At 38.4% G+C, this 127,167-nt stretch overlaps 5 protein-coding genes, 2 long non-coding RNA genes, 2 other non-coding genes and 1 pseudogene across 9 annotated transcripts; 1 reads left to right on the top strand and 9 right to left on the bottom strand.

The window, feature by feature from the left end:
• Positions 1-5,593: 5,593 nt before the first annotated feature.
• On the bottom strand, positions 5,594-13,470 carry LOC106676176 (uncharacterized). Its single transcript, XM_076879766.1, has 10 exons — positions 13,353-13,470; positions 12,502-12,786; positions 12,233-12,322; positions 11,828-11,907; positions 11,290-11,455; positions 10,252-10,322; positions 8,826-9,000; positions 8,661-8,717; positions 8,456-8,532; positions 5,594-6,716 (listed from the first exon to the last, which is right to left on the bottom strand). The coding sequence occupies exons 1-9, from the start codon at positions 13,420-13,422 to the stop codon at positions 8,462-8,464; spliced, it is 1,065 nt and encodes a 354-aa protein (XP_076735881.1). The 5' UTR covers positions 13,423-13,470; the 3' UTR covers positions 5,594-6,716; positions 8,456-8,461.
• Positions 13,471-19,023: 5,553 nt separating this feature from the next.
• Positions 19,024-20,155, bottom strand: LOC143414890 (uncharacterized). Its single transcript, XR_013095497.1, has 3 exons — positions 19,862-20,155; positions 19,684-19,763; positions 19,024-19,167 (listed from the first exon to the last, which is right to left on the bottom strand). It is a non-coding gene; the product is annotated as an uncharacterized LOC143414890 (long non-coding RNA).
• Positions 20,156-45,385: 25,230 nt separating this feature from the next.
• Positions 45,386-58,555, bottom strand: LOC143415134 (cell adhesion molecule CEACAM5-like). Its single transcript, XM_076880578.1, has 8 exons — positions 58,355-58,555; positions 51,207-51,294; positions 50,606-50,893; positions 50,304-50,383; positions 49,678-49,843; positions 47,474-47,527; positions 47,314-47,382; positions 45,386-45,501 (listed from the first exon to the last, which is right to left on the bottom strand). The coding sequence occupies exons 1-8, from the start codon at positions 58,364-58,366 to the stop codon at positions 45,386-45,388; spliced, it is 873 nt and encodes a 290-aa protein (XP_076736693.1). The 5' UTR covers positions 58,367-58,555.
• Positions 58,556-59,428: 873 nt separating this feature from the next.
• LOC143414887 (uncharacterized) lies at positions 59,429-81,369 on the bottom strand. Its single transcript, XM_076879765.1, has 18 exons — positions 81,278-81,369; positions 80,577-80,730; positions 73,849-74,136; positions 73,530-73,606; positions 72,576-72,750; positions 71,930-72,214; positions 71,609-71,685; positions 68,676-68,850; positions 68,030-68,314; positions 67,711-67,787; positions 66,764-66,938; positions 66,118-66,402; positions 65,797-65,873; positions 62,864-63,038; positions 62,218-62,502; positions 61,899-61,975; positions 60,951-61,125; positions 59,429-59,823 (listed from the first exon to the last, which is right to left on the bottom strand). The coding sequence occupies exons 2-18, from the start codon at positions 80,656-80,658 to the stop codon at positions 59,789-59,791; spliced, it is 2,805 nt and encodes a 934-aa protein (XP_076735880.1). The 5' UTR covers positions 80,659-80,730; positions 81,278-81,369; the 3' UTR covers positions 59,429-59,788.
• A 5,725-nt stretch (positions 81,370-87,094) lies between these two features.
• On the bottom strand, positions 87,095-109,290 carry LOC143414889 (T-cell surface antigen CD2-like). Its single transcript, XM_076879769.1, has 8 exons — positions 109,091-109,290; positions 108,377-108,520; positions 105,260-105,550; positions 92,672-92,751; positions 92,163-92,328; positions 90,826-90,879; positions 90,654-90,722; positions 87,095-87,840 (listed from the first exon to the last, which is right to left on the bottom strand). The coding sequence occupies exons 2-8, from the start codon at positions 108,456-108,458 to the stop codon at positions 87,728-87,730; spliced, it is 855 nt and encodes a 284-aa protein (XP_076735884.1). The 5' UTR covers positions 108,459-108,520; positions 109,091-109,290; the 3' UTR covers positions 87,095-87,727.
• Positions 109,291-113,602: 4,312 nt separating this feature from the next.
• On the bottom strand, positions 113,603-113,721 carry LOC111501319 (5S ribosomal RNA). The gene has a single exon (XR_002721469.3). It is a non-coding gene; the product is annotated as a 5S ribosomal RNA (ribosomal RNA).
• Positions 113,722-114,060: 339 nt separating this feature from the next.
• On the top strand, positions 114,061-114,179 carry LOC111501320 (5S ribosomal RNA). The gene has a single exon (XR_002721470.1). It is a non-coding gene; the product is annotated as a 5S ribosomal RNA (ribosomal RNA).
• A 1,334-nt stretch (positions 114,180-115,513) lies between these two features.
• Positions 115,514-121,581, bottom strand: LOC143414888 (uncharacterized). Its single transcript, XM_076879768.1, has 7 exons — positions 121,376-121,581; positions 119,054-119,344; positions 118,753-118,832; positions 117,379-117,544; positions 117,214-117,270; positions 116,984-117,061; positions 115,514-116,340 (listed from the first exon to the last, which is right to left on the bottom strand). The coding sequence occupies exons 1-7, from the start codon at positions 121,455-121,457 to the stop codon at positions 116,153-116,155; spliced, it is 942 nt and encodes a 313-aa protein (XP_076735883.1). The 5' UTR covers positions 121,458-121,581; the 3' UTR covers positions 115,514-116,152.
• Positions 121,582-122,226: 645 nt separating this feature from the next.
• On the bottom strand, positions 122,227-122,345 carry LOC111501322 (5S ribosomal RNA; annotated as a pseudogene).
• Positions 122,346-122,516: 171 nt separating this feature from the next.
• Positions 122,517-124,504, bottom strand: LOC143415217 (uncharacterized). The gene is made up of 4 exons (XR_013095856.1): positions 124,452-124,504; positions 124,261-124,312; positions 124,034-124,108; positions 122,517-123,147 (listed from the first exon to the last, which is right to left on the bottom strand). It is a non-coding gene; the product is annotated as an uncharacterized LOC143415217 (long non-coding RNA).
• Positions 124,505-127,167: the final 2,663 nt, after the last annotated feature.

Genomic DNA, 127,167 nt, shown 5'->3' with positions numbered 1-127,167 from the left:
CCTGCAGTTAAAAGGTTGAAACTGTAATCATGTGGAGGCTTAAAGCTCTTACCTCTGAGGGTTTGCCATGGTCAAAGGTCAGACAGCCGCCGTCACTGCACACGTTTCACCTGCAGATACTCCTGCACGTACACGTAAAGGAGAGCTGTGCATTTGTGTTTGCACAAGTCCATGTTGCCTTTGCACCACTGCTCTGTCCCCGGGAAAAGTTCAAGATGCTGAATTGATTAATCTTTGTAGAGGTGAGACACTTTCCCCCTCATAATGTTAAGTCCCTGTTGGATTTTAATAAAACTTTAAAATGTAAATCTTTTTGTTGTCCACTTTTTGGAAGCTAACATCAAATTTGAGGGTTTTTTTAATGAAAGGAAAAAACAACCATCCACCATCATACCAATATATGTTTATTTTTACTCCAGACTGTGGGTAAGGCTTCAAAAATACTTCTTCCTACGTTTCCCATGATGCCATGGAACTCAATGACCGCTTTTGTTTTACCATCTCTGCCGATTCCTATAAGAGATGAAGGTAGCAGCTAAAATCTTATTGTTATTTATTATTAATCTTATTTGCATGTGCAGTCCCTTTGCAGGTTACATGCAAAAGATCACAAAAGTGCCACATAAAAAGTAAATCACAACCCCCCCTGCACGTCCATTTAGCTACTCTGACATAAAAACACAAAATGCTAATGTGTTAAAGAAAGTATAGATTTTAGTAGACTTATGTTCTTAAATATACTGTTCTTCTTAGACACCATGCCCAAGTTCCAGTCTCCCATCACACTAGAACTCTACGGGGTGCGAAGCAACATCTCCGTCTCACTCGGACTTTTACATTTGAAGCTGCTGAGTAAAGAACATATCGCACATGCAGGTATCTATGGGCGAAGATGTGTGCATGAATTTGACAGGAGAGAAAATACATGAGGCTTTATGTGCCAGTTTAAAGATGGTCATTTTGTCATTTCCAGCCTCTTTTTTTGGACAATTACATTATTAAATCTTTTATGGATTTAAGACACAAAAAAAGCTCTTTCAGACCACTAACTGTGTGTAACGTGTGAGTCCTACCTGTAGATGTCTGACTAAAAAAGTAAGTCTAAGAGTGCAACTAAAGCTCACTTCTCACATGTGGTTTGACGCCTCAGTGCAGGTCCTGGTCGTAAATGAAACAGGAGGAAACTCTTTGTATCATTTTCTGTAAAACACTCTGGTCCAGACTAAACTCTTCTGTTGGGTGTCATATCATTCAGCAATGCTAAACTTCTTTTGGTTTTGGTTTTAGTACCCCAATCTTGTTCCTTTTTCTGTCTCTGTTTGCATACAGATACACAAAAATAAAACATTCTGGTTTGTACACATTATGAAGGAAAAGGTTTATAATCTTTTAACTTCACACACATCACACGACCTGTCAAAGCCATCGTTTCCAGTGGTTCGTTCCACTCAAGCTCGTTGAAGCCAACAATGTGTCGAAACAGCTTAGATTGCTTAGATTTCACAGACTTTGGTGTGATGAGGAAAAAGAGAGCTTTCATACAAAAAAGCGGAGACCAAAACTCTTCAAGGATATTTTTATTTTTTCCGTGACGATCAAACTACAGCGGTCAACTGATGACTTCTGGTGTAGCTATTATTGCAAGTGAGTCACTGACACCAAGGAAATGACACCAACATTAGTGCCTGACACCCAGCAGGGACTTATTTTATTTGATCTATCCGCTTGATTATTTACCAAACTAACACACATTCACATAATGTGATTCCAGCATGGTGGGCCACCGACCATAAACACCTACACGAATGGAAATGTCGTTAAAAACCAAAAAAAAAAACAAAACCCACAAATGAGGAGGTAACAGCACGTCATGGAAAAAATGGGCATTTACTTAATTTATGTCAGATCTCAAACTTTTTCTGGCGTGGAAAGCATTACTTTCCCTGTTTTCAGTATCACACATCAGAAAAGCCCTCAGAATTTCTTACTCGCTGATCTAATAGAAAAGGTGCCAACTGACCGTGCTGAGGTCACTGCGACTGTTTCAATCTTGTTTAATTAAATTTCTTTTTTAAAAAACAACAGCACACTTGCCCACACCTGCTCCACTGTGTTACTGTTAATGTATGTAAAAAATATGAGTTCAGCTTTGACGATGAAAGGAAAACACTCACAGAACAGCATTTGTTTCCTGCTCATACAGTAGCTGCAGACTCAACACTTCATTTAATAGATATAAAAACAAACATATTTGCTTGCTGTCCACAGGGTGGCACCATTATATTACAGATGCATGTAGTACAAAAGCTGCTACAAACAGGAAGAACCTTTATGATATTATATTAGTAATAGTGGATAACATCTGATTTTACAAATTAGATTAGAAATCACGATGAGAAGTGAGCAGGTCCACATTATATTAATCAGACTCATAAGCTTTTCTCATGTTGTCACTTTGTGCCAGTTTGTGGTTGTTTTAGTCAAATCTTTGGAGCAAATGACATTTCCTTTTTCCTTTATATAAAGATTATTCTTTTGAATGGTCAAAAACTTTTGAACAGCTCTCTGCCACAGGCTCACCTCCAGTTACAACCACCATGAGCTAATAGTTACAGTTACAACTACTTGGGTAATCTGTGCCTTATTATTTGTCCATGTGTTTATTATCAGAAACTTTAAAATAATTAACTTTATTTATTCATCTTTATCTTAAGCTTTAAATCAAGGGAGGTAGCAAGGGAGTGTGAACCTCAAGGTGTGAAACAGCTGTGTACAGCCTTATTTAACTGAGGGCCATGCTAGGCTCAGTGAGATCATGCAGGCTCCACCAAGCTGGGTTTTTCTGTTCTTTGTTTTGATTAAAGGATGTTAGCTACTGCTCACCGCTCGTCTGCAGGCTTTATTTAATGGAAAACTTCCACAACACGTTTTATTAAATTAATGTAGGTATAGGGTTACAAATTCACCCACAGGAAGTGTGATGTGGACTGGTCAACAATGAGAGACCCTGGTTTGAACCCCAGTTGACTAGAAAGGTTTTATACACCGAACATCACCCAGCAGGGCTGGTCCAGGATACCCACTATGATCTGTCTCTCTCTCTCTTTATCCACACACACACACATATATGTCTATATATGTGTGTGTGTGTGTATATATATTGTTACGAAATCAGTAACAGTAATCACCCCGGTTCTTTTTATTCCTCGGGCATCCACAGACGGCACCGGACTCAGTAGTCATTTCACAAAACCTCCACTCAACATTAACTTCTCTTTGTCTTACTTTCACAGTTCAAAGTGGGGGATGGTCTCCTAGAAATCTACTCCTAAATTCATGACACACTCAGGCCTTTATTGCATAGATAGATAGATGCTTTATTGCATCCAGGGCAGTGTCAGTGTCTCTACAATAATTCTACATCCTACCTAACACAATTTTAAACTCTCAAATAAGCTATGCATATCTTCAATATATACAGGGAGTGCAGAATTATTAGGCAAATGAGTATTTTGTCCACATCATCCTCTTCATGCATGTTGTCTTACTCCAAGCTGTATAGGCTCGAAAGCCTACTACCAATTAAGCATATTAGGTGATGTGCATCTCTGTAATGAGAAGGGGTGTGGTCTAATGACATCAACACCCTATATCAGGTGTGCATAATTATTAGGCAACGTCCTTTCCTTTGGCAAAATGGGTCAAAAGAAGGACTTGACAGGCTCAGAAAAGTCAAAAATAGTGAGATATCTTGCAGAGGGATGCGGCAGTCTCAAAATTGCAAAGCTTCTGAAGCGTGATCATCGAACAATCAAGCGTTTCATTCAAAATAGTCAACAGGGTCGCAAGAAGCGTGTGGAAAAACCAAGGTGCAAAATAACTGCCCATGAACTGAGAAAAGTCAAGCGTGCAGCTGCCAAGATGCCACTTGCCACCAGTTTGGCCATATTTCAGAGCTGCAACATCACTGGAGTGCCCAAAAGCACAAGGTGTGCAATACTCAGAGACATGGCCAAGGTAAGAAAGGCTGAAAGACGACCACCACTGAACAAGACACACAAGCTGAAACGTCAAGACTGGGCCAAGAAATATCTCAAGACTGATTTTTCTAAGGTTTTATGGACTGATGAAATGAGAGTGAGTCTTGATGGGCCAGATGGATGGGCCCGTGGCTGGATTGGTAAAGGGCAGAGAGCTCCAGTCCGACTCAGACGCAGCAAGGTGGAGGTGGAGTACTGGTTTGGGCTGGTATCATCAAAGATGAGCTTGTGGGGCCTTTTCGGGTTGAGGATGGAGTCAAGCTCAGCTCCCAGTCCTACTGCCAGTTTCTGGAAGACACCTTCTTCAAGCAGTGGTACAGGAAGAAGTCTGCATCCTTCAAGAAAAACATGATTTTCATGCAGGACAATGCTCCATCACACGCGTCCAAGTACTCCACAGCGTGGCTGGCAAGAAAGGGTATAAAAGAAGAAAAACTAATGACATGGCCTCCTTGTTCACCTGATCTGAACCCCATTGAGAACCTGTGGTCCATCATCAAATGTGAGATTTACAAGGAGGGAAAACAGTACACCTCTCTGAACAGTGTCTGGGAGGCTGTGGTTGCTGCTGCACGCAATGTTGATGGTGAACAGATCAAAACACTGACAGAATCCATGGATGGCAGGCTTTTGAGTGTCCTTGCAAAGAAAGGTGGCTATATTGGTCGCTGATTTGTTTTTGTTTTGTTTTTGAATGTCAGAAATGTATATTTGTGAATGTGGAGATGTTATATTGGTTTCACTGGTAAAAATAAATAATTGAAATGGGTATATATTTGTTTTTTGTTGAGTTGCCTAATAATTATGCACAGTAATAGTCACCTGCACACACAGATATCCCCCTAAAATAGCTAAAACTAAAAACAAACTAAAAACTACTTCCACAAACATTCAGCTTTGATATTAATGAGTTTTTTGGGTTCATTGAGAACATGGTTGTTGTTCAATAATAAAATTATTCCTCAAAAATACAACTTGCCTAATAATTCTGCACTCCCTGTATGTATATATATATATATATATATATATATATATATATATATATATATATATATATATATATATATATATATATATATATATATATATATATTTATTTAAATATATATTTATTTAAATATATATACATACATACATACATACATACATACATACATACATACGTCTATCTATCTATCTATCTATCTATCTATCTATCTAGATAGATAGATAGATAGATAGATAGATAGATAGATAGATAGATAGATGTATGCCAACACTTTAGAACATTTTAGTGTAATATGTAGTCTGCTGGTCCACCCTCTTGAATTGTATGGGGTCTGTGATAGACAGTCTGTCTTAAAACTAAAGAACATTTAAACTGCATGATGTAGGCCTTTAGTTAGGCCCTTTTAGTGGTTTCAATCATAACATTTTACAATTCACATAACACCTCGAGTGTGAGGTTTAACAGTGCATGGAGTCATGACTTTTGATCTGCCTAAACACTTCTTTGACACTTGGGACTCGAATATATGAGCATATACATTTGGTCTGACTGATTACACGGGGACTTGTGATGCATCAGCACACTTTATTTTTGTAAATATATTAAGAACATTATAAAAATTGATGAAAAACATGGTCATATACATATCAGTATAACATATTTAAAACATTCAGCTGATAAGTTAATATGGTGAAAAGTTTCCAAGTGAATAGACTTATTACTTTTATTTTTGGTGAGGCATAAAGACGAATACTAAGAGAAATATTCATATTCACATGACCACAATAAATCTATTCTGCTCTTAGTTTAACCAAAACACACACTTCTGTTCTTAATTTTTAATCCTTAATTCTTTTCTACAGCTCTGTATTCACTGAAAACCACAATGATGTAGTTTAGTCAAGTAATTTTTCCTCAGACTTGTTATCTTTAAAGATCCTTTTAGACGCACCATGCCATCATCCCAGGGAGGGAATCGTGTTTTTTCTTTGAGAAAAAAATATTTTTATCATTTTGCTTTAATTTCAAGGTTAATTTCTTGTCCAGCATGTGGTTCAAACATGAAAATCTCCAAATCAGAACAAAGAAAAATGCACAACAGATACTAATAAAATCCTGAATTGTCGCTCTCATTAACAATATACAGCACGGACCTGCCTAGCAAAAAAGACTGAAGCTTATTTCCTCCAAAATGAAAGACCTAAACAAAAGCATTAACACATATAGCATAAACAATATTTCTTTGTGAAGGTCTGCTTACAAAACTACACATCAGGAGATGTTGTAATAAAATACATTAGTTTTACATATCACTGACAATCATAATAAGGTTTGCATTTCTGATCTAATCACTGAATGATCGTTAAATGACCCACTTATTTAGGGTTAAATTCCTGTAATCTATAATTTTCTTTGTACATTCACAATGAACCTGACAAACATCAAAATGAAACTCTGTAGGTGTCCTGCAAACACCACGTCACCTCAGCACTCAGATTGAATGGTGTTTATATCGTATCCTGTTTCCTGTTGTCTGTCTTCAGACCACAGGCTGCATAGAAGTATGGCTCTGGGACTCTGCTGAACATGCTGTTGTTTATAGTGGTTTTGTCAAGTGGTTCTGCTGAAGGTGATGCTGTTGCTGTTCTTGATTCGTCCACTGCAAACAAAGGTCTCTGACCTGCCATCTGTTGAAATAAGCATAGGCGGCAGGTCAGACCTGCAGAATCATCTTTCAGTGTTTTTAACAAGAAAAGAGCAAAACCTGCCACTGCTAAGAATATGTAAGAATATGGATTTGACGGGCCCGTGTCAGCTTAGAAAAAAGAATAAATATAAAGAATCTGATTTCCTTTGCAGCCATACTACAAAGAATGAACAATGTTGTGCCGTGCTGGAGAATTTAGCTCATCAATCAGAGCTGGCAATGGCCCCTGGATCCCAGAACTGAAGAATCGCAAAGCTCCAAGTGTATTTAATGTTAACTAATGTAATGCTAATGTAATTAAAAATGACTCTGGTGCACTATTATTTGTTAATCTTGTTTTAAGACCATCATTATTTCAGCATGTTGCCAATAAGCATTGTTTGTCAGATCTGGTTTAAGAACCATGCAGTCCAGCTACAGCAGGAATGAGACAGCAGCTAAGAGACGAGATGTCATTTAAATGTAGGGATAACAGCATAGTTTTACAGAAGAAGCAGTCGCACTCGCAGTGATGTTGTTCAAATGAGTGTCACAGCTTCCCCATATTTAAACAAAGTAACAAATGTAAGCAAATGGCATAAAATTAGAAACCCAACTTTGTTGTTTGTTTATTTAATGATGTAACATTATTATTATTATTATTGTTATTATTATTATAGTTTAATGTCAAAGTGAATAATACACCCAAAAATGAATCAAGCTGGCTTACTAATAAGAAAGTATACCAACTCATTGTGCCAGAACAATCCAGCAACTTCTCAATTAAAAAATGAAGCTATGATTACCTTACATCTTATGATCAGCTGCAATTGTTTAGAGTAGCTACACAGCATTTACTTTATGTGTTAAGAAACACACCTCTCAGCTACTGTTTACATTTCTGTGCCAGGGACTGCACAGGTCCTGGTACTTCCATGTTCATTTAAACAATGTCCCGCAACATGAATAGTGAACATGAAGCTTATGCATAAGTTCAGTAAGTAACATCTGTAATCAGTTTCTCTGGGTGTTCAGTCTCTTCTGTCAATTTCAATACTGTCCTCTTTACTCTAGTCTAATCTACTTCCTGCTCGCCTTCTTTGGGCCAATCAGCCTCCAGTCTGTGTGGTTTAAATCTCTGCTCACTGTTATTCTACCTTTCAGACTGTAATTTGTGCAACCGACCTCCTCTCTATCTCCATCTCACAGACACTTCAGTCAGAGCTCCATCAAAGGTTCAGTCTTTATCTTCACCACCCCCAGCATCTAGACACTGGGGGGTCCTGTCCTAAATCCAGTCACTGCTGGGGCTCCGTTCTGTCATCAGAGTCTAATCGCCAAATTCATTCATTTCTTCATTTCAGTAAATCATGTTCAATTCTTTCAAGTGATCTCTCCTTTTTGAAATCCTGCACTGTGCAACTTGAAGTTTGAAGTCCCTTGAAGTGAATCATTATCTGCTGTATGTAAATATTTTGAACTGAATGCAAGTAATCTTAACCATAACCCCTAAAAAAATCAAAGTACAAATAATATAAATCTAATGGACCTAAGACTGAGCCTTGGGGAGCTCCTCAAGTAACCTACATGCACAATGAATGGTGAATGGATGGGCTGTACATGGGTGAACTAAGTCATTTACGTAAGTAAAATAGTTTTTAAGATGTTCTGCCTTAGCGCAGTGGCTTATTTTTTTAACATGAACTAAAATAATAATGATAACAGTATATAAGTAAATACCGTTTATCATATGCGTCTCTTTCGTCTGGCCCGGACACAACAAACTGTGGCAGTGACGATCACCAAAATAAGAAGACCTGATGGAGAATAACATCAATTGTATTACACATGGAAAAAATAGAGAATTCATTGGTTTTGTATGTGAAGCTTGATTTCAATGATTTTCAGAGTATAATCTGACGACTGCACAGAACATGACACGTACCTGCTCCGCCTCCTATGAAAACCCAGATGCTAATTCCAAATAATTCATTAGGAAAAGCTTCAGGAATAAAACAAGAGAATAAGAAATAGATTTTATCATGACATGAGTGTAAAATGGTCAGTGTCATAACTATTTGAATGGACAGTTGATAGAAATAATACTTACAGGGTTTTGAGCACTTTTGTGCAGCAGGGTCACTGATCTCAGAGCTGATGGAGTTTGAAACATTGCAAAAGAAGCGGGTGTTTACCACATCGTCGGTTTTCCTTGTAAGTGTCTCTCCTGATCCCTGCAGCTTGTTTTCCTCGTTAAACCATTTAAATTCCAGATTATTGTATTTCTGTTGAAGAAAAGACAATTAATGGATTTGCTAAAGTTTTAAACCTCCAAGTATAAGAGCAAGCATACTAAATATATTTTGACAGCAAATATATTTTTTTAAATTTTATTTAGTTATCCAGTGTGTGTGTGTGTGTGTGTGTGTGTGTGTGTGTGTGTGTGTGTGTGTGTGTGTGTGTGTGTGTTTCAGTGTCAGGATCAGAAAAAGGCTTGTAACAATCTTTCTTTTGAACTTGCAAAATTACAGCTTTACTTTAAAACTGTAGTTTATAATGTCATTTTCTTGCCTGTGTCTGTAATTAATTGAGAAAAATAAAACAAAAAGATGACTGAGAACAGTCACTACTATAGAGCTGGTTGTTTGGCAGAGAAATTCTTAACCACATCTAAGTATATTTTGCTGTAAGCAGAGTCTTCATGACGAAAGAAAATCTGTGGGAAAAGTGACTTCAGGGACTTTGAGTGTGCCATGATTAGCTCTACAATAACCTCATAGTCAAGTCAAAACATGACTGAAAGACAATTGTTGCCCACAGGTTAGAAAATAGAGATCAGTTTTGCTTTCCCTACACTCTGCCTTTATTATCATATATTGACATAATAAAAACATGCAAATATGAGCCTAATTCATACATGCATTAAAAAAGCTGGTTCCTCAAGTGAGCACTTAATTCAATTCATAAAATGAGTTTGTCGACAGATAAACACATAATTATGCTCAGACGTATATATACATATATATATATATATATATATATATATATATATATATATATATATATATATATATATATATATATATATATATATATATATATATATATATATATATATATGTATATATATATATATATATGTATATATATATATATATATATATATATATATATATATATATATATATATATATATATATATATATATATATATATATATATACATGTGTATATATATATACATGTGTATATATATATACATGTGTATATAAATACATGTATATATATACATATACATCTATATATATATACATGTATATATATACATCTATATATATATACATGTATATATATACATGTGTATATATATATACATGTATTTATATACATGTATATATATATACACATGTATATATATACATGTATATATATACATGTGTATACATGTGTATATGTGTATATATATACATGTATATATACATGTATATATATACATATAGTGAAATCAAATGAAATGTATTCAACATTGTTCTCACCTGACTAACAGAGCACGTAAATGTAACTTCGGACTCGCCCGTACAGTTCACTGTCACGTGGGGTTTCTGCACTGAGCACAGAAGATTTGGTTGCATCAATATTAAATACACATTGATTACACAACAAAGTTATCATCTATTGGACCAAACAGGCCACAAACATTGTTTGAATCTTTGAATAGAAAAGAAGAAATGGCAAGAGAGTAACATGAAAAACTGTGCTTCAAAAGTCCTGAACTGTCACTTTCAGAATCAATCAAACATCTAAACTAAGGCAGCAGAAAAGTATATTTCTGTCAACACAAGACAACAAACAATTCAGAAATAAATCGATTGATCAATAAATAAATCAGTAAAATTGATTTTAACCTGAAACGTTTCTTTTTTCTTGTCTTTTCTATTTCACACTCTCTACAGCAGACAGACCACACTGGACACCACAGCATAAACAACGCTTCCGTGCAAAAGTGTCTACATTGCATTGTTTGAATGACTACCGAGCGTGTAAACTGTCTGACTTCAGTGTCTGACTTCCTGCATGTCCCAGTTACTTTCAGTGACCTTTTGTGACAATATACTTGCAAAACTACAAAATCTGTGAGGAAATGTGCTTCTCTTCATAAACAGATACAGTGAATTAGATACAACTCAGTGACTATCAGCTGATATTTCATAATAAATTTTGCCCTTCCTGGTCTGTAGTCACATCAGATCAGACAGTGATTTTTAATTGTTCAGGTTGATTTTTAAATAGATTTTCTTTACTTGTTTACATTTTTGTGAGCACTGAACCCAGTTTGGACGTTCAGTCTGAAGCTGATAAACGTCTATAAAATGAAACTGTAGGTGTCCTGCACACAGCGCTTCACCTCCTCACTGATGCTGCATGATTATATTATATCCTGTTTTCTTTCTTCAGACCACAGTCTGCAGAGAAGTCATGCACATCTGCACATGCACAAGTGATGCAAAGTTTTTCATCAATTGTGAGCAAAACATCTTTTGTTGTGAATATAAATTTGTATCACTTATACTTACTGGGCTTATAGCAGTTTTGTTGAACAGGCAGACTGATCTCAGAGCTGACCGGGTTGGAAACTTTGCAAGAGAAATTAGCGTTTAGCACATCTTTGGCTACTCTGGTCAGTGTCTTCCCTTTTTCTTCCAACATTTCACCATCCATTAACCATGTGATATTCTCATTCTGTGGAAGACAATGTTATTTTCAAGGAGTGTGTGTTTATTGAACTCAGGAAAAAACAAAAGAAATCATTACTGATCACGGGGCTGATAGTTTATCAGAGTCTCAGCAAGTGAACTTGAATTTAAAGAGGATCAGGAAATCTCTAGAAAAGCTATTTAGTGGATTTTGAGCCTCTTAACTAAAGTTGTGACCTGAGAAAAAGAGAACGGTCATCCACAGCAGCCTGCCAGCATGATTTAACTTAACCTACCTACACTCTGGCAATCGGTAAATGGGCTGGTTCTTATTCTGATTCTCCCTTGTTGACATGTTTGACTTGTTTGAAGAATAAGAATAAGGATAAGTAAAGAAAAAAAAGAACATTTTACTTACCTGACCAACACTGCAAGTAAAATTGACATGTCCATTATCTGTACACGTCTTTGTCGTCACAGTGGGCTTCTGCACACGGTCTGAGTAAAGCAAATTAGATTATATCAACAGTATATTAGGCAAGGCTGATAACACATTAATCAAAAAAAGAACAAGAAATATTGCTGCATGAAAAATCTGAGGAGTGGCTTCAGAATATTAACGTTAATATCTTAATGTGTTTGTACATACACATTCGCCTCTGTCAGTGCGCCCCAGGGTGGCTGTGGCTACAATGTAGCTGCCATCACCAGTGTGTGAATGTGTGTGTGAATGGGTGGATGACCGGTTGTGTACAGCGCTTTGGGGTCCTTAGGGACTTGAAAAGTGCTATATAAATACAGGCCACAATGTATTTTTACCTACCTAATACACACAAATGCACACTCTGTAAGTTTCCCCCCACATTTATTCCCTCTGTGCTGTGAACCTCTGGTCTGTATCGTCCTGACATGTCTACAATAACAAGTACTGTTGATTGATAAAACTGAACAGTGACTTCATAATAAAACCAAAGATTTTACTTTTAATTATAGTATCTGACTAAAACAGCTTCTGATGGATCAGCACACTTTCTTGTTGTGATATAAGTAGTACAAACACAATGAATATATGTATAATGTGTTGTTACTTACCTAATACACACAAATGCACACTTGGTAAATCCCCCGCATTTATTCCCTCTGTGTAAACCTCTGGTTTGTATCGTCCTGACTTGTCTTTGGTGAGTTGTGTCAGCTTTAGTGATCCAGTTGAATCAACATCATCATTTTTCCCTATGATCACCTGTTTCTGTCTGCGATAAAAGATTACTCTTGTGTCCTTGAGCCATTTCAGGTTATCTGATTCCTTCAACTTATATTCAAGTGGCACAGTAAAGCTTGATCCTGTTGCAGCATAAACACAATCATCCTGAGAGCCTGAAAGATAAAGAAACATCTTGAGGAAAAAATAAAAATAGTCATGCTAGAAAAGTCTAGTTTTCATCAACAATCATATCTCAAGTTATCATATTTGAAGGAAATTATTATCTTCTTTTGGCTTATGAGCTAGAAAACCTTTTTAGTGAGGAAAAAGACAAAATATGATAATAAGAGGAAAGAGCAGCACAATAATCAGCAGCAGCAAATCATAACAATGATATTGGCAAAAACTGAAACAGGCTATGTTCACATAGATATATTTAAGATATATATATATATATATATATATATATATATATATATATATATATATATATATATATATATATATATATATATAGACAAATAAACAAAACAGAAACATGGAAATCTAAAATAGTATGTGATGCTTTGGGTATTTTACAGGTGTCACGGACAACAGATAAAGTATTTGTGGAGTCTTGAAGAATTATTGTTGGAAACTGACATGTTAAAAATACTTTGAACTTTAAAAAAAACATAACCAGTAAGTTTAGAAAGAAAAGCTAAAAATATAAACACGAACACAATAATTTGTACCGTACCTGTGGAGACGATGGAGAAGCAGGAGAGCAAAAACACAACGATGGTGGCAGCAGAAGGCATCTTCTTCATTACATTCAGCTACAAAGAACAGCCGCTTTCCAGTATTGAGGTTATTTCCTGTCAGTGCACAGTAACATCACATAGTTTATGTGTGTGTGCCACCGTACATGTTTGTGTGTGCGCATGTACAGCTTTGAAAGGAAGTGATCCAAGAGGTCTCACAGTCTCACAGATAAAGAGCAAAGCAAGCAAAGCAAATGTCACACTAAGAAAACAAAGAGTGCGTCAAGTTTAAGTTTGGTTGCTCCTGCAAATATACACAAACATACTGCGTGATCTGCAGTTAGAGATATTCAACAAATAACCAACAATTCAAATGCTGAAATATTAAAAATGATGTGGTGACGAATATTTTAGAGCATAAAATGTTTTTTTGTAATTACTTTCAAGCAAAAGTACACAAATGAGACTGAAAATGAAAATAAAGACTCCATCATCAGCTCATAAGTTTAAACATATGTTTTTGTATTCTTTAGACTTTAGACATTAAGAATGAACTACTGTGAATCTAATAGGAGAAATAACACCATATGATTTGAATTTGAGATTTCCAGTTGAACACCTGCAGCTAAAAAGGTCAAAACTCTAATCATGTTGAGGTTTAAGCATCGTAACGCTGAAGGTTTGACATGATGAAAGGTCACCGCACGCGTTTTAGCTCTCAGTCTAACATACACATGAATGAGAGCTCTGCTTTTGCTTGAGTGCATGTTGTTTTTGTGCTGCCGTGCTGCCTCAGGGGCAAGTGACCCTCGTTTGTAGTTCATGGCTCATGGTTCCCTGACACCAACCTGAGCTAGCTGTAACTCTGTAGAGCTAAGACTTTTTGGTGATCTGCATTTTATCAAAAATGATTTGTCAGGTTCTCTGGAAGTGAGTGAGCATCATCAAAGTTTTTTTTTTAAATGTCTAAATGTTAATTAATTAAAATTAGGGCAATCGCTGTCCTGGATTTTAGACCCTGAATATTCTGTTTTCAGACAGGAATTGCTTTTGTTGTTCAACAGTCACTATTCTGACTGTAGTTTGTTTTTTGATAGTAACAGTTCTTGGATTTTAAATTTTCATGTTTTATTTTTGCTTTTGATCTTATGCTTCTATGTGTTTAGTCTTATGGTCATTTGTATATTCCTATTTCTGTCAGTGGTTAGAGTTATATTTCCCAAATTCCCTTCTGTTGTCAAGTTTTCTTCTTTGTCATGTGATTTTTCTCATTAGTTACTTCCAGTTTGATCATGGTAGTTCTTTCTCTCTCATGTAGTGTGTTTAACTTTGCTCCTCTTGTCTTGTTACCCTGATTTAGTTTAGATGTGTTTAGTTCCAGCTGTGTCTCAGCCCCCACTGGCCCACAGTGTGTTTGTGTGTATTTAAAGCCTCTGATTGCTTTTTACTGTTGATTGTTTTCCACGTTTGTCTTCTCTGGTGTCTCCTGGTTTAAATTTATGACTTTATCAGTCTTGGACTTCTCTGCAAAGCCTGAATAGAGTTTTGTTTTTTTGTTCATGAACTCTGTCCACAGGGTCATTGTTCACACATCACATGACACAAGAGAAAAGATTAATAATGCTTAATAACAGATTAATAACAGAATATTAGTAGTCTTTCTTTTCTTCTCCTCTCAGAAAAAAGGTGCAAGTTTCCGTCGCCACAGATGAAGTACACTTTATAACTCTGCTGAATGCTATACAGTACAGTGTATACAGTATTGCAAACTCATTATTCAAACAATCACTCAATCACTCAATCAATCAATCAATCAATCAATCAATCAATCAATCAATCAATCAATCAATCAATCAATCAATCAATCAATCAATCAATTCAAAGGTTACTCTAAATTTTTAAAATCAGTATAAAGAAGGAGTCTTTTCACTTCCTGTTTCTCAGATGTTTTACAATAAAAGCCTTGAAGCTCAGTACGTCTCCAGTCCCCATCAGCAGTCTCTGCTTTTTTGTCGGGTCCCACTGCTAAATCCCTCACCCTGCTACACTGCAAAGCAAAACTTCAGTTTCAGTCTGACTTTGAATTCAAAATGAAGGTTTCTGTGCACAAATGCAAGAAGACACAACTGTGATTTAAACAGACGGTAAATATTTGTATGCTAATTATGTCGTAAACAAACTGCAGATCTGTGAGTTCAAATATGTTTACTCTCTAAGGCTATAGGAGTTTATCTACCTGTAGATGTTTAACAATAAGATACAAATACACAAATGGGCAATGAAGTACCACTTGTGTCGTGTGGTTTAACACCTCTCTGCAGATACTGATCACACAGGAAGAAGCAGGAAGCACACTGAAGTAGTGTGTCCTTTAAAAAAGGGGGGTTTCATATCATATAGCAGCTCCGGTCTTCTTATGGCCTTGGTTTTAGTACCTTAAACTTGTTCCTCCATCTGTCTGTGTTTGCATGCCCATTACACAGGATGTGACAGCCTCACTATGGTGCTCTGAAACATTTCCAGTGACTTGCACCACACAACTCTGGTCTTTCCAAGTTGCAGCACTATGATTGTCCATGAAAACAGGTCTCCATCCACTGAGGGATGGCAAAATGGAGACACCATTCATATCTGAGTTTGTGCAGATATACAACCAAAGACTTAATTTGTGTCGCAGCCTCAGGAGGAAAGGCCTTTTCTCTCAATAGTTTCAAGTCAAGTTGTTCAAGCTGACATCCTTCACAAAGTTATAAAAACTCTGTAGTTCATCAAACGATCTGCTGTACCCAGTGTGGAGCAACGTCCTGTAAGCCTGGCTTCTAAATAACATAACTTTGCAGTTCTTTAAAATATTGTTTTCCATCTTTTCTATATGGTAAACTGTATTATGTACATCAGTACACTATTGGCATACTGTTTATTCAAATTCATCTTCAAAGAGGTCACCTGACAACATTTAGTGTAGCTATTATTGTAAATGAGTCACAGTTAATAACAGGTTTAGTGATTACCATGTCATGGACACTCTGCTACTGAACTGTTTTGGGGTAACAAATTGTGTTTCTGATGTATTTCTATTTCTTTTTATCGATTCAATTATTCTCCAACATGTTGAGTCACTGTCCACAAGCACGCTGATGACGGCAGAAGCCGCAGAAGGCAGCAGCACGTTATCTGATGTCAGAAAAGCAAAAAGTTCACGCCCCTCAGTTTTTAAAGTAATCAGGATTTTTTTTACTTACTTGTCTATTTGAAACGGTGCCAACTGAAAATCCTTGTGTCCTCTCTGCTGAGTGATTCTGACCCACAGTTTCAGTCTTTTTCAAACCCCCCTCTTCCCCTTTTTTGTTTGCCTTGACAGCAAGACTCTCTCTCTTTTGTGTGGTAGAGTTTCCAAATGTGGTCTAGTGTAACACTATTAATGGACACGTATGAAGCTTCCAGAATGAAAAAGAAACGTGTTCCCAGAACCCAGTAGTTGGAGCAAATAGTTGGTTAATGCGGATGTTTTGCAAAATAATAACTTGCTTCTTCAAAAGCTCAAAATTACATTCAGTAAAACTACAAAATGATATAAAAAAGGTACCTTACACTACTCACACTTGTTCACAGGGTGGCGCCATTGCATTACATATGTGTGCAAACTGGAAGAACCCTTATTGTATTATAACTGTAATACTCCATGAAATATGAATTTATAGAAATATACTGTATGTGAGCAGCTGGATGACCAACAGTAAAATGACTTAACCTCCTGTAATAAGACACAAGTACAATCCCATCATATTTCATATATAAGACATATTTTTGATGAATTTTGTTTATTAAATGAAATTATTTTGTGATTATACTCACATCAGTCATGATTGTGAAGTTGTTGAATTTTAAGTTACAAGACTAAAAAGTGGAATTTATGTATGTAAAAGAAGAACAGGGATGAAAGCAGCTCCTGGGCATTATTAATTCAATCTGAGTATGTGGTTGATTGATTGATTGTCACAAAAAACTCTGGCTTCTTCTTTGAGTCCTGATGTGATCTTGTGATGGAGCGAGTTTGTGGCAGCAGCAGAACAAACAAACATCACATTGTACTGTTAAATGATTTCTCTCGATGGGTGTCTCTGCCAAGGCTGCCCTTATCTGTGTATCAGCCAATCAGAGTATTTCAGGTGAGCTCATCATCGTATCAAAATCCTTTAAATAGCTGCAGTCATACATTTCATCTGGTCTGTCTCAAACCAAATTGTCCTTGCTCTTGTTTCTATTCTGCAGATGGCAGGACTTTTGATCTGACGCATAGTCTGAGTGCGTGACGTAAACAACAACAAAGATATTGTCTGTCATCCTGAGAGTTTTTAAATTAGAAATAAGAATCACATGAATCACATGAGAAATTACATCTGTTATGCTACAAAAGTCCTCTTACAGCCAAGATGAACCTGCCCAGCAGAAACTGCAGATATTTTCCTTCAAAATGAAAGATTTAAAAGTCAAAGCCTGTCTGAGGCCTGGATGACGGGATAATGATTGTCTCTCTCTCCAGACCAGTTTCCACAGAAGTCAGGCTCTAAGCTTTATTTGTGTAGCTGACCAACTGCTGCTGCTGCTGTTGTCTCTGTTCCTGACTGGCTCAAAGGAAACTCCTCCTTGTCTATTAAAATAAGCACAGACAGGTTGCACCTGGATAATTACAACCATACCTTACATGAAATTACTGCACCCAATCTGTGCATGATATTTAGTTTGTGTGTTAAGAAATAGAAATGTAACCGTTTGTATTACATTTCTGTGCCCCATAGACTGCATGGATACAGAAATACAGATTTTATAACTAAGAGAACAATGACCCTGTAACCCTATAATTAAAAAAATAATCACAACACAGCCAAATTAATAATTTGAAATTAAACATTAAGAGTCTCACACATAAATAAGTGTTAGGTATTAAATGGGAAAAAATATCCAAAGAAAAAGGTAGAAACTGTGTTTGTTCCCCCCAACATTTAAATAATTTAATTATAAATAATTTAATTAAATGGTCCTAACAATGAGCCTTGATTGCTCCACAAGTAACCTTTACGTACTGCACAATAGTGACTGGGAGGTTATGAGAGACATCAAGTGTAACATAAACTGGCCTTGAGCTTCTACCTGAGATCAGAGGTTTTTATTTTAAAAATAAATTAAAATAATATCAATCGTAATATAAATAAATGCAAACATACATAAATAATAAATCTTACCTCTTATTGCATATTTATTTTTCTGTGTGAGGCTGGTTGCACAAACAATGCCAGTGAGGAGCAACAACAGAAAAAAACCTGATGAGTGCAAAAAATAAGAGAAAATTGTATTACTTGTAAAAAACTGGAAAAAATTAAGAATGTGCTCATTTTATTTCAGCATTTATATAAAAAATGTATGGGCTTTATACAGAAGTTGAAACCTACCGGCTCCAAAGCGCACAAAAACCCAGATGTTTGGTCCAGATTTTTCACCAGCGACATCTACAAAGTAAAACACAAAGAGAAAAATCTAAGGTTATTGTAAAAAAAATCTAAGGTTGTAAAATGAGTATCATAAAATTGTCATTTCAATCTTTTAAAGTACAGTTAATTGTAGATACTACTCACAAAGCTTTAAGCATTCTTGGTAAACAGGCTCACTGATGGCAAAGCTGACGGGGTTAGAAACATTACAAGCGATGGGGAGGTTCATCACATCTTCAGCTTTTTTTGTTAGCGTGTCCTTCAGATTTCCTGTTAACTCTTTATCCGTTGTAAGCCATTTATATTCCAAATAGTTTTCCTTCTTTAGAAGAAATTATGATTAAGATATTAATTAAATAGTTAAAAATAAAAGTGTAGAAGTTCTGGAAAGTAAAAATACTTTAAGATATTTATTATTTTCTTAAGGTTTAAATGAACAAATATGCAAAGCATATATGAAAAACAAGAAAGCTCAGAAAAACTGAGAAATTGATCTCTCTCCATATCTGATGAAAGACATGTCATATGTAGGTGGAGTTAGATATCAAGGAGGATCAGGAAGTCTCTGAAAAGGCAGTATAGTGGTGTCTGAGCCACTTGTAAACACCTCGTCATTAACTAATGATGTGATCAAAGAGCATGAGAAGCAGCCCAACTTTCATCAAATCATAACATCATTGATACAGCAGCATCTGTGAGTGAATGATTGTAGTCAGCACAGTTTAAATCATGCTCGGTTTGGGGGGGATAAGAAATAAAGTCCATTGTCTACAGATTCCTAAAATGCATGATATGTGCTAACTGTTTGAAAAGAACTCAAATTAAATATTGTCCTCACCTGATCAACACTGCAAGTGAAACTCACATTTACCGTAGAGCCTGTGCATTTCATCGTTACGTTTGGCTTCTGCACAGGGTCTGAGTAAAAAAAGAAAAGAAAAAAAGATTATATCAACCTTTTTCTAAGTATATTTGTTTAGCTAGAAGAAGCATATTCACAATGGGTTGTTACCTACCTAATACACACAAACTCAAGCTCAGTAAATGTGCTACATTTCTTCCTTCTTCGTCATAAACTATAGGCGCGTATTGTCCCGAATTGTCTTTCATCAGTTTTGTCAGCTTTAGTGATCCAGTTGAATCAACAAAGAAGTCTTTCCTTGTGTTCCTCTTGGTCCGCTTGTCTAATTTGCTATTAAAGATTATTGTTGTGTTGTGGAACCATCTCAGGTTCTCAGATTCCTGCAACTTATGCTTAAGGGGCACAGTAAAACTTGAGCCTGTTGCAGCGTACTCATCACAACCATCCTGAGAGTCTTTGAAAGAGAAAACGAAGTAAGTATCATCAGAAACTTTAGGTTAGCCATGTTAGAAAAGCTCTGTACAGTTATAAGTATATTTATCAAATATTCAATGAAATTATGATCTTTTTATGTCAACTTTAGAGCTCTAATTTTAGGCATTTCATAGTTTCAACGCTACTATATATCTGCACCACATCTCAGACCACTCTAGCGGACAGTTTTTGTCCACTAGAGTGGGATTTTCCACGGCATATTCTGCACCACCTCTCTGTGCGTTCATCATTTGTTTGAAGCCAGCTCACCTCCTGCAACCACTTTTCTGAGAATACGCGCTTCTTTTGCGGTTCAAACTCCTGACATTTCTTTGGAGGTGGAGGAGCACCACAGTAATTGCTTAAAGGAGTTTGCTTCTCCGACATCTTTAAGAGTTCTAAACAAATGTTTGTCCTCCTCCAGAAAATCTTATGTACGCAAACGTGCATTTCAACTTCTTAGCTGGTGCGCGTCTTTTATTTTGAAAGCGCATGCGCACCTGTGGACCACCTATGTGCACCCCTGGTTATATCAGCCCTATATACAGTATAAACCTGCCTAGTAGAAACATTTCATGCTTATTTTCTTATTTTTCTTGAAACTGTGCTTTTTTTTACATTAGTCTACCTGTAGGAGGTTTCTTAGCAGGTAGCATTGGCTCTAAATACAAACATATAGCACAAGCACTGCTACCTTCCAAACCTTTAGCGTTACAGAACATTTTAATAAATTGTCTACCTACAATTTCTCTGATTGTTTACAAAACTACACTGTCTGTCTTTTTTTTTTTTTTTTTTAAGTTGTGATTAAAGTTTTAATGAATGCAGCCTTGACAGTAATTTAACATATTCGTTCCTTTCACGACAAAAGGTTGGTGTAGTTTGTGATTCAAATTCAATTGTTCTTTACTTAAAAGTAATTTGAAAATTCTTAATTTAATCAGGATAATTTAAATAACAAAGCGATCTACTGATGATCAAACAGCTCTGGATATAAAGCACCTTTAATTGCCAGGCTAATAAAAATAAGCCCTCCATAGCTGTAACTGTAATGTAGTAGTATATCTATATAGATGCACATGTACATCCAAAAGCTTAGGTTCATCTTAATCTCCTAGGATTGCTTTATAAAATGACGTAAATATCCATCTAGAAAATTAATAAATACATTTTGTTAAAAAGAGAGAAAGAAAATCTGGGACAAAACATTCGTTTAGTACTCAGGCAACTGTAAGGATCAGGAAATCATGTACACACATGAAACACAGAAATTCCACTTTCTCTGATGCCAAGTCGTGCTACAACAACGTAAGAAACCTGTTTACCAATGCACAAACCCACAAAAACTCTAGCACCAACGTCAATGAAACATTTAATTCTGTTTGCCCAATCAAAGTAAATATTGAATGTCAATAAAGGATTTATATGGGCAGAAATCTGTGCCATCAGAAACTGAATTTGAATAAGTTAAATTTGAATTTGAATTGCTCAGATTGAATCTGAATTGTAACTTGAATAAATGCTTTTTTTTTTTTTGCCTGTCCCGTTTGGTTCTTTTGCCGTCAGAATTATTGTCTAAAGGCGAAGAAAGATGCCCAACGGATTTACTTTACCAAATTGACCATCCCAGCCTTGCCGTAATGATCTATTTGATTCACCTTTTATTGTTTATTTTATTTATTTTTTTATTTTCACTTGCTAGATATGGGACAGACTTGAATGAGGAAAAGAAAAGGGAAAAAGGAAGAAGAGGAAAAAACAGCGGAGAAGAGGGACGGGGATAAAGGGCAAAAAAACAAAAACCAACTAAATATGCAGACAAAAAAATAAATAAATAAATAAAATAAAAAATACATATATCAATCACCTGGATCACCTGTTGAGAAAGAAAAAAGAAAACAAGCAGAAGAAAACGAGAGCAATACAATAAACAACATCACAATGATATATGGGAATATAACAGCAAATACTAAATATTAAACATTATTTTGACAGACTACACTGTCTGTCAAAAGGTGGAGGGGGTGGAGGGGGGTCCAGTACAATGCACAATGCAAAATATAATACAATGTCTAAGTTGACGGATCATTGACAGTCAGCTGATGTTTTAGAATATCGTCTGACACTAAAGGTCTAGTCACTTAGAGCTGTTCGAATACTAGTTATTACCTATATAGACTGATTTGTGTTTGGTTGGTTTCCTTTCTATTCTAAATTTTTGTGCACACGCAACAGCGTTTGTCCTTCAGACTGATTGTACAGCGGACTATGAAATGAAACTCTGTGGGCGTCCTGCCTTGTCACTTGTCACTTGAGGTTGGATAATTATATGTTCTATCTTCACACCACAGTCTGCATAAAAGCCATGCACACATAAACGTGTAGTAAAAGTGACTCAGCTTTGCAGTACAGTGCAACTTTGTATTTTTTATTATTAAAAAGTCTCAAAAGTTGAACGAAAATTAAAACTAAAACAAAAAAATGACTCCAGTTTGTCAGCAATTGTAACCATAATGAATTTGATTTGTCAATATTTAGACAGTTGGAAGGGAAATTGAGTAAACAAATACTTACGGGGCGCATAGCAGTTTTGTTGAACAGGCAGACTCAGCTCAGAGCTGACGGGGTTCGAAACATTACAAGAGAAACTGGCATTTACTACATCTTTGGCTACTCTTGTCAGTGTCATCTCTTTTTCTTTCAACCTTTTACCCTCCATCAGCCATTCGATTTTAAAATCATTCTGCAGAAGAAAATATCAATCATGGATTGGCATCATTCAGGATTTAATCTTAAACCTTAAGTTTTTACAGCTTATAGAAGTCAAAGTTCAGCCAAGTCTGCTTCAGTCATGTGGGTAAAGATAATAAAATGCAAAATTGAATGTGTAATATGTCAAGGTCAAAGGTCAGACATCAGCATGTAGTAATACAAGAAGACTGACGCCAGGGTGTTGTAATAACATCATCATAGAACACCAAGTTTTAGTATAGCCCTTGCCCTTAAGGGGGAGTTGCACTCTTTAAGTGCTCTTGTTTGTTTTCATTAGTGTGTGAAATTAGTAAACACAAACAATTACAAAATTACAAAGATGGGAAAATATCACTCCTAAATAAATTCTTAACCATATCTTAGTATCTTTATCAGCAAGTGTAGGTAAATCTTCCAGAGGATGAGGACGTCTCTGAAAGAGTTGGTGAAGTTAACAGTAAACTTTAAGCTAATTTAAACTTTAAGGAAAATATGCCTGGTATAATCTGAATGTACACCAATCAAGTACACTTCATTTGACCAGATTTTGTTAAATGTAACATTTTATCTTGTACTTATATAACAAAATTACATGGAAAATTTACATCCAATTAAAATGGTTAACATCAGCATTTAGGCAGAGGAAAACATTGTCATTTAAATCTAAATTAAAGACATGAAATATTATTCTTACCTGACTAACAACACAAGTAAATTTGACTTCTGACTTGTTTGGACACATTATCTTCACTCTGGGTTTCTGTACACGGGCTGAGAAGAGAAGATTTGATTATAGCAATACCATCAGAAAGTACTGCTGATAAATTATTAAATAAACAATGAATACACAGGAACTAATAACAGATGCCGATTCATCAATACACATTTAATGAGTAGCAAAATACATTATTAAACTATATCAGCTTTTGTAAAAACACTCAGCTGATAAGGTAACACAGTGGCATGTTTTCAGGTGACTGCAACCTTTTATCTCTGCTCCAGATAAGGTATAAATAGTAATGCAAAAGGAACGATTATATATTCATAGAACCAGAATAACCCTAATCTGGTGTCACCTACCCAAAACACATAAACGTGTGATTTTCATATTGCTTTCTAATGCTCCATCTTGACTGTAAACCTTTGGGATGTAGTTTCCTGAGTCATTTGCATCTAGATTTGTCAGTTTTAGGGATCCATCTGGATTAATGTCGTCCTTTTTTCCCTTGACATATATGGGATTAGGAGATTTGTTTTTTCTTTGCTCAAAGATTATTGTATCATTGTGCTTCCATTTTAAAACTGACGCTTTGTCCAGCTTGTGGTTCAGAGGCACAACAATGTTGTCACCTATTGCACCGTACAGGTTGCAAACATCCTGGGAATCTTTGAATCAGAAAGAATAAGAAAAAAAAACACACACAATCACATGACAAATTAGATGAATCATAAAACAAAAATTTGGGACAAGAAGACAACTTGATCTACATAATAAACACAGACGCAAACTTTGTAAACAACCCCACACTTCCTCTCTCTTCCTGAAACAACATAGCACTGTACTGTCAACTTTGTTTTGTCAACTTTAGAGAGCCACTTGAATCAATATCATCATTTTATTATTATCATTATTATGTTGTGGTGCCATCTCAGGTCATCTGAGTCACTTAAAGTAAAACCTGCGTCTCTTACTTACTGTACTACCATCCCGAGAGTCTTTGAAATAGAAAGAAAGGTGAAAAAAGGCAATAAGATAAGCAATGCTCTACCATATTTTGCTGTCGACCTTTAGACCACAATCTGCAAGCATTGCAAATCTAAATATGCACTGAAAATGACTTCAGTTTGTCAGCACTTGTAAGCATAATGTGTTTGATTTGTAAATGTTTAGACACTTGGAACTGAAACTGAATAACCTAATCCGGTCTTTAAGTGATGGCGTGATGAATCTTGCTTCCGGGCCCTAAGTAGTCTGCATTTAATAAGGCTGTTGTGTTTTTAACATGTTTTAATGCTTTGTATCTTGTTCCATTTAATCTCAGCAAGCCCCTAAAAACAGTCAATGATCACTGTCGGCTTCTCTCAGGTTTTATTTCTGCTAATAATTTCAAAGTTCCGTTTTTAAACCCTTACGATGTAACTACAGCCCATGCAGCAGTATATTAATGACTAACTTTGTATTGTGGATGGATTATCTCAGTTGTTCTGCTGACTGAAGTTTGGTCCGTTTACAGCATCCTGCCATTCGAGTGCATTTGTCCCCGACCATTGGGAACCTCACATTAATTTTTATTGAGTGGAAAAAGTCCTCCGTTTGTTAGCGTTCGCCCACGAGCCTCACTGTTTATATTATGCTAACATAGCTGTGTCGCTAGCAATCACGCAACACATCATTAAATACCAGCTTGCCCAACTTCAGTAACCCTACAAACGTCACTGCTGTTTACTTCCCTGTCTTCATTTATGTTGAAAGTGATAGCAGAGCTGTACGTTTGAATTTGTTTCAGAAAACTCTTAGAACATGGTGTATCATATTTAGATGGAAGCTAGCGAGCTAACTCCCTGCTAACTTCTAACTCTGTTAAATTTCATAAATTCTGTTTTCATGGATGCCTGGATGTTAAACTTTATTGTTACACCTGGTAGAGCAGCAACGCTGATCATTTTATCACATGAAAGAATTTAGTTTTTGAGAGTTTTTCAACTCTCAGTAATGCTGCAGGGATCGTTCGTTTGACTTAGGGACCTGCAGCGGAGTTTGGGCCCAGACATGGCTAATGACGTCAGACTTAAAGACCGGATACTTACAGAGTTCATAGCAGTTTTGTTGAACAGGCAGACTGATGTCAGAGCTGACTGGGTTAGAAACATTACAAGAGAAACGGGCATTTGCCACATCTTTGGCTACTCTCGTCAGGGTCTTCTCTTTTTCTTCCAGTTTTTCATCATCGATAAACCAGTCGATCATAAAATTCTTCTCATTCTGTAAAAGAAAATATAATTTATTGATGAGCTGTAGGGTCATTAAAAATATGTCTCATAAAACATAAACCAAAGAAAAGTTCAAGAACAGACCAACACATTTTGAACACTTATTCTTAATTCTTTTCCATATCTCAGGGTCTTTATCAGTAAGTGTCATTTCAAAAACTTGAAAAAATCTTTAAAAAGAATTGTGAAAAGGTGATTGGTGGAATTTGAGTCCTTTGACTCATGCTATGACTTAAAAACCTGAGAAAAAGAGAATAACTGCCTACAGCAGCCCAACACAGCAAACGTCATGACTGGCCTTAACTGAAACAAATACATCATGAAAAAATGAATAGAAATAAAACGTTGTTATCTGTGTTTGAATGCTTATAATTAATTATCTTCATTTAATTCATGCTGAGTTTCAGAGAGAGTAGGTGAGGATAGTCTTTGTCTACAAATTATTTTAACATTTATATATGAGTTAACTGTCTGAAAAAAAAATACTCTAAATAAAATATCAGTAAACCACATGAAATATTTTTCTCACCTGACCAACATTGCAAGTAAAATTGACATTTGTCTTAGAGTCTGTACACCTCACCGACACGTTGGGCTTCTGCACACGATCTGAGTAAAAAAAAATGTGGTAGCACTTTCTATTACAGCTCAGTAATAAAGGGGTCATAGTGGAGTAACAAGGGCAAACAAGAAGGTAATAATGTGGTAATTTCTTAGTTATTACTATGCAATTACCAAAGTAATAACCAAGTAATATCCAAGTAATATCATGATAAAAACAATGGTTACAGTTGAGTAATATTACTCTGAAATTTATGTAATAGGGCCCCAAAACTGGGGTAACAATGTGGACATACAGCTTGGTAATAAAGTGGTAATAGTACGGTAATAAGGAAGAAACAAGAACATAATAATGTGGCAATTTCTAAGTTATTACCACTCAATTACCTGTGGTAGAGTGGTAATAACTTTGAAATTACCACATTATTACCCGCTTGTTTGCCCCTTGTTAGCTTACTTTATCCCCTTTATTACCGATCTGTAACAGAAACCACTTTCATATAATTAGCATTATATATATATATATATATATATATATATATATATATATATATATATATACATATACATATACATATACATAACTATTTTTACTTACCTAATACACATAAACGCAAACTTTGTAAATGCCCTACGCTTACTCCATCTTCATCATAAACCTGTGGGGTGTATTGTCCCGACTTGTCTTTGGTCAGTTGTGTCAGCTTTAGAGATCCAGTTGAATCAACATCTTCATTTTTCCCTGTGATCACCTGTTTCTTTCTGCGTTTGAAGATTATTTTTGTAACGTGGAGCCATCTTAGACTACTAGATTCCTGCAACTTGTGCTTTAGTGGCACAGTAAAGCTTGTGCCTGCAGCAGCATACTCATCACAACCATCCTGAAAGTCTTTGAAAGAGAAAGAAAGGTGACGAAAAACAGAAGAATCAGATGAAAAATTTGATTAGCCGTGTTATATAAACTCTAACAAGCACGTTCATTTATTGTTACCTACCTAATATGCATAAGCTCAAGCTCGGTAAATCCTCTACATATGTTCCATCTTCATCGTAAACCATAGGGGTGTAAAGTCCTGACTTGTCCTTTGTGAGTTTTGTCAGCTTCAGTGATCCAGTTGACTCAACAAAGAAATCTTTTCCTTTGCCCCCCTTGTCTAATTTGCTATTAAAGATTATTGTTGTGTTGTGGAACCATCTCAGGTTCTCAGATTCCTTCAAAGTGTGTTTAAGTGGCACGGTAAAATTTGTGCCTGTTTCTGCATACTCATCACAACCATCCTGAGAGTCTTTGAACAGAAAGAAAGGTGGAAAATGACAGAAGAGCTAGATGACAAAAATAGGTAAGCCATGAAACATTATGATGACAACACATCATCAGATATAGAAACAGGGAACTATAAAACATCATGGCATGTTTTAGGTATTTTACAGGTGTTACAAGACAGCAGACCTCTATGGTATATGTTGGAGTCTTCAAGAATGATTAAGTTGGCAGATGACATGTTAAAAATACTTTTGCCTTGTAAATCTAAATGAAAAAGTTTGGAATTTAAAGCTTAAGATAAAAACCTGATGGAATAATAGATTAGCTGTACCGTACCTGTGGAGGCAATAAAGAAGTGGCTGAGCAGAAACACAGCGGTGGTGGTAACAGAGGCCATCTTCTCAATCAAATTCAGCTGAACAGAGAAGCTGCTTTTCAGCACTGAGGTTATTTTCTTTCCAAGCACTATCACAGATTTTATGCATGTACAATATGTGCATGTATGTTTCTAAAAGCAAGTGATAAGAAGCCTTCTGTACACCAAAGATGAAAAACAAATCAAGCAAAACAAGTCATACTCAGAACACAGACTGTGCATCTACTATTTTAGTTTTGTTGCTTCACCATAATGATTTACTGTAGTGACGCAACTATAATACTCTTATTATAGTATTATAATAGTATATATATAGTATATAGTATTATAATACTATTATTATAGTATTATAGTTGCTGATATTGTATAACTCTGTATGTATAATCTGACTTTTTTTGTTTCTGCTGTTATTTTGATTTTGTACTTTGACTTTACATATTAAGAGTGAGTGAGATTCAAAACTTTATTGAGTGTAATATGATAATGTAATCTTAAATTGGGAAGAACACATTTCATAAACATTTATTTCTAAACAGCTGCAGTTAAAACATACAAGCTCTTCTCGCGTAGAAGTTTAAATGTCTTACCTCAGAAGGTTTGAGATGATGAAAGATCTGATACTCATGCACATAAATGACAGTTGTGCTTTTGTTTTTCCCTGAGTGGATGTTGTTTTTGTGCTGCTACACTGTCACAGCAGAAAGTGCACACCTATTTTTAGCTTGAAGTAGTTCAGCCCCTTCTCAAACCTCAGCTAATTGTAGCTTTGTTTCCACAAGGGTGGTTTTAGTTGTTTCTTGTAGAGGTAAGGCTTCTTGATGATATGCATTTTGGCAAAAATGAAAACACAAAAATGTAGAATAAATAGCAACAGAGGTGTTTTAACCTCTTGTTTTTCAAAATGTGTAAAAACATTTAACTTGTCTTCTTGTTCAGTTTTCTCAAAGTAAAGTTGGAGTTGAAGTTGCAATACAGTTATGCATCACAATGTAATGATCATAACATGTAATATTTTCCCTGTATCTCACACAGAGCTTTGTTAGTTTAATGGTACATTTTAAGATGAGCTTACATTAATTCAAAAGGTCTATTCAATTTTATAATCAATATAAAAGGAGTCTCGTCCCTTTATATTCCTCAGGTCTTTTACAATTAAAGGATTCAAGCTCCGGAAGTCTCCAGTCTCCTTCAATAGTCTCTATTTTTTGCTTGGTCCTAGATCCTTCAGGTAGATCCTGAGGTACAATGATAAACTGCAGGAATAATCAATAATAATTTAAACAGATGGCTAAGACTTGTACATGAAATGAACATAAAAAGATGGGAAAAAAACTAAGAGTATGTGCGTATGTGAACTTACCTTTAAATGTTTGAAACAAAATAATAAAGCTCACTGGGCAATGAGATGCCACTTCTCTCTTGTGGTTTAACATCTCACTGCTGATACTGATCACATGGTAAGAAGGAGGAAACACACTGAATAGTGTGTTCTTGAAACAAATATCTTCTATCGGGTTTCACATCACACCTGTAGTCTTCTTTTGGCTTTGGTTTTTGTACCTTAAACTTGTTGCTTCTTATGTCCGTATTTGTATGTGACTAGGAGCAAAAATAAAAGTCTGAGTCATACAGACTCATTTAAAAAATAGGATTTGGGCAAACTCTTGTCCTCTTTTGAAGCAAAAGGTTTATAAAGCATTAAGCCTTCAATCTTCATATCAGTACGGATGTGGCCAACTTGTTATTAACTTTGTGCAAGTGTAGCACTTTGACGCCTGCCTGTAGGCATCCATCCAAATCTTTCAAAATGAAGGAGAACTTAATGTTGTGTATCTGGTTCACTCAATTATGTACGGAGCCCCGCAGGGGACACGTGAGAAAAAAAATTAAGACGGACTTTTGCGAGATCTCGCAAAAGTTTTAGCCACATTCTTCGGACGCCGGCTCAAAGCCGACCGGGAGGTCGAGGCACGATGTGCCGGGAAAGCGGTGTTCCTCCCGGCTGTAGTAGGTCTCGACCTCCCGTTAGCTTCGAGCTAACGGGAGGTCGAATGCGGTCGAATGCGGCTAAAACTTTTGCGAGATCTCGCAAAAGTTTTGTGAGATCCCGAGTTTGTTTTGCGAGATCCCGCAAAAGTTTTGCGGGATCTCGCAAAAGTCCGTCTTAATTTTTTTTCCTCCCATGTCCCCTGCGGGGCTCCGTAATTATGGAACCCAAGACTTTGGGCTTTTGAGAAGGTAGGAGGCAATATTTTTGGTTCCCAAACTTTTCCTATTATGCCCACCTTGAAAAACTAAAAACATTGCACGCCCCCTTTCTGTTTTAATATTCTACTTGCAATTGGGAGGATTGCATTTCTGGTCTAACTTAATATAGATCAGATTCTTGTTACCTGTCTAGATTGATTGTCTATTTGGGGTTAATGTTCCTTAATTTTCTCCATTACATGTAGTTTACACCTTCAGTAAGAAGCTAACAAACATTAGTTGACTGAAAAATGAGTGTTTTGCACAGAACACCTGACCTCATTGCTGAGGCTTGTTAGTGTATACCATACATAGTGTTTGTAGTGAGCAGAAACAGTGCACCTTATTTTATATGGTTATGCTTATTTAATGTTTATTAAAGACTAAAGACTTTATATTTGGCTCATTTATGTATGTTTATGTTGAAAAGTTTTCACTTTCTCGCTTTACACGGCCTTAGTCCTATTGAAGGATAGCATTTGTTTGGAACTACCACTTATTTCTAGCCCAGGGTAGGGAATGCAAAGTTCCCTAATAATATTAGTGTTTTATTTCAAAATACAGTAAATGCAACCCTTTAAGTTGTTCATTTTCCTCATCTAATGTCAAATTTGGTGAATGCTACAAACTCTGTCAAAGCCTCCAACTTTTTCCTTATAATCTCACACATTTTAGTGCCTATCTCCAAAACCTAAAGACTGGTCAGATATTTTCTAGCTTACCCAGACCAACTAGTGGGTCTGAAAATGTTACATTGTGTCATTGTGAGTGGATGGAAACCTCCACCATGTTCCTGAGTCTCCTTGATATCTGCCCCTGGGCAGGGCCGTCATACCTTCAACAGCTCCACTCACCTGGAGCTGATTTGAGGCAATGAGGCTGGAGAGATTTAAGCCCTATGCTAACGTCCCTATGGGGCGTCTCCCATTTTGACCTCGGGACTTCCAGGCCATACTCAGCACAGATGTTCCTGTATACTATGCCGGTCACCTGGTTATGACATTCCATGTATGCCCTGTCTGCTAGCATCTTGCACCCTGCTGTTATGTGCTGGATTGTCTCAGGGGTATCTTTACACAGCCTGCACCTGGGGTCTTGCCTGGTGTGATAGACCCCAGCCTCTATGGATCTTGTGCTCAGAGCTTGTTCCTGTGCTGCCATGATTAGTGCCTCTGTGCGTCCTTTGAGTCCAGCTTTGTACAGCAACTGGTAGGACTTCTGGATGTCAGCCACATCCTTTATCTGCCGGTGGTACATACTGTGCAGGAGCCTGTCCTTCCATAATGGTCCCTCCTCTTTCTTGGGTTTCTGCTGCCTGAGGTATTCAGTGAGCACGTGTGTGGCGGAAGTGTGGTCCATGGCACAGCTACAGGGGAGGAGTGGTGCAGTGAGCTCAAGGGGGCGGTACCGGGAGGCAAGTGAGTCACAGGTGGTGGCGATTGTGTGATGACAGTGTCTTCTTTTCTGTTTGTCTATATAGTGACGGCAGAAGTGAGCCGGAGGGAGAGCTGAACCGGAACGGACTGTCTCCTGTGCAGAACTGTCAAATAAATACATCTCTTGTGAGCAGAAACATTGTGTGTATCACTTCACAACGTGGTTGGATGGAGCCATCCTCCTGACGTATTTGTGGATGTGGATGAACCCCTTCAGTGAGATCATCAACAACACTGGCTACGGACAGTGTTGGGAAGGTTACTTTTAAAATGTATTCCTCTACAAATTACAGAATACATGCCCCAAAATGTATTTTGTAATGTATTCCGTTATGTTACTCAATGACAGTAACGTATTCTGAATACTTTGGATTACTTAATATATTATCATGCTGTTTACAACTACATGAATGTACTATTGCTGTGTGATTTATTACTATTACTGAAGGTCCGCGGCTCCAAACCGTAGTAAAGGGACCTCTGACTAATATGTTAATAGGTTCGTGTCGGGCTCGTAGCCGAAAACTAGCTTTACTTTGTTGTCTGGGTCAACTTTGCTAGCGAGACACAGAGAGAGGCGTTGAAAGGCTGCTCCAACTGAACTTATTGTTCCGGAGGGAAAACACAAACACAGTGTACAGTCGAGTCTTAATAGCTTACTTACAACTGGGCTCGTCAGGCTCTCTTTTTGGCTGCAGTGGTTATTATTATATTTACATGCTTCCAGCTCCCGTTTCTGCTCCGTGACAGCTTGTACTTTTCCACTCTCCTTTTTCTCCCTCCCTCGCTCACAGACACATAACGGGTATGGCAGTCCATTCTCCCTGCACGGACTACACTGCCCATGAGGCTACATTCTTTAGGGCTATGCTTGTAGCATTCTGCCTATTAGCTTAGCACAACAACAACAACAAAAAGGCGCTCTCTCACCCAGGAAACACGCAGAGAGAGCGTCACCCTGTAACCATGGCAACCGTAACGCTGCCACCTGGAACCACAGCACAAACAAAACCCAAACAGTCCTGACCCGCGACAATATGAAACAGGAAAATACCGCAGTAATCCATTTATTTCAACAAAGTAACTGTATTCTGAATACCACCTTTTTAAACAGTAACTGTAACAGAATACAGTTACTCTTATTTTGTATTTTAAATACGTAACGGCGGTACATGTATTCTGTCACTCCCCAACACTGGCTACGGATACCAACTATGGAACTGAGCATACATCAGCCACTTCCCTAAACATGGATGAAATCAAGCTGTATGCAAAGAGTGAACGCGACATCGATTCACTGATCCACACCGCAAGGATATACAGCAATTACATATCTTGATGACTTTTCTGGTCTTATTGATCAGCAAAGATGAACGTAAGATTTACACAGTGTTTGTTTGATAGTATAGTACCGTAATGACACTCATACCAATGATTTGTCTGTAGAAACTGTCTGGATTTCAACCTGTGTTATGTATTTAACCTTAAATATATTTTTTATGTTATACTTTCATATTTGAAAAAAGTAAAATAAAATTGCTCATTCTGATGCGAGGAGCCTTGTTCATGTTTGTTATTGGTCACAAGCTGCCAACACCACCCAAGCTGTCAAGGCTGTGTGCAGGCAGGCAGGAAAAACATTGGGACAACTAGAAACAGGGCATGAAAACAGAACACACATGCCAGAATGAATGTATAGACATGTTAACATGCAGGATTGAGCAATTTCTTTTTTAAAGCAAATGGTGTAAAATCCTTTAATACTTAAAACCAACGAAACAGGATGTAACAACCTCACTAGAGTTTTGTAAAACTCAATATTTCCAATGGCTTGTAGAGCACAACTCTGGTTTGTGTGGCTGCAGGACTGTGACGACCATAGCTGTGCAAAGATATTTTGGGGGCAGGTTTTAAGCTAGAAAAGAATTCAGTTGCACACAAGAGGTACACCTTTTACTTCATTTTAATACCCGCGCAGTCATGTAGATATAAAAGCACATTAAAAATCAACAGATCAGCAAATTATAGACAATTAACAATTAACAATGTACTATAACAAAAAAACAACAACAAAAAGAAAAGAAAAAAATCATATTAACATAGACCAAGGTCGTTTGCATTAAGTATTCTAAATTTATAACAAGAACAGGCAACTTTTAATATCTCCGTGAATGTGTAATGTTTTAGTCGGATACAACAGCGGTCCCCAACCTTTTTTTGCGCCACGGACCAGTTTATGTCCGACAATATTTTCACAGAGCAGCCTTTAAGGTGTCATGGATAAATACAACAAAATAAAACCAGTACCAGTTTGTGACACGCAAGAAAATACCTAGGGAAACTGAGTTAACGCTAAAAACGATTAAAAAAATAATGCTACAAAACCGCTGAAAAAACCTTAAAAACCATGAATTTCACACCCAAGCCTCAACTCTCGCAGCCCAGTACCAAACGACTCACGGACCGGTACCGGGGGTTGAGGACTACTGAGGTACAGTGCTTAGACTGCAACATGATGCACAAGTTGACTCTTTTCTGTGGCTGTGTGTTAAGTGCATGTGTGTGCAGGAAGAAGCAGAAACTGGAAAGTTTCTAAATCCAAAAGGACACATGGCCAAGAAGCAAGAACACAAATGGCAGGGAAGAATAAACTATCTGTCAAAAGAAGAGGAAGGACAAACAAGGGTAAATGGTAGAAAATGGATGACTGTATCTATCAAATTAAAACAAATATTGAATTATTAGGCATTACATGGTTTTAACAGGGAATTGATGTGATGACTGTGTAACTGAATTCACTAAATTGTATAACCCGAGGACTGAATTTGAATCAAAACCTCAAGATGATAGTTCCTTCCTAGAAAAAGGTTCAAGTAAAATTTCATGTGGTGTAAACATCTGTCTACTTAGGTGTTGGAGCTAATCTAAACTTTAAATCACTTCCCACATTGTCAAGCTTATTGTAATTATCACTGGTCGGTTTTCTGTCAGCCTTCTTCAGGACAATCAGCCTCCACTCCACCTACTTTAAATCTCACTGTGCATCTATCACTCTCCTTTGCAGACGTCTTTGTGCGACCCACCTCCTTCCTATCTGTGCCTCTCCTTCGTCACTCAGGCCACATTCAAGCCTCTATCTTCATCTCGAACACCAGCATCTAGATTTCAGACTAATCCTTATCACAGCTGTGATTCCAGTCCACTGTGATGGGCCATCAGAGACTAAATACCTCAAAGTGAATTCTGTACATCAATAAATCACATTTAAATCATTCTACTGATCTCTCCTTAATTAGATTTAGCTCAGTGTTTCTCAAAGTTTTTCTGGCATGCTTGACTTTAAAAAAAAATGAAGAAAAATTGCGCTTTCAGTTTCAAAATTTCATGTGCATTAGGGGAAAGTAGAAAGTACTGGTACTGGCGCAGTTCTGCAGAACCCCCAGCAGGAACAGAAGCAGAAACAGCAGGCATGGAGACTGGCTGGAGCTGTACAGGGCATTGGCTCGGCCCAGGCAGCGACAGCGGGGTGTAGTCCTCAGCTGGCTGAAAGAGTTCACTGAAGCTTCCAGCAGAGCACGGAGGCGGCTGGGTTAACTCGCTCGAGCTCTCAGCAGAGAATGATTGCTGAGACGGCTCAGCAGAGTTATCAGCTAGACACGGCTAGTGTTTTAATGGGGTTTTCTAACAGCTTAGACTGAGCGGGCAAAGGCTGAGCTGCAGGCTGAGCTAACAGCGGTAGTGGTGGTTGTAGTGGAAATCGAGTGGGCGATGGTGTTGGTTCTCCTGAGCCCCCAGAAGATGATGGAGGTGGCTGAACAAACTGCACCAGCTGCTTAGCCTCCAGAGTCAGCTGAGGTAGGTTGCTCAGCCTCTGGGGAAGCCCTGGAAAGGGTCTCAGTCCTTTGTGATGCCAGGTCTGCAGTTACAGAAACAGGTTTTAAATGGTAAATGGCCTGTGTTTGTATAACGCTTTACGTAGTCCCTAAGGACCCCGAAGCGCTTCACACATTCAGTCATCCACCCATTCACACACTGGTGATGGCAAGCTACATTGTAGCCACAGCCGCCCTGGGGCGCACTGACAGAGGCGAGGCTGCTGGACACTGGCGCCACCGGGCCCTCTGACCACCACCAGTAGGCAGTGTCTTGCCCAGGGACACAACGACCGAGACTGTCGGAGCCGGGGCTCGAACCGGCAACCTTCTGATTACAAGATGAAACTGTCCTGTAAAGGATTATCTCTGCCAGATTATCCAGTAAAGAGCAGTTTTGTACAAAAAAAAAAAAAGACTTCATCTCCCCTTGTTCTGTATTTGTTTTGTCACTTATTCCGATATTGACATTTTCAGAAGTGAATAGAAATAGAGACAAACATGTCAACAGACAGCATAAACATGAACAGCAGCGCCCTCCACAGTTTGAGTGTACAAGTGGGACTTGTACAGACAGGAATGAAGCAAGAGAAGAGAAGGCTCTTACAACAATGCACGTCACTGCAACCCCCCCCTGGCTTCTGCTCCGCGGCTGCTGAGTGACCCCTCATCTGGGGCTCTCCTCAGCTCTTTCTGGGACAGTGGCGCGGCTGCCCCTCTGTTGGTCTTCCTTGGTCTCTTGTGTTCTGGGGGCCTCTGGAAGTCTGGATCTCCTCCATACCTGCTTCATGCCCTGGTGGACGGGGCTGTGGCCCCCCCCCCACACCCTCTAGCAGATCATTACATGAAGGAATCTTTTAAAAACAAGCGCGTCCATGCTCACAGGTGTACACACGGGTGCTCACACACACAAACTACACCCTTTTTGGCTCCTACCTCAAAGCACACTGTGTTCTGTTGATCTTATGTGCTGCACAATAATGTTTAATATTTAGTATTTACTGTTACATTCCCATAGATCATAGGTGTCAAACTCTGGCCCGCGGGCCAAATTTGGCCCGCAGCCTAATTACATTTGGCCCGCTAAGCCATACCAAATTATTATTAGAGCTGGCCTACTGGTATTATACAACTAATATACATATTGTTTAGTATTAAACTTTGCTTGTTCCATATTCAGTTTTTCAGAAAAACTTGTCTGAGTCCATAAGAAGAGATTCATTCTTAAATCTGGAGGAAGATTTTTTTTCTCAATAAATATTAATGTTAGCCCGCGACCTTGTTCCAGTTTTGAATTTTGGCCCACTGTGTATTTGAGTTTGACACCCCTGCCATAGATCATTGTGATGTTGTTTATTATGTTGCTCTCTTTTTCTTCTGCTTGTTTTCTCTTTTTTCTTTCTCAACAGGTGATCCAGATGATTGATATTTGTATTTTTTGTCTGCTTGTTTTGTTGGTTTTTGTTTTTTGCCCTTTATCCCCGTCCCTCTTCTCTGCTGTTTTTCTTTCCCCCTTTCTTTCTCCCCTTTCTTTTCCCCAGTCAAGTCTGTCCCGTATTTAGCAAGTGAAAATAAATAAAATAAACAATAAAAGGTAAATCAAATAGACCAATACGGCAAGGCTGGGATGGTCCATTTGGTAAAGTAAATCCGTTGGGCAACTTTCTTCGCCTTTAGACAATAATTCTGACGGCAAAAGAGCCAAATGGGACGGGCAACAAAAAAAAGAAAAAAAAATTAACAACTTCAGTGCCATAAAAATGTAATTGCACATTTCAACAAAGAAAACAGTTAAAAAGGCATCAGCGATGACAGACATTACTACATCACGTGAAGATTGCATAGAACTGTTCATCAATGTTTTTACTTGACATGGAAACAAGGGACTGTAATCACAAGAACTATGATAAGGCAGTCTGATATTTGCAGTAAGTAGATTTACTCATTTAGTCCAATTATTAACACTTTCATTCAGTATTACTACAGTTTATTTGTTGGATCTCTTTAGGGTGAATGGTTGTTGACATTTTTAAATATAATGTTCATACGTTTTTTTTATTATGTTTTATCTAATCTACTCATTTACTCACTACATCTACACTCATTTAAAACTCCTTCAAATACAAAAAAATACACCTGACAGCATACAGAGATGAAGTGTAGCGTACCTGTGGAGGCAGTGACGAGGCAGCAGAGCAGAAACACAGCGATGGTGGCAGCAGAAGCCATCTTCTTCACTGTTGCCATCACATTCAACTAATAGCTGCTTTCCATTTTAGTTTCCTGTCAGAGCATGGTATCATCACATGCAGGGGCAGTCCTAGCCTGTGGTGCCCTGGGAAAACACTCCCGTTTCTCTAAACACAGTTCATGTGTAAATGAACTGTGTTTAGAGGACAATGGCCCATGTCACCCATATCAAAAACCGCCACCGATCGCATGTTTATGTGAGTGCACATGTATGGCTTTGCAGAGAAGAGGCCTTGTCTGCTTTCATAGATAAAAAACAAAGCAAATGTGACACTTAAAACAAAATGCTTTTTAGGTTTTCTTGCTTCAACAAATATATTTAAATATAATCTCCAGTTAGAGATGTTCAAGAGGTAACCAAAAACTCAAGTACAAACTGTCCTAATTTGGGTGGTTATGAATAATTTAGACATAAAATATAAATGTATGTTTTTCTGAAATGACTTCTTCTTAAAACCTGACAATACAAACTGATTTTTCTTGTTACTGCTACAGCATCCTGTCCTGTGCTCCCTCACAGTTCAACATTAAATTAACATTCAACATTAAACTAAATGAAAAACATTGCTGGGGTTTTTGTTGTTGTTTTTTTACTCATTGATTTCTAAGGAAAGTAAAATGAAATAAAACTGAAGAAGAAACTGAATATCCCATCATGTATAAAATTAAAAGTGTATTTTATTTCAAATAAGTGAGAATAAACACCTCTGTGAGTGTAATGTGGCAAATAAAGTATGCATTGTTAATTTCAGGAGATTTGGGGTGTCCCATGAAGCAAGATCAATGGGTTATTGAGATAAGATGAACCTGAGTCAGAGCTCAAACTCTGCATCATGTTGTCACTGAAATTTTTAATCAGAATCAGAATCAGAATCAGAATGGGGTTTATTGCCAAATGTTGAGCAGGTTTACAACATTAGGAAATTGCTGCGGTGCTTCAGTGCAAACATAGTGTCATAAATAGCACTTAAATAGACATGGAAAAAAATAAGAGTAGGGATAAGAATTAAAAGTGCTACGTGGGAAGATATGTGCATGAGATATACATGAGATATATACATGAGAATAAGAATTAAGAGTGCTACGTTGAAAGTACTCCTGTTTGGATGTCTATGCAGAAAATGTTTTTTGTTTTTGTTTGTTAATTACAGCCCAAATCTGCTGACAGGTCGTTTTTTCAGAATCAGAATCAGAATCAGAATCAGAATACTTTATTGATCCCTGGGGGAAATTATTTTTTGTTACAGTGCTCCATTTTAAACCAACATTAAGACAAGACAGACAATACGCTAACTAAGAATAGTACAATATATACATATATATACATACATACATACATAAGTCACTTATAAATAAATATTTGGAAAAGAAACATGTGTAGTTGTAGCAGCAAACAGTGTGTTAAGTGGATGCGTTGTACAGGGAGATGGCCACAGGCAGGAATGATTTCCTGTGTCGTTCAGTGGTGCTTTTCGGTAATCTCAGTCTCTCACTGAACGAGCTCCTGTGACTGACCAACATGTCATGGAGTGGGTGGGAGGTGTTATCCAACATTGTCTTTATCTTGGACAGCATCCGCCTCTCCGACACCACCTTGAGGGAGTCCAGCTCCATCCCCACAACATTGCTGGCCTTACGGATCAGTTTGTTAAGTCTGTTGGCATCTGCGACCCTCAGCCTGCTCCCCCAGCATGCAACAGCATAGAGGATCGCACTGGCCACCACAGACTCATAGAAAATCCTCAGCATTTTCTGGCAGATGTTGAAGGACCTCAGTCGCCTCAAAAAATAGAGACGACTCTGGCCCTTCCTGTAAAGTGCTGTGGTGTTTTTAGCCCAGTCCAGTTTATTGTCAATGTGTACTCCAAGGTATTTATAGTCCTCCACAATGTCAACACTGACCCCCTGGATTGAAACAGGGGTCAAGTGTTTCCTGGTCTTCCTGAAGTCCACGATCAGTTCCTTGGTCTTTGCCACGTTGAGCTGCAGATGATTCTGCTCACACCACGTGACAAAGGAGTCGACCACAGCCCGAATAAAGAATACTTTATTCATCCCGAGGGAAATTAATATTAATATTGCTATTAACTATAACTATTAAATTTTTTTTGGATAAATCAGCGTTTTTATTGTCTGACCGTTTATCATGAAGAATAGTGTTTATTATTATTGATGGAGGGAGTGAGCAGCAGCGCCCTCTGCAGTTTGTGTGAAGTGCAAAAGCTTACAGCACCTGGTATTCCCAGGCGGTCTCCCATTGAAGTACTGACCAGGACTGACCCTGCTTAGCTTCCGAGATCAGACGAGAGTAGCAAATGGGTGCAAGCAAGCCGCTGCCACACCCACTTGCCACAGCAGATGCCCCCGATTTATGGTAAGTGAATGTGTTTAATTGTAGGCAGGGACATTACTGGATATTCTTGTCTAATTGCTACGGAAGAATATTTATTTTATTATTTTACATTTACAATTTTTTTTTTCCTGGGGTCCCTGTGACACCCCATTGAAGAGCCGTAGGCTGTGGATCTCTTAAGATCTCACTGTTGGGTTTGTAAGGCCATGTTACTTCTAAATTTCTATCTTGTTCAAAGAGACGATATAAAACAAAGTTCTAAGCTAATCGACCTTAATGTTCTCCTTTTTTAAAAATAAGGATCGATAAGAGAATAGATAAAGAATCGAATCGTTAAACAGAATCGAAAATGGAATCGGAATCGTGAAAATCTTATCAATACCCATCCCTAGCAATCATCCTTCGCACTTTTTGTCACTCTAAAACTGCAACAAATGATCAGTTACTGTTTTAACATTAATTTCATTATCTTGTTAGGGAAGTACAATTAAAAGTTATTAATCGTACTTTCAGTATTTAAACACAATAACACTAGATTTACTAAACCTGCGCAAATTTGCGTAACTTCTCTGAACCCAACACCTACTAGAATTACTGACTTTTTATTTTCTGGTGCAAGTCCCGAGGTGTTATTCACCCCCTGCTGAGATTTTCACAGGTCCTCAGCTCATTTCTCCACCTGCTTTTGTTGTGCAAACCACCCATTATCGGTGAGGCCTGGCATATTTGCATTTGTTTACTCATAGTAGCTCAGATCCAAGGCAGGCCAAACCTCTGTGTTACAATCTTCAGAAATGCCTGCCGTATCTCTACAAAATATCCCACACACTGACTAACCTGCAAATATGAAAGACACACATTCACAATATACATCGTTCCTGCATTCAGCAGTGGAGTTCCTTGACTCTCAGCACAGATCTTCTATTGTTCCATTGTGACTGTGTATGTGCAGTGTTGGGAAGGTTACTTTTAAAATGTATTCCACTACAGATTACAGATTACATGCCCCAAAATGTATTTTGTAATGTATTCTGTTACGTTACTCAATGAGAGTAACGTATTCTGAATACTTTGGATTACTTAACATATTATCATGCTGTTTACAGCTACATGAATGTGATTTATTACTATTACTGAAGGTCCGCGGCTCAAACGTCGGGTTCTGTGTCGGGCTCATAGCCGAAAAATAACTTTACTTTGTTGTCTGGGTCAACTTTGCTAGTGAGAGACAGAGAGAGGCGTTGAAAGGCTGCTCCAACGAAACTTATTGTTTCGGAGGAAAACACGAACACAGTGTACAGTCGAGTCTTAATAGCTTACTTAGAACTGGGCTCGTCAGGCACTCTTTTTGGCTGCAGTGGTTATTATTTTATTTACATGCTTACAGCTCCCGTTTTTGCTCGATGACAACTCGTACTTTTCCTTTTTCTCCCTCCTCGCGCTCACAGACACATAACGTGTATGGCAGTCCATTCTCCCTGCAGCACGGACTACACTGCCCATGAGGCTACATCCTTTAGGGCTATACCTGTAGCATTCTGCCTATTAGCTTAGCACAACAACAACAACAAAAAGGCGCTCTCTCACCCAGGAAACACGCAGAGAGAGCGCGTCACCCTGTAACCATGGCAACCGTAACGCTGCCGCCTGGAACAACAGAACGTAGCTGTCAAACAAAACCCAAACAGTCCTGACCCGCGACAATATGAAACAGGAAAATACCGCAGTGTAATCCATTTATTTCAACAAAGTAACTGTATTCTAAATACCACCTTTTTAAACAGTAATTGTAACGGAATACAGTTACTCATATTTTGTATTTTAAATACGTAACGGCGGTACATGTATTCCGTTACTCCCCAACACTGTGTATGTGTAGGAGTGGCATTGCATTCCCCATTCACACAGTACACGGCAACCAATCCAGACAACTTTTGGATCAAGTTCTGGATGGCCACTGACTTGGAGACCAAATATGTCTGCAGTGCATCTCCTTACTTGGGAAAGGACCCCAGTTGTCAGAAGGGAGAGAGGCTGGCAGAGAACGTGGTCATGAAACTGATGGAGCCGTTTTTGGATGATGGGAGAAATGTCACAACGGTCAATTTCTTTACTTCACTGTTGCACAGACTGTTGCAGTGCAAAAAAACATTACTGGGCACAGTGTATAAAGTCCGGCGTGAACTTCCTCAATTTGAAAAAGACACTGCACAGTGAGAGGTACTCTCCACTTCCGTGTTTAAAAGCGGCAGTGTCTCCTTGACAATTTATGCACCTAAACCCCCCCCAAAAAAACACAAGACTGTGTGTGTTCTAATTTCCATGCACCAAGACGTGACGATCGGTGACGGCAGAAAGAGGAAACCCAACACAATAACAGACTATAACCACATGAAGGTATGTGAATGTGTGTATAATTTTACACCAGTGCTACAATGTCTTCTGATGTGTGCTATATAGGCCTATAGAAAAAAAGCACACATACTCATGACTCTCTCTCTCTGCTTTTACAGTGTGGTGTAGACGTGTTGGACCAAATGGTGCGGATGTATTTCATAAGAGCAGCAACACGCAGGTGGCCAGTAGCAGTTTTCTACAATATGCTGGACCTGGCGGCGGTGAATGCCTACATTTTGTACAATTTGTGCCGATTCAGGCAGCACAAGGAAATATTAGCACAGAGGCAGGCTGCTGAAGCTGCTGAAGCTGCTGCAGCTGCTGCGGCTGTAAAGACAATGCAGTGCCAGGTGCAAGAGAGCTGCAAGAGAAATCGCAGCAGGTTTACCTGTGCAACATGTCACAAATTCACCTGTGCCAAATGCAGGGATGATGGACACTGGGTCTGCAAACGCTGTAAAGTTTGAAACACTTTGAAATAAAACAGACTTGTGCACCCATATTTTGCGAATGTGTGTCTTTTGTATACGGCAGGAATTTCTGTAGGTTGTAACACAGAGGTTTGGCCTGCCTTGGATCTGAGTAAACAAATGCCAATGTTGCACGCACGCGCGCACACACACACACACACACACACACACACACACACACACACACACGCACACGCACACGCAGCAAATCTGTATTTATTTGTCCCACAAGTGGAAAATCTGCATTGTTATTGCAGAAAAGTGGACAGTGCAAGACAAAAGCAGCAAAAATGAAAACTGCACAAAGAGCACAGTATAGAAAGTGCACTATACAAACAATCTGGAAACATAAATATGGACACGTGTATTGAAAATATATCTATATATAGGGATTGACAAGAAGTAATATTGCATATGAGAATTATTGCACATAGAATCTACCAAGGTGTATCGTAGGCTACTATACATCTATAGTAACATCAAACGACCAGTGGGTGGCAGGGTATAGACACATCAGTGCCCAGTGTAGTGGTTTATGTGCAAGTATACCATCAACACTGACACAAATACAAGCACACAGCCTTTGAATAGCTGTCCACTGTAGTGACCAGTATGTGTGCAAAGGGCTAAACGTGGCTTCTGAATTTCCTGTGCAATTCTTCATCACTACAGAGTTCTGCACACAGTGTTGGGGAGTAACGTAATACATGTATTGGCGTTACGTATTTAAAATACAAAATATGAGTAACTGTATTCCGTTACAGTTACCATTTAAAAAGGTGTTATTCAGAATACAGTTACTTTGTTGAAATAAAGGGAGTGCACGGCTGTGTTTTCCTGTTTCATATGTTCGGCTGTCCCCTCTCTATTTTTGGTAATTCCACGTCGATGGAAACCCAAACAAAACTCGCATTAAGAGGCTCTAATGCCTGTGTCTCAATCTCGTGGCCCATGTCACCTACAGCCCACATAATGACTTGAAGAAATATTTATAAAATTGATTATTAAAAAAATTATTTAATATGAAGGCAATAGGCAAAGTGTTACAGGCATCGCCCTAACGAATGTAGCCTCATGGGTAAGCTGAATGTAGCCCAGTTGTAAGTAAGCTGCTAACACGCAACTGTACACTGTGTTCATGTTTTTCTCCAAAACAATAAGTTCAGTTAGAGCAGCTTTTCTCTGGCTCCCGCTAGCAAAGTTGATCCAGACAACAAAGTAAAGCTAGTTGGCGGCTACGAGCCCGACATGGAACCCAACGTATTAGCCAGAGGTCCCTTTACTACGGTTCGGAGCCACGAACCTGTTTTATATTCGCGCAGAATAGTTTTCTATATGAGATCACTGCAAAAAGTGCAGCTTTACCTAATGTGCACCTACTGTTACTCATTTATATTAAGAATTAAAAATCTAGTTGGTATTGGTATGGCGAGTAACCTGCAGTAATAGTAATAAATCACACAGCAATAGTACATTCATGTAGTTGTAAAAAGCATGATAATATATTAAGTAATCCAAAGTATTCAGAATACGTTACTCTCATTGAGTAACGTAACAGAATACATTACAAAATACATTTTGGGGCATGTATTCTGTAATCTGTAGTGGAATACATTTTAAAAGTAACCTTCACAACACTGTCTGCACATAACCTGAGATTGTATTATAACTATATAATGTTTATACATTAATATTATATTATATGAAGAATTGCTGATGATGCATTAAATAAATACTGATGACAAAGGTGCTTATGACAGCTTTTGATGCATCACAGATGTAACACTTTTTTAATGAGTAGATTAAAAATCAAAACATATAACCACAATAAATCTACTCTGTTGTTAGGTACCCACAACAAATAAAGATCATTTTGTTTTTCTAATTTTCCATATTCATTGAAACAACGTTTCTCAAGTTGTTTGTCTTCAGGCTTGTTGGTTTGGATATGCCATGTCCTTCACTTTTCTTTGTGAAAAGACTTTCTCATCATTGTGTTTCCATTTTAAGGTCAATTTTTTGCCCAGCTTGGTTTCAGGCAAACAATAAAGATACTACCTGTTGCACCATACAGGTCAAAAACATCCTGGGAATCTTTGAATCAGACAGAAAGAAAAAAAATGCCAGAAAGATTACATAAGTCATTGAAGTCTTGAAGGGTCTAACAGCCAAGATGAACTGGTCTAGAGGAAAAAAGTAGAGGTATTAACAGCTTGTTGTCTGAATAATGATTAAATTATATCCTGTTGTCTCCCTCCAGACCACAGTCTGCACAGATGTCAGGCTCCGGGACGCTACCAACCGGCTGCTTCTGATGATGATGTTGCTGTTTCAGTGGAAGCTCATTCTTATCTGTTAACACAAGCACAGATTACATGTCAGACTTGCAGAATTAAAGCCATAGCTCAATATTTTAGGTAAAAAGCAAATTCTGCTATGAATAGCACCATAGGTTTGATAGTATTTGGTCAGCTACAAAAAAATACAAAAAATTTTAATTTGAATGAGCATAGTGCAGAGAATGGACACTGTGGTGGTGTTTGCAGGGTTTGTGAATTTGGATTGCTTTGTGCAGTGTTGGGCAAGTTACTTTTAAAAAGTAATCAGTTATATTTAATAGTTACTTCTTCAAAAAAGTAAATAAGTTAGTAACTGAGTTACAATATTATAAAAGTAACTAATTACTAGGAAAAGTAACTATTGTGGTACTTTAAAAAATGTTTAACCCTCTGGGGTCCAGGCTATAATGGCTGTTTTTGACTACTTTTGATTTTACCTCCACATTTCACCTTTAAAAAGTATTTATCTTGCCTTGTTTGGTATCAATCTTTTCAGCACAATCTTACATGTCTGGATTTACAATTATGTTTTCATTTTGACATGCTGTATTAACATAATTAATGCACAATCTAAAATCAGACAAAAACATAAAATCAGAGTTGAAAAAGGTTATATTTTTTACTGTAACAAACACAAAAAGTAACAAATCATTTTTGTAGCTTGAAATGCATATATGAATTGTACATTGTAAAGCTGTAGCTCCTAAAACTTCCCCCTCTTCCTAAACAACCAAATGCCATGTTGCCATATCATATTTTGATTGGTCGAAGTGGTACATTTTTCCACCAATAGGAAAGAGTGTTTTTGCAAGACCCTGAGATACTTAAACTCCTCCAGCTGGGGCAGTAAGTCGTCCCTGTCCCGGAGTTGGCACTCCACCCTTTTCCGGCTGAGGACCATGGCCTCAGACTTGGAGGTGCTTATTCTCATTTCTGCCGCTTCACACTGAGCTGCAAACTGCTTCAGTGTGAGCTGGAGGCCATCAACCAGCGCACCCTCACTATACGTTTAAGCATCCTAGGTCTGTCCAGCAACTCCTCCACCATCTGATCTGACTTACCAATACATGGTGATCAGGTGACAGCTCACCACCCCTCTTTACCTGAGTGTCCAAAACATATGGCTGCAGTCTGATGATGCAAATAAATCATGGATTTATAGATCATCAATCTGTGGCCTAGGTGTCCTGGTGCCACGTCCACTTATGGAGACCCTCATGTTCAAACATGGTGTTTGTTATGGACAAACTGTGGTTTGCACACACTGCCACCCAGTACACAGTTCTCTACGGTGCCTCCTGCAGGTGGTGTAGCCTACAGGAGGGTCCCCATGGACTAAGGCCACCAGGCGCTTGCCTTCAGGCACTCTCTCTGCGCCTGGCTCCAGGGCAGGGCCCCGGTAACCCTATTCTGGGGAGGTTGAACTGCTCCCTGGATCTTCGACTGACAGGGGCTTTTGAATTACTCTTTGTCTGGTTCCTCACACAGGACCAATTTGCCATGGAAGACCATACCAGCGGGCAAAAGCAAAAGACAATGTAGCCCTTGGGATCCCTGAGAAACACAAACACCTCCTCCTAGATAAGGTAGCGATTCCCCCTCGGTGGCAGAAGAAGAACAATAAATATGTTTTAAAGCCTTTTTTGCCATCTCACTATATGCACTGTAATAATGGAGATTACAATAACACAATAAATTGACAAACATGCCTGTGTTTTCATGCAAAGTGCCACAGGCTGGAGTTTGCTTGTAACAATAATAATAATAATAATAATAATAATAATAATAATAATAATAATAATAATAATAATAATAATAATTTTACCCTTTATGACTTTTGCTTTTTTATGAGTACAGCAAACAATGGCAGTGAGGATCATCAACAGAAGAATACCTGATGGGGAAAGACAAAAACAACAGTGAACTATGCATGTAAAAAACAGTGAATTTGTGTTTTATTTCAGCATAACTGTAACATAACATACCTGCTCCACTGCGCACTGGAATACAGACGTCAGTGTCACATACATCAGGGAAAACTTCAAAATAATACAAGAAGAAAAATGTATTTGTAGATGTTTTTGATAAAATGGTCATTTCAGCCATCAACAGACAGTTGATAGCACATAATATTCACAAGGCTTTAAGCATTTGTGATAAACTGGCTGATTACAGAAACACTGCAAGCAAAGAGCATGTTTACCTCAGCTTTTTGATATCTTTCCATATACAGTATGAACCTGCTTAGGAGTTCAGGTTAATGCTGAGATGGAACTCCGGCAGAGGTTAAAGTCAAAAAAGGGTTTTTTATTAACCCCATGATCCAGAATTGTGGTGTGACCAAATTTGCAGGTCTCCATATAGGCTTGCTCCACCCCCTTTCCCGTGTTTGATGTTAGCTCATCAACCAAGGTAATGGGAGCAGCAGCCACTCAGAAAACAGAGATTAAATCATACATACATAACAATGTAAACTAAAATGTGCGCACTTATTTTAGAATACAGTATTATGTGATTGTATAAGTAAATACATTTAAACCAAAACCAATTCTTTATTACCCTGTAAATTAAATCCTATATTTAATAAAAGAAAAATGTGAGTGTAGTGTTATGTGTAAGCCTCTGTAACACTCATGTTTGACAGATATTACCACAGTGTGGCTGTAACTGCAGCCATCACAAATGCTTATCCTCCAGAAATTTGGATAAAAAAATGTTTTGATATTTAGATTCTTTCTTCCAAGTTGAATTTAAAATGGCGAAACAGTTTTAAAATTGTTATGTTTTTTAAAAATCGTATCTATTTTTTTCTTGGTGGTGCACCCTGGATATTCACATAATGATATTGTTTTTGTGTTGGTTTCTGATTTAAAAAAAAAAAAGAATACTAAAATGACACAATTTATTCTTGTCTATCGAGGATAAAAATGACTTGCTTAGACCTTAGGAAGTTATTGCTACGGTGGCCCTGATCAAACAGACTACACCATTACTGAGCTTGCGGATCAGTTTATTGAGTGATTTTTGCATCTGCAAACCTCAACCTGCTGCCCCATCACGCAATCCTCTGTGCTGTTACGTTCTGGGGCAGCAGGTTGAGGGTTGCAGATGCAAAATGACTCAATAAACTGATCCACAAGCCCAGTAATTTTGTGGGGATGGAGTTGGACTCCCTTCAGGTGGTGTCAGAGAGGCGGCTGTTGTCCAAGATAAGAACAATGCTGGATGCACTCTTTGACCTGCTGGCCAGTCACAGGAGATTACCCGAATGCACCGCTTAACAACACAGGAAATCATTCCTGCCCGTGGATATCTCCCTGTACATCTCGTCCATCGAACGCACAGTACACAGTGCAATAGTTCCATCCTTTGGCACACAGCACAAAAAAACAAGTTTTACAGTTTAGAGTAAAATGCCATATAAATTTCATCTCTGTAATATTCTGGATATTTGTATATATTAGAGCTATTTCTTATATTTTGTAATATATTGTAATAATTATTTTAGTTCAGTCTGTCACTGTTCTCATTGTCTTGCAGCAACTGTTACAACATAATTACCTCAGGATTAATAAAGTATTTTGACCCTGATTAAATGGAAAATGCTGCAAAAATATAAATCGATAAAAGTTCAATATAACACAATGGAAACAGATAAAATATAATAGAAAAAAACCCACAAATCTGAGCAAACACAACACTGGAAGTCTTTCTAGAGAGACAATAAGATGACAGAACAGCTACAGAAGTAACAGAAACTAAAACATGAAGGACTGCACTGAGACATGCTCGAAAGACGTGGAGAATTCGCCTGTGCTGTGATTCTATATTTATATTATACATTACTGTCGATAGATCTTTGCTATTGGCTGTTTACTGTTAGCTTGTCACAGTTTTTCTGTTTGCTTTGTTTGTTTGTTTTTTTACTTTTTCGTCCCAGTTACTTTGAGAGAGCATTTTGTGAGAATAATGTACAATAAGATACAACTTTTAAACTGAAAAAATCATTGACAATCAGCAGATATTTTTATAATTCCAAATAGTGTTTCAGGGCAAAAGCTTTAAAATAAAAGGAGAAGAAAAGTATCTTGTTAGCATATGAGTTAAATAAAATGACGACTTCAGTTGATGAACATTTGGAAAAAGGCACATTTGAAGATTTGTGCACTTGATAGCACATAATACTTACCAGGCTTATAGCAGTTTTGTTGAACAGGCAGACTGATCTCAGAGCTGATGATGTTAGAAACATTGCAAGAGAAATGGCCGTTTGCCACGTCTTTGGCTACTCTCATCACCGTCTTCCCTTTTTCTGCCAACCGTTTAGCATTCATTAACCATTCGATCGTGTCATCCTGTGGGAGAAAACTCAATGTGTGGATTAATTGAAGGTTTTGAGTGTAAGTCTAACATAAAAAGCCAAACTTGGCTAAACTTAGTAATATATTTATCTTTTCCTACACTCTGGTTAATTCCCCAGCCTATATAATTAAGTAATAGACGCATAGAGACTCAAACTGTGCTGAAACAACATTTGTGAGTGAACACTTATTGACAGCACAGGTAAAAACTTGAATTGGTTTCAGTAGATGAGAAATGAGGCCTTTGTCTACATAATCTTCAGCAGTTTAATTATGAGTAAGCTACTTAATGCTCAAAATGAAATTTAAATAATGTAAATTTAAATAAAACATTAAATGTGTAATATATATATATATATATATATATATATATATATATATATATATATATATATATATATATATATATATATATATATATAGATGAAGCATAAAATGTAAATATTGTACTGACCTGACCAATATTGCAACTAAAACTGACATTTTTTTGTGCCTCAATACACGTCATCGTCACTTTGGGCTTCTTCACGGGGTCTGAGCAAAGAAAATTTATATCAACATTATATAAACTAATGCTGATAATAACAAGTTAACAAGTACTGTTGATTGATAAAACTGAACAGTAACTTTAAAATAAAAGCAAACACTTAATCACAGAGTGTGACTGGAACAGCTTCTGATACATTAGCACACTTGGTTGTTGTTATAGAAGAAGTACAAACACAATAAATATATGTATAATGTGTTGTTACTTACCTAATACACATAAACGCACACTTGGTAAATGTCCCACATTTAGTCCATCTGCATTGGTAACCTCTGGGATGTATCGTCCTGACATGTCTTTGGTCAGTCGTGTCAGCTTCAGTGATCCAGTTGAATCCACATAATAATTTTTCCCCGTGATCACATATTTACCTCTGCGATAAAAGATTATGGTTCTGTCCTTGAACCATCTCAGGTTAGCTGACTCCTTCAACTCATGTTTAAGGGGCACAGTAAAGCTTGAGCCTGTTGCAGCATAAACACAATCATCCTGAGAGCCTTTGAAACAGAAAAGAAGGTGAGGAATCAGATGATATAATCAGATAATATTAGAAAAGCAAATTATGTGTTTGTAATTGCTTAAGAACTACAAAACCTTAACTTTTTTATTTAAAAAACAAGAAAAAAATATAGTACAGTGACAGACAGACAGACAGACAGACAGATAGACAGATAGACAGATAGACAGATAGATAGATAGATAGATAGATAGATAGATAGATAGATAGATAGATAAAATCATAATCAGTAAGATTGGATTTTAGAGCTAAAAAATAAACCAGACAGAATAATAAGATTATTTGTACCGTACCTGAGGAAGCACTGAAGTAGCAGCAGAGCAAAAACACAGCAATGGTGGCAGCAGAAACCATCTTCTTCACTAATCTAATCACACTGGGCTAAAAAGAGCCGCCACTTTGCAGTATCAGTGTTATTTCCTGCCAAAGCGCAGTAACATTACATATGCATGTGTGCCATCATACAAGTGTATGTATGTGCATGTATGGTTTTAAAAGGAAATGACCAAAGAGGCCTCATCTACTTTCACAAACCAAACACTCAGAACACAGACTGTGCATTTTGGTTTAGCTTTTTGCTTCAGAAAGCAAACATAAATATAGCCAAAAGATTCTCAACAGGTAACCAACAAATCAAATGCTAAACTACTATAAAATATACATTAATGTTTTGAAATAAATTGTTTTCATAAACCTGAATGTATAAACTGATTTATCTTGTGGCTGCCATAGAATCCTATCATTTGAACCTGATTTGTTTGGCCTTACTCAACCAGCAGAATGGCCGATCTGGAGGCAACGTTTTTCCTGCTTTTGAGTTGCTACTAAACTGGACCAAGAGACAAACAATATGTTAAGGATAATTCGTATAAAATGTTTGAGCCCAGGCATTACAAAATTCACAAATGTCCATCAACGTTCCCAACGCCTTGGCGAGAATGTAGAAGCCAGGAGACTATTGTGATTTTGGTGCCAATAAAGATGTATAGATATGTGATTGCAATATAGCCGATAGTGAAGAGCCCCAGAGGCTGCAGCTGGAGTTCAACTTAACCCTGAGAAAAGGTATTGGTACATGAAGTGTCAGATATGAGTGTAGCTTGTCAGTCCAATGTGTTCATCAACAATTGTAGGAACAGTGGAGACTGTGTTACCGACTGCACTGATGGAAAATGGCTTGTGCAGTTGCCAATTAATGGTACATCTGAGACATTTCCGATTAGCACAGATAACATTAAACTGTTAATATTAAAAGAAAGGGATGCCCAAACTCATTTTGGATACATACATTAAGAGGTCCATTTACTAAAGATGTACTTGGAGAACAGGTACTGGTATGATGAATTTAATTCTGATGAACTCAGAATGTAAAATAAAATCTTCTTCAGTGGTTATTTGATTTTTATTCACAACTGAATTCATTTCATGCCAATAGCACTGTTAGAAATATATCTACCTAGAAAATTGGTGACTTGTTCAAGACTTATTTTACCCACTGTATGCAGATCAACTGTCTGCATACTCTTGAAGATGTGCACTATTGTGCACCAGGAGGAACTCAGGACCCACTAGTCTGACAGTAGATCCAAGGATTTCATCTGGATATCTAATAGCAGTAAGGGTACCATTGCCTAGGCTGTAGAGTCATGGCCGAGGCCAACCCAGACAACCAGACTCAAGTGCAGATCACACAGTGAGGCACGGGTGAGCGTAATTAACAGAACTTTATTTTCAAGGGGGAGACCATAATGCAACTGTGAACTATGAAAACACTGAACTAAGAGGAATAACATGAGACTTTAATAACCTTAGCAAACAGGAGTGATACTGAACTACGCGAAATACTAGATTTACAAAGGCAGTGGGAATTCTAACAAAGGAAACTGGTACAGGGGCACAGAACAATACCACTTTACAATACCGCTTTGCAATACCACTATTCATTCACTCTCACATTCATACACTGGTGGAGGCAAGCTACAGTTGTAGCCATGACCGGTTTGGTAGTACCAGTCATGCTGAACGATGTTACAGGCAGCATAAGCTGGCCAATTACATCACTGCTCCAAATGCGTCCTTCATTTCCCCAAATTTGAAGGATGGGTCGGTGTATCCTTTGTGGCCCAACATATCCCAGAATTCATAGCGCGGCGTTGAGTGTGGATAATTTAAAAAAAAAAAAGGCGGATGGCTGAAACGGGGCAGCCGAAGAATAAACTTTTAAAAGCAAGTACTGAATATTATGCCACTTATTTATGTGCATATGTTTGACAACGAAGAACTTTAAAACATTACTATTGGCCACATGTCGGCAAAGTTATGTGACATTACTGATGTTAGTACTTGCAGAGTCAACTTGGTTTTAAAGCCATCCATCCATCCATCCATCCATCCATCCATCCATTCGCTTCCGCTTATCCTTTTCAGGGTCGCGGGGGGCGCTGGAGCCTATCCCAGCTGTCATAGGGCGAGATGGCCATGAGGACCATTCACAGAGAGTTGGGGAACGGCTGCAATCACAGCATTGTAAGATGGTGAAAGATGTACCCTTAGGCCCCTTCCTCGATTCAGAGATGGTCTTTCCCTTTCCATGTAAATGGCCCTCTTGACAAGAAGGCCCTGAGTAAAGATGGTTATCCCAGCTGAACTTTTGTCAAAGCTGGGAAGGCGCCAAAAGAAGGCTCCAGCCAATCCAGGAGAGAAGGACAACTGCTGCCTAAGCGAAAACCTGTAGTGTTCCTGTATGAGTCAGGAGTATCGGAGCACTTGAGACGCATTTTTCTAAACACTACATCTCTGTGGGTTTCAAATCCCAATTGGTCCACCCCAAGGATCGGGTCCCCCAACACAAACAGAGTAACATACTGTACGCTGTTAAGTGTCATGAGAATTTGCATAATTATGGGAAATGAACTGACCTCCCAGCCCATTGTTCCCTCAGGCTACGTCCACACTAATTCATTTTCGTTTGAAAACGCATCATTTTGTCTTCGTTTTGGCCTCCCGTCCACACTGAGACAGCGTTTTTTTTGCATTAGTAGCACTGCTGTGTTTGTTGCATCATATTGCTCATATGCTTTATATATTCTGAGGTAAGTTGATCTATAGTGTTACATCATATTCTATAAGGATGTTATGTGTTTGTATACTTTCTGCCCAGTTTGACCCATTTAGCAGAAGTCAGCCTGTTTAAGGCTCTGATATCTATTCTGTATGACTTAAAGCAGTTATGACATGGTCTGATTTTCTCACCCAATAAAGGAATATTTCATATATCAGTCTACTCTTCATTTTATCAGAAACAGTTATCACAGCTCGTAAATTGTCTTTTTACACATGTTTGTAAGCACTGAGCCACATTTACTAATGCCAACATAATAAAGGAGCAATATTTGTCTCTTATATATAATACATCTATATATACACTGTCAGAGATACTTGTCTTTGAGTGAAGATTTAAGGTGATAGGAAATATAAATAACTGCAACTTCAATCTTTACTGAGGCTCAGTATTTGACATGGAGTTCAAGTTCACTGCTGCAATAACTAAAGTTTAATATAATAATAACTTTAATATTGGCCATATTATGTTTACATTACCAAAGTGAGATGACTTTAGTCTCATGAACAACATAAGCTAATTTTTATTTACTAGCTAATCTTAAAATGACTATTCAGCACAGAAATGAAGCCCAACAATCATGTTCTTATAGTCCCGTGGTGTCAGCCTCAGATACTCAACAAATCAAACAAAGCTCAAATAAAAACAAACAAATGAACATAAAAAATGTCTCTGTCAAACAATGCTGTATGAAACGTTTCCAGCGATTAGTATCATGGTACTAGGCAACCTGAGCAGCTCGACGGAGGCTAGACCGTCCCATGTCACAAACCTCGCACTTCGCTACGTCGGCTGCGTCCTCCGAAGACCGAGAAGGCCGGGTCCTCCGAAGGATGCAGACCCTGAATTGGGACACAGCTATAACGTTGTTACCGGCTTCTCCAGACCTTTTCACATCTGTCACATGTGCTCCGGGTGAAGCTGCTATCTGGGAACCCATGGTAGACCTGCCAAATCTGGTATTCGATGGCAAATTCCAGTTGAACGCAATGGTGTTGAGCATTGAGCACAGGACCCACCAGAGGACAGCAGGCCCTTAAGCCACTCTCATGAAGTGTGTTTCAGATTATTTGGACATTCACACCAGTGTTCTCCTGGAGGTCATATCGTAGCTCTGGCACTGTTCATCCTGTTCCTCCTTACACAAAGGAGCAGATACCAGAGCAGTACTAGTGGATTTTGTAGATATTAAGAATGAGCGAGGATGAAAACTTCAATGAGCATTACATGAAAAAGTTATGTAATTTTTATTACATCAGCATTTCTGTACAATAGAACACCTGCAGTTAAAAAGGCCAAAACTATAATGATGAGAAGATTTATAGCTTATCTCTGAAGGTTTGGCACGATGAAAGGTAGGAAAAAACCCTTTTGGTTTATGTGTTACCCGACACTATAACAATAATGGAACACAACAGTCTCCTTTGTTAGACCTAATAGGCGACATCTCGGTTTCACTCTGACGTGTAACCTTAAAACTGATTAAAACGACAACTACACAAAATTAAAACAGCCACAAAGAACTGTTTTTGTCCTGCTGTGAGCAAAGATGGTAGTGAGTGCAACAAAATGTTTTATGAGTGTTTAAGAGAAAAAGGCTCTCTAGGACTATGTGTGTATGTGGTCTATAATATGCCACTTCTCATGTGTGGTTTAACACTCCCTGCAGATACTGAACGCCTGGGGGGGTAAGGGTATATTTTTCTTCTATACCTGTTTGTATGCAGCTGGTGTGGGAACATAAACATCAAAAATCCTGTTTGTATAGACATGTTAAAATGCATGATTTGAACCTGAAAAAAAATAAATAAATCAATAAATCAATAAATATATATATATATATAATCATGTAACCCTTAAAGTGAGGCAGTAAGTGACAATTTCACAACCTTGTTTGTGCAGCTGCAGCACTATGACAACCATCTCTGGAAAAAGCATCATTTGACTTTATTATAGCCTTCTCATGATCAAATAACTCTATGAACTAAAAATATGGAAAAAAGAAACTTGTTGCCCACAGCAGCTCAATGTGGCTAACACTAGAATTCACCAGCTGACACCTCATCCTCATTTAGGTTTGACAGCGTTTCTAGTTGGTAATGGCAGATGCCTGAGCAGGAACTGAGGCTGCAGTTTGGAGAAGCCCTCAGAGGAGACTGATGGCCCATCCCCAAGAAGCATTGATGACTGTCTGCTACAAAGGTCGAAGACTCTAACTGGTAGGCAGGCTTAAGATGACGAGCGGCTCGTGACCTCAATCAGGTTGTCAGGGATTGCACTGAATGAAGTGCCAGCATTATTGAATGTGCCAACAAACATGAAAAAGGAACGCCAGGAAAAGAGATCAGAAGAAAGTGCAGATGATGAGAAAACTTGATGAAAGAGTGAGGGAACCTGAATCAGGTAGTGACTTGGTCGGGGTCTGAACAGAGGCTCTGGCGGTGAAGCATGCTGGGAATTTTTAGGCAGGAGATAATTGCTGACAGCTAAAGGCTTAAGGGTGAGTTGAAATTAAACTGGAAGATGCAGACGGGTTACCAGGCTGGCTAGTTTGCTTCATTTGAGTAAGGTACAGTGACTACTGATTGATTCCATAACAAATAAAGGTGATGTTTTCAGTTTTGGAGGTACTGGTTGAATTTGGAAGGTCACTTAAAGAAGCATCACCTAACACAATGAAAACCTACAAAACTAGCAGCTGTAGATCTGATCATGATCAAGCAGGACAGTTGATTATAGAAGATGTTGCCATTTGATATTGCAAGGAGATGTTGCCAGAACCACAAAAGACACTGTGTGCTCTCTATCACTTTAACTTCACTCGCCTCTGTCAGTGCGCCCCAGGGCAGCTGTGGCTACATTGTAGTGTAAAGCGCTTTGGGGTCCTTAGGGACTAAGTAAAGCGCTATACAAATGCAGGCCATTTACCATTTACCATTTAACACTGTGCCGTAATAAATAGGGGTGCAACGATACACAAAATTCACGGTTCGGTTCGGTTCAATACTTTGGTGTCACGGTTCGATATTTTTTCGATACAAAAAAGATGTTCATGCCTTTTTAATTTGTCATTTATTAAAATTATAAATATATATTTTAACTCAAAAGTACAGTTTTTAAATTTAACCCTAACCCTTGTGCGTGTTTTTTATTTTGACAGCGAATGCGCACCTGCGGACCACTTATGTGCACCCCTGGTTATTTAGCTCGTCATATTGCAGCCACAGAAATTATTTTGTCCATGAAACCATAAAGCTGCACTTTCTTTTTGCCTTATAGTCTGATTTGTCATAACTTTTTCGTTTTGTGGTAAGCTTTTCTTTGGCTGTCACTTCTTCACCCTGACCTGTCTTATTTGGCTCAGCAGAACTAAAATATAAATCCTGCTGCTTTTACACACGCACTCACATAAGCTCAGCGATTCTCTGCGCAATCAACCTCTCACATGTTTAAGCTGTGGGAGATTTCACTTGTCATGTTTGCATAGTAAGCTAACGATTGATAAGACGATGTCAGAGGAATTGGTGCACAAATTATCATCACTCGCAGATCAGTGCTGTCGCTCTCTATACACAGTTCACACGATTGCAAAGTGAAAGCAAAAAACAAGCGCAAATTCAAACGCGACTTCAATATGTCACATATTGACAGTGGCTCACCCATGCCAATGACATAATTACCCAGCTACATTTCCGAAAGAATGCAAAAGCATTGACATATATTTTTCCTTCCTACAATAGCCCGACGGGCAGGGAAGAGATAGATTTTTGTAGCCCGACTGGAAAAATCGCTAGCTCCAGGACGTCGGGCTAGCGATATTGCGAGCCCTGTATCTGATTGAGGAATCACTCATCTTTGGAAAAGAGAGTTTATTACAGAGAAATGTCTCTTTCCAAAATAAAAGCTATACTATCCGCTTCTTCTGGGCTATATTCTCAGCAGCATATTAAACATATCAGGTCCCCATAAGGAGAATCATGTGCTAACGGCTGTCTAAATGACTCGGGTAAAGTTAGTAGCATGCTTGTCGTTTTTGTCTGCTTCCACTTGTCTTTGCACTAGGATGATGTTGGCGTAAATGTGCAGTCATATTCGTTGTGTTCCCACTAGTGCTTTCAGGTTAATCTCGTTGAAATGACCTTAACGCCACAACACGGCAAATCTCCGTTAACGAGCTACCGCCGATCGCCCCGTGCATGGGGCTAGACGGCCAACACGTTAACGAGCTAACTGCGCTAACACACTAGTTCCCACCCATGTAATTAAGCATTCCATGGCACATCCAACATACTGTTTTACTTTAGTCCATGACTCGCTTACCTTCAGGGTCATACGTCACATGAAAACCAAAATAATTCCAAACACCAGATCTGAATGAGGGTGGGGGAGGTCCATGTTGCAAGGAGAGCTTAACTTCTGTCTTGCTAGCTTGCCCTGCGCTCTTCCTTCTGATGATGCTGTCTGTGTTGAGCGCTCAGTGGATCTGCGCTCGACAGTGCAGCCTAGGCGGAGTAGTCGAACGCAGATTCACTGAGCGCTCAACACAGACAGCATCTTCAGAAGGAAAGTTGATAAAATAAATTACAAATTTTGTATTGTTCGATACATATGCGTACCGAACCGAAAGCACTGTATCGAACGGTTCAATATCGATACGAATATCGTTGCACCCCTAGTAATAAACTAACAGGTTATTGTCGAAATGTTACCGCGGGAAAAGCATTTTTGCAGCTCAATGTTGAAGCTGCAGTTAATAACGAAGGTTTGCATGTTTTCGTTGTAACATGTGACGTTTAGCACAATAATAGATATTAAACTGTTTGACATGTAGTTTTCTGAATTCATTTATGTTGGAAGTGATAGCAGAGCTGTACGTTTTCATTTTTTCAGAACATGGTATATCATGTTTAGGTGGAAACCAGCGAGTTAACTTCCTGCTAACTTCTAACTCTGTTAAATTTAATAAATTCTGTTTTCATGGATGCCTGGATGTCAAACTTAATTGTTACAACTGGTAGAGCAGCAACGCTGATCATTTTATTAAAGATGAAAGAATTTAGACAGTTTTTAACTCTCAGTGATGCCGCAGTGTTCGTTTGACTTTGGGACCTGAAGCGGAGTTTTGGACCCAGACTACTCTGCGAGGCTCCCGGCTATGGTAGCCGAAATGCTCCGACAATCCATCAAGCAGTGCAGCTTCATAGCTTCGTACTAAAACTTTTTTTGACAGATTTTTGAGCGCCATGTACCACATAAAATCAGTTCAAGGTCAGTAAGCACAACCAGAATTCATTCATAAGGTGCACCGGATTATAAGGTATGCTGTCGATTTTTGAGAAAACTAAAGGATTTTAAGTGTGCCTTATAGTGCGGAAAATAAGGTAGACGACAGTATTCCAAGAATAATGTAGTTTTAATAATGTATCTTTTAAAAACACTGTAACACATGAGTCATTAGTCCATTAATGTTGATCAAATACTGATTAGCACTTGTTTAGATTTAGATTAGATTGCCTGTATGGATTCATTTCCTTTAACCTGCTCCATTATTGTGTGCACATTTAACCCAGTTTATACAGTCAGTGTAAACACACTAAACACACTGTTTCATCTCATCACTGAGGCTGGATAATGATTGTATTTTTTCTGTTGTCTCACTCAGAGGTTCTGGGATGCTGCTGGTCATGATGGTGGAGATCAGTTATTTGAGTGTTGCAGGCCAGCTCACTACAGCTGATGCTGATGTTGCTGCTGTTACTGAGGGATCTGCAAACGAAGCTCCTCCTCCTCTGTTAAAATAAGCATAGACAACAGGGAGAATGAGCTCAGTTCAGTTGTGTCAATACTGCGCCAAATCACAACAATAGTTGCTGCGAGACACTTTATATTTTAAAGACCCTACACTAATCCAAAGAAACAGAGAAAACCCCAACAATCATATGACCCCCTATGAGTAAGAGCTTTAGTGACAGTGAGAAGGAAAAGCTCTTAACAGGAAAAAACCTCCAGCTCAGCGAGAAGTGGTCATCTGCCCCGACCCTGGTGTGAAAGGAGGAAAACAGGACAAAACACATCCTGTGTCTTCACATCACAATCAACTTTCAACATTTCTGGCAAAATCTGCCATTACTAAGACGCTGGCTTTGGCGTGGTGCTGTCAGCTAAACAGGGATGAGCCAGAATCGAACTTCATCTGCTTTCCAATCAACAAACTCTAAAACCTGAACACATAGGGTAGGTGTCACTCAGATTTAAAAAAAAAAAGAAATCAAACCCAGACCACCCAGTCACAAAAAATTTTGTTTTGTGTGTCAGAACAATAAGGCTGAATGTCACAGCCAAAAAGCCACCAAAGGCAGATTACAGTGTAAACGCTGTCTCCAGGTGGATAACAGCAGGAGTGATACACCCCTGCTGTGAGGCCTGCAGGCATCAGGATTGTGATATTCTCCTTTAGCTTATAGTGGAAAGAAATTATTTTTTGGAGAGGCACAAATAATTTGTGTGGCATCTTATTTGATGCAGAACACCTGATTGTTCTGTAAATAGTTTGACATTTTTATTAAAACCTTGCGCCTTGGCTGCATTTCTAGGTAAAAAGAATCAGCTTTTTCTGTATGGTCTGGAAACAACAAATGACAACAACAAGGATTACCACAAAAAAAATACAAATATCTGATGGTGAAGAATGACAGCAAATTGTATTTGGCATTTTAAGTGGGACTAGAAATAGAAAAAAAATTAGTTCATTGTGTGAAGTTTAATTGCTCCTCATTTTATATAAGATATGAAATATACCCACAGGAATCCAGACGCCACTTGGATCAGCTTCAGAATAAAACAACAGGAGTTGAAATGTATTTCATTTGGAGATGAGTGAAATAAAAATGGACAGGTGATAGTACATGATACTTACTGGGCGTGAAGCAGTTTTGTATAACAGGGTCACTGATGGCAAAGCTGATGGGGTTAGAAACACGGCAAACCACAGGGGTGTTTACCACATCTACAGCTCTTTTTATTAGGATCTCCCCTGTTTCTTCCAGCTGTGTCTCCGCACTAGTCCATTCAAATCTCACAGTGTTGTCTTTCTGTGGAAGAAAATATGGACAACAGTCTTTTCCATCTCTTTCCCTCACACTCTGCTTTTCCTTTCTTTTTCATGCTTTTTATAATCTGTGTAAATATTGTCACTTCTTCCCCTCATTACAAAAAAGAAAGAAATGGCAGTTTGACAACCAAAATTCATAACCACATCTAAGTGCTTTCATCAGCACCAGAGTTAAATCTCTACCAGGATAAGGAAGTCTCTATAAACAGATGTTTAGAGGACTTTGAGTCCATTTCAAATGCTCCAATTATCAAGGCGAGTAAAAGAGAGTGGTTCCTCTCAGAAGCACAAACTCAGCTAAAACATTAAACAGAGATCAGGTTTAAGTAACATATGTGTAGTATGAAGAAACGCCAATCCAAACCTTGTGGATTCAGCAGTTTCTGTGTGAATGTTCTTAGGATCTGATGATTTACATACTGACTCTGTGTGTCTGAACTCAGAAAATACAACAAAAAATAAAGAAACATGAGTAAAAGTATTGCTGACGATAGAGCTAGTGGTTTCATAGACATTTTAAGCACATTTCAGTGTCTTTATCAGTAAGTGGAGTTGAATCTTCTGGAGGATCAAGATGTCTAAACTATTTTATAACCTCCTCATATAAAACAGAACAGCTGCTCACAGCAGCTCAGCGAGGCTGAAATAACGAAAACTTTGTCTCCAAACTCACAATTATTGGTTCAACTCTTTGAAAAATATTCTGACCTGAAACCTGAAATGTAAATGAAACAGACTCATAGTTGTCCTCACCTGACCAGCATTGCAAGTAAAGCTGACTGAGTCAGAGTCTGTACACGTCATCGTCACGCTGGGCTTCTGCACACGGTCTGAGGTAATAAAATGTAATAAATAACATTATATGAACTTCTGCTAATGATGTATTAATAAAAATAAATAAATAAAACTTGCAAAACCAAACTGAACAGTGACTTTATATTAATATCAAACATTTTCTGTTGACAAAAATGTAAAAATTAAACAGCTTCTGATCCATCAACACACTTGTTATGAAATATATTTGCATATTTACATAACCAGAAAAATGTATGTATAATATGTTGTTACTTACCTAATACACACAAACGCACACTCTGTAAATCTCCCACATTTATTCCCTCTGTGTAAACCTCTGGTTTGTATCGTCCTGACTTGTCTTTGGTGAGTTGTGTCAGCTTTAGTGATCCAGTTGAATCAACAACATCATTTTTCCCCATGATCACCTGTTTCTGTCTGCGATAAAAGATTATTCTTGTGTCCTTGAACCATTTCAGGTTATCTGATTCCTTCAACTCATATCTAAGTGGCACAGTTAAGCTTGATCCTGTTGCAGCGTACACACAATCATCCTGAGAGCCTGAAAGACAAAGAAATAAAGAGGAATTTCATGACAAATTAAGAACAGTCATGCTAGAAAAGCTCTCAACAGCCACGTGTCAGTTCATCAAATCTGAAGGAAATTATTATTTTTAATTATTACATGTTTTATCTTTAAAAAGGTGAATGAAAACCTGGTGTCAAGACAAGACAAATATGCAAAAAACATTTTTCAGTTGCTGAACTACGGCCCACAGGCAATGCTGCGGTGGTATACACACCACCACAGGAATCCAGACGCCACTTGGATCAGCTTCAGAATAAAACAACAGGAGTTGAAATGTATTTCATTTGGAGATGAGTGAAATAAAAATGGACAGGTGATAGCACATGATACTTACTGGGCGTGAAGCAGTTTTGTATAACAGGGTCACTGATGGCAAAGCTGATGGGGTTAGAAACACGGCAAACCACAGGGGTGTTTACCACATCTACAGCTCTTTTTATTAGGATCTCCCCTGTTTCTTCCAGCTGTGTCTCCGCACTAGTCCATTCAAATCTCACAGTGTTGTCTTTCTGTGGAAGAAAATATGGACAACAGTCTTTTCCATCTCTTTCCCTCACACTCTGCTTTTCCTTTCTTTTTCATGCTTTTTATAATCTGTGTAAATATTGTCACTTCTTCCCCTCATTACAAAAAGAAAGAAATGGCAGTTTGACAACCAAAATTCATAACCACATCTAAGTGCTTTCATCAGCACCAGAGTTAAATCTCTACCAGGATAAGGAAGTCTCTATAAACAGATGTTTAGAGGACTTTGAGTGCATTTCAAATGCTCCAATTATCAAGGCGAGTAAAAGAGAGTGGTTCCTCTCAGAAGCACAAACTCAGCTAAAACATTAAACAGAGATCAGTCACTGACTGGTGAATCTAAATGTGCTTTAAAAGCTAGCTACCTCGTGTCCAGACTTGTGGCACAGAGTAAAAAGTCTTTCACTAAAGCGGAGGAGTTGATTTTGCCTGCCGCTGTACATATGTGCCATGAGATGATCGGAGAGGCTGCTGCAAAGAAGCTACTGACCATCCCACTCAAACAACAATGTGAGCCACCATTTAGCGGACATGGCCTTAGACATACAGCATCAGCTTCTGGAAAGAATAAAAAGTAGTCCATTTTTCTCTTTGCAACTAGAGGAGCCCGCTGATGTCACGAATGGTGCATTGCTGCTGGTGTTTGTTATCACTGGGACAGCAGTTTGCATGTTGCTACCAACTCGAGCCACGGCTCAGGAATGTTTCACTGAGAACGACCTGGACTGGCAGAACTGTGTTGGGGTGTACAGTAATGGTGCAGCTTCAAGGACTTGCAGGCACCACAGCTTCATTAGGCAGATTCTTGACCGTGCACCAGAAGCTAAACGGACCCACTGTTTTCTCCACTGTGAAAGCCCTGCAGCAGCAGCAACAGAGATGTCACCAGAGTTCCACGAGGTGATGGATGTAAGTGTGAAAACTCTCAATTTCACTAAAAATAATGCTGTGAACTCCAGATGTTTTGCCAAGCTTTGTGAGGACATGGAAGCAGATCATGTCCAGCTGCTCTACCGCAGTGAGGTGAGATGGCTTTCAAGAGGACTGGTCCTCAAGCATTTGTTTGAACTAAGGAATGAGGTCTTTTCCTACGCAGAGAAAATCTCCTCTTGCACATTATTATGCCAATTCAAAGCTTTCCTACCTCTGTGACATTTTTTCACTGCTGAACCAGCTGAACATCTCACTTCAAGGGAGAAACAGCAGCATGTCGTTTGTTACAGACAAAGTTGAAGCTTTCAAGAGTAAACTTGCTTTGTGGACTAAGAGGGCCCAGGAAAAGAGGATGGACATGTTTCCACTTTTGTCTCACATCTTGGAAAAATCCCCTCAGGTGAAGATCAGTGACTCTGTCTGTCAGCACCTTTCACCACTGACAGAGAAATTTGATGAATGTTTCCCTGAGGATCCCAGAGAAGGACATGTGGATTTTGGACCCATTTTCAGTGGATCCCATTTAAAATGATGTTGCTTTGCCCTCACATCTGGAATCCCAGATTCGGGAACTTTCCACCGACAGCACTTTAAAGTTGCAGTGGGGCAAACTGGGTCTGGGCTCCTTCTGGATTGCTGTCTCAAAGGAGTATCTGTGTCTGGCACTGAGAGCTGTGAAACTCCTTCTCCCATTCACAACTACATATCTGTGTGAATCGGGATTTTCTATTGTGGCCACAACCAAGACCAAAGCCTGAAACAGACTCAGAGCAACACTGGAAGCTACTCTGAGAGGGAGCCTTTCCCCTATTCCACCCAGACTGCATCTGACCGTGTCTCAGAGGCAGGCTCAAGTGTCTCATTAAGAGGTGAGCATAAAAGGGGAGTTCCAGCTTGTTTGTTGTTGCTCATTTGTCTCAAATATAAAGAGTAACTTCTGGTTCTGCCAATGAAAAAAGGTTTACTGCTGAAGCAACTTTCAAATTCACTCACAGATTATGAGACTATATTTTCATTTGCACTTTACTTAAATTTTATAACGGTTTATTTATTTATTTCATTAGAAAATTATTTTGAATGTATTTATTTTATCACTACATTATTTATCCAATTTCTATTTCCCCCTCTTTTCTTATCTCTTTAGCTGTAGTAAAACTCAATTATTAATTATTATGTTTGTGTGTTATTAACCCTGACTTGAGCCTTTCAATTTCTATTTGCAGTTTGATTTGGTGCATGAATCGTTAACCTGTTTGGCATTTTGTTTTTATTGCAGGTTCGCATACACATAATGAATGAATGTCTTTGTGATTATTACATTGCATCATGTCATCATCATGTTTATTTGACAAGATTTTAACTGTTAAAATGAAGTTGATTTGATTTAGTTATTACATATAAATCAAACTAAAAGCAAAATCAATTGTTTTCAATACAGTGTTATTATCTGAATGGGCCTCGGGCCACTTTGTAGTGGAAAAGTTGGGCGCCGAGGTAAAAAAGGTTAAGAACCCCTGTTATAGACTATATTTATACGAGATGTGTATACTTACTGCATTTGAATCATTTTAACCACATGTAACACATGCAAACACGTTTTTTTGTTTGTTTTGTTTTTTAATACTTTGATTTTGCCATCCCATTTGATTTCCATGCCACCTTAAGAAAATTTCTCTAGATCCACCCTTGTTCAGCAGGTTTCAGCAGAGGAGAAATGAGGCCTTTGTCTACAGATTCTTCAACAGCTTAATTATAAGTAGCTATTTGAGGAACATGAGATATCAATAAAATATTAAATATTGTCCTCACCTGACCAGCATTGCAAGTAAAGCTGACTGAGTCAGAGTCTATACACGTCATCGTCACGCTGGGCTTCTGCACACGGTCTGAGGTAATAAAATGTAATAAATAACATTATATGAACTTCTGCTAATGATGTATTAATAAAAATAAATAAATAAAACTGTTGCAAAACCAAACTGAACAGTGACTTTATATTAATATCAAACATTTTCTGTTGACAAAAATGTAAAAATTAAACAGCTTCTGATCCATCAACACACTTGTTATGAAATATATTTGCATATTTACATAACCAGAAAAATGTATGTATAATATGTTGTTACTTACCTAATACACACAAACGCACACTCTGTAAATCTCCCACATTTAGTCCATCTGTGTAAACCTCTGGTCTGTATCGTCCTGACTTGTCTTTGGTGAGTTGTGTCAGCTTTAGTGATCCAGTTGAATCAACAGCATCATTTTTCCCCATGATCACCTGTTTCTGTCTGCGATAAAAGATTACACTTGTGTCCTTGAACCATTTCAGGTTATCTGATTCCTTCAACTCATATCTAAGTGGCACAGTTAAGCTTGATCCTGTTGCAGCGTACACACAATCATCCTGAGAGCCTGAAAGACAAAGAAATAAAGAGGAATTTCATGACAAATTAAGAACAGTCATGCTAGAAAAGCTCTCAACAGCCACGTGTCAGTTCATCAAATCTGAAGGAAATTATTATTTTTAATTATTACATGTTTTATCTTTAAAACAGTGAATGAAAACCTGGTGTCAAGACAAGACAAATATGCAAAAAACATTTTTCAGTTGCTGAACTACGGCCCACAGGCAATGCTGCGGTGGTATACACACCACCACAGGAATCCAGACGCCACTTGGATCAGCTTCAGAATAAAACAACAGGAGTTGAAATGTATTTCATTTGGAGATGAGTGAAATAAAAATGGACAGGTGATAGTACATGATACTTACTGGGCGTGAAGCAGTTTTGTATAACAGGGTCACTGATGGCAAAGCTGATGGGGTTAGAAACACGGCAAACCACAGGGGTGTTTACCACATCTACAGCTCTTTTTATTAGGATCTCCCCTGTTTCCTCCAACTGTGTCTCCGCACTAGTCCATTCAAATCTCACAGTGTTGTCTTTCTGTGGAAGAAAATATGGACAACAGTCTTTTCCATCTCTTTCCCTCACACTCTGCTTTTCCTTTCTTTTTCATGCTTTTTATAATCTGTGTAAATATTGTCACTTCTTCCCCTCATTACAAAAAGAAAGAAATGGTAGTTTGACAACCAAAATTCATAACCACATCTAAGTGCTTTCATCAGCACCAGAGTTAAATGTCTACCAGGATAAGGAAGTCTCTATAAACAGATGTTTAGAGGACTTTGAGTCCATTTCAAATGCTCCAATTATCAAGGCGAGTAAAAGAGAGTGGTTCCTCTCAGAAGCACAAACTCAGCTAAAACATTAAACAGAGATCAGGTTTAAGTAACATATGTGTAGTATGAAGAAACGCCAATCCAAACCTTGTGGATTCAGCAGTTTCTGTGTGAATGTTCTTAGGATCTGATGATTTACATACTGACTCTGTGTGTCTGAACTCAGAAAATACAACAAAAAATAAAGAAACATGAGTAAAAGTATTGCTGACGATAGAGCTAGTGGTTTCATAGACATTTTAAGCACATTTCAGTGTCTTTATCAGTAAGTGGAGTTGAATCTTCTGGAGGATCAAGATGTCTAAACTATTTTATAACCTCCTCATATAAAACAGAACAGTTGCTCACAGCAGCTCAGCGAGGCTGAAATAACGAAAACTTTGTCTCCAAACTCACAATTATTGGTTCAACTCTTTGAAAAATATTCTGACCTGAAACCTGAAATGTAAATGAAACAGACTCATAGTTGTCCTCACCTGACCAGCATTGCAAGTAAAGCTGACTGAGTCAGAGTCTGTACACGTCATCATCACGCTGGGCTTCTGCACACGGTCTGAGGTAATAAAATGTAATAAATAACATTATATGAACTTCTGCTAATGATGTATTAATAAAAATAAATAAATAAAACTTGCAAAACCAAACTGAACAGTGACTTTATATTAATATCAAACATTTTCTGTTGACAAAAATGTAAAAATTAAACAGCTTCTGATCCATCAACACACTTGTTATGAAATATATTTGCATATTTACATAACCAGAAAAATGTATGTATAATATGTTGTTACTTACCTAATACACACAAACGCACACTTGGTAAATCTCCCACATTTATTCCCTCTGTGTAAACCTCTGGTCTGTATCGTCCTGACTTGTCTTTGGTGAGTTGTGTCAGCTTTAGTGATCCAGTTGAATCAACAGCATCATTTTTCCCCATGATCACCTGTTTCTGTCTGCGATAAAAGATTATTCTTGTGTCCTTGAACCATTTCAGGTTATCTGATTCCTTCAACTCATATCTAAGTGGCACAGTTAAGCTTGATCCTGTTGCAGCGTACACACAATCATCCTGAGAGCCTGAAAGACAAAGAAATAAAGAGGAATTTCATGACAAATTAAGAACAGTCATGCTAGAAAAGCTCTCAACAGCCACGTGTCAGTTCATCAAATCTGAAGGAAATTATTATTTTTAATTATTACATGTTTTATCTTTAAAAAGGTGAATGAAAACCTGGTGTCAAGACAAGACAAATATGCAAAAAACATTTTTCAGTTGCTGAACTACGGCCCACAGGCAATGCTGCGGTGGTATACACACCACCACAGGAATCCAGACGCCACTTGGATCAGCTTCAGAATAAAACAACAGGAGTTGAAATGTATTTCATTTGGAGATGAGTGAAATAAAAATGGACAGGTGATAGCACATGATACTTACTGGGCGTGAAGCAGTTTTGTATAACAGGGTCACTGATGGCAAAGCTGATGGGGTTAGAAACACGGCAAACCACAGGGGTGTTTACCACATCTACAGCTCTTTTTATTAGGATCTCCCCTGTTTCTTCCAGCTGTGTCTCCGCACTAGTCCATTCAAATCTCACAGTGTTGTCTTTCTGTGGAAGAAAATATGGACAACAGTCTTTTCCATCTCTTTCCCTCACACTCTGCTTTTCCTTTCTTTTTCATGCTTTTTATAATCTGTGTAAATATTGTCACTTCTTCCCCTCATTACAAAAAGAAAGAAATGGCAGTTTGACAACCAAAATTCATAACCACATCTAAGTGCTTTCATCAGCACCAGAGTTAAATCTCTACCAGGATAAGGAAGTCTCTATAAACAGATGTTTAGAGGACTTTGAGTCCATTTCAAATGCTCCAATTATCAAGGCGAGTAAAAGAGAGTGGTTCCTCTCAGAAGCACAAACTCAGCTAAAACATTAAACAGAGATCAGTCACTGACTGGTGAATCTAAATGTGCTTTAAAAGCTAGCTACCTCGTGTCCAGACTTGTGGCACAGAGTAAAAAGTCTTTCACTAAAGCGGAGGAGTTGATTTTGCCTGCCGCTGTACATATGTGCCATGAGATGATCGGAGAGGCTGCTGCAAAGAAGCTACTGACCATCCCACTCAAACAACAATGTGAGCCACCATTTAGCGGACATGGCCTTAGACATACAGCATCAGCTTCTGGAAAGAATAAAAAGTAGTCCATTTTTCTCTTTGCAACTAGAGGAGCCCGCTGATGTCACGAATGGTGCATTGCTGCTGGTGTTTGTTATCACTGGGACAGCAGTTTGCATGTTGCTACCAACTCGAGCCACGGCTCAGGAATGTTTCACTGAGAACGACCTGGACTGGCAGAACTGTGTTGGGGTGTACAGTAATGGTGCAGCTTCAAGGACTTGCAGGCACCACAGCTTCATTAGGCAGATTCTTGACCGTGCACCAGAAGCTAAACGGACCCACTGTTTTCTCCACTGTGAAAGCCCTGCAGCAGCAGCAACAGAGATGTCACCAGAGTTCCACGAGGTGATGGATGTAAGTGTGAAAACTCTCAATTTCACTAAAAATAATGCTGTGAACTCCAGATGTTTTGCCAAGCTTTGTGAGGACATGGAAGCAGATCATGTCCAGCTGCTCTACCGCAGTGAGGTGAGATGGCTTTCAAGAGGACTGGTCCTCAAGCATTTGTTTGAACTAAGGAATGAGGTCTTTTCCTACGCAGAGAAAATCTCCTCTTGCACATTATTATGCCAATTCAAAGCTTTCCTACCTCTGTGACATTTTTTCACTGCTGAACCAGCTGAACATCTCACTTCAAGGGAGAAACAGCAGCATGTCGTTTGTTACAGACAAAGTTGAAGCTTTCAAGAGTAAACTTGCTTTGTGGACTAAGAGGGCCCAGGAAAAGAGGATGGACATGTTTCCACTTTTGTCTCACATCTTGGAAAAATCCCCTCAGGTGAAGATCAGTGACTCTGTCTGTCAGCACCTTTCACCACTGACAGAGAAATTTGATGAATGTTTCCCTGAGGATCCCAGAGAAGGACATGTGGATTTTGGACCCATTTTCAGTGGATCCCATTTAAAATGATGTTGCTTTGCCCTCACATCTGGAATCCCAGATTCGGGAACTTTCCACCGACAGCACTTTAAAGTTGCAGTGGGGCAAACTGGGTCTGGGCTCCTTCTGGATTGCTGTCTCAAAGGAGTATCTGTGTCTGGCACTGAGAGCTGTGAAACTCCTTCTCCCATTCACAACTACATATCTGTGTGAATCGGGATTTTCTATTGTGGCCACAACCAAGACCAAAGCCTGAAACAGACTCAGAGCAACACTGGAAGCTACTCTGAGAGGGAGCCTTTCCCCTATTCCACCCAGACTGCATCTGACCGTGTCTCAGAGGCAGGCTCAAGTGTCTCATTAAGAGGTGAGCATAAAAGGGGAGTTCCAGCTTGTTTGTTGTTGCTCATTTGTCTCAAATATAAAGAGTAACTTCTGGTTCTGCCAATGAAAAAAGGTTTACTGCTGAAGCAACTTTCAAATTCACTCACAGATTATGAGACTATATTTTCATTTGCACTTTACTTAAATTTTATAACGGTTTATTTATTTATTTCATTAGAAAATTATTTTGAATGTATTTATTTTATCACTACATTATTTATCCAATTTCTATTTCCCCCTCTTTTCTTATCTCTTTAGCTGTAGTAAAACTCAATTATTAATTATTATGTTTGTGTGTTATTAACCCTGACTTGAGCCTTTCAATTTCTATTTGCAGTTTGATTTGGTGCATGAATCGTTAACCTGTTTGGCATTTTGTTTTTATTGCAGGTTCGCATACACATAATGAATGAATGTCTTTGTGATTATTACATTGCATCATGTCATCATCATGTTTATTTGACAAGATTTTAACTGTTAAAATGAAGTTGATTTGATTTAGTTATTACATATAAATCAAACTAAAAGCAAAATCAATTGTTTTCAATACAGTGTTATTATCTGAATGGGCCTCGGGCCACTTTGTAGTGGAAAAGTTGGGCGCCGAGGTAAAAAAGGTTAAGAACCCCTGTTATAGACTATATTTATACGAGATGTGTATACTTACTGCATTTGAATCATTTTAACCACATGTAACACATGCAAACACGTTTTTTTGTTTGTTTTGTTTTTTAATACTTTGATTTTGCCATCCCATTTGATTTCCATGCCACCTTAAGAAAATTTCTCTAGATCCACCCTTGTTCAGCAGGTTTCAGCAGAGGAGAAATGAGGCCTTTGTCTACAGATTCTTCAACAGCTTAATTATAAGTAGCTATTTGAGGAACATGAGATATCAATAAAATATTAAATATTGTCCTCACCTGACCAGCATTGCAAGTAAAGCTGACTGAGTCAGAGTCTGTACACGTCATCGTCACGCTGGGCTTCTGCACACGGTCTGAGGTAATAAAATGTAATAAATAACATTATATGAACTTCTGCTAATGATGTATTAATAAAAATAAATAAATAAAACTGTTGCAAAACCAAACTGAACAGTGACTTTATATTAATATCAAACATTTTCTGTTGACAAAAATGTAAAAATTAAACAGCTTCTGATCCATCAACACACTTGTTATGAAATATATTTGCATATTTACATAACCAGAAAAATGTATGTATAATATGTTGTTACTTACCTAATACACACAAACGCACACTCTGTAAATCTCCCACATTTAGTCCATCTGTGTAAACCTCTGGTCTGTATCGTCCTGACTTGTCTTTGGTGAGTTGTGTCAGCTTTAGTGATCCAGTTGAATCAACAGCATCATTTTTCCCTGTGGTCACCTGTTTCTGTCTGCGATAAAAGATTATTCTTGTGTCCTTGAACCATTTCAGGTTATCTGATTCCTTCAACTCATATCTAAGTGGCACAGTTAAGCTTGATCCTGTTGCAGCGTACACACAATCATCCTGAGAGCCTGAAAGACAAAGAAATAAAGAGGAATTTCATGACAAATTAAGAACAGTCATGCTAGAAAAGCTCTCAACAGCCACGTGTCAGTTCATCAAATCTGAAGGAAATTATTATTTTTAATTATTACATGTTTTATCTTTAAAACAGTGAATGAAAACCTGGTGTCAAGACAAGACAAATATGCAAAAAACATTTTTCAGTTGCTGAACTACGGCCCACAGGCAATGCTGCGGTGGTATACACACCACCACAGGAATCCAGACGCCACTTGGATCAGCTTCAGAATAAAACAACAGCAGTTGAAATGTATTTCATTTGGAGATGAGTGAAATAAAAATGGACAGGTGATAGCACATGATACTTACTGGGCGTGAAGCAGTTTTGTATAACAGGGTCACTGATGGCAAAGCTGATGGGGTTAGAAACACGGCAAACCACAGGGGTGTTTACCACATCTACAGCTCTTTTTATTAGGATCTCCCCTGTTTCTTCCAGCTGTGTCTCCGCACTAGTCCATTCAAATCTCACAGTGTTGTCTTTCTGTGGAAGAAAATATGGACAACAGTCTTTTCCATCTCTTTCCCTCACACTCTGCTTTTCCTTTCTTTTTCATGCTTTTTATAATCTGTGTAAATATTGTCACTTCTTCCCCTCATTACAAAAAAGAAAGAAATGGCAGTTTGACAACCAAAATTCATAACCACATCTAAGTGCTTTCATCAGCACCAGAGTTAAATCTCTACCAGGATAAGGAAGTCTCTATAAACAGATGTTTAGAGGACTTTGAGTCCATTTCAAATGCTCCAATTATCAAGGCGAGTAAAAGAGAGTGGTTCCTCTCAGAAGCACAAACTCAGCTAAAACATTAAACAGAGATCAGGTTTAAGTAACATATGTGTAGTATGAAGAAACGCCAATCCAAACCTTGTGGATTCAGCAGTTTCTGTGTGAATGTTCTTAGGATCTGATGATTTACATACTGACTCTGTGTGTCTGAACTCAGAAAATACAACAAAAAATAAAGAAACATGAGTAAAAGTATTGCTGACAATAGAGCTAGTGGTTTCACAGACATTTTAAGCACATTTCAGTGTCTTTATCAGTAAGTGGAGTTGAATCTTCTGGAGGATCAAGATGTCTAAACTTGGACTATTTTATAACCTCCTCATATAAAACAGAACAGCTGCTCACAGCAGCTCAGCGAGGCTGAAATAACGAAAACTTTGTCTCCAAACTCACAATTATTGGTTCAACTCTTTGAAAAATATTCTGACCTGAAACCTGAAATGTAAATGAAACAGACTCATAGTTGTCCTCACCTGACCAGCATTGCAAGTAAAGCTGACTGAGTCAGAGTCTGTACACGTCATCGTCACGCTGGGCTTCTGCACACGGTCTGAGGTAATAAAATGTAATAAATAACATTATATGAACTTCTGCTAATGATGTATTAATACAAATAAATAAATAAAACTTGCAAAACCAAACTGAACAGTGACTTTATATTAATATCAAACATTTTCTGTTGACAAAAATGTAAAAATTAAACAGCTTCTGATCCATCAACACACTTGTTATGAAATATATTTGCATATTTACATAACCAGAAAAATGTATGTATAATATGTTGTTACTTACCTAATACACACAAACGCACACTCTGTAAATCTCCCACATTCATTCCATCTTCACTGGTAACCTCTGGTTTGTATCGTCCTGACTTGTCTTTGGTGAGTTGTGTCAGCTTTAGTGATCCAGTTGAATCAACAGCATCATTTTTCCCCATGATCACCTGTTTCCGTCTGCGATAAAAAATTACACTTGTGTCCTTGAACCATTTCAGGTTATCTGATTCCTTCAACTCATATCTAAGTGGCACAGTTAAGCTTGATCCTGTTGCAGCGTACACACAATCATCCCGAGAGCCTGAAAGACAAAGAAATAAAGAGGAATTTCATGACAAATTAAGAACAGTCATGCTAGAAAAGCTCTCAACAGCCACGTGTCAGTTCATCAAATCTGAAGGAAATTATCATTTTTAATTATTACATGTTTTATCTTTAAAACAGTGAATGAAAACCTGGTGTCAAGACAAGACAAATATGCAAAAAACATTTTTCAGTTGCTGAACTACGGCCCACAGGCAATGCTGCGGTGGTATACACACCACCACAGGAATCCAGACGCCACTTGGATCAGCTTCAGAATAAAACAACAGGAGTTGAAATGTATTTCATTCCCAACTCTCTGTGAATGGTACTCATGGCCATTGATCAGTGGTTGTTGACCAGTGGTCATGAGAATTTGCATATTAATTCGTATCAAGATGGCAGCGTGGACGCACACAGCGACTGCTCTCTCTCCTGACAAAACAGTATCCCCGTGTTTTTTTTGCTCTTTTTCTTGTTTTACACAATGTTCATACAGTTGCATGCTTTTTTTTCATAATCAAGAGAAGCAAATCCACGAACTTTTCAATCATGGAAGAGCTACGAATTACACTGAGGAACTGCAGACTGCTTCAGAGGCATCTACCATCAGCAACCCCTGCTACTAGATCTCGCCCATAGTGGAAAAGTCTCGGGCGGTTCGAGAGGAAACAGAAGAGAGGTAAGCGTGGAGGCATCCGGAGTAGGTACGTTTCATATACTTTTCATCAAGTTTGCAGATGACACAACTGTGGCAGGTCACATCAGCAACAGTGATGACACCTACTACAGGAGTGAAGTTATCCATCTGGCCAAGTGGTGCAGCAACAACAACCTCTCCTTGAATGTGGAGAAGACTAAGGAGATCATCATAGACTTCAGGAGAACTCACTCCCTGCACACCCCACTAACCATCAATGGTGCTGCTGTGGAGAGTGTAAGCAGCACCAAGTTCCTGGGTGTGCACATCTCAGAAGATCTCTCCTGGTCAAAAAACACTGCGTCACAGGTCAGCAAAGCCCAACAGCGAGTCTACTTCCTCTGCAAACTGAGGAGAGCAAGAGCCTCAACCCCCATTATGAGCACCTTCTACAGAGGCACAGTTGAGAGTATCGTCACCAGCTGCATCACTGTGTGGTATGGCTCTTGCCGAAGCAAGCGGAGAGGATCATTGGTACTTCTCTTTTCTTCCCTCCCTCCAGAACATCTACTGCACCTGCCTCATCCGGAAAGCCCTCTGCATTACAGGTGACTCCACTCAACCGTCCAACAGCTTCTTCAGTTTTCTGCCATCAGGAAAGAGACTGAAGAGCCTCCAGGCTAGAACGAGCAGACTGAGAGAGAGAGCTTCGCCTGTCAGGCTGTCAGGATGCTGAATTATCTCCCTGCTCTCACACACATGAACTCCAGACCTGCATTCACCTCTCCCCTCTGAACGCCCCCATTCCCCAGACATACAAAACTCTGAACCTCCCCCATCACCTGTTCCCTGACTGCCCCACCCCCACTTGCACATGAACTTGCCCACAATCACTAGGATTGTGTTGGACACCGCTGTTTATATAATTGTGTAGTTTTGAATTGTGGTGTATAAAAGATGTTTTAGTGTACACTGAGGGCCATGGGGGCATATATTTACAGTCATTTCAAAATATGACTGTAAATATATGGTCTTTGACAGTAAAGCTGACTTTGACTTGACTTTGACTTTGATTAATGATCAAGGAACTGACCTCACAGCCCATTGTTCATTCAGTGGTGCTAGTTTCAGTTATTGTGCAACTTTACTGCTTATAAGGTTGGTGAAACCTGCAGTAACCATGTCATGGTCCGGGTAAGTGCGGAGTTTTTCCACTCTGCTGGGCTCCGCCTTCAGGCGGAAACTCCAATCAGCCTTCACACCTGACTGCAATCAAGTCACCGGCATTTAAAACCAGCACTCCCAACAGACCTCTGCCAGACCTTCAGCTAACTCGCGTTAGTGCTAGGCCGCAAGCTCTTGTGAGATACCGTAACTTTTTTATTTCTACTCACAGTCTTTTCTTTCTGTCATAGTTATCCGCCTGGTCATCTGGCTTCACAAGTTGGAACAATACGCATCTCTGCCTGGATGCAGGTTTTCAGCTATCTAGTTTCACTCCCTTCATCGTGGCACCTCTCTTGCCTGCCAGGACTGTTGGACTCTCTCTGGACCACTACTCACCCGGACCCTTTGGACACTCTCCTCCCTAGTCCCCCTTAGCCTGCAACGCGTAAGCCATTACAATGATAGTTTAATCAACCAGCCGTGATTCACTGGAATTCCACTGACTGTCTATCTCTTCTATTTCCACGTTCACACCATCAGAAGTGGCAGAGGGTTCAGCCTCACACGCCTCACACTCTGGAGAGGACTCACTGTGGTGAGGGGGCGCTGCTCTTGTGGCGACCTGCAGCAGGTGTTTACTGGCGTTTTCTTTTTCTTTTTAACTTTGTTTTAACTCTGTTCTTAACCGTGGTTTTAACTTTTTATGAAGTTTTTTTTGCCGAGATGGAGATCTTCTACACCTTAGTTTTATTGTTGTTGCCGATATTCACCTGGAGTCATTCGCTCTCACTGACAATCACTTATACACGCGAGGAACTACTTGGATTACAGTGGTCCTGTTTGTCTATGTACGACTCTTCTAATGCTCGGACAGATGTGATTCTTGGTGAGGATTTATTTGCCCGGTCAAAGACTAATTTTGGAAAGCCCCGCTGCTTGAGAAAACGCGGAAAGAAAGGCGGCGTGCGTCACCGTGTAAGAAAACTTGGAGGAAGAATCGTGTTCCTCTGCCTTCTATGATTCTGGCCAATGTCCAATCTCCTAGGAACAAAACGGATGAATTACAAGGAAATGTGCTTCATCTACAGGAATACAGGGAGGCTTGTCTGATGGCGCTTACCGAGACGTGGCTGACCGATATGGACAGTGACACTTCACTGCGAATCAGAGCTTTGGGACCCCTGTCAGATTGGATCGGAACTGTGGAGTAACACTCAAATCTCACGGAGGAGGGGTTTGTTTGTATATCAACCAGGGCTGGTGTAATAACTTTACTGTGCGGGAGCGGTTGTGTCTTCCTGACATCGAGCTCCTTTCAGTATCTGTCAGGCCTTTTTACTTACCGAGGGAGTTCCCTCAAATTTTTGTCACTGTTGTTTACATTCATCCTAAAGCTGATGTTAAAGTTGCTGCCGACGCCATTTTTAAAGTGGTACACAATCTGCAGACTCTCTCACCGGATGCTCCTAATTTTATTCTCGGTGATTTTAACAATTGTAATCTTAAGAAATCACTGAACAATTTCTTTCAATATGTCACTTGTCCTACAAGGAATAACAAAACGCTGGATTTGTATTATGGACCAATTAAGGGGGCATATAAGTCTGTGGCTGGACCTGCGCTAGGTTCTTCGGATCACAATGTCATTCACCTCCTCCCTGCTTACAGATCTGTGATTAGGAGGGAGAAGGCCTGTGTGAAGCGGACTAATGTCTGGACAAAAGACAGTTGTGTTGCCCTTCAGGGGTGTTTTGATTGCACTGACTGGTCCGTGTTTCAAGAGAGCACTTCTGATTTGGATGCACTCACCGATGTGGTGTGTAGCTACATCTCTTTTTGCAAAGACTCTGTGGTTCCAGTCAGAGAATTTAAGACTTTCCCTAATAACAAACCGTGGCTCTCTAAAGATATTAAGGATCTGATTCTTAAAAGGAAAATTGCTTTTAACGAGGGAGACGTTCCCACTATGAGAATATTGAGGAAGGACGTGAGGGCTGTAATAAAGATCGCCAAGATGAGGTATAGAAATAAGACTGAGGCAGAACTCAGCAGTAACAACCTCCAAAGAGCTTGGCTTGGTATGAAAACAATGGCAGGGCTACAGACGAAAGGTAAAAGTAATATTACCTTAGAGGGGTTTACCTCTGACAAACATCTGGCAGACAGTCTTAACAGTTTTTACCTTCGTTCTGAGAACTTTGACTGCTCTAGGCAGACCAGCACACTGAGGGAAAAGACCATCACTCCCCCATCAATTTGTATTGATGAGAGGGGGCTAATCTCTTTAGACACACTAAAAGCAAGAGTCCTGGACCTGACAACATCTGTGGACAGGTACTGAGAACTTGTGCTGATCAGCTGAGTGGGATTTTTCACTATACCTTCTCACTTTCTTTAGAGCTACAGACAGTACCTAAGATTTGGAAACATGCTGTCATTGTTCCTGTTGCTAAGGGCAGTTCTCCTAAGGCACTGAATGATTTTAGGCCCGTGGCTCTGACTTCTTTAGTGATGAAGACATTTGAGAAGATAATTAAGAAGGAGATTTTAATGCATGTTGAACACCATCTTGACCCCTTCCAGTTCAGGGAGAGGTGTGGAGGATGCTGCTGTCACACTCCTGCTTCTCTTGTATGAGCATCTTGAGGCCCCTCACACCCATGCAAGATTATTATTTGCTGACTTTTCATCTGCATTTAATACAATTCAACCCTTCTTACTTGCTGACAGGCTTTACAATCATTTCAAGCTTGACACTAGTCTGGTCGGCTGGGTGACAGACTTTCTGACTAATAGGTCACAATGCGTGAGGGTGAATCATGTATTTTCTGATGTGATCTCCTCCTCTACTGGATCTCCCCAGGGTTGCTGCCTCTCTCCCCTTCTGTTCATTCTGTACACAAATGAGTGTCGCAGCAATTTCACAAACAGACACATCCTGAAGTTTGGTGACGACACAGTGATCGTCAGTCTTCTAGTGGTGGACGAGTCAGGCCATGGACAGGTTGTAGATGATTTTGCGAATTGGTGTGATGAGTCCTTCCTTTCACTTAATGTGTCAAAAACTAAAGACATGATTATTGATTTTAGGAAGTCCTCTTATAGCTCATCACCCACTATCATTAAAACTGCCGATATTGGGATCGTTGAGAGTTATAAATATCTAGGTGTGGTACTTGACCATAAACTGTGTTTTGAATCTCATGCTGATGCCACTACTAAAAAAGTTCAACAAAGACTGTTCTTTTTAAGGAAAATGAGATCTTTTAATGTCTCATCTCAGATGTTGTCTTTGTTTTATAGAAGTTTTATCAAATCTGTGATGTCCTTTTGTATCGCTGCCTGGTTTGGTAACCTGACGGTGAAGAATAAGAATCGGTTGGGACTTCTGGTAAAAACTGCTAGCAAAATTTCAGGGCGCTGGCAAGATGGACTTTTGGCCATTTACAATAGAAATGTGCTTAGAAAGGCTCATTCTATTATTAATTGTTTGAACCATCCACTTCACAGTGAGTTTGAGTTGTTGCCTTCCGGCCGCCGTTTTAAAGTACCTGTGAGGAAGACTAAAAGACTCCAGGTCTCTTTTATCCCTACTGCGTCTTGTCTCCTCAATGGCAAATAACTGTCCTTGGACTTTCTATCACTATTATTGTCATTATTGTTTTATATTATTTTTCTGTTTATTTTTATCCTGCTTGTGGGACAATAAAGAAATTGAATTGAATTATAGTGACTCTGTGCACCTACTGCTCCTTCCCCCCCCCTTCCCAGGATCTGTTCATGGACTCTTGTATCTAGTCATAGCACACAGCTGGAGTTTAATGTTTCATAGTCTTAGACTTCACAGTTAACAGTTCATAGGTTTCTTAGTTCACAGTTCATAGCCTACATATTTTCCCTGCATTGTAATTAAAGTATCACTGTAAATAAAGCAGTGTATTCACATCAGTTTGCCTTCCTTTGTGTCTGCACTTGAGTCCACACACACAGCCTGGTCCTCTCGGTCGTAACAAATCTGAGACTGAAGAAGTAACTTGGATGAGTGATGAAACGTTTCTCCCACTGAAAACGCTACGTCCAGATGAACAGAATCAACCTTTTGGAATTTTTCAGTTGCTGAACAACTTTAACAATTTCATTTTCTGTGAAGGAAATCAAAGGACATTAGCAGTTACATCTGTCATCTTGTTATGAGGCACAATGTTAATATTTTCATGGAGAATAAGGAAATCTTCATTTTCATGTATCATTCCAACTCCTTGAGTTCATTTGCCGCTCCCATTTCAGCGCCACTACCAAAAAATATCAAAATCAGCCTTTAAATTGACTGTAAAATACAACATTTTCGTGGAGTTTTACCCCCAGTAAAGGACCAGTAAAAACTTTTTGGATGTTTTAGTTCAGTAATTATTGCTAAATTCTAGGTTTTTCTGATGGTAAAATGCATTTCCACCGAGAGCCTCAAAAAGAAAAAAAGAAATATAGAAATAAAACTGCACGATCACTAAATCACATAGAACATCTGGCCAATCACAAGTGGCATCTTAAAGAACAATTTGAAAAGTTAAAATGAACTTTTTCTTTAATAAAGCCTGAGGAATTAATAATGATTCATTAAATTGTGTTTGTACCTGTGGAGCCGTTGGCTAAGCAGCAGAGCAGAAACACAGCGGTGATAATGGAAGAAGAAGACATCTTCTTCACTCTTCTCATCACATTCAGGTCCAAACAGTTACTCAGTCCAAATCAGGGATACATGAATATCCATCCCACATAATAGGCCTTCTAATGACGTGAAAAAATACAACAGAACAAAAAAATGAACAAAAAACATGAAACAGAAACAAAAACAGCTGCAAACAAAGCAGAAAGCTGGCAGATGTCCAGCCACCTGATGCAATCCAGACTGTCTAGCATATTCTTAAGTTTCCCTTTTGGTTATCAATAAAATATATTCCAACAGGAATATTGCTTCAATTTCTGGCTATGCAGAGTGAGGATGACGTCACCGAACACAGCAAACAGAAAGTGAAAGTAAAAAAACAAAGAACAATAGACCAGACTGTGGTTAGAGCTGAAAATGTCTCTTGTATTTAATATTATTTATTTATTATTTAAAGTAAAGGAATCTCTCGCTCTCTCTCTCTTTCCGCTGTTATAAGTCAGCCCAGCTCACCCACTCTCTCTTCAGCTCCTCTATTACAGCAATCATGGATACTGACCGCGTTCGTCTTCGGGGTTCACAGCACACATAACGTTGATAGATTTGCATCGATTTCTTACACGCGCGTATTAAAAACAATGATTCTGTGATCACAAAGTTTAGACCCACCCAAAGCAGTGTGGATGTGGACAAGGCTTAAGTTGCAGTGAGGCTATCAGACAGCAGATGATGATTAATAAAGTCCATGTGATCCATAAAAGAATCATAAAGTAAAAAGATGATGATGATAAACGTGAATCTACATACCAATCAGATGGTGTCTTCTGAATCAGGGAGGAGGCGGTGTGATCCTGGGAACTGTGATCATGAAACCTGAAGCGATGCGGACCCGATCCGCCCCCAGAACCGGTCATTTCCAGGATCTGTTTGGGATCATCGTGGTGGCGTGTTTTCAAAATAATCCTTGTGAAAGAAGCGGTGTGATCCTGGCAACTATTGATTATTGATTACATATTCCACCGCGGATTCCTCGTTTTGCACTGATAGCAATTTATTAACCTGGCAGCAGATTATGTCATACATGCCGTCTAAAGACAAAAACACAAAACATGCTGGTTATAAAGAATAAAAACGGAAGTAAGTGAATAAAAGTCACACGATTGGACTTGTGAATAGATGATTGTAGCTAATTCTGCTTATAAAAAATAAGATGAATAAGGGGAAGTAGAGTAACAAGGTCTCGATTGTCTAAAGGTTTTAATCAAAAATGAGATTTTTGCCGCTTTTTGTATGATTTTTTTTTCAAAGTTCTCACCAGCCTTGTTCCTCTTTTTTCTGCCAATATTGAAAGTTGTGGATTAAAAGCGCATCGTCCATCACTGTACTGTGGGTACTGTGGGTTTCACTGACTTCACAGCCTACAATCTGCTTGTTGCTGCTGCTGAGGACTTTAAAGGTTTTGGGAGTTTGACGTGTCATCAGGTTTGTTTCAGTCCAGGTAGCAGCAGTCAAGTGTCCAAACTGGCGCAAAATACGCCAAAGCCTCAATTAGTAGTGGTCACGTGACTTGGGTGTCTCCTACCAGTGTTTGAGAAACTGTGAATAAAGGGTTTAAAGACTCTAACTTGGCCTGAGTCTGGCAGCCTTGTTGTCAAATCTGATAGATATGTTCATTAAATTCTCTAAACCAGGGATGTCAAACGTAAGGCCCGCGGCTATAATAAGATAAGATAAGATAAGATAAGATAAGATAAGATAAGATAAGATAACCTTTATTAGTCCCACACGTGGGAAATTTGTTTTGTCACAGCAGGAAGTGGACAGTGCAAAAATTAGAATACAATAAGAATAAATACAGTACACAGCTGTACAGAATAGAATAAAATAATATACTATATACAGTAGAATAAAATAGAATAAAAATATACAATAAGATAAAAATAGAATACGAATGCTATATACAACTGAGTAAAAATACAACGATGCCAGAAAGGATTATTGCACTTAGTGTTATTGCACATGTGTGGATGTGTGTGTTTGTTCAGTTAAAGTCTTTGTTGTGGAGTCTGACAGCAGTGGGGAGGAAAGACCTGCGAAATCTCTCCGTCCCACACCGTGGGTGCTGCAGTCTCCCACTGAAGGAGCTGCTCAGTGCTGTCACAGTCTGCTGCATGGGGTGGGAGACGTTGTCCAACAGGGATGACAGCTTAGCCGCCGTTCTCCTGTCACTCACCACCTCCACACCTCGGCCGACAAAAGACTCCAATCTGGCCCCACTGCACTGGATAGTTTTGGAAATTGTGAAGGAGGGCATAAATTTTGGACTTTTAACTGAATTTTCATACGTTTCACAAATTTTCCATTCATGCTACATGGAAGTAATGAAGTAAGAAATGACAGAAAAGTTTCTGTTTTTTCTGTTTGTTTTTTTAATAAAGAAAAGCAAAAAAATACACTTTCTTATAATTAACACAAATTATATTTTTATAATTACAGGACAGTCTGGACGTTTAGCTACCAGAACCGCTTTTTCCGTAATTTTACTTTACCTATTATTCATATGTTCATGCCAAGCCAGGAAGAACCCTGCCCATGATACAAAACTACCCAGTTCTAAGTGCTTCTCAGTCCTTTGGATTTTAAATTAACCCTGTTATGTTGACTGACCCAGAACAGAAGAGATGTCACATGTCATCTGCATCACTACAGAAAACGAAAAAATAAAATCAAAATTATAAAAGAAAATTGTAAAATAATCAATGCCAGTGTTTCTGACACTTTTGGATGAGTCAATTTGCCCAGGTTAAAATTAACCCAGGAGCATAATTGGTGTTCCTGGAAACCAACATAACAGGAGGGTTAATTATAACATATTATAGGCATCCTGCACAGATCACATGACTTCATCACTAAGGCCAGACGGTGATGATAATGTTATTTTCTGTTGTGTCTCTTCAGATCACAGTGTGCCCAGGTGCCAGGTTGTGGGACGCTGCTGTTTTCAGCCTCTTTGTTGGTGTTGACAGCTGGCTGCTGCTGGTAGCGATGCTCATAATAACGAGGCTTTTCCTGTTCTTGATCAGTCCACTGCAAATAAAGCTCCCTCAAATCTGTTAAAATAAGGACAGACAGAAGAGTCCCCTTCTCTTAATGTAATGTTTAATTAGTTAAACAAATTAAAATATTAAATGAAAATACGTTATTCTGACTCCACTCTTATTTACAGATCAAATACACCCAAGCAAACTTTTTAATGAACTTTAAAAAAAAAAAGTAAATTTAAAAAAAGGTTCAAGTGAAGTTAAATGAGATCATTTTAAATGAATAAGTGCTGCTTGCATTTGCATTTTTTCTTTAAAGAGCAGATTTAGATGCTATGTCCATAACTTAAGAGATTTTCTTAAGAGATCTTATCACAAAATGCATTTGAATTATCTGCAATTATTCAAAAAAAGTTTTAAATGTGTTTCACGTACTACAAATATAAGTAATTTAAGCATAACAACAAGTATAGTGACCCTCGACGGGGTTAGACATTTGCAAGAGAAGCGAGCATTTAGCACATCTTTGGCTACTCTCGTCAGCATCATCTCTTTTTCTGCCAACTTTTTATCATCCATAAACCATTTGATCGTAAAGTTGTTCTCATTCTGTGCAAGAAAATATAATTTCTGGATTAGTTGAAAGTTTAGACTTCAAGAATAACATCAAAAATCCAGTAAAAAATAAAAGTCCTGTAATAGAAGGGTTTGAGTGTTCTGTTATCCATAGATTTTATGTATCTGTGGATGTATGTGTGCACATGTGTGTGAGAATTTTTTTTTCCAGTGCAAGGTTCAGCAAACAATTTCTCAGGGCTTTTTTTTGTTGAAAAAATATAAATATGTATGAGTTTTTATTTGGAGGGAACTTTAGGCAATAAACCCAACATTAAAGAATTAACAAAAATGAGTGAAAACATTAATAACTGCAGAATTAATCTTTTGAAAACATGATCGACTAATCGTGACCCTAACAAGAAAAGAGAATAATTGCCCAAAGCAGCCAGTGCAAAACATCAGTTAATCTTTTCTTACACTCTGGATTATTTTCCAATTTATATAATAAAATAATAAATACATACAAACCCAAATCTTGCTGTTTTAGCAGCATCGTACAGTCAACACAGTTCAACTCATGCTTGGTTTCAGTGGAGAAGTGAAGACCTTTGTCCACAGAGTTTTCAGCAGCTTAATTATGAGTCAGTTATTTGAAGAACTCTCTATATGAAATATCAATAAAACATGAAATATTGTCCTCAGCTGACAAACACAAGTAAAACTGACATTTGTCTTATTGCCTGTACACGTCATCCTCACAGTGGGTGTCTGCACACAGTCTGAGTAAAGAAAATGTGATCATGTCAACATTATAAGAGATAATCTTGATAATACATTAAAAATAATAATAATGCTGTATGGGAAAGCTAGACAGTAACTTTAGTACATTAATAAACCAGCAGTTTTCTGTGGGTTAAATGTGTGACTAACATAGAAACAGACAGAACATTTGCTATAAAGTACATTTGTATTACCAGAATAAATGTATGTATAATGTGTTGTTACTTACCTGATACACACAAATGCACACTCGGTAAATTTCCCCCCACATTTATTCCCTCTGTGCTGTGAATCTCTGGTCTGTATCGTCCTGACTCGTCTTCATCCAGTTGAATCAGCATCATCATTTTCCCCTGTGGTCACCTGTTTCTGTCTGCGATGAAAGATTATCCTTGCGTCCTTGAACCATCTCAGGCTCTCTGATGCCTTTAACTTATATTTAAGTGACACAGTGAAGTTTGAGCCTGTTGCAGCGTACACACAATCATCCTGAGAGCCTTTGAAACAGAAAGATGAGATTAGCCATGTTAGAAAGGCTCTGAACGATTGTATGTCAATTTATAACATTTGAAGGACATTGTGTTATTCATACTAAATTCAGGGCTGTACCTAAACTTTGTTCCATCTACAGACTTCTTACAAATTAGCTCCAAAGTAGCTGCCAAGAAATCACGATGCAGATAAAAAGTGTCAGACACTAACATTTAATTTCTGTGTTCGTGAGCAACGCTGCTTTGCAAAGGTGTCCACATAGCATAGCTTGAGTTAGTACACAGCATGTAAACACATTTTCTGCATGTACAAATATCTTTGTGAGAATTTTCAAAATCTCCATAGAGATGTTATATCGTGTTTTAATTTGATAAATCATTGACAATCAGCTGATATTTCACATTCTTCTCAATAATGTCGACTACTTTAGAAGCTGACTACTTTTAGATTGACTGGAACTTTTTCAGATCACGACAATCATCATGACATTGCTAAGAAAACAAATACACTGTGAGTGTGCAGGTATGGTTTTGAAGAGAAGAGGCCTCGTCTGCTCTCATAGATAAAGAACAAAGCAAATGTGACACTTAGAACAAAGACTTGCTTCAGCAAATAATATATATAAATATAATCTGTGATTATATAGTCGGAGATGTTGAAGAGGTAAGCAAGAACTGTCCTAATTTGGGTGATTATTAATAATTTAGACATAAAATATAAATGTATGTTTTTCCAAAATGACTTCTTCTTAAAATCTGATAATACAAACTGATTTTTGTTGTTGCCGCTACAGGGTCCTTTTCATTTTTTCTTTCACTGTCAGAAGAAAGTAAATTAAATTAAATTGCATAAGAAAATTAATATCCCGTCATTATTTTGTAAAATTAAATGTGTATTTTATTTCAAATAAGTGAGAAACACTTCTGTGAGTGTCGTGTGGCAAATAAGGTATGTATTATTAATTTCAGGAGATTCGGGGTGTCCAATGAAGCAAGATTAATGGGTTATTGAGATAAGCTGAACCTGAGTCAGAGCTCAAACTCTGCATCATGTTGTCACTGAAATGTGTAAGTACTCCTGTTTGGACATCTATGCAGAAAATGTTCTCTGTTGTTGTTTTTTAATTACAGCCCAAATCTGCTGACAGGTCTTTTTTTAAATATTGCTTGAACTGCAACTATAAAAAGATGTAAGTGCTTTTTATGCAATTTTTGCAAACATATGTGTGGAAGGAAACCGTGACCTAGGACAAACTGATGGCATAAGATGTAAGTACAAGTCCTCCGGTTTGATATGCAAAAAAAATTATTGCGCTAACTTATGTGATTGCAGTTCTACAGGGATTTAAGAAAAAATATCCTAATTGAGGTTATCATAATTCATGCATGACAGGGTTAAATAACAATAATTACAATGACACACGTCATACATCTACAGTAACATTAAACGACCAGTGGGTGGCAGGGTATAGACACATCACGTTTATTGTGCAATTCTTCATCACTACAGAGTTCTGCACATAATCTGAGATCGTATTATCTCTATATAATGTTTATACATTAATATTATATTATATGAAGAAATGCTGATGATGCATTAAATAAAGACTGATGACAAAGGTGTAACACTTTTTTTAATGAGTAGATTAAAAATCAAAAACATAAAAACATAAAATACATTCATGTTCACATTGATGCCATATATGTGAAAACACTAATCTGATAAGGCTGAAAAGTGTTTAGGTGACTGCACACTGTAATCTATGGTTGAGACTGACACAAAGAGAAATGTGATGTTTATTGTATAACCACAATAAATCTACTCTGTTGTTAGCTACCCACAACAAATAAACATATGGTCATATTTTCTTTTTCTAATTTTCCATATTCATTGAAACAAAGTTTCCCAAGTTGTTTGTCTTCAGGCTTGTTGGTTTGGATATGCCATGTCCTTCACTTTTCTTTGTGAAAAGACTTTCTCATCATTGTGTTTCCATTTTAAGGTCAATTTTTTGCCCAGCTTGGTTTCAGAGAAACAATAAAGATACTGCCTGTTGCACCATACAGGTCAAAAACATCCTGGGAATCTTTGAATCAGACAGAAAGAAAAAAAAATCATAAAAAGATTACATCAGCCATGCTGCATGAGTCTTGAACGGTTGCTCTAACAGCCAAGATGAACTTGGCGGGAAGAAAAAAAAATGAAAGACGGAAAAACAAAACAGTCTGAATGTTGAATAATGATTACATTATATCCTGTTGTCTACCTCCAGACCACAGTCTGCACAGAAGTCAGGCTCCGGGACGCTACCAACCAGCTGCTTATGATGATGATGCTTCTTCAATGGAAGCTCAACTTTGTCTGTTAACACAAGATTACATGTCAGACTTGCAGAATTACAACCATCTCTCACTACTTTAGGTAAAAAGCAAAGCCTGCTATGAATAGCATCATAGATTTGATAATATTGGGTCAGCTAAACAAGGACACATGCAAAAACATGGAATCTGAATTAGAGAAACATAGTGCAGAGAATGGACACTGTGGTGCTGTTTGCAGGGTTTGTGAGTTTGGATTGCTTTGTGTCACTAATGTTAAATACAAGACACAAAAGGCTCATCAACTGTGAAGAGCTGGTTATAGCCTCTGAAGGTTGGGGCGAGGGGGTGCCGTTTAAATGGAGCAATGAAAACTCTCCAGAAAGACACTTATTCATTCAATAGTTCACATAAGTGTCACTGTTTAACCCCCCAAGAACAAAGATAGAGAGAACTGAGGATTTACACTAAACGTTTGTTTAATAGATGTTAAATTAAATGGTCATTGATAGTTTTTTTTTCCGTCGTTGTGTTTATATATTTCTACATAGTAAAAAATATAGTGTAAACTATCCATTCATTCATCTGTCTTCTTCAGCTTATCCAGGGCCGGGTCGTGGGGGCAGCAGCCTAAGCAAAGCAGCCCAGACCTCCCTCTCCACGGCCACCTCCTCCTGCTTATCCGAGGGAATAACAAGGCATTCCCAGGTCAGGGGAAAGATATGATCTCTCCAGCGTGTTCTGGGTCTACCCCAAGGCCTCGTCCCAGTTTGATAGTATTGGGACATATTGGGACAGATTCCCAAACCAACTCTGTTGGCTCCTTTTGATGTGGAGAAGAAGCAACTCTACTGTGAGCCCCTCCTGGATGGCTAAACTCCTCACCAAAGCTTGTGACCATAGGTGAGAGTAGGGACAAAGGGACATCAACCGGTAAGTTGAGAGCTCAGCTCTCTCTTCACCACAATGGATCGGTACAGCGTCTGCATCACTGCAGCACCAATCCATCTGTTGCTCTTCTGCTCCCTTCTCTCCTGATTTGTGAACAAGACCCTGAGATACTTAAAGTCCTCCAGTTGGGGCAGTAAGTCGTCCCTGTCCCGGAGTTGGCACTCCACCCTTTTCCGGCTGAGGACCATGGCCTCAGATTTGGAGGTGCTGATTCTTATTCCTGTCGCTTCACACTGAACTGCAAACTGCCCCAAGCTAGAGGCCATCACCCAGTGCACCCTCACTATGTGTTTTGGCATCCCAGGTCTGTCCAGCAACCTCCCCCACCACCTGATCCAACTCATCACCAGGTGGTGATCAGTTGAAAGCTCAGCACCTCTCTTCACCTGAGTGTCCAGAACATGCGGCAGCAGAGCTGATGATGCAATTATAAAATAACTCATGGATTTATAGATCACCGACCTGGGGCCTAGGTGTCCTGGTGCCACGTGCACTTATGGACACCCTTATGTTCAAAAATGGTGTTTGTTATGGACAAACTGTGGTTTGCACACACCGCCACCCAGCACACACTCCCCTATGACTGCAGGTGGTGGGCCTACAGGAGGGTCCACATGTACCGAGTTGAAGAAAGCAGGAGTGACAGGAATTATTAGAAAAATAGGGTTTTCATTTATTTAACCTCCCAAAATTATATTTACAAAAGTCATAAATGTTGATCTCATAGAAAAAGGTCAAAGAAACAAAACTGAACTCAGGCAAAGACCTGCAAACTTAACAAACCAACTGACTGCCCAAACAAATATAACTGACCTAAACATGAAATGTCACACAAGGTTATATATAATGGCTGATCAGACATGAGACATGACATGAGAGGTAACTAAACAAAACACAATCATAATAAACTAAACACCAAAGAAGAAAATCAAAACTACTGAACCCTAAACTCAAATATTTAATTAAGTACAACTACTTTGTTTTTATTGAAAGAAAACACAGATTCTCCCCTTCAGCAGGAAGTGGTGGTGCGGTCCAATTATCCCTCTTTGCATTTAATAGTTTCAAACCCTGCCCACCACTTTTTGTCTGGCAACTCCCCGGGATCATGGCAGGTAAGAAGAAACAAAGGTTTGTCAAAAATTAAACTAAGTAATGAACTGGTATGAATACATAAGTAAACTAAATGTGTACGCTTACAAACAGAACAAATGTATCCAAACCAATCAACACAAACGTGTGTTACTGTGTTCAAAGGAAGAAATGAAAATGCACAAGAGTTACTGACTTTAGAGTGTGGCCATGGGTTTGGCCATCACAGTAACCCTATCCCAGCCAAGGTGAACTGTTCCCTTGATCTTCTGCTGATAGGGGCTTTTGAACCACTCTTTGTCTGTCCCTCACCCAGGACCACTTTGCCATGGGGGTAAAAGCAAAAGACAACATAGCCCCTGGGATCCCTGAGAAACCCAAACCCCTCCACCGAGATAATGTAGTGATTCAGCAGGGGGATGGTGTAAACAACCAGCATAAAATATTGCAAAGGCCAAACTATTTCTTTTCTTTGACACAGTAATTTGTCTAGTAAAATCTAACACCACATGTTCAACCTGCTTTGTGATTATGAGTTTGATCTTAGTCTGCATTGTGTTGTGTTTGTAAATAAATTTTAACAAACAATTTGTAGTGCAGTGGCATGAACAATACATCTGTTTTTATTAGTGATTTGTTTGTTTTTTATAAACAGCCTTTTTTTAACATCTCACTATGTGCAGTGTAATAATGGAGATTACAATAACACAATATTTTCACATGTCTGTGTTTTCATGCAAAGTGCCACAGGCCGGAGTTTGCTCGTAATAATAATAATACTAAAATTAAGCATGATAATAATAATAATCTTACCCTTTATTATGTTTGCTTTTTTCTGGATACAGCAAACAATGAAAATGAAGATCACCAACAGAAGAATACCTGACAGTGAAAGAGAGGAATAAAATTGTACTTTATTTGTAATTGTACGCATGTGAAAAATAGTAAATGTGTTTTAGTTCAACAAGACTGTAACATAACATACCTGCTCCAGCGCGCACTGGAATACAGACATAAATGTCACATACCTCAGGGAAAGCTTCAAAACAATACAAGTAGAAAAATGTATTTATTAGATATGTATAATAAAATGGCCATTTTAGCCATCAACAGACAGTTGACACCACATAATATTCAAAGGGCTTTAAGCATTTGTGATAAACTGGCTGATTGCAGAAACACTGCAAGCAATGGGCGTGTTTACCACAACTTCAGCTTTTTGTTAGCTTGTCCTTCAGATTTTCTTTCAACTCATCTTTGTTAAGCAATTTATGTTGTTTGTCTTTCTTTAGAATAAATTATAGTTGACAGAATAATAATTAATAAATTATTAATAAATCATTAATAAATTATTATAATTAAATTAAATTAAATTAAACATTTGAATATAAGTGCAAAAATAATATATGTACAATACAAACAATTTCTCAAAGTTTTGATTTTGATAAGACAAAATCTTTGTGGGGTTTTTGTTTTGTTTTTGGTGATTGTGTTAAAACCATGTTAAAAAAAACTAATCTGATCCATAAGCTCAGTAATGCTGTGGGTATTGAGCTGGACTCCCTTAAGGTGGTGTCGGCAAGATAAGGACAATGCTGGATGCACTCCTTGACTTACTGGCCAGTCACAGGAGCACGTTCAAAAACAGACTTAGATTACCCAAATGCACCACTTCACAACTCAGGAAATCACTCCTGCCTGTGGATATCGCCCTGTACATCTCCTCCATCTAATAACAGTCACAGTGCAATAGCTCTACCCATTGGCACATAGCACAAAAAAACAAGTTTTACAGTTTAGAGTAAAATGTCAGTCATATATATTTAAGCTCTGCAATATTCTGGATATTTATAAATGAGCTATTTGTATATATTAGAGCTATTTCTTATATTTTTTTTAAACTCTGTAATACACTGTATTATTTAATTTAGTTCAGTCTGTTAGTGTTCTCATTGTTTTGCACCAACTGTAACCAAAAAGTATTCTGATTCTGATTAAATAGAAAATGCTGCAAAAACTTAAAAAAGAGTTAAAACGATATAACAGAAACAGGAAAAAACTGGGACACAAAATTTACTTGAATCTCTCTATCCAAAAAAATATAATGTACAATATGATACAACTTCTAAACTGAAAAAATCATTGACAATCAGCAGATATTTTTTATAATTCCAAAGAGTGTTTCAGGAAAAGCTTTAAAATAAAAGGAAAAGAAAAGTATCATGTTAGCATGTGAGCTCAATACAATGACTACTTCAGTTCATGAATATTTGGAAAAGGCACATTTGAACATTTGTACAGCTGATGGTAAATAATACTTACCAAGCTTATAGCATTCTTGTTGAACAGGCTGACTGATCTGTGAGCTGACACGGTTAGAAGCATTACAATAAAAATTGGCATTTAGCACGTCTTTGGCTACTCTCGACACCATCTTCCCTTTTTCTGCCAACTGTTTACCATCCATAAACCATTCGACCTTCTCATCCTGTAGGAGAAAACACAATTTGTTGATTAGATGAAGGTTTAGAATTGAAGTCTAACATAAAAAACTCAACCTGGCTAAAATTAGAAATATAATAATCTTTTCATACATTTTTGGTAATTTCCCAGCCTATATAATTAAATAATAGATAAAGAGAGACCCAAGCCTCACTGAAACAACATCTCTGAGTAAATGCTTGTAGACAGCACGCTTCAAATCATGCTTGGTTTCAGTGGAGGAAAAATGAGGCCTTTGTCTACAGATTCTTCAACAGCTTAGTTATGAGTCAGTTATTGGTAGAGTACTCTAACTTAATTGTACCTGAAACAATAAATATTGTACTCACCTTAATAACATTGCAAGTAAAAGAGACTTTTGTCTTGTCACCTGTACACATCACTGTTACTTTGGGCTTCTGCACACGGTCTGAGTACAGAAAATTTCTTTATATCAACATTATATAAACTACTGCTGATAATGCTTTTCTACAGTAACCAACACTGTTGATTGATAAGACTGAAAAGTGACGTCATAATAAAACCAAACACTCTTAATGACAAAGTATGACTAAGACAGCTTAGCACACTTGCTTGTTGTGATAGAAGTAGTACAAACACAATAAATACACATATGATGTTATTTTCCTTACCTAATACACACAAACGCACACTCTGTAAGTTTCCCCCCACATTTAGTCCATCTTCATTGATAACCTCTGGGATGTATCGTCCTGACTTGTCTTTGGTGAGTTGTGTCAGCTTTAGTGATCCAGTTGAATCAACATCATCATTTTTCCCTATGATCACCTGTTTCTGTCTGCGATAAAAGATTAGACTTGTGTCCTTGAACCATTTCAGTGTACCTGATTCCTTCAACTCATATCTAAGTGGCACAGTAAAGCTTGATCCTGTTGCAGCATAAACACAATCATCCTGAGAGCCTTTGAAACAGAAAAGAAGGTAAAAAAAAATCAGATGAAAAAATTAGAACAAGGCAAGGCAAGGCAAGTTTATTTGTATAGCACAATTCAACAACAAGGTGATTCAAAGTGCTTTACAGAGACATTAGAAACAAAAACAAATAAAAAGCATGATTTAAAATTTATTAAAACAAGCAAACAAACAAACTAATTAAAAAACAAACAAAACAGTATATAAAATCAGAACAGTAGATAAAATCAGTAGTTAAATGTAAGTTTTGAAATTTAAGCTTAAAAGTGTGGATTTGGTTCTTTATTCAAATGCAGCTGAGAACAGGTGAGTCTTCAACCTGGATTTAAATAAACTGAGTGTTTCAGCTGATCTGAGGCTTTCTGGGAGTTCGTTCCAGATATAAGGAGCATAAAAGCTGAATGCAGCTTCTCCGTGTCTGGTTCTGACTCTGGGAACTGATAAAAGACCGGATCCAGATGACCTGAGGGATCTGGAAGGTTCATACTGGGTTAGGAGGTCACTGATGTATTTTGGTCCTAAACCATTCAGAGCTTTATAGACCAGCATCAGAACTTTAAAGTCTATCCTCTGACGGACAGGCAGCCAGTGTAAAGACCTCAGAGCTGGACTGATGTGGTCCACTTTTTTGGTCTTAGTGAGGACTCGAGCAGCAGAGTTCTGAATGAGCTGTAGTTGTCTGACTGATTTTTTTAGGTAGACCTGTAAAGATGCTGTTACAGTAATCAAGCCTGCTAAAGATGAATGCATGGACTAGTTTTTCCAGGTCCTGTTGAGACATCAGATCTTTTATCCTTGAAATATTCTTGAGGTGATAGTAAGCTGATTTTGTTATTGTCTTAATGTGTTTTTCTAAGTTTAGGTCTGCATCCATCACTACACCCAAATTTATCGCCTGGTTTGTGGTTTTTAGGTGTATAGATTGAAGTTCTCTGGTGACCTGTAATCGTTTTTCTTTGGCGCCAAAGACTATTACCTCAGTTTTGTTTTTGTTTAGCTCGAGAAAATTGTGGCACAACCAGTCATTAATTTCCTCAATGCATTTACCAAGAGCCTGTACAGGGCCTCGGTCTCCTGGTGACATTGTGATATATATTTGTGTGTCATCTGCATAGCTGTGATAGTTTATTTTGTTGTTCTTTATAATCTGTGCCAGTGGGAGCATGTAAATGTTAAACAGAAGGGGTCCCAAGATGGAACCTTGGGGAACTCCACATGTGATACTTGTCTGCTCAGATGTGAAGTTACCTATTGATACAAAGTATTTCCTGTTCTCTAAGTATGTTTTGAACCAGTTTAGTACAGTTCCTGAAAGACCTGCCCAGTTCTCCAGTCGTTTGAGTAATATGTTGTGGTCAACTGTAACAAGAATGAAGAGCATACAGTATATATATGTACATATATAAATATGTATATATGTCCAGCGATGGGAATAACGGCGTTCAAGTATTGGCGTTACTTTTTTCAGTAACGAGTAATCTAACTAATTACTTTTTTTTTTTTTTTCTTTTGTGTGTGTGTCCCGTTTGGATCTTTAGCCATCAGAATTGTTGTCTTATGGCCAAGAAAGATGCCAAGCGGATTTATTTTACCAAGTGGATCATCATGGCCTTGCCATATTGGTCCATTTGATTGACCTTTATTATAATTGTGAATTTATTTTATTTTCAGTTGCTACAAACGGGACAGACATGACTGGGGGATAGGACAGGGAGAAAGAATGAAAGAAAGAGAGGGAGAGAAAGAAAACCAAAGGGGAGAAGAGACGGTGAGAAGGGGGGGAAGAAAGAAAAAAAAACAAACAAACAAAAAAAACAAAACACCTGGGTCACCTGTATGGAGAAAAAAAACAGAAGAGAAAGCAAACAACAAAGAGCAACATAATAAAAAAAACAGCACCATCACAATAAACTAGCTAGCAGTAGATATCAGTAGATACTAAATAATAAACGATATTGTGCAGCACGCAAGATAGACAGCGCACAATGTGCTTTGAGGCAGCAGCCAAGAAAGCTGTAGTCCGCGTCTGTGAATACCCGTGTGTACACCTGTGTGCACACCTGTGTGGATCAGCATGCTTGCATTCCAAAGGTTTCTCCCTGTAACGATCTGCTAGGGAGTGTGGGGAGCCACAGCCCCGTCCTCCAGGGTATGAAACTAATTACTATTTCTATCGTTACAACGCCGTGGCATCTTACTGAATGGAGAACACCTGATTGTTATGTAAATAATTTTAAATGGTTATTTTAAAAAGGGTAAAAGGTAAATGGATGTAAATAACTTTAATGTTTGCAAAACTTGTGCACATGATTTTAAAATTGGCAATTTATATTAGCATTTAAAGTTATGAAATATGATTCAATAAACATGTTTGCTTTTTGTCTGATTTTAGATCAACTGTGTTAATACAATATTTCAAAATGAAAACATAACTGTAGATTCAGACATGTGAGGCTGTGCTGAAAAGAATGATACCAAACAAGGCAAATAAACAGTTTTTTAAAGGTGAAATGTAGAGGAAACATCAAAAGAAGCTAAAAATGGCCAATTATACCCTGGACCCCAGAGGGTTAAACTTTAAAAAAAAGTAATGCAATAGTTACTTTTCAAGTAATTAATTACTTTTAGAATCATGTAGCTCAGTTACTAACTCCGTTACTTTTTTTTTAAAAGAAGTAACTAATAACTATAATTAATTACTTTTTCAAAGTGACTTGCCCAATACTGTATATGACATAGTACTGAAACATGTAAATATAAATATAAATATGGAGTCAGATCTCGCCTCTGTTAAGTCTTGAAGAATTATAAAGTTGGAAGATGACATGTTAATTAATTTTGCCTTAAAAATATCATAACCAGCAAGTTTGGAATTTAAAGCTAAAACATAAACCAAAAAGAACAACAAAATTGTACCGTAAATTGTACTATACCTGAGGAAGCAATGAAGCAGCAGCAGAGCAAAAACACAGCGAAGGTGGCAGCAGAAACCATGTTCTTCACTATTTCCATCACTCTTAGCTCAAAAGAGCACTTTCCAGTGTCGGTGTTATTTCCTGTAAAAGCACAACAGTGTCGTGTGTGTGTGTGTGTGTGTGTGTGTGTGTGTGTTCAAGTGTAGGCATGTGCATGTATGGTTTTAAAAGGAAGTGACCCAAGAGGCCTCATCTACTTTCATAAACCAAGCAAGCAGATCTCACACCCAGAACACAGACTGTGCATCTTGTTTTGGCTTTTTGCTTCAGAGAACATACATAAATATAACCAAAATATTTTCAATAGTAACCAGAGTGAACACAAGGAAAGCGGCGGGGCCAGACGGCATCACCGGCCGTCTGCTGCGCTGCTGTGCTGACCAGCTAGCAGGTGTGTTCACTTCCATCTTCAACGAGTCCCTGGCGAAGTCTGTGGTCCCCACATGCTTCAAAAGATCCACCATCATCCCTGTGCCCAAGAACAGCAAACCCTCATCCCTGAACGATTACCGGCCAGTTGCACTGACCTCGGTAGTAATGAAGGTGTTTGAGAGGCTGCTGAAGAACATCATCTCCTCCTCCATCCCAGACACCACAGATCCGCTGCAGTTCGCCTACAGATCCAACAGATCCACAGAGGATGCCATCGCCCACGTCCTACACACCACTCTCAGCCACGTGGACAAGAAACGGGTAACTATGTGCGAATGCTGTTTGTTGATTACAGTTCAGCGTTTAACACAATAGTGCCCTGCAGACTGTTCACAAAGCTGAGGGATCTGGGACTTAACAGCCGTCTGTGTGCATGGGTGTTGGACTTCCTCACTGGCAGAACTCAGGTGGTGAGGGTGGGCAGGTGCTTCTCCAACAGCATCACCATCAACACAGGAGCACCTCAGGGATGTGTCCTCTCGCCACTGCTCTACTCCCTCTACACTTCAGACTGTGTGGCCACCCATGGCTCCAACACCATTGTGAAGTTTGCTGTGGTGTTGGGTGCCATCTCCAACAACGATGAGGCGGCCTACATGGATGAAGTGAAGAATCTGGCATCGTGGTGCCAGGACAACCACCTCCAGCTGAACGTCAGCAAGACCAAGGAGCTGGTGGTGGACTTCAGAAGGGGTCAGCACAGAGACTACAAGCCCATTATCATCAATGGAGCTCCAGTGGAGAGGGTGCAGTCCTTCAAGTATCTTGGTGTCCACATCTCCTCAGACCTGACATGGGCTGCCCACATTCAGGTCCAGACCAAAAAGGCTAGGCAGCGCCTGTATCACCTACGACAACTGAGGAAGTTCAGGGTCTCTCCAAAGATCCTCAGGATTTTCTATACAGGCGCTGTGGAGAGCATCCTCACACAGAACATGACATTGTGGTTTGGGAACAGCTGTGTGAAGGACCAAAAAGCTCTCCAGAGAGTGATCCGTACAGCAGAACGCTGCTGCAGGATTGCTCTCCCCCCGCTTCAGGACACCTACACCAGGAGATGCCGGACTAGAGCAGCGCAGATACTGAAGGACCCGTCCCATCCTGGCAACAAACTGTTCCAACTTCTGCAATCTGGTAGAAGGTTCCGCATCTTCCGGGCAAGGACAGAGAGACTCAAGAGGAGCTTCTATCCCCAAGCCATCCGTGCCCTAAACACACACACCTGCCCTCTCACATCATCTATAATTGACTGAGACAGGACTCTCTTCCAGACACTCTAAACCAAGGCACAATGTACATTTCAATTCCTTTAATTTTAAATATGTTTATATTGTCTATTCTGTAAAATAGTCAGATGTCTATTCATATTAATGTACAGAATTCACCTGCTTGCTGCCACTACTGCACATTCACCCAGTGTATATACTGTATATATATATATATATATATATATATGTTCATCCTCTACACACACACCCCCCCCCCCCCCCCCCCCCCAATTTTTGCACATGTCGAGAAGCGTGTCAGGCTACATTTCACTGTGTTTTATACTTGTATAACTATGCATATGACAAATAAAGAACCTTGAACCTTGAAATCAAATGCTAAATTGCTATAAAATACAAATGACTGTTGTTTTGAATTAAATTGTTTTCATAAACCTGAATGTACAAACTGATTTTATTTGTTGAATATTATTTGTTGTTTCCTCATTGTTTTCAGTTGAAACAGGACACTGCTGTGATGTGTTGTTTACAATCTGGTCTGTAAGTGTAGCTGTCCCTAGTTTACACAAGGTATTACATCTGTAGTGAGAATGAATGGCTATGGATTCTGAGAGTAATAAAGTTTTAGTGCAGTTTTTGTGCAGTTCCCGTGACTTTTCATGGCACGGTGTCAGAAGAAGTTGCCCACCAAAGGTGTAGAAGCAGAAGGGAGAAGATGCAAGCAGTGATAATGGCAAAGGTTAATGCACCTGATTTGTTTGACTTCACTAAACCAGCGCAATGGCTGGTCTGGAGGCAACGTTTATCCCACTTCTGAGTTGCTGCTAAACTCAACCAAGAGGACGGCGATATGCAAACGATAATTCCTACAAAATGTTAAAGAAGAACAACACGATTCATGAACGTGTGAATTTCCATCAAAGTTCCCAACGACATGGTGAGAGTGTAAAAGCCTTTGTCAGAAATCTCTATCAGCTAGCAGAGCATTATGACTTTGGTTACAATAAAGAAAACAAATATCTAATTGCAATATAGCCAACAGTAAAGTGGCCCAGAGGCTGCAGCTGGAGTTGAACTTAACCCTGAAGAAAGATATTAGTGTAGCTTATCAGTCCAACTTAATCAAGATGCAAATTATCGTTGCCTGTGAGATGAATACTGTGTCAGTGCCAGAAAGCTCTAAGAGCAAAAGCAAAGCATGAAAAGAGGGACAGCAACAGCTGCTCACTTCGTGGAAGATTACTGGAATGTGCTCAAATGTCATAAGACTGGATCAATCAATCAAAGATTTTAGGGCCTGTGGATACTAATGCTGACACCTGTGAGGACAATGTATCTGATAAAATAACAATTTAAGATGCTTTTATTTAAATTTATTTTTTTATTAATAATTGATTGACTAATAATTGAATTAATTTCATGTCAATAGCACCATTAGAAATATAGAAATATAATATTTACTTAGAAAATTTGTGACTTGTTCAAGACTCATTTTACCCACTGTATGCAGATCAACTGTCTGCATACAGCTTGCAGGATGAGGATGTGCACTGTTGTGCACCAGGAGGAACTCGGGACCAACTACAGTCTGTGGATCCAAGGATTTCATCCTGATATCTAATGGCAGTAAGGGTACCATTGCCTAGGCTGTAGAGGTCAGTCCCTCAATGAATATGGCTCCACAGACCATCTTTGACCCACCTCCAAACTTGGTCATACTGAACGATGTAACAGGCAGCATAATGTTCTTTATGGCTGAGCACTGAGCACAGGACCCACTAGAGGACACTGGGCCCTCAGACCACCCTCATAAAGTCTGTTTCTGATTGTTTGATCAGAGACATTCACACCAGCGTCCTGCTGGAGGTCATTCTGTAGTTCTGCCACTGCTCATGCTGTTCCTCCATAGACCAGTAAAAATGGATTTAGTAATTTAGATGCTTTACATATAAAAAATGAGCGAGAATGAAAACTTCCATGAGTATTACATGAAAAAGTTATGTAATCTTTATTACATCAGCATTTCTGTACAATAGAACACCTGCAGTTAAAAAGGCCAAAACTATAATGATGAGAAGATTAAAATATATCTTACCTCTGAAGGTTTGGCAGGATGAAAGGTAAGAAAAAACACTTTTGGTTCATACATTTTACCTCAGACTCTAACATTAATGGAACACAACAGTCTGTTTTGTTAGACCCTCTCTGCCTAATAAGGCGGCATCTTGGTTTCACTCTGATGTTGAAGTTCAAAACTGCTAAAAACATAAAAACGAAACAAACGAACAAAATGAAAACACAAGCACGAAGAACTGTTTTTGTCCTGCTGTCAGCAGTGATGGAAGAGGACCCAGATGAAAGATTGATGTTAAACATGATAAGACTGGTAAATGAATTTAACTGGAGTGAAATATAGATGTGTGTGAGTGCAATGTTAAGGTTCAAAATTGAGGAGGGAGAGTACAAACCACCCATGGTCCAGAGGATCTTGGTCCAACAATGATTTTAATGAACACACGTGTGGGAAGACACTCTGTACGCAGACAGCCAGTAGTCCTCGACTCAATCAAAGCATAAACAGATAGATAAAATAATTTCCCTGCTCCACAGCAACCAAATGTTTTATGTGCATTTAAGACAAAAACGGCTCTCTGGGACTGTGTGTGTACTGTACCCTGCAGCTGTTTGTTTTTAAAAAGAAAAAAACAAGTTTGTCGTCAATAACATGCCACTTCTCATGTGTGGTTTAACACTTACTGCAGAAACTGAACGCCTGATAAGAAGGGGGAAATACACAGAAGTTGTTTGTGCTAGAGAAAACTCCTCTGTATGGTTTTACAGCAGTATTCCTGTTTTTGTTGCATTAAACTGGTTTCTTCTATACCTGTTTGCATGGTGGTGTGGGAACACAAACATCAAAAATCCTGTTTGTATAGACATGTTAAAATGCATGATTTGAACCTTTTAAATATATATATATATATGAGAAAAAGAAACTTGTTGCCCACAGCAGCTCAATGTGGCTAACACTAGAATTCACCAGCTGACACCTCATCCTCATTCAGGTTTGACAGCGTTTCTAGTTGGTAATGGCAGATGCCTGAGCAGGAACTGAGGCTGCAGTTTGGAGAAGCCCTCAGAGGAGACTGATGGCCCATCCCCAAGAAGCATTGATGACTGTCTGCTACAAAGGTCGAAGACTCTGGTAGGCAGGCTTAAGATGACGAGCGGCTCGTGACCTCAATCAGGTTGTCAGGGATTGCACTGAATGAAGTGCCAGCATTATTGAATGTGCCAACAAACATGAAAAAGGAACGCCAGCAAAAGAGATCAGAAGAAAGTGCAGATGATGAGAAAACTTGATGAAAGAGTGAGGGAACCTGAATCAGGTAGTGACTTGGTCGGGGTCTGAACAGAGGCTCTGGCGGTGAAGCATGCTGGGAATTTTTAGGCAGGAGATAATTGCTGACAGCTAAAGGCTTAAGGGTGAGTTTCACGTAAGCTGGATGATGCAGACGGGTTACCAGGCTGGCTAGTTTGCTTCATTTGAGTAAGGTACAGTGACTACTGATTGATTCCATAACAAATAAAGGTGATGTATCAGTTTTGGAGGTACTGGTTGAATTTGGAAGGTTACTTAAGGGGGGGTTAATATATATACAGAACAGGAAGGGGAGGTGTCAAGGTGTAGTCCTGCTCCTGAAGGTCGGGTGTGTTCAGGGTGGTATGGCCCTAAGCGAGAGAGCCACTACATAAAAAGCCTATATATATATTATTGTGCTAAACTGCATATGTTACAACAAAAACATGCAAACCTTCTTTATTAGCTGCAGCTTCAAATTTGAGCTGCAAAATTGCTTTTCCCGCAGTAACATCACCTTAAGAACACGTTCGTTTATTTCAGCAGTGTTAAATTGACAGAGAGCACACAGTGTGTTAGGACGATTTGTAGGTCAAACATTTTTGTCTTTTGGAGACTTTCACTTATATATAGAACATAAGAATATAAGCATGTGTGTGTCATCACAGCACGTATAAAAAGGCAGTTTCTGCACTGTCCTCTCGTTTATGGCCATACCACCCTGAACACGCCTGATCCTGGAAGCTGAGCAGGGTTGGTCCTCGTCAGTACTTGCAGTCCTGTAAGCTTTTTCACTTCAACACACAAACTGCAGAGGGCGCTGCTGCTTTCTCGGGAGAGAATACTGTTTCACTTTTCTTCACCTGGTAGTGGTTTTGAAATAATGAACTGTGAGGCGAGAGAAAAGAGTAAAATACTTTATTTTATCAGTAATGATAAACAAAAAACACGAATAACAGAATCCAAGGGCAGAAGTGAGACCAGTGTCAATATGTTATACAACCATGTGATCAGATAGCAAAATATACCTTCTGGTACCATCTAGCTGCAGGAGTTCATGGGTAAATCCTTGGAAAGCTGAAGAAATACTTCAGCAGGAAAAATCACAGCCTTTTGCAAAAATATATCCAAATATAATTATACACTTTTTCCACACGTGGCAAAACTATCCGAGGACATGAACTGTTGATGCGTTCATAAGGAAGGCCATGCTTATTATTCACATTAGAGTATTACTGATTAAAAAAATAGAAACGGAACTTTTTGTCAAACAGAAGAGGAACACAAAACATTTCAAACAGATGTTTATGGCAGAATTCATAGGTCTGAAAATACAAGTCAGTCCCTTTCAAGCAGTTTAAAACAGAAACAGTAAAGGACTGCCATGGCTTTGAGATACTTTGGTTGTAATACAAATCCCAGAGTTCACAAGCAAGAGGACTACAGAGATGGCCATGCTATGCTATGCTAAATTACAACTGTTTAAAGGTAACATTTTAAAAAACCTACAGGAAAAACAAAAGTAGAAAAAATGTTAAAAAAGTCAAAATATAAGTGTCATCACATTTTTACAAGAACAAGCTTTTCCACACAGACAAGTAGACGACAGTATTCCAAGAATAATCTAGTTTTTCCACATCTTTTAAAAACACTGTAACACATGAGTCTTTAATAAAAATGAGTCCATCAATGTTGATCAAATACTGATTAGCACTTGTTTAGACTGATCGTCTATATGAGTTTATTAACCTGCTCCATTATTGTGTGCACATTTAACCCAGTTTATACAGTCAGTGTAAACAAACGAGGGGTCCTAAACACACCGTTTCATCTCAGCACTGAGGCTGGATAATGATTGTATTTTTTCTGTTGTCTCACTCAGAGGTTCTGGGATGCTGCTGGTCGTGATGGTGGTGATCAGTTATTTGAGTGTTGCAGGCCAGCTCACTACAGCTGCTGCTGATGTTGCTGCTGTTCCTGAGTGATCTGCAAACGAAGCTCCTCCTCCTCTGTTAAAATAAGCATAGACGACAGGTCAGAGGGAGAATCAGCTCAGTTCAGTTGTGTCAATACTGCGCCAAATCACAACAATAGTTGATGCGAGACACTTTATATTGTCAAGACCTTACAGTAATCCAAAGAAACAGAAAACCCCAACAATCATATGACCCCCTATGAGTAAGAGCTTTAGTGACAGTGAGAAGGAAAAACTCCCTTTAAGGAAGAAACCACCAGCTCAGGGAGGAGGAGCCATCAGCCGCCACCGGTTAGGGTGAGAGGAGGGAAACAGGACAAAAGACATCCTGTGTCTTCACATCACAATCATCTCTCATCATTTCTCGCAAAACCTGCTCATACTAAGACCCTGGCTTTGATGTGGTGTTGCCAGCTAAACAAAGATGAGCTAGAATCAAACTTCATCTGCTTTGCAATCAACAAAATGTAAAAGCTCAACACATGTTGGAGGTGTCACTCAGATTTAAAAAAAATAAAAATGAAATCAAATCCAGACCACAGACCACCCAGTCACAAAAAAAGGTCATTTCAGCAACACGTGATGATTTCTGACCATGTAGTAAAAGATAAGAAACTGCTCAAAACATTAAAAACTTAATTTCCTTCTTTGACACAATAATTTGTGTCATCTGTAGCCTAATCCAGCATTACATGTTCAGCCTGGTTTGTTCAGTCTTAATGTCAATACCGCACTGTGAAATTCATTACAATGGCTAAACCTAAAGAAAAATGAACTTATTGTCTCAATACTCAAGGAAGAAACGTTATTGAGCTTTCAGTGAAGTATACGCCCTGCCACCAAACACCAGCCAAAACAACCCAGCAACAAAATAAAAAGGAGACGACATTTTTGAAAAGAAATCTTACGGATTTTTTTAATCCGCTTTTTCCGTCTGGACTGGACACAGCAAATGACGACAACAAGGATTACCACCAAACAAATACAAATGCCTGATGGTGAAGAATAACAGCAAATTGTGTTTGACATGTTAAAGTGGGACTAGAAATAGACAAATGATTGTGTGAAGTTTAATTCCTCCACATTTCATATAAGATGTGAAACATACCCACAGCGATCCAGATGCCACGGTGATCAGCTTAAAACAACAGGAGCAGAAATGTATTTATTTGGAGATGACTGACAGGTGACACGTGATAGCACATCATACTTGCACAACCCAGTGTCACTGACTTGACTACTTACAGGGCTTAATGCAGTCTTGTTGAACAGGCTGACTGATCTCAGAGCTGACGGGGTTAGAAACATTGCAAGAGAAACGAGCATTTAGCACGTCTTTGACTGGCCTTGTCAGCTCCTTGCCAGTCTCTTTTTCTGCCACAGGTTTATCACCCATAAACCATTTGATCTGAAAATTATTTTCACTCTGTAGACAAACAGACAATTAGTGGATTTATTGGAAGGTTCAGATTTTAAGTCTAACATAAAAAGTTAAACTTCGCCAAAATTTGAAATATAATAATCTTTTCATACATTTTGGGTAATTTTCCAGCCTATATAATTAAATAATACATACATAGAGACCCAAGCCTCACTGAAACAACATCTGAGGAAATGCACACTGCAAACTACAGATTCTTCAACAGCTTAGTTATGAGTCAGTTATTGGTAGAGTACTCTAACTTAATTGCACCTGAAACAATAAATATTGTACTCACCTTAATAACATAACAAAGAGACTTTTGTCTTATCGCCTGCACACATCACTGTTACTTTGGGCTTCTGCACACGGTCTGAGTACAGAAAATTTCTTTATATCAACATTATATAAACTACTGCTGATAATGCTTTTCTACAATAACCAACACTGTTGATTAATAAGACTGAAAAGTGGCGTCATAATAAAACCAAACACTCTTAATGACAAAGTATGACTAAGACAGCTTAGCACACTTGCTTGTTGTGATATAAGTAGTACAAACACAATAAATACACATATAATGTGTTTTACTTACCTAATACACACAAATGCACACTCTGTAAATCTCCCCCCACATTTAGTCCCTCTGTGTTGTGAACCTCTGGGATGTATCGTCCTGACTTGTCTTTGGTGAGTTGTGTCAGCTTTAGTGATCCAGTTGAATCAACATCATCATTTTTCCCCATGATCACCTGTTTCTGTCTGCGATTAAAGATTACGCTTGTGTCCTTGAACCATCTCAGGCTATCTGATTCCTTCAGCTCATATCTAAGTGGCACAGTGAAGTTTGATCCTGTTGCAGCATAAACACAATCATCCTGAGAGCCTGAAAGATAAAGAAATGAAGAATAGTCATGCTAGAAAAGCTCTCAACAACTACATGTCAATTCATCAAATTTGAAGGAAATTATTATTTTTATTACTTCTTGGTGTTTTTTTTTAATGTTTAAAAGGTGAATGAAAACCTGGTGTCAAGAAGAAACAAAAGTGCATCCAGGTAATCCCAAAAAGTTAATTCTGTTCAACTGGACGTAGCGTTTTGTTTGGGAGAAATGTTTCGTCACTCATCCAAGTGACTTCTTCAGTCCCAGTGATGGGACTAACAGCATTACAAACTACACAACCACAAACAGCTATAAAACAATCAAGTGAGTGAGAGAGTGAGCGAGAGAGAGTTTTGTGTTGTGTGTCAGAACAATGAGGCGACTGCTATCAGGAGTGATACACCTGCTGCTGTCAGACCTGCAGGTATCAGGCTTTTTTTTGGAGTTCTTCTATATGGTGTGGGAACACTTATTGAATGCAGAACAGCTGATGGTTATGTAAATAATTTGAAATGGTTATTTTAAAAAGGGTAAAAGTTAAATGGATGCAAATAACTTTGTTGTTTGCAAAACTTGTGCATATGATTTTAAAATTGACAATTTTTATTTGCATTTAAAGTTATGAAATATGATTCAATAAACATGTTTGTGGTTGTTACAGTAAAAAATATAACTTTTTCTACTCTGATTTTATGTTTTTTGTCTGGTTTTTGATCAAAAATCAAAAGTAGCTAAAAATGGACAATTATAAGCTGGACCCCAGAGGGTTAAACATTTTTTTAAAGTAACGCAATCGTTACTTTTCAAGTAATTAATTACTTTTAGAATCATGTAACTCAGTTACTAACTCAGTTACTTTTTTGAAGTAGTAACTAGTAACTATAATTACTTTTTCAAAGTAACTTGCCCAACACTGGTCTCAGCTGACTGTAGGTTTCCCCAACCAGAAAGCTCCAGGCAATCCAGGAGAGAAGGACGAACGCTGCCTAAGCGAAGACTCGTAGTGATCCTGTATGTGTCAGGAGTGTCGGAGCAGTTGAGACGCATTTTTTCTAAACACTGAATCTTTGTGGGTTTCAAATCCCAAAACACGCTGCGCCAAAAATTGGTCCACCCAAGGATCAGGTCCCCCGACACAAACAGAGTAACATAGTGTACGCTGTTGAGTGCCAGGAGGATTGCCAGGATTTATACATCGGAGAAACCAAACAACCTCTGGCAAAGAGGATGGCACAACACAGAAGAGCTACCTCGTTAGGCCGGACTCTGCAGTCTATTTACAGCTACAGGCCAGTGGACACTCTTTCAAGCATGAGGATGTTCACATCCTGGACAGGGAGGAACGCTGGTTTGAGCACGGCGTCAAGGAGGCCATTTACGTGAAAAGGGAAAGACCATCTCTGAATCGAGGGAGGGCCTAAAGGTTCATCTTTCACCATCTTATCCCGACATGGACACACAGGGCGGCTGCTCTCTGTCCCGACAAAACAGTGTCTTTGTTTTGCTCTTTTTCTTGTGAAACAAGGCCCACACTGTCATGAGCTCCTTCTCAAAATCAAGAAAAGCAAACTGACTTTATTAATCACGGAAGAGCTATGAATTACACTGAGGGACTGCGGACTGCTTCGGAGGCACCTACATTCAGCGAGCCCTGCTACTAGATCTCGCACACAGATGGAACGTGTCAGGCAGTGCAAGAGGAAGAAGACGGGTAAGTGTGGAGGCATCCGGAGTAGGCTAGCAGCTAATTCACACAAACCTGCTATTTCCCCCATCGTACTGTCCAACGTGCTCTCCCTGGACAACAAGCTGGATCAACATAGAAGAGCCACCTCCACGGGACAAGACTCTGCTGTCCATCTGCATCTAAAGGTCAAAGGTCACTCTTTTGAGCATGCCAATGTTCACATTTTGGACAGAGAAGACAGATGGTTTGAAAGGAGTGAAAGAAGCCATTTATGTCCACTGTGAGCGACCATCTTTGAACAGAGGCGGGGGTTTACGACACCAACTGTCTGCCATCTATGATCCAGTTTTGAGATCCCTTCCCAGGCACCTTAACGCCCACTCACATCCTGGGCCATCTAACCTCAGGAAATCACATGATAGGGTGGGGCCAGGTTTCACAATGAGCTCACCCAAAACCTTGGCTGTCACCTACACCTGTTTTCACACCTTGGATCATGTGATTAGGTAGGGGATCAATAGGGGGTCCATGACCCTCTTGAGGGTCTCCCCCAAAGGGCTTAAATCTGGGACTCTCCACCAATTGGTCTTAGAACTGAAGAAGCTTCTCATATGAGGTGAAACGTGTTCAAGAAACTTGAAGAAATTTTTCTTTCCCAGCTCCTTAGACTGCGATTACCCAGATGACTGAGAACCTTCACAGACAAACTGTCATTGCCTACATTTCAAAGTGCATCAGTGATGTCACAGAGACCAGGACTGTCACTGTCCGGGCCAATCAGAAACCATGGCTGGATGTGGTGAGCCTAAGAACAGCAAGGGCAAAGCCATCACGCTGCATCAGAGATGTGAAAAGGCAATCCTCCAAGAGGATTTTGCAAAGCTTCAGTGACAGCAGAGATACTTTAGTTCAGTAATTATTGCTAAATTCTAGGTTTTTTGATGGTAAAGCACATTTCCACCGAGAGCCTCAAAAAGAAAAAAAGAAATATAGAAATAAAACTGCACGATCACTAAATCACATAGAACATCTGGCCAATCACAAGTGGCATCTTAAAGAACGATTTGAAAAGTTAAAATGAACTTTTCCTTTAATAAAGCCTGAGGAATTAATAATGAGATTCATTAAATTGTATTTGTACCTGTGGAGCCGTTGGCTAAGCAGCAGAGCAGAAACACAGCGGTGATAATGGAAGAAGAAGGCATCTTCTTCACTCTTCTCATCACATTCAGGTCCAAACAGTTACTCAGTCCAAATCAGGGGTAGATGAATATCCAAAGGCCTTCTAACGACGTGAAAAAATACAAAAGTGAGCAAAAATGAACAAAATGTATCAAACAAACAAAAACAGCTGCAAACAAAGCAGATGTGTTTTCGGGAAATTGTTGAGCCAACTGATGCAATCCAGACTGTCTAGCATGTTCTTAAGTTTCCCTTTTGGTTACCAACATATTATATTCAAACAGGAATATTGCCTCAATTTCTGGCTATAGAGAGTGAGGATGACGTCACCGAACACAGTAAATAGAAAGTGAAAGTTAAAAAAAAACAAAAAAACAATTGAACTAATTGAACAATAGACCAGACTGTGGTTAGAGCTGAAAATGTCTCTTGTATTTAATATTATTTATTTATTATTTAAAGTAGAGGAATCTCTCGCTCTCTCTCTTTCCGCAGTTATAAGTCAGCCCAGCTCACCCACTCTCTCTTCAGCTCCTCTATCACAGCAATCATGGATACTGACCGCGTTCGTCTTCGGGGTTCACAGCACACATAACGTTGATAGATTTGCATCGATTTCTTACACGCGCGTATTAGAAAACAATGATTCTGTGATCACAAAGCTTAGACCCACCCAAAGCAGTGTGGATGTGGACGAAGCCTAAGTTGCAGTGAGGCTATCAGACAGCAGATGATGATTAATAAAGTCCACGTGATCCATTAAAAAAAAAGAAAAAAATCATGAATTAAAAAGATTTCTTCTGACTCAGGGTGGAGGCGGTGTGATCCTGGGAACTGTGATTATCAAAGCGGAAGCGACTGCGGACCCGATCCGCCCCCTGAACTGTCATTTCCAGGATCTGTTTGGGATCATCGTGGTGGCATGTTTTCAAAATGCCTTCATAAACATACTGAAGTATAAATAATAAAAAAAAAACATCTGGCCATTCAGACAGCTGTATAAAAGTTTGGATATTTCTTATGAAAGAAGCAGTGTCACTCTGGCAACTATTGATTACATATTCCACTGCGGATTCCTCGTTTTCCACTGATAGCAGTTTATTAACCTGGCAGCAGGTCATGTCATACATGCCGCCTTCAGACAAAAACACAAAACATGCTGGTTAAAATGAACAAAAGTGGAAGTAAGTGAATAAAAATCATATGATTGAATGAGTGAATGAATGAAGCCAATTCTGCTTATAAAATAAGAGGAAGCAGAGTAACAATGTCTCTGTCTAAATGTGAAGGTTTTAATTCATTAATTAAAAAAATAAAAATAAAAAAGTTTTTTAGTTGCTTTTTGTCCAAGCTCTCTTCTGTGTTTGTTTGTTTGTTTGTTTGTTTGTTTGTTTGTTTGTTTGTTTGTTTGTTTGTTTGTTTTTTAAAGTACAAGTTCTCATCAGCATCGTTCCTCTTTTTTTCTGCCACTTGTGACACACAGATTCTAGGTCTGACCAACTGTCTCAGCCGTGGGCAAATTCTGATTCATTCCTTCAATTTTGTTTAAATTGTAAATTGTTTTTTTTTTTTCATCCTCTTCCCTGTTTTTATTTATGGTAGGCCTAATTAGTTGGTTATCGCTGATATTCAGAAACATGAACAGTGACTCTGTCAGTATTTGCAGATGTCCACAAGGTGGCACCATTCCATACACATGTACATGGTACAAATTCTGGTCCTTACGGTAATATTACGGTAATAATGAATGAAATATCAGTTTATTTTAATATATGCGGCAGAAACGGCTCTCTGTTTAAATTTTTTTTAATTATAACATATTATAGGCATCCTGCACAGATCACATGACTTCATCACTAAGGCCAGACGGTGATGATAATGTTATTTTCTGTTATGTCTCTTCAGATCACAGTGTGCCCAGGTGCCAGGTTGTGGGACGCTGCTGTTTTCAGCCTCTTTGTTGGTGTTGACAGCTGGCTGCTGCTGGTAGCGATGCTCATAACAACGAGGCTTTTCCTGTTCTTCATCAGTCCACTGCAAATAAAGCTCCCTCAAATCTGTTAAAATAAGGACAGATGAAAGATCAGACCTGGAGAATCACCGGTCATCTCCTAATGTTTTCAGACAGGATTGTGTCAGCTACACAAGGATAAATAGAAAGAATTAGATCTCCTTTGTAGTCAATATACTGTAGACAGCTCAATGGTAAACTGACACATTCTTATATAGTGCTTTAAACAGCACAGAAAAAGCACTTTTTTCTATTTCTAAGTGCTTTCTATCTAACATTCACACTGAGGTGAATGCATCGGGAGCAACTGATCTCAAAGCTCCAAGTGTATTTGATGTCAGCTAATCTATGCTAATGCCACTGCTATTTGTGTAACTAATAATGGTATTTTATTTTTAATCTTGTCTTAAGACAGTCATTACATCAGCAGAGCAGGTTTAAATCTGTCTGAACTACTTTGTGGAGTCTATCTACATCAGAAATGAATGTGTGGGAGGCAGGTGTGAACCTACAAGGAGCAGAGATAGTGGAGGCAGATGAGATTCAGTACATGGGACCTTTGAGCTTTGTAGAATCCCTACCCTGCTCATTTTAAAACCTTTCATTTAATTCATGTTGTTTAAATTGGTTGTTGGTGGTGCTTTTATTTAAAATATAGTTCTTCTGAATTATTCAAAACGTTTAACCAATTTGCTTATATCGACACACCGTAAGTGATACAATTTAAACAAGCAGCATAAAATATTGCGAAGCCCAGATATAATTTTTAGCATAATCCAACACCAGATGTCCAACCTGCATCGTTATTAATAATAATGATATACTGTCAAGAAATCAAACAAAACAAGTCAACTCATGGTCCCACAAACATTAAACAACTAGGAGTGTGAGTTATGCTAACTTTTTACACTGCAAGTAAAACTGACATTTGTCTTATTGACTGACAGAAGCCAGGCTGCCATATCGCACCATCGGCCTCTCTGGCCACCACCAGTAGGCGGTAGGGTAAAGTGTCTTGCCCAAGGACACAACGGCCAGGACAGAGAGCCCGGGAATCGAACCGGCGACCTTCCGGTTACAGATGAGCTTCCCAACCTCCCTGATCCACGGTCGCCCGTCAAGAAATAATCTTGATAATACATTAAAAATAATAATAATGCTGTATGGGAAAGCTAGACAGTAACTTTAGTACATTAATAAACCAGCAGTTTTCTGTGGGTTAAATGTGTGACTAACATAGAAACAGGCAGAACATTTGCTATTAAGTACATTTGTATTACCAGAATAAATGTATGTATAATGTGTTGTTACTTACCTGATACACACAAATGCACACTCGGTAAATTTCCCCCCACATTTATTCCCTCTGTGCTGTGAATCTCTGGTCTGTATCGTCCTGACTCGTCTTCATCCAGTTGAATCAGCATCATCATTTTTCCCTAAGATCACCTGTTTCTGTCTGTGATGAAAGATTATCCTTGTGTCCTTGAACCATCTCAGGCTCTCTGATGCCTTTAACTTATATTTAAGTGACACAGTGAAGTTTGAGCCTGTTGCAGCGTACACACAATCATCCTGAGAGCCTTTGAAACAGAAAGATGAGATTAGCCATGTTAGAAAGGCTCTGAACGATTGTATGTCAATTTATAACATTTGAAGGACATTGTGTTATTCATACTAAATTCAGGGCTGTACCTAAACTTTGTTCCATCTACAGACTTCTTACAAATTAGCTCCAAAGTAGCTGCCAAGAAATCACGATGCAGATAAAAAGTGTCAGACACTAACATTTAATTTCTGTGTGCATGAGCAACGCTGCTTTGCAAAGGTGTCCACATAGCATAGCTTGAGTTAGTACACAGCATGTAAACACATTTTCTGCATGTACAAATATATTTGTGAGAATTTTCAAAATCTCCATAGAGATGTTATATCGTGTTTTAATTTGATAAATCATTGACAATCAGCTGATATTTCACATTCTTCTCAATAATGTCGACTACTTTAGAAGCTGACTACTTTTAGATTGACTGGAACTTTTTGAGATCACGACAATCATCATGACATTGCTAAGAAAACAAATATACCAAATGTGCAAAAACAGTTCTCAGTAAAATGAATTTTGCAATCACTAAGTCGCTTTATCAGAGTTTCACTTTCTGTCAAGGGAACAGGAAATCAATCATCTTATGATTATTTTCCTCAGTAATAATAAGAAAGTAAGCCTCTACGTTCATTCTGACACACTACTCAAAACTGGTTGGGTGTCTTTTTTCAGAGCCACTTGCTCTAAACCTTTCATTTAGCATGAAATGTTGTTTTCTGGAAAATCCCTTTCATAACTTTACATGTGCAGAAAAGAATTAAAGTATTTATCTTTATAACTGTCATGTGGGAATGTGCTTAATTTCATGAAGCCCAAGTAATGCATGGTCTCACCAAGAAAACAGTCAAAAAAGCATCAGCGATGACAGACAACAATACATCACGTGAAGATCGCATATAAACGTTTTTGCTTGACAGGGAGACAAGTGACTGTAATCACAAGAACTATGATGAGGCAGTGTGATGTTTCAAATAATTAGAGTTACTCATTTAGTCCAATAATGAACACTTTCATTCTTTGTGTAGTACAGGATTACTACAGTTTATTTGGTGGGTCACTTTTGGGTGAATGATACTTGTAATTTGTAAATATAATGATCAGTTTTTTAAAAGAAGCACAATTGTTTGATGTTTTATCTCATTTACTGCATCTACATGAACTTTGAAATGTCAACCTGATCGCTCATTTAAAACTCCCTCAAATACAACAAAACTACACCTGACAGCATACAGAGATGAAGTGTAGCGTACCTGTGGAGGCAGTGATGAAGCAGCAGAGCAGAAACAGCGATGGTGGCAGCAGAAGCCATCTTCTTCACCGTTCTCATCACATTAAACTAACAGCCGCTTTCCATTTTAGAGGCTGTTTCCTGTCAGAGCATGGCATCATCATGTTTATGTGAGTGGGCATGTGTGGTTTTGAAGGGAAGAGGCCTCGTCTGCTCTCATAGATAAAGTACATAATTTCGTTCCACCTCATGTTAACATGTGATGTGAATGGGTGTGATGTAAGTGGTGTTGAGGAAGTGAGCATCAGCGCCCTCTGCAGTTTGCGTGTCGAAGTGCAAAAGCTTACAGCACCTGGTATTCCCAGGCGGTCTCCCATCCAAGTACTGACCAGGCCCGACCCTGCTTAGCTTCCGAGATCAGACGAGATCGGGCGTGTTCAGGGTGGTATGGCCGTAAGTGAAAGTCTAGAAAAAGCGACAAAAATGTTTGACTTCCAAATCGTCCTCTGTCACTTTAACACTGAACATGTCTTCTTATCGTGATATTACTGCTGGAAAAGCGTTTTTGCAGCTCAAATTTGAAGCTGCAGTTAAGGTTTGCATGTTTCGCTGTAACGGTAAATGGCCTGTATTTGTATAGCGCTTTACTAGTCCCTAAGGACCCCAAAGCGCTTTACACATCCAGTCATCCACCCATTCACACACACATTCACACACTATGAAGCTTAGCACAATAATATATATCAAAGTGTGTGACATTTGCCAGCTATAAAAGGTCTTTTATGTAGCTATGCTCTCGCTTACGGCCATACCACCCTGAACACGCCCGATCTCGTCTGATCTCGGAAGCTAAGCAGGGTCGGGCCTGGTCAGTACTTGGATGGGAGACCGCCTGGGAATACCAGGTGCTGTAAGCTTTTGCACTTACACACACAAACTGCAGAGGGCGCTGGTGTTCACTCAGTCTCTCAACATTACTCTATGCTATTAAATTTGTATTCCGCATGATAATCAGCCCAACAAAATAAATAATCAAATTTCTAACATTTGTGTTAGCGTTTTAGTGTGAGGCAAGAGAAACCAGTGAAACAGTTATTTTATCGGTAACAGTATCCATGGAAAGAAGTCCACCATAAATGATAAAGTTATCCGAAATTATTATTATTGTTATCAGTTTGATGTGAAAGTACAAAATAAAGTTATTTAGTAATTAGTAGTTTCAGCACTTAGCTGTGATAAAGTAGTAAATGTATCATTATTAAAAGATAGTAATTTATTACAGGACAGAGTCAAAGTGGCCGAGAGCACAGAGTCTGCACAGTGATTTGATATAAGTTTATAATGTATTCTTATATTTTGGTGTATAAAACCCAAAATATCAGCTAGTACAACTGTCTATCTATGTGTTTAATCATGATATATTCAAAACAAATACACAGACATTATTTATTTTAACCTGGAAATCTGAGAGACATTTACAGTTATTCTAGTGTGTATTGTAGGACAGAAAGTTAGCCTCATTATGTGCCCGTGCTTCCTAAACACTTTGAGTTGCAACACTAACTGAAATCAAATAAGTGTGACTGTTATTAGCTGACAGACCCTTCCCCTCCTCAGATAAGTAAGACAGTGAGTGAGGAATTCATACTTCATGTATACGTAGATCAACCTGTAGATCCATGAAGTCTAATCTGAGCTGTCTGTTCAATTCAAATCCCTCTTTTCCATGATGTGTGTCCTGTAGTGTACTGTCCAACTACTCTGTCCACATCCTTTCATCCTTTAATCCTGAAGCACTCATCCTCTCTCTATGTGCAGCAAACTCTGAGTCTCAATCTGTTTTCTGTCTCAATTTTTTATTTAAACTGGATCAAATGTAACAAGTCACTTGGATGAGTGACGAAACGTTTCTCCCACTGACAACGCTACGTCCAGATGAACAGAATCAACTTTTTGGGATTTCCTTACCTGGATCATTGAGCAATGCATCAAGTCATAAACAGTGATACGCTGTCAGTATATGCAGATGTCCACAAGGTGGCATCATTACATTACACATGCACGTGCACATAGGCTACTACAAACACAGTTGTGACATTTTACAATTCACATGCACATGGAGTTTGATGTTTTACAGTGAAGGGAATCACTGGAAGGGTTTTGGGAGTCGGCCCACACGTTCTACTACTATAAATGTGACTTATGACTTCCCTGTGCACTTTTTAATCACTGCAAGCATCTGCACATGATCTGAACTTTGATTATATGGATTTTATATACATCCAGCATGTGGTACAGAAGCAGCAACAAATATATTGTCCAGTGCACAGTTGTGGGAATCTTTAAATCTGAAAGAAGAAAAAACACATGAAAATACGCAAATCCTGAACTTTCACTCTCACAGCAAATATACAGCATGAACCCTTCCCACCGAGAAGAGCATATTTTCCCTCAAAACAAGGAGCAAAGAGAGCAGAAAGCTCTTAATGTACTGACACAAAGATTAAACAGTCATTCTTTACAAAGGCGCCCACATTGTACGGCCTGAGTTACTACAGAAGATGTAAACAGTCCGACTTCCTGTCTGTCCCACTTTCTCTGGGTAACTTTTTTTTAAAATCTACTTACAAAACAACAAAGTCTGGAGATGTTTTGATGGTGTTTTAGTTCAATAAATTATTGATAATCAGCTGGTATTTCAGATTAAGGTTTGTACATCTGGTTTAATCACTTCATGTCAACCACATGCTCATTATTATTTATTCAGACTGTGTATTTGAGGTCATTTCCTTTAATCTGCCAATTTGTTGTGTGCAGCCAGTTTATCCATTTAACACGAAGCTGAAAAACATAAATGACTTATAGCTGAGGCTGGATGCTGGTGATTGCATTATTTCAAGTCGTCTCTCTTCAGGCCACAGTGTGTACAGATGCCAGGTTTCGGGATGTTGCTCGGCGAGTTGCTGTTTTCAGCCATATTGCTGGTATTGCCAGGTAGTTGCTGCAGGTAGCGGTGTTCATAATAATCAGGCTGTTCCTGTTCTTGATTGCTCCACTGCAAATAAAGCTCCCTCTCATCTGTTAAAATAAGCATAGATTACAAATCAGACCTGGAGAAACACCATCCTCTGTTAAAGTGTTGGTAAGAAAAAAGGTAAAACCTGCTATTACTGAGAAAAAGGCTTTGATGGGGTTGTGTCAACTAAACACAAAAGGATAAATAAAAGGATAAATAAAAATAAGTTGATCTCCTTTGCAGTAAACATACACAACTAAGACAACGTTGTGGTGTGCCGGAGTTACATGGTTCATGTGGAGTTTGGATCAGACTGCATGTGACCCTGCAGTTTTAGGCCGCTAAATCATTATGTCAGTAAAATTTTTAAAAAGGCTCCAGTTAAGTGTTATCATCTTAAATAAGTAAGAGCATTGCTTGCATTTGCAGCATGGCTTTTTTGAAAGATCAGGTTTAGATGCCTCGTCCACAATTTAACAAGATTTTCAAAATATATTTGAGTGATCTGCAGTTTGAAATGTCTTTAACCTGCTACCATTACATTAACTTAAGTCTAAATATAAATATAGTAGTCCTAGCACTGCACCTTGGGGAGCTCCACAAGTAACCTTTCAGAAGTTTAGACTGAAATGAAGCTTCTTAAGCAACTAACAGATTATATGCAGTGGTTTTAAAATAACTAAAAAAATAAAAATAAAATCTCACCGTTTAGTCGCACATGCTTTTTTCGTCTGATCCGGATACAACAAACGATGACAATTAGGATCAAAATCAGAACAATACCTGATGAGGATGAAAATAAATTGTATTAGACATGTAAAGTAAAGAGTTTTTGTATTTGAATCCTGTGTTCATTGCTTCAAGCTTAATTGCTCTGCATTTCAGCAATGCCACACATGTTAAAATGTAAGGATTACACAGAAGACACAACATACCTGCTCCACCACCCACTAAAACCCAGATGCTAATTCCAAATATTGTTTCAGAGAAAACTTCAGGAATAAAACAAGAGAAGAAGAAAAGAATCTTATTATGATATGAGCTCACGAACATTTGGAAAAAGGCAAATTTAAATGTTTGCAGAGTTAAGTAATACTTACCAGGCTTATAGCAGATTTGTTGAACAGGCAGACTGATCTCAGAGCCGATGGTGTTAGAAACATTGCAAGAGAAATGGGAGTTTGCCACGTCTTTGGCTACTCTCGTCACCGTCTTCCCTTTTTCTGCCAACTGTTTACCATCCTTAAACCATTCAATCTTCTCATTCTGTGGGAGAAAACACAATTAGTAGATTAGTTGAAGGCTTAGAGTGTGTGTGTGTGTGTGTGTGTGTGTGTGTGTGTGTGTGTGTGTGTAGTTTTTTGTTTCATTTTGTTTTTCTTGTTTTTCCAGTGCACGGCTCAGAATATAAGAGTATTTTTCTTTTTGTGTGTGTGGTGACTCTGTACAATTAACTGTGGAATTAATAATTTGACAGACAAATTCTTAAATACATTTCAGCATTTTATTCAGTGGGTCGTTGTCTTTGTGTCTTTTGTAAAAAACTAAACTAAACTTAATTAATCAAAATTTAAAACATGAGGCAAAGAGAATGATTGCCAACAGAAGCCAAATTCAGCTGAAATTAGATTAGCTGTATCCCATTTTATATATTAAAATAATATGTGCACATAAATCTTGCTGTTTCAGCTGCATTTTACAGTCAACACAGTTCAACTGCTTGGTTTCAGTGGAGGGGAAATGAGACCTTTGTCCACAGATTCTTCAGCAGCTTAATTATAAGTTGTTTGAGGAACTCACTGTTAGGATGCCTGGGTCGTCGACCCAGGGTTTTTGAGTTTTTGATATTATTTATACTTCCTAGTTTTTGGTTTCTTTGAGTTCCGTCTTATGGCTTATGTCTCTGTCGTCTTTAGTTGCTCTGTCTCCCCTATCACCTGCATCCCCTTGTCTAGTTCGCGTCTATGTGTATCCTAAGTTCCTATATCCCCGTGTTCAGTCAGTGTTTGTGTCTGCCCTGTTCCCACGTCTCTGTTCCCTTTGTAGTGCCTGCATGTGAGTCTGTGTCTTTGTTCAGTCTGTGTTATGTGTTTCCTGTTTTACTTTGAAGGTCTCTGTCTTTTCTCAGTGTGTTCAGTTTGTGCTTCTTTGGTCTCGTCAGTTCTGATTTGCCCCAGCTGTGTTTCCCTCCTGTTACCCATTCCCTGATTGCTCCCTCTGTGTATTTAAGCCCTGTGTTTCTCTGTGTCCGTGTTGCGATCTACCGTTTATTTTGCTGTGTGTTTTGCCTGTCCACCGGTGTAAGTTTATTTTGAGTTTTTCTAGTTATGTCATGTTGCGTTCAGCATTAAAGCCTTTTTGAGTTCACGTCTGTCTCCGGAGTCTGCACCTTGGGTCCTATTCCTGACTGCACACAGCCTCACCTAACACTCACTACATGGAAATGTCAATAAAACATGAAATATTGTCCTCACCTGACCAACACTGCAAGTAAAACTGACTCTTGTCTTATCGCCTGTACACGTCATCGTCACATTGGGCTTCTGCACACGGTCTGAGTAAAGAAAATTTGATTATATCAACATTATATGAACTGCTGATAATACATTAAAAAAGTAATAAGACTGCATCACAAAATTAGACAGTAACTTTAGTATATCAATGAGCCAGCAGTTTTCTGTGGGTTAAATGCGTGACTAACATAGAAACAGATAAAACATTTGCTATACATTTGTATTACCAAAATGAATGTATGTATAATGTGTTGTTACTTACCTAATACACACAAAAGCACACTTTGTAAATTTCCCCCCATAAATATTCCCTCTGCACTGTAAACCTGTGGGATGTATCGTCCTGACTTGTCTTTGGTCAGTTTTGTCAGCTTTAGTGATCCAGTTGAATCAACATCATCATTTTTCCCTGTGGTCACCTGTTTCTGTCTGCGACTAAAGATTACGCTTGTGTCCTTGAACCATTTCAGGTTATCTGATTCCTTCAACTTATATCTAAGTGGCACAGTAAAGCTTGATCCTGTTGCAGCGTACACACAATCATCCTGAGAGCCTTTGAAACAGAAAGATGAAGAAAGAGATTAGCCATGTTAGCTGTAAAGAGATCACAATGCACAAAGAAAGTATCAGGCACTAACATTTACATTCTGTTTGCAAATTGTAAAATATTTCTAACTTAGAGGGGACATTAGCAGGCTGTAAACATAAATATACCAAAACTAATGACTTTGTGCACAGCATTAAACACATTTCCTGCATGTCCAAATGTCTCTGAGTGGCTTTTTTGTAAGAAATTACTAAAAACCCATCAGGAGATGTTCGATACGTTGTTTTAATTTGATAAATCACTGACAATCAGCTGATATTTCAGAATAAGGTTTTTGTCTTTTTTGGTCTTCCCAATAAAAGTCGACTACTGTAGAAGATGATCACGTTTTTAGATTGATCTCTGTGTAGGTTGAGTTCTTTTAATCTGCTACATTTGTGCGTGCGCTACAACAAGTTTATACACTCGCTGTGTAGCTGACAAATGTCTATGATAGGACAGATCACTGAGGCTCAATGATTGTTATCTCATATCCTGTTGTTTCTCTTCAGACCACCGTGCACATTTAAACATAAACTAAACCTAACTTTAGTTTGTCGTCAGTTGTGAGCACCAGATAATATTTTTTAAAGGCACATGGCATTTCTTCATGATTATGAGACACTGAGAAGACAATTAGACGTACTCAGTAAAATGGATTTTGCAATCACTGAACAACTTGACAGTTTCATTTTCTATTAGGGGAACCCACAGGAAATCAGAGGTTATATCAGTCGTCTGCTCAAGAGTCACAACATTAATATTTTCCAAAGTGATAACAAGAAAATAAGCTTCTTGTTATCACTAATTTTGAGACGCTAGTCAAAGCTGGTTGAGTGCCTTTGTTCAGAGGCAGTCACAAAGTGACTCGTGGGTAATTGCCCCACACCTTTCATGTAGCAAAAAAGGAAGAGAAAAGGCATTATCTTTTAAAATTTTAACCATAAGTTTTCTGTTTCTCTCCATCTTAACCACAAGCGGTTCTCAAGACTCTAACCCAGAGAGCTCTGAGCGTCTGCCCGTGACCGTTACCACTTCCCTGTGACTCTTGCATGCCTTTCCTAAAAAATACCTCTCACAACTTTACAGTTGCAGAAAAGACAAAAAGGCATTTATCTTTATAACTGTCATGTGAGAATGTCTTTTTTTTTTTTTTTGGTAAAAATTGTAAAGATTGTAAAATTCAAACACAACCAGTCAACATGATGCATGACCTGCAAAGAAAACTGTCAAAAGGCATCACTGACATCGTGTGAAGATCACTTATTCCTGTAAATAGTGCTGAAATAATCAAAACATTCAATGTAAAACTAAGAAGAAGTGAAGTGATGCAGTTTATGACTTATAGATTCCACATATGGGGGTGAAGCGCTGCAGCGCTACGCCCCACTCTGTGTGTGGTTGACTTCAACCTACGTGGATTTTGTTACTCATCATTTAAATGATTTTTTTTTAAATTCAAAAGTCTTTATGTAAAGACAGTGATAACTTTAATTAAGTCCAGTCCAGTGAAGACAAACTAGTTTTTCTTTTTAGTCAGCACTGTTCAGTTTCTGAGTCCTCTATTGAGGAATGAAGCCAAATTTGCATTTCATAAGTAAGAAACTGTTAATGATGGTAAATGACAGCGCAGAATAACAAACAATTAACGAGATGAAATTGAATCTAAGTTTTTAAATAAAATAATTATATTTATGCTTTAGTTCATCAACTACAATTAAATGAAGGCATTTTTACGTGGGAGCTTTTTAGTGGGAGCTTCGTACAGAAAAAAAGGACTGCATGCTACATAGCAACAGATCAAATGTCTGTGATATGTTAAAAAATTATTCAGTGTGCAGCTAAACACTTATAAATGATTTTATCTTTCAAAAAAATTTGAATTTTGACACTTAACATTTGAAATTAAAGCCATAAACTTTGGATTTTAAAGCTAATTGCTTATACAGTTCACCAAAAACTACACCTGACAGCATACAGAGATGAAGTGTAGCGTACCTGTGGAGGCAGTGATGAAGCAGCAGAGCAGAACCACGGCGATGGTGGCAGCAGAAGCCATCTTCTTCTTCACTGTTGTCATCACATTCAGCTAACAGCCTCTTTCCATTTTAGAGGTTGTTTCCTGTCAGAGCATGGTATCATCACGTTTACGTGCGTGCGCATGTATGGTTTTGAAGGGAAGTGATCCAAGAGGCCTCGTCTGCTTTCACAGATAAAGAACAAAGTAAGTGTGACACTTAGAACAAAGACTTTGCTTTTTTAGGTTTCTTGCTTCAGCAAATATATTTAAATATAATCTCCAGTTAGAGATGTTCAAGAGGTAACCGAAAACTCAAATACAAACTGTCCTAATTTGGGTGATAATTTGTAATTTAGACATAAAATATAAATGTATGTTTTTCTGAAATGACTTCCTCTTAAAATCTGATAATACAAACTGATTTTTCTTGTTACTGCTACAGCGTCCTTTTTGTTGGTGTTTTTCCTTTCACTGTCAAGCAAAGAAAATGAATATTCCACCATTATTTTGTAAAATTAAAAGTGCATTTTATTTTAAATAATTGAAAATAAACACCTCTGTGAGTGTAATGTGGCCAATAAAGTATGTATTCTTAATTTCAGGAGATTCAGGGTGTCCCATGAAGCAAGATTAATGGGTTATTGAGATAAGCTGAATGTGAGTCAGAGCTCAAACTCTGCATCATGTTGTCACTGAAACTTTTAAGTACTCCTGTTTGGACGTTGATGCAGAAAATGTTATCATGAAGGATACCAACTGAGTACTAATGATTGTTATTGAGGTAGGGAGTGAGTAGCTTTGCCCTCTGCAGTTTGTGTGTAAGTGCAAAAGCTTACAGCACCTGGTATTCCCAGGCGGTCTCCCATCCAAGTCCTGACAAGGCCCGACCCTGCTTAGCTTCCGAGATCAGACGAGATCGGGCTTGTTCAGGGTGGTATGGCCGTAAGGGAGAAAGGACATCCGAAACTGCCTTTTTGAGGCTGACAAAAATGTCCTATGTAACAATTCTAATACATGTGAGTACACGAGAGGAAGACACCCAACAATGAGTTGAAACATTAACTTGTTATTTATTCCTGCTTAAAACAGATTATTATGGATTTCAAAATCTTATTTGGATTTTGTGTGTACCCATTCATTTTATTTATATACACGTCACAGTTTACATTTTAAAATAGACAGAAACTGCTAAATTAGGCACACTTGTAATTATCCAATTTTTTTTGCATTAAAAAAAAATCTAAATCTGTGTTTTATTACTTGTTTACTTATGTTTAATGTCAGAAAAAGTAATAATGATTTAACTTAATTTAACTTAATTAAAACAAAGATAAAACATACATCTTAAGATGTAAATCAATCACTGTACAGGTCACTTAATAATTTACAGACATACATACACATTTCATACATTTAAAGACCTTTATGTGCCATCATATTCAAAAATTTGTATTAAAAAAATAAAATGACTGTTAAATTAGAAATTATTATTAAAATTAATCTCTGGTGGACCGACCACCAACAGGAGCTATTGCAGGTGCAGCAGTTTGGGGTGGAGGCTGTGGTCCGATCTCCGGCTGGTAACACTGGCTTTAAATACCCAGAGCATCACCTCTCTGATGGAGAAGGAGCCTGAGGTAGGTGGGGGTGAGGTTGAGGAACACTTACTGGAGATTCATATATATCTTCATGAAGGTCCAGAGCCTTTGATTGGACGCATTGCCAGACTGTGTGTCAGCAGCAGAACCCTCTGTAATAATAAATGAATTATAAATCCAGAAATATACAGTTGTGTCAGTTTAGGTTTGACATTTTTAAAGGGAATCACTGAAGAGGTTTTGGGAGGCGGCCCACACGTTCTACTACTATAAATGTGACTTATGACTTCCCCGTGCAGTTTTTAATCACTGCAAGCGTCTGCACATCGTCTGAACTTTGGTTATACGAATCTTATATTAGATTTATTTTATATTATGTCCAGTGGTACAAAATCAGCAACAAATATATCATCATCTCTTAAAGTGTTGGTATTACTGAGAAAATGGCTTTGATGGGGTTGTGTCAACTAAACACAAAAGGATTTTTTTTAAAAAAAAAGGATAAATAAAAATAATTTGATCTCCTTTGCAGTAAACATACACAACTAAGACAATGTTGTGGTGTGCTGGAGTTACATGGTTCATGTGGAATTTGGATCAGACCCCGACACCCCCACCCATCCTATGTGACACGACAGAGGTGATTTCTGTAGCTATGTGACCCTGCAGTTTTAGGCCGCTCAATCATTATGTCAGTAAAATTTAAAAAAAAAATAAACCTTCCATTTAAGTGTTATCATCTTAAATAAGAAAGAGCATTGCTTCCATTTGCAGCATGGGTTTTTTGAAAGATCAGGTTTAGATGCCTCGTCCATAATTTAACAATATTTTCAAAATATATTTAAATCATCTGCAGTCTGAAATGTTTTAACCTGCTACCTTAAGTCTAAATATAAATATAGTGGTCCTAGCACTGCACCTTGGGGAGCTCCACAAGTAACCTTTCAGAAGTTTAGACTGAAATGAAGCTTCTTAAGTAACTAACAGATTATATGCAGTGGTTTTAAAATAACTAAAAATAAACAAATAAATTCTCACCGTTTGGCAGCACATGCTCTTTTGGTCTGGTGCTGACACAACAAATGATGACAATTAGGATGACCAGAAGAGTAACTGATGAGGATGAAAATAAATTGTATTAGACATGTAAAGTAAATAGTTTATGTATTTGAATCCTGTGTTCATTGCTTCAAGCTTAATTGCTCTGCATTTCAGCAATGCCACACATGTTAAAATGTAAGGATTACACAGAAGACACAACATACCTGCTCCACAACCCAGTAAAAGCCAGATTTCTGTCATTGTTTCAGGGAAAAACTTCAGGAATAAAACAAGAGAAGAAGAAAAGAATCTTAATATGATATGAGCTCAATACAATGACTACTTCAGTTCATGAAGATTTGAAAAAGGCAAATTTGAACATTTGTACAGCTGATAGTAATTAAGTAATACTTACCGGGCTTATAGCAGATTTGTTGAACAGGCAGACTGATCTCAGAGCCGATGGTGTTAGAAATATTGCAAGAGAAATGGGCGTTTACCACGTCTTTGCCTACTCTCGTCAGCGTCTTGTCTTTTTCTGCCAACTGTTTACCATCCATAAATCATTTGATCATACAAATGTTTTCATTCTGTGGGAAAAAAACCCCACAATTTGTGGATTATTTGAAGGCTCAGAGTTCAACAACAAAACAGTCCTATAAAGAACATACAATTGTCCCAGGGTTTGATTGTTTAATTATCCAATGCTTGTTTGTGGGTGTATTTTGTTTTATTCGTTTTGTTTTTCGTTTTGGGTTTTCCAGTGCAAAGTTCAGCCAAAATATATGAATGTTTTTGTTCTTTTTCATTTTGTGTGTGGTGACAATTAATGAACACAACATTAAGAACTAATAAAAATCAGTAAACACATTTATAATAGCAGAATTATGATTCTTAAACATATTTCATATTTTTAATCAGTGGGTCGAGGCTCTGAGTGTTTTGTAAACATCTCAACTTATTATCGAGCTTAACTTTAAAACACGAGAAAAAGAGAATGATTGCCAACAGCAGTCAAGTGTGGCTAAATTAACAACTCGGTTTATTTTGTTTTACACTTTGGATTATTTTCCATCTTATGTAATAAAATAATGAAGACATAAAAAGTCAAACCTTGCTGTTTCAGCAGCATCTTATTGTTGTTTCTCGTCTGACCACCATGCTCATTTAAACGTAAGCTAAACATGACTTCAGTTTGTTCTTCTTAACCCGCCCCTTAATGATCTTAACCACAAGTGGTACTCAACAGTGCGAACCATTGAGGCCTCTGAATGCCTGCCAACGACCATTACCACTTCCCTGTAACTCCTGCATGAAAATGTGTTTCCTGAAAAATGCCAAAGTTTTACAGCTGCATAATCAAAACATTCAAAGTAAAACTAAGAAGAAGTGAAGTGATGCAGTTCATGACTTATAGATTCCACACATGGAGGTGAAGCAGAGGAACACTGTGTGTGGTTGACTATAAACTACATGGATTATGTTACTCAACATGTAAATGTATTTTTTATGGAATCGAATGTCTTTATGTAAAGACTGATATTTTAAAAATAAGTAGAATTACTCATGCAGTGCAGTAATAAAACACTGCATGCTACATAGCAACAGATCAAGTGTCTGTGATGTGTTAAAACATTATTCAGTCTGCAAAAACTACACCTGACAGCATACAGAGATGAAGTGTAGCGTACCTGTGGAGGCAGTGATGAAGCAGCAGAGCAGAACCACAGCGATGGTGGCAGCAGAAGCCATCTTCTTCTTCACCATTCTCATCACATTCAGCTAACAGCCGCTTTCCATTTTAGAGGCTGTTTCCTGTCAGAGCATGGTATCATCACATGTGCGTGATACAAGAGGCCTCGTCTGCTTTCATAGATAAAGAACAAAGCAAATGTGACACTTAGAACAAAGACTGTGCTTTTTAAGTTTTCTTGCCTCAGCAAATATATTTAAATATAATCTGTGATCTCCAGTTAGAGATGTTCAAGAGGTCCTGTCCTGTCCTAATTTGGGTGATAAATTTAGTTTTTTAATTATCACTCTGTAAGGAAAGTAAATGAAATGAAACTAGAGATGAAATTGAATATCCCATTATGATGTTATAAACTAAAAAAGTGTTTTAATATGTTAAATAAAGTTATGGAATTTTGTTTTTAAATTTAAGGTCATTTTGGTGTCCCATCAGTTTGCTTACCAGCATCTTATGGGGGTGGATGATGCTGTTATTTACCTGTGCTCACTCTCACCTACATGTTGCTGGTGCCATTGTGAGGAACTTGTTTTGGGGGTGTTTCTACTGCCTTATGTACCATCTAACCACTTTTACTGCTCAGGATTGGTGTCACCACATCTACTGTCTCCTGGGTTACTAACTGTCAGTGAGAGAGGCCTCAGTTTGTACAAATGTGGGCTTCCCTGTCTGGTGTGGTTAGTTAGCTTTACTGGGGCATCACAGAGGATGGTACTGGTCTCATTCTCGTTTAGTCTGTAAACCTCAAATTTCCGGCATAACACTAGCACATGCCACCTGCAGAAGTTCTCTGATGACACTGTGGTGGTTGCAGTCACCTACTTCTGAATGTCAACGAGGTAAACAGATGGTGGTTAACTACTGGAGGAAAAAAACAAAGCCCATTAATACCACGGGTGAGGATCTGTAAACAGTGGCCAGCTACAGGTACTTATTGTTAACTTTTACTCACAAATGACAAACTTGATTCAAGGACCAACAGTGATGTTGTGTACAAGAAGTGGGCGACAGGACTGTTTCTTGGAGAAGCTCAGATCCTTTAGCATGTGCAGTAAGATGTTGGAGGTGGCAAGTGGTGCTTACTTGGTATTAGGTTGGAACCAAGTCACAATTGTGAATTGTGACTTACAATTGCCTTGCAATCAAAAGTGTTCATACAGAGATTGTACTGCACACTCAACCTCTGAGCGGCCACTTTTTCACTGCAACTACTTGGCAAATGCAAAGAAGTTCAGTGCAATCACGAAGCATCCACAGATTGTTTTCCTAGCTGCAAGGATGTTGCCATCCTGTATTTTTACGTGTTTTGTTGTATACTTGTAACACGCAGACACTAAAGCGGTCCCGCCAGAATGTCATGCTAAAAAGAACGATTCTTTAA

Source organism: Maylandia zebra, linkage group LG23 (genome assembly GCF_041146795.1).
Source record: "Maylandia zebra isolate NMK-2024a linkage group LG23, Mzebra_GT3a, whole genome shotgun sequence".
NCBI lineage: Eukaryota > Metazoa > Chordata > Actinopteri > Cichliformes > Cichlidae > Maylandia > Maylandia zebra.
Note: the sequence above shows the minus strand (reverse complement) of the source record. Positions and strands in the feature narration are given on the sequence as shown.

Excerpts from the sequence above, each read along its gene's own strand:
- LOC106676176 (XM_076879766.1), bottom strand. The coding sequence starts at position 13,422 with ATGAAGAAGATGCCTTCTGCTGCCACCATCGTTGTGTTTTTGCTCTCC. Across the intron at positions 12,323-12,501 it reads TGTGCATTTGTGTGTATTAG|ACATGTCAGGACGATACAGA; the intron begins GTAAGTAACAAC and ends TTGTTATTGTAG. Across the intron at positions 11,908-12,232 it reads TGTGCATTTGTGTGTATTAG|ACCGTGTGCAGAAGCCCACT; the intron begins GTAGGTAAAAAT and ends TGCTTTACTCAG.
- LOC143415134 (XM_076880578.1), bottom strand. Across the intron at positions 50,384-50,605 it reads TGTGCGTTTATGTGTATTAG|ACCCCGTGAAGAAGCCCAAA; the intron begins GTAAGTAACAAC and ends TTCTTTGCTCAG. Across the intron at positions 47,528-49,677 it reads ACAAAACTGCTATAAGCCTG|TTTTCCCTGATGTATGTGAC; the intron begins GTAAGTATTATG and ends ATTATTTTGAAG.
- LOC143414887 (XM_076879765.1), bottom strand. The coding sequence starts at position 80,658 with ATGAGAAGAGTGAAGAAGATGTCTTCTTCTTCCATTATCACCGCTGTG. Across the intron at positions 74,137-80,576 it reads CTTAGCCAACGGCTCCACAG|GCTCTCGGGATGATTGTGTG; the intron begins GTACAAACACAA and ends TTTGTCTTTCAG. Across the intron at positions 68,851-71,608 it reads TTACTTGCAATGCTGGTCAG|AAAGACAACACTGTGAGATT; the intron begins GTGAGGACAATA and ends TTTCTTCCACAG.
- LOC143414889 (XM_076879769.1), bottom strand. The coding sequence starts at position 108,458 with ATGAGAAGAGTGAAGAAGATGCCTTCTTCTTCCATTATCACCGCTGTG. Across the intron at positions 105,551-108,376 it reads CTTAGCCAACGGCTCCACAG|GCTCTCAGGATGATTGTGTT; the intron begins GTACAAATACAA and ends TTTATCTTTCAG. Across the intron at positions 92,752-105,259 it reads TGTGCATTTGTGTGTATTAG|ACCGTGTGCAGAAGCCCAAA; the intron begins GTAAGTAAAACA and ends TTCTGTACTCAG.
- LOC143414888 (XM_076879768.1), bottom strand. The coding sequence starts at position 121,457 with ATGACAACAGTGAAGAAGAAGATGGCTTCTGCTGCCACCATCGCCGTG. Across the intron at positions 118,833-119,053 it reads TGTGCTTTTGTGTGTATTAG|ACCGTGTGCAGAAGCCCAAT; the intron begins GTAAGTAACAAC and ends TTCTTTACTCAG. Across the intron at positions 117,062-117,213 it reads TTTAGTGGGTGGTGGAGCAG|GTATTGTTCTGATTTTGATC; the intron begins GTATGTTGTGTC and ends CATCCTCATCAG.